The 107,604-nt window shown below is 44.6% G+C and overlaps 2 protein-coding genes and 1 pseudogene across 4 annotated transcripts; 2 read left to right on the top strand and 1 right to left on the bottom strand.

The window, feature by feature from the left end:
• The first annotated feature begins 6,595 nt into the window (after positions 1-6,595).
• Positions 6,596-7,681, top strand: LOC127205509 (39S ribosomal protein L27, mitochondrial-like; annotated as a pseudogene).
• Positions 7,682-14,890: 7,209 nt separating this feature from the next.
• On the bottom strand, positions 14,891-41,455 carry Pex13 (peroxisomal biogenesis factor 13). The gene is made up of 4 exons (XM_051164957.1): positions 41,305-41,455; positions 30,697-31,391; positions 16,979-17,104; positions 14,891-15,995 (listed from the first exon to the last, which is right to left on the bottom strand). Exons 1-4 carry the CDS (start codon positions 41,382-41,384, stop codon positions 15,697-15,699), a joined length of 1,200 nt encoding a protein of 399 aa, XP_051020914.1. The 5' UTR covers positions 41,385-41,455; the 3' UTR covers positions 14,891-15,696.
• A 146-nt stretch (positions 41,456-41,601) lies between these two features.
• Positions 41,602-105,854, top strand: Pus10 (pseudouridine synthase 10). Of its 3 annotated transcripts, XM_051164970.1 has the most exons (18): positions 41,602-41,992; positions 44,075-44,215; positions 49,495-49,743; positions 50,902-50,988; positions 71,984-72,018; positions 76,918-77,029; positions 79,944-80,005; positions 80,443-80,488; positions 81,579-81,643; positions 83,667-83,752; positions 84,687-84,812; positions 88,622-88,678; positions 89,760-89,836; positions 90,077-90,132; positions 91,198-91,315; positions 96,317-96,459; positions 100,875-100,974; positions 105,445-105,854. In XM_051164970.1, exons 2-18 carry the CDS (start codon positions 44,090-44,092, stop codon positions 105,481-105,483), a joined length of 1,584 nt encoding a protein of 527 aa, XP_051020927.1. In that variant the 5' UTR covers positions 41,602-41,992; positions 44,075-44,089; the 3' UTR covers positions 105,484-105,854. The 3 variants fall into 3 exon arrangements, with proteins under 3 accessions (XP_051020927.1, XP_051020926.1, XP_051020925.1); XM_051164969.1 differs by lacking the exons at positions 41,602-41,992; positions 44,075-44,215; positions 49,495-49,743; positions 71,984-72,018 and having other exon boundaries at positions 50,906-50,988; XM_051164968.1 differs by lacking the exons at positions 41,602-41,992; positions 44,075-44,215; positions 49,495-49,743; ... (2 more) ...; positions 76,918-77,029; positions 79,944-80,005 and having other exon boundaries at positions 80,454-80,488; positions 81,579-81,655.
• Positions 105,855-107,604: the final 1,750 nt, after the last annotated feature.

Here is a 107,604-nt window from a genome sequence, read left to right as displayed (position 1 = left end):
CTGCAGGAGCAAGCATCTCTGATGGCTAAGCAAGATACTGATCTATGAAAATAGCAGAATGACATTAGGAGCCCTTTGGTTGTGACTTAAAAAAACAAACAAACAAACAACCCCCACAATAGTTCTTTTTTTAAAGTTATTTATTTATTATTATGTATACAGTGCTCTGCTTGCATGTACCCCTGCAAGCCAGAAGAGGGTGCCATATCACATTACAGATGGTTATGAGCCACCATGTGGTTGCTGGGAATTGAACTCAGGACCTTTGGAAGAGCAGGCAGCGCTCTTGACCACTGAGCCATCTCTCTAGCCCCCACAATAGTTCTTTAAAATAAATTAAAAAAAAAAACCTTTCTTTTTTTAAGAACAGTAGTAGCTTTTACCCTAGGTCCCTGGGCTAGGGTAGTCTCAGGTTCTTGGTTAACCAAGCAGTGCTAGGTATGGGTTCTATCTTGTGGAATGGGCTTTAAATCAAATCAGAGGCTGGCTGATGACAAGCTTTGTGCCACCACTAAAATAGCATATCTTTTGGGCAGGACACCATTGTCAACCAGAGGGTTTGTGGCTGACTTTGTGTTTTTGTTCTTTTTTTTTTTTTTTTTTTTTTTTTTTTTTGGTAGCCTGCAGAGTACCTTCCTGTACCGAAACCCTAGAAGCCAGGGGTGAAGGCTCTGTGTAGGCACCAGCTGGATTTTCCTATGTTCAGTGAGTTGTGTGGGTGTTTTCAGCAACGGGGCCCTGCTGTCAGTTTGTGGAGAGAAGTCTATAGTCTGGGCAACAGCCTGGGTTGTTTGGGGAGCCCCACGGGACCCGTTTGTCCAGCAACTCAATTAGATGAAACTCAATCTCAGGACTGGAAGCTTCGTTTGTCGACAAGGGATGGTCAAGTGGGGCTTTGGCTCCCCAATCTGGCGAGTTCATTTAGATCGCCTTCATGTCTGTGTATATTTTACCAAGTTCTCCTGTAAGGGCCATCAAATGGCTCTTAATTTTGCCTTTCTCCCTTGTCCTCCCTCCCCTTCCCTTCCCCACTAGATCCTCCCGTCCCAGCCCACATCATCCATCCATAACTGTCTCTTCTATGTCCCCTTTCTAAGTAGATCTACATGTTCCTCCTGGCCCTTACTCTATACCTAACCTGTATAGGAGTATAGCTGGGCTGTCATCGCCTTAACAGCTAATATCCACATATAAGTGAATACATATCTTTTGTCTTTTTGGATCTGGGATATTCACTCAGGATGATTTTCCCCCCTAGTTCCTCCCATTTGCTGAAATGTTCATTTTTTTTAACTGCTGAGTAATACTCCATTGTGTAAATCTACCACTTTTTTTTTTAACCATTTCTTTTGTTGGGGGGACATCTAGGTTGTTTCCAGTTTCTGGCTAGTATGAGTAGAGCAGCAATGAGCATGGCTGAGCAAGTGTCTCTGTGGTAGGATGAAGTGTCCTTTGGGTATGTGCCCGTGCTAGCTAGTTTTATGTCACCTTGACACAAGCTAGAATCATTGGAGAAGAGGGAGCCTCAGTTGAGAAAACGCCTCCATAAGATCAGGGCATGCACACCTTTAGTCCCATCACTAGGGAGGTAGAGGCAGGCAGATCTATGTGAGTTCGAGGCCAGCCTGGTCTATAAGTGAGTTCCAGGATAGCCAGGGCTACAAAGAGAAACCCTGTCTTGAAAAACAAATGAACAAATACGTCAGGCTATAAGCAGGCCTCTAGGGTATTTTTTATTTTTCTTTCTTTCTTTCTTTCCTCCCTCCCCCCTCCCTTCCTTTATTTTCCATTTTAGTTTTTGACACAGGGATTTTCTGCATAGCCCTGGCTATCCTGGAAGTTGCTTTGTAGACCAGGTTGGCCTTGAGCTCAGAGGCCTGCTTGCCTCTGCCTTCTGAGTGTAAGTGTTCCAGCTCTGAGGGGAAAGGTGTCTCCAATGGAGGTTTTGCAGTTCTGAGGGATAAGGTTTTCCCAATGCAAGTGTTACAACTTTGAAGGTGAAGGTATCCTGGCAGTCAGGAGCCAAGAAGTACCACAAAGTCACACCGCACAGCAAATGGCACACAAGAGATTTATTGGGAAAGACACAGGAGGATGGCTGCCTCTGCTTGGGTGAGAAGCAGCAAAGAATTGAGCAGGAGGCAGGCTTTCTTGGGGCTTCTGTGTGTGTGTGTGTGTGTGTGTAGCTGACCAGGATGGCTTGTGTGTGTGTGTGTGTGTGTGTGTGTAGCTGACCAGGATGGCCTGGGATTGGAGGGACTTTGTGGCTTGATCATGGGCTTTCCCCTCCCCTGTGGGGTGGGACCTGGCCACTCTCCTGCCTTGAGAGGCTGGAAACAGACCTCACCATCGTTAGAGAAGTCCGAGGGGGGAGGGCAGGGGGCCAAGGCCCAGCCATTCATGCCTCATGGGATTTACTATGAATGCTGGGACTAAAGGTGAGTGCTACCACTGCCAGACTTAGTATTTTCCTCATTAGCAAGCGGTGTGGATGGCCCCAGCACATTGTGGATAGAGCCACCCCTTGGGTTCTTTAAGGAAGGAGCGCTAAGACAATGAAAGAAACCCTAACTAAGATAATGCCTGTGGTGTCTGCTCTTGGTTGTCAAGTTGACTGCATTTGGAACTAAACCCCAAACGGAGGGTACACCTGTGAGGGACTTTCTGCTCAATTGGAAGTAGGAAAATCCACTTCTAATCTGGACCTTTCAAGTCGGATGACACGCCTTTAGTCCAGATGTTGGGGTGGGAAGCCACACCGTTAACCTGAGCCCCACCCTGAGCCCCACCCTGAGCAGGAAGCATGGAAGGAGGGAGCTTTTGCTCTCTTCCTGCTTGTCCTCGCCTTTCTAGCAACCCATCCCTTCCCTGGCATTAGAGCCTACTTCTTTGGGATTCCAGTGTATACTGAGGGCCAGCTGAGACATCCAACCTCGTGGACTGAGCAACTACTGGGCTCTTGGACTTTCCGCTCACAACCAGCCACTGTTGAGTCACTTACACTGAAGCTTGTACATCATTTTAAGAAATCCCCTTTCAGTCAGGCATGGTGGCGCACGCCTTTAATCCCAGCACTCGGGAGGCAGAGACCCGTAGATCGCTGTGAGTTCGAGGCCAGCCTGGTCTACAAGATGAGTCCAGGACAGCCAAGTCTACACAGAGAAACCCTGTCTCAAACAACAACAACAACAACAACAACAACAACAACTCCCCTTTCTATATATGTCTACATAGATTCATTCTTTTAAGTTCTGTTACTCTGAACCCTGACTAATACAATGCCGAAGAGTGAAATATCTGGATCTTGATGTTATAATCAACCCATGACTCTGAGAAACAACCCCCAATGACTTCCCTAGTGGCTGACAAGTTTGCGCTTCCACATCTCCTTACTCCATATCCTTGCTAGCGTGAGCTGTTACTGGTTTTATTGGTCTTAGACATTTTGACGCTGTAAGATGAAATCTCAAAGTTGTTTCGATTTAAATATCCTTGATGGCTAGGGGTGTGGAACACTTCAAGTGTTCCTTGACCATATGAAGTTCATCTTTTTAATAATTTTGTTTAGATATGTACCCTATTATTTAATTAATTTATTTATTTGGTTTATCAAGACAGGGTTTCTTGTGTAGCCTTGGCAGTCCTGGATAACAGCTCTGGCTGTCCTGGAACTCGCTCTGTAGTCCAGGCTGGCTTCGAACTCACGGCGATCCACCTGCCTCTGCCTCCCGAGTGCTGGCATTAAAGGCGTGCGCCACCACCGCCTGGCCTATCTGCTGATCTTTATGTCCAAGTATGTAGTCAACTTTGGAGAAAGTTCTACTAGGTGCTGAAAGGTATATTCTTTGTGTGTGGGTGAAACGCTCTATGAATATGTTAGGCCCATTTGGCCATACTGTCCTGGCTGTTAATTGTGTTTCTTACCCTGGCGTCTGGACATCTGGTTTTAGGAAGACTGTAATTCTAGGTGCTGATATCTAGTTGTGTCTTTGTTGGGTGTGTGTTTTGTTCCTTGGTGTTTGTTACCCTCTGGTTCTTAGGAGAGTGTGGTGACTGTGTTTCCTGATAGGAAAGTCTTCTGGGATCCTAATAGGTTGGCTACTGGGGGTTCCAGGTAAAGTGTGTTCCTAGGAATTGGGAGCTACACTTAGGGGTAGGGATGAGCTGGAGGGGGACCAAGGAGGGTCCACAGGAGAGAAGAAAGTAGGGTACTCCACCAAGATTTGTTTAGTGCCCCGGGAATGGGAGCAGAGAGTGAGGTGAGGCCATGCCAGGTGGTCGGCTACAGAGCTGGGGATAAGCCTGGGGGACTGGCTTTGGAGGAGCTGAGGCAGAGCTGAGGCAGAGCTGAAGACCTGCGGTTAGCCTACCTGCTTCTCTGGGTGGAGTCTCTGCAATCTTTGTAAACTACAGTGAAGCACGAGACTAAGAAGGAACTTGACTGGTCCTGGAACGAATGTTCCAGAGCTGGGGAGATGGCTCCGTGGTCACGAGCACTAGCTGTGGGTTTGATCCCCAGCCCATGTAAGTGGCTCACAACCATCTGAAACTCCAGGTGATCTGCTGTCCTCTTTTGACCTTGGTGGGCACTAAGCATGCACATAAAATAAAATGTTAAAAAATAAGCTGGAAAAGCTTATGCTCAGTACTCAGCTAAGCATATAATACAAAGAAGCCTTTAGTCTTCTCAAGAACCCACGAAGTACGATTCTTATCCCTACTTTATAGATGAGGAAAGTGGGGTTAGGGGGTAAAACAGCAAAGCTGGAATCCAAATAGTGGTTTGACATAGCATTTTTCTTTTCTTTTTTTTTTCCTTTGGTTTTTTGAGGCAGGGTTTCTCTGTGTAGCCTTGGCTGATCTTGGACTCACTTTGGTAGACCAGGCTGGCCTCGAACTCACAGCGATCTGCCTGCCTCTGTCTCCCGAGTGCTGGGATCAAAGGCATGTACCATCATACGCTTCTCTTGATGAAGCATTTTATTTTATTTTTATTTTTTGAAGCATAAAAAAAAAAAAAAAAACCAATTAGAAGTGAAATATTCTGCACTTGAAAATGTAATTATTCAAGGTAAAAAAAAACCAGACTCAATTGGATGTTTACGATAACTTTATTATAATTTAATTCACATTACATCCCAAATGTAAACCCTGTTCTCACCCTCCCTCCCTTTTCTGCCCTGTTCCCCTCCCCTAGACCTCTGATAGGTAGGGTCCTCTTCCCCCGCTGTCTGACCACAGCCTATCAGGTCTCATACAATAACTTTTATTAATTTACCAAACATCTTAATCTTCTCATCTTCCATTCAAACAAACAAACAAACAAACAAACAAACCCCAAAGATCTTGATCCATTTTCAACATATGGAATAATGTCAATTTTAAATTAAGGACTAGGTATTAGAAAGTAAATATTTATAGTACTTAAAAACTTGGGGAAGGAAGACTTTTTGGCCATTTGTATTAACAATGTACTATGCAGATAAGGATGATCTTGAACTTCTAATTCTTCTGCCTCCAATTCCCAGTGCTGCAATTACAGACAGATGTGCCACCTCACCTGTTTACACAGTGCTCCATGTTGAGCCTGGGGCTTTGTGACCGAAGCCACATCTCCAGTGCTGTTCTTTCTTTTAAGTGTGTGTGTGTGTGTGTGTGTGTGCACGCGCGCGCGCGCGCGTGTGTGTGTGTGTCTGTCAGCTTCACATAGGTTGTGGGGACTGAACTCAGGACACCTGGTGTGTACTGAAAGCGTCCTAACTTCTGCACTATCTCACTACTGCCAACTGCTTGTTGGTTATTCAAGGTTTCTGTGGAAAAACACACGGAAGTACAAGTGGAAAAACATACAAAACTATTTAATACAATGGTTGAGGTGTGTTTTTCCAATGAACTTATGATTTAGTTCTCATGTTATCATGCATGGCTGACTAGTTTTCAAAGAACATTACTATAAATTCAAAATATACATGACCCACACATTATAAAAGTATTTCCCTTTTCTCTGATGAGCTATAAAGTATTTAGGAAGTCTCCCAGGTCTTAAGGCACACATTTTCAAATGCTAATTTCCATTTAAGGCTATGTAAGATTTGTGATAAAAATGTGTTTGCTAACACCATTTTCCCCTAGAATTATATCCCTATTTTCTAGCATTAGTATCTTTTAGTTCCTGTTTTTCTTGTATCCTAAGAGCATGTTTCTCAGTTTCTAAGGACTAGTTTTTGGAAACTAAATATTTCTATAATTTAAAAACCTTAAACAACCCAAAGAAGCAAACCCACTATAAATGATTTCCCACAAGGTAAAACTTAAAAGTTATTGCATACTAAAGTCTGGAAATTGGAAGTTCTGCTTCTGGCTGACACACACTAAGAGACCTGATGGCCTTACAGGAGATGGGAGAGGGGAGCACAGGCAATCAGGACCCTGAGTGGAGACTGAGAGGCTGGGAGGTGGGGAGGATGGAGTGAGGGCAGACACACTTCTAAGTAGCCTCACCATTGGGGCTGGGCTGTGAGCTGTGAGCAGAGCGAGGAAGAAGGGCTTTCTGGGTTTCCACTCCTGTACAAGACCTTCATAGAGGAGTTCCAAAATGGCAGCGCCCCAACACTATCAATACCTACCTACCAACAGAGGTGAGGTAAGGCCTGTGTGGAGTTCAGTTTCACACAGCGCAGAATTCACATAAATTAACATCAGGGTGCTCATACAGATCGCTGCGAGCTCGTAAAGAGGCGGACCCTGCGAGTCAGTGAAAAAACACAATTTTCCTCCTGAGAGTTGCAAGTGCTGAGGTCCTTCAAGGTGTGCTAAGTAAAGGGGGTAATAAACTACCAGGAATGAATGGGAGGCTAAAAGGACAAATTCTAGATATAATGAGTAAAATTTAATTATTAAAAATAAAAATTATGTAAATTAAAAAACTTCAGCGAAGAAATGGTAGATAAGACACAGCTGTGCAAGCAGGAAAACACACATTTGAAAATTATCCAGAATAAGCTGGGCATGGTGGCGCATGCCTGGAATCCCAGCACTCTGGGATTCCTCTTTGCAACAGTAAATTGACAAAACAAAACCAAAGCCACAAGCAACGATAAAGACAAACTGAAAAGCATTAAGTCCAAGCCACCACGATTTAACCTAAACTAGTTCTTCCATGTTTCCACATAGAAGTATTTTCTAGTGCTTCTTTCTTCTTATGAAGAGTATCTGCCTATCGGTATGTAAAGGACTTCCTGGGAAGCAAACATGGCACTGGCTGGCTGTTCTTTCGCTGATTACACAGGCAGCAGCACTGCTGAGCCCCCACGGCACCTGCGGCTCTCACTGTCAGATGTGCATCTAAGAAGACGGCGGCAGCTCTAAGAGCCTTGGTGGGAAGTCACGAGGCGAATGCTATGGAAGGCCACTATGTTCACGCTGGCAGCACCCTTGGGACTCAGCGTCAGTTTAGATGGTACCCAGGCGCCCATGTGGGACTTGGGAAGAACAAGTATCTTTACGCCCTGGAGGAGGGGAATAGTCTGCTATACCAAAGCGGTCTACGTGCCCAATCCCAGAACTTGGAGGCTGTGGATCTGGTCACCAGTCTGCTCGGGGCGCTGTACTCTACAAGATTTTCATCCACGTGGTTTCCGCCAAGCCCGAGGGCACCTTCAAACTGGTGGCTATGCTTTGAAGTCCTGCAGAGCCCAGGTCCCAGGAGCTAGTGAGAGCGGAGGTCAAAGGTCAGGGTCTCCACAGAAGAGGCCAACTGGGTGGTGACTCTGTAGGAGTCTTTGTGCTGTGACTGCTGGAAACCCTTTGTGGCACGAGCATCAATAAAGCCAATTGGCTAGGACAGCCAAGGCTATATAGAGAAACCCTGTCTTGAAAACCCAAATTAAAAAAAAAAAAAAAAAAAAAAAAGACTCTTTGGCCTAATGTCCTGGTTGGTCTGTAAGTCTGGTAGGTCACTGTCTAAGGCTGGATAGATAAATTAAAGGAAATATTATCAAGGTCTACACTATGCCTTCCAAATTAGATTTAGCACTAAGTTCATAGCCAGCATGTTCTACCTGTATGCAAAAAGCCTTCAACCAGCTGCCCAGTCTCTTAAACTTTAGCAGCAATTAAGGTCAGCAGGATATATCACTCACTGTGAAAGTCACAAATAACTTACAGGGGAAAATGACATTTAGGGAAATAAAAACTGAGCAAAATAATTCACAATTATTGACAGACAAAAGAGGATATGCTAGACTAGCAAAAGGTGTTATAAGAAAAAAAAAAGGGCTGGGCATGGTGGTGCACGCCTGTAATCCCAGCACTCAGGAGGCAGAGGCAGGCGGATCGCTGTGAGTTCGAGGCCAGCCTGGTCTACAAAGTGAGTCCAGGACAGCCAAGGCTACACAGAGAAATCCTGTCTTGAAAAAACAAAACAAAACAAAAACAACAACAAAAAACAACAACAACAAAAAACAAACAAACAAAACAAAACAAAACAAAAAAAAGAAGAAGAAGAAGAAGAAAAAGAAAAAGATGCTCGGAGGGGAGAAATGAATTTCTAGATCTGAAGGATATCAACTTCCAATTAAAGGGACACTGCAAACTTTACAAATGACGCAGCCAAAGACGACCCTGCAAGCTTTTAAAGAGAAAGAACAACAAACAAGAATCAGGACAGCTTCAGACAGATCACTCAGTGAGCACAACAGAAGCCGGAGGAAACGGAGACGCTCCGTCATAGTTCCAATACAGCAAAATCAACGTGGAAGTCAATATTCAAACTAGAATCACACACATTTTAAGACATTCAAGTTCAAGGTCTCACTTCACCCCACCATGCAGCAAGGTTTCCAGCACTTCTAGAAAACATGTTTTGTCTGATCAGGACAGTAGGGAGAAATTCAAGGAGGCAAGTCTGGAGTACAGAAAGAGGAGAGATCAAAGGACCTTGGAGTGAATGGCTCAGAGCCAGGCTAGCCGTGCATCAGAGTAAGCCGCTGGAACCCGTGCAGAGGACACGGACGTATGAGGACGGTCCCGGCTCCCCATCCACTGCTGTGCTGCATCTTAGCCTGCGGAGCTCGGGTGAGCCTCAGTGTTTCCTGTATTTGGTTTGCAGGAGCATGTGCTGATCAAAGTCTGTGCTCTTTCCTTCAAGCACCACTCCATGGACCATTTGCGAACTCGGAAGTATTTCTCTCTGATCTACTCCTAGTGCATGCTACAGAGAGCTTAAAAGGAGAAAAGTTTACTTAACAGCCTGTCATGTCACATAGCCAGCTATCCGAAACAGGCTCTTCCTGACGGCAAGGCCTTAAAGAGAAAGGCTACAGGCAGGACAAGTGATCTTTGTCACTAAGTAGGCTCATTGTTCCAGACTCTCCTTATCTAGAATGTCCCGAGGCAGCCAAAAGTACAAGTAAATAGTGTCTCTTAGTCTAGCTAGGTCGTGTCAGCTGACCATGGACCCATTTCCACACAGCAAACTACCTCCTTGCAACTTACTCTCTCACTAGGGACCTTAGGGACCTGGGTGGCTGAAGCCCTTTACTTCAAACCAAACTCTGTCCTGCTCTAATAAATGCTCTGTCCGAGGGATGGTTCAGTTGTCTCAGCCTCGGACCCCAGTCCTCCTTGCATCCTAGCACAGCCCAGTGTTCCTCTCTATTACAGGCAGCAGCCGGAAGTCTTTTTCAAAAGGCACTTATAATGGACGGTCCTCTGTCTCTCAAGATTTGCTCAAGGGCTTGCCAAACACTTTCCCAGAAAAGGTACTTGCAAATTATGGGAAAAAGTGAAGTCAGACTGTGACCTAGTGCTTCAGGCCTGGGGTTTCCTCTGGGCGGTGCCAACACTGGACTTTCTGTATGTGGCCAGGCTTCTTCGTGCCTCACTTTATAATTGCACACTCATTTATATCATACATACCTGATTAAATCATCTCACTTAAAATGGTATCAAATAACAATGCAAAAATGGTTAGTATCAACAAATCAATGTCTATCCACTCGCTTTGGCTTTTTCAGACGTTCTTATTATTAAGCGGAGGCTGGCTTTGAACACAGCACTGCTCTTACCTCATCTTCTTGAGTCCTGGGATTTCAAGCATGCACCATAGCTACTGGCTAGTATCAGTAAATAACTATCGTTCATTATATTACCGTTATCAAATGTGGAAAACTAGACCACCTAAGGAAACAAAGATTTAAATTAGCAACTAGAGGGGATTTCTGACAAAGACTAACTATTAAAAAGCTCATGGCAAGCATGGCATTTCATTGAGCAGCTTTAGACTCTCGAGTAGGAAGACGATAAAAAGTCCTGCTTATTACAATTACTATGAAATAGAGACTAACAAACCTGTCCAGACCAACAAAGGGGGTAAGCAGGGTAAGGACTGAAGATAAGTATGTCAATTCTTTCTAAATCCATCTACAGATTCAATGCAATTCCAATAGGAGTCTCACCAGTTTGTTTTAGGGAATTGATAAACTGATGCTTAAACTGATACAGAAGAATAGAATTCTCTGAGTAGTTATTTCTAACAGTAATTCACGGATAAGTTATTTCTCTACCAGACAAGAAGACACGCTGCCAAGTTGGGTTAAGACAATTTTGTCAGCTGGGGAAATAGCTCAGTGGGTAAAGTGCTTGCCATGCAAGCTGAGAACCTAATTTTGAATCCCCAGCGCCTATGGAGAGCTGGGTGTACATGTCCCTGTAACCCCAGCATTCCTTCAGGGAGATGGAGGGGGAAGATAGGAGAATCCCCCGGAAGCTTGCAGGCTAGGTAGCCTGGCATACAGAGTGGGAAAAAATGAGGAGGAAGCTGAGGAGCACACTTGAGGTTGTTTTCTGACCGCGTGTGCATGGCCTTGTATATACAGTGTGTGCACAGACAAAAAAAGCACTGTCCTGGGTGAGGAGGAGTCACAAACACTGATAGAGTATTTTCACATATAAGAGGATTTGGTTCATAGTGAAATGAGGAAAACTGTGTTGTTTAGTAGACACTGTTAGGGAAGCTGTTACAATTCTACTCAGTATACCAAGAAAACACTCACAACACAACAGGCACATGGGCATTTAGGCTTACAGAAAGGTACAGTGCCTTAGAAAACGGCACGACAGAGGGAACATCCTTTAGGTAAGCCTCCTCGCTACAGCAAACATGAAGTTAAAACAAACTAGGGCTAGAGATATGGCTCAGTGGTTAAGAGCACTGGCTGCTTTCCAAAGGACTCGGGTTCAAATCCCAGCACTCACATGGCAGCTCACAACTGTCTGTAATTCCAGTCCCAGGTGATCTGACACCCTCTCACACACATACATGGAGGCCGAACACCAACGTAAATAAATAATTAAAAAGAGAGCATCCAGTTAAGAAAAGATTTACAATGTAAAATGGAATCAAGTATCTTAATGAGGTTAAGTTTTAGCTTCCTACAAAGTAACATGTGTGCTGATACCGCTGCCTTTTGAGACAGGGACTCATGCAGGCCAGACTGTCCTCCAACTCACTCCATAGCAGAGGATGATTTTGAACTGTTGATCTTCCCAACTCTACCTTCCAAGTGCTAGGATTATAGCATTGTACCACTATGCCTCATTTTTTTTTTTCTTCTTCTCTTATAAATAAAAGGAGAAAGAAAGGGTTTGGTTAATGAGCAGAGGACTTAAGCTGGATTCAAACCTCACACTACAGCTAAGAAATTCAATTCCATTAAAGACGTGTATGTGCGTTGTGTGTATAAAAATAACAAAAAAAAAAAAAAAAGGAAGATGTGAAAAAACAACTAGGGTGAATTTCCATTGTATTAAAAATACCAAAGATAAGAATTAATGACAAGACTAAGTTATCTTCAACTTCTCAACTTGACAGGCAAATGATATTAAAATGTACACAGTACCTTATACTGAAAAGTGAGCAAACCGTAAGTACAGTCCACAAACGGAAAGCTAGAATGACTGAAAATAGTATATTTTCCCCTGTGATGGATAATATTGTTAGCAACTGGACTGATAAATGCCTGGGTTGGTAAAGCACACTCTGGGTTTGGAGACGACAACTCCAGATGATTATATTTTGAGCTCTCTGATCGAGTAAGTGGGTTAATCCTTTGATGGACTTGTGATGGACAGTATTAGTGTGAGCAGGTGCAGGCAGGTAATTGGGCATGTCCTTGGGCTGTTTGTTTGCCCTTCCCTGTCCTGTGGTCTCCCTGCTTTCTGGATGGGACCTGCTCTGCTGCCATGATGAACTGACACTTTCCAAACACTGAACCTGGAGGGGGCACAGCTTTCAGAAAACATTAAAAAACCAAAAATTGGTAAATATGCAGGCTTTTTCTTCAGAAGAAAATGACTGGTGGCTGTTCACCCGGAGGGCTGGAGTGGATGCTGTCTAACAACTTGGTGGTCTTTTGCTAAAATTCTGAGCACTGTTTAGGCCCCAATCCTGAGCTTTGTCTCTCAGTGACTAGAACCAATCCTTCTGAAAGAGGTCCTGTGTACTTTACACTCTCAGTTCACAGAACCCATCTTTATGCTTATTACAAACCCCTCCTCCTCAGGCCCTTGTCCTGGCTTTTGCTGGGCATGGTGGCACACACCTGTCTCAAAAACAAAATGAAACAAAACCCAAACACCAAAACCAACCAACCAAACAAACAAAACAACCAAACAAACCCATGCTTTCGGTAACCCGTCCTTTCAGTAAAGGTCACAGGCACAAAGGAGTTTGATGTAGCCGCATCTAAAGCTTTGTTGTGATAACTGTCTCATGGAAAGCTCTTCTGAAAGTCTTACTGGGATGGAGAGATGGCTCAGCAGTTGAAAGCACTGACTGCTGTTCTAGAGGACCCTGCTTCAATTCCTAGCACCCACATGTCAGCTCACAACTGTCTGTAACTTCAAGATCTGACACTCACACGCAGGTAAAACAACAATGCAGATAAAAAAATAATAATAATAAAAAAATCAGACAATGCAGATTAACAACAACTTACATGCATCAGATTAACAAAATAAAAAGATGAAGTGCTAAGAAACTGTTAAGAGACAGAAATGCTCATATTTTGCTGGTGGATGGGAAACCGAACAACCTTCCCAGAGAATACAGGCTTAGCGTAGCTTCTACACTAAATATGCTCATGTGAAAAACCTACATCACTTACTCTGAGACAAGTAAATCCAAGAAGTGACCAGGCAAGCTCACAGGATGACAGGTCTGCAGAAGCTGGAGGGACGGGCGACAGCACTTATGACTAGACAGCAAGGGGCGCCACGAAAGGCGGACACAGCGTAGGAGGAGCACTGAGAGCCAAAAAGCACACCAGTAGGTTTTGAAAACCCAATTTTATAAAAATAAAAGTAATAAGCAGAATAAAATTCACATGCCAATATAACTTATATAAAACTTTTATAGTTTTTAAGGAACTATAGTCAAAGGATGGGAGCTGTCTATCTGGGAAAGACAAACACTAAGTAGGTAGGGATGAGAAAAGTGTGGGATGAAACTGGTGCCACCAATGACGAACAGAATAAATAAATGAGCAAAAACCAGAATTTATTTTATGTGAGCAGAAACACTTTTAAGACTCGGTTAAAGACTCTCTCTTGATGTACAATACAAAATATTCTAAGTTGCCACATGATTTTTAAGTAGCTAACTGGTTTTAAACAAAACTTTATTCTCCCCAAAGCTACACAATATAGAAAGGGAGCAATAAGAAAAGAAAATGTTTTGAGTTTGATAACTATTCCACTTGCTGTTCTTTTTTAGTCGGGGCTCTCTGTGTAGTCCTAGCTGTCTGGGAGCTCATTAAGTAGACCAGGCTGGCCTTGAAAGCACAGAGACATACCTGCCTCTCTGGGATTAAAGGTGTGCACCACAATGCCCAGCTTCTGCTTGTTAAAAAAAAAGTTACATTTTGCATTACCATGCTCAGCACTAATTTTAATATTTTAATGTGCTATTTCTGTGTATGTACATGTGCCTGCATGAGTTTATGCGCGCCAGATGCATGCAGATGCTGTAGGGGCAGCAGAGGGCACTGGATCCCCTGGAGCTGATCACAGAGGGCCGTGGGCATCAGGAGCTGAACCCAGAGTGTCTGCAGGAGCAGTGAGCCTGACTGCCCGCTGTCTTCCTACGCCCTAACTGTAAGCCCTCACTGAGCACACAGGAGCCTGAGCTTAGGCTGGTACACTCTGTGACTCTTACAGAGGATTTAAGATGTTGAAGTGTGTAAGGAAAAACTTAAAAAAGCTGCCATTTTACTTCTTAATGTGCTTTAAAAAGCCTCCATTAAGAGGCAGATGCAACAACTGCCCTCAGTGTTACCAATAAAGAAACTAAAAAAATAAACAATGAAACTTAAAACTTACAGCGAGTTGTAGTGTTCAATCTGGAATCCAGGTCTTCAAAATCAAATCCATCTTTACTAGTGTGTGTGTCTGTGACACAGGACAACTGTGAGGTCGGAGGACAGCCTGCTACACGTGGTTCTCTCCTACCACACGGGGCTGGGGATTGAACTCTGGAAGTCTAGCTAGGTGGCTAGTATGCTTTACCCACTGACCGTCTCACTGGCCCAGGTCTCCCAAAATCTAAATTGAGGTTTAAAAAAAAAATTTTTTTTTAATTGAGGTATTTTTATTTAACTCACCTGTAGATAATTTTTCTACAAGTGTATTTTTTTTTTTTAATCAAAAAGAAATAGCCAGGTGGTGGTGGGGCAGCCTTCAATCCCAGCGCTGGGAGCAGGGGCTGAGTCAGGAGGATCTGTGAGTTCAATAGGCTACAGAGTGAGTACCAGGACAGTCAGCGCTCACAGACACACGTGGTTCTGAAAAAAAGGGAAAAGAAATAGAACAAGACCCTTTGCTTTGTAGTAACATATACACAGTGTTCTGGGGGAGGCAAACAGACCCTGTTAACTCTGATTTGCAAGTTAACATTTATCTTGAAAAAAAAAAATCAAGTTTAAAATATTTTTAATTCTCCAGTAAAAGTATTTTCACAATCTATTAAAAATAAAAATTTAAGCCGGGCATGGTGGTGCACGCCTTTAATCCCAGCACTCAGGAGGCAGAGGCAGGCAGATCTCTGAGTTCGAGGCCAGCCTGGACTAGAGAGCGAGTCCAGGAAGCCAAGGCTACACAGAGAAACAATGTCTGGAAAAATAATATTAACTGTAATTTGTTCCTTTTCCATTAAAGAAAGCATAAAGTAAGGAGCAGCTGTATTCAGGTAATGAGCAACTGTAACTGGCCACGTACTGGAAAGGATGTGAGAGCATGCACATGTGTTAACAGTCCTTGTGTATTTTCCTCTGAGCTGACAATACAATTAAAACATTTTGAGCATTAATAATCCCTTCTGAGGCAACTTGTGTATCCTACTGTTTGTCAAATTTATTGTTCTATAAGCTGAGGGGTTTAGATAAGATGAAGCTAACAACAACAATTTCCATAATCTTAAAAGCTAGGTGAGACGACAGTCCTCATGGTCCAGCAAATGGTCAGGTGTCGCCAGATCACTAGCTAGCACACTAGTGTGTGACTAATTAGCTGCTAGCAGCAAAACGCCTGGGAGAGCCGCCAGCAAATGCTTTCATTTAACTGCAAATTATTTTCTCTGGAAGAAATAATTTCAAAAAGTACTCTAGAGTACTGTTCACCTGCACGCAAACATGAACGACATCAAAGGTCTTGTTTGTCTCCATTTTTCCCTGTAGAATCAGGTGCACCCGGAACTTTATTCGTTTCAACAAAAACAGACTCAAAGGCAGCTTCCTGTTCGTCCAAAGCATCGGCAGCAGTGACTCCCTTGGTTACTGCTGGGCTGCTAAAAGCCTGCTGCTGCTTGGGCACCGCGTTCGACCCTACCGTCCTTCTGCCTCTTCTTTTACCAAGAATTTTGACATAATTTGCAGGTATAAGTCCTGTTGTTTGACCATCCAGACTCGCGAGCAGCCAGCCACGCACTTTGGGCTGTTGTTCTGGAGAGAGAGAGAACAGCGCTGTAACTACTCACTGGACTATAAGAGAACAGCAATGATGGAGTGTGCTAAGTGGATCAGCGTCTCACAGTGCGGCGTGTAGACAAGCAGGGTGTGCGCACACTCAGGAGCACACTTAACCCTTCTGGAGTCATTTTTCTTTTAAATGAAGAGACGGAGTCTCACAGTTGCCCAGGCTGGCAATCCTCCTGCTTTAGCCCCCTGAGTGGCAGGGACTACAGGCACGTGCCGAACTTCAGCTCCAGTCTTCAATTTATAGGATAATAAAGTAATAAAATATAATAAATGGTAAAAATAAAGTATTGTAAGTACTCAGAAGGACAAGGCAGGAGGATGACAAGTTTGAGGCAGCCTAGACTCAGACTTTGCTTAAAATAAACAAATAAATCAACAAAAACCCATCAATGTCTTTCAAATTTTAAATGAGAATCTGAGAAATTAATAAGTATTGTATACTGTATAGGCAGGAGCAGTTTGGAACTCAGGTGTTTGGAATTTAGAGGAGACTAAATAGTTAAGTGTTGCAACAACGCTATGGGTATTTTCTCTGGCTGCCGGTTTGTGACACAGGGTCTCCTGTACTTAGGAGGAGGAGTTGTTGGGAAGAGCAAGGGGGTGAGCAGCAGCGGGCGGGGACGGGAGGGTACCGTGGACTGTGGAGGCTAACACCTGTGACCCTTGCACATGGAAGGCTGAGGGAGGAGGATGCCTGAGTCTGAGGCCAGCCTGGCTACACAGCGTGAGACCCTGTCTCAATCTCTAGCGGGGGGTGGGGGGGGTGGGGTGGGGGGCTGGGGGGGGTGTGGGAATCAATCAATCAACCAAAACACAAACACAAAAAACAAACAAAAACAAAACTCTGTAACCATTTGCAAGTTAACCAGTGGGCAAGCTTCTCTGTGTCAGTTTCAAATACTGCCTTTGCAAACAGTAAACACTTTCATAGCTTACTTATGACTTACCTTTGAGGGCTAAATTTAACATATCGCCAGCACGGAAGGAAATTTCTTCATCAGACAGAGCAGCAAAATCATATTCTGCTCTAGCAACTACATGGTCGTCCTCGCCACTTGCCCAGTTGATATTATCTAGAAACAAAATTATCAAGTTAGGTTAATAAATGTGCAAAACGCAGGCACTCATTGGCATGTCTTGTAAACTGCATGCCTCCTTTCCTAAGTAAATCCCACAGCGAGCGAGCACTGAGCTGAGAAAGTGGTGTGGTGACGATCACGTCTCTTATGCTTTCCCCTCTTCTTAAACTCTCTTACTTTCAGTCAGAGGTTGACAGGTTTTTTTCCTTTTCCTTATATAGGGTGGTAGTATACATTTACATCTTCAAGGTTGGAGGAACATTTCTTGATATTTATTATATGATTATTTATATAACAAGAAATAGAAATTTCATGTTTTTTTTGAAAAATTCAAAATAGTTTTTTTTTTTTTTTTAATTAGTACACATCTAACAAGAAGAAAAAAAATTTTTTGGTAGGGGGAGGATAATATTTTGTTTATTTTGGGTTCAGTAACAAATATCCATTTCTGAATGCTAATTGGTAGTAAGATTTGAAGTGCAGTTTGTGGGCAGCCAATTTGATTAAGTGTATTCATTACTTGGCAGAGTAACAGAGTAGACTATCTCCTGGGTGTGCTGTGTGCTGTGTTAACAGACTGATAACTAAGCACTTCCAAGTCACAGACAAGTAGGCTCTTCAGTTACACAGCTCAGGAGATGCTCAAGTGTGGGCACTTGCTTTGCATCTGGAGTTCTAACTGCTTCTCTCGTTCAGTTTGAATTTGGAAACCTGTATGGGAGTGAAAAATCTCACTTATTTTAACATTTTATTAGCATATATTAATCAGGGTAATAATAATTAGGATATATTAATCCCTATTAATAACAGATTTAATTATGACCCTTTAATAAATGAATGTAATGCATCTGGTCACCCCCCACCTCACCGCTGGTCCCTTCTTACTCCTGCTGTCTTGTTCTTCCCAACTAATCTGTCTTTTCCTTTCAATATGTGCAGGAGACCTTGTTAAATAGTAAAGCAGAGCTGAACAAGACAAAGTATCTCCAACTTCTATTAAAAAATCCTTTGAAAAGACTTTTTTATTAGTATGTATGTATATCTGTTTCTGTGGTGCCACACGTCTGTGGTGCCAGCAGAGACCAGGAGAGATGCCCTGTGAGGGAGCCAATGCGGATGCTGGGAGTGAATTCAGTCTCTGGAAGAGCAAGCAGCGAGTGCTCATAGCTGCTACATCATCTTTCCAGTCCCCACTTCAACATTTGACACAACTTAATATAACTGACAATAGTTACATATCGTAAGAGTAAATGAAAGTTTACCTTTGAAACTACTGGTTCAGTAATATCTAATAAATATGATCTGCTGCTAAATAAAACAATGAATAATCATACTTTAAAAACTTGACTTTGAAAGATTTGTAAATTTTGTTCAACTAAACCCTTTTTAGACTTCACTTATATTTTTATCATCAGTTGCAATATAGCTTAGTCGATTCTACTTCAGGCTGTAATAAATTAGTGCTTTCAATTTTATTTATTTTTTTAAGATTTATGCCGGGCATGGTGATGCACGCCTTTAATCCCAGCACTCGGGAGGCAGAGGTAGAGGCAGGAGGATCACTGTGAGTTTGAGGCCAGCCTGGTCTACAAAAGCAAGTTCAGGACAGCTAAGGCTACACAGAGAAACCCTGTCTTGAAAAACCTAAAAAAGAAAAAAAGATTTATTTATTTATTATGTATACAATGTTCTGCCTCCATGTTGCCCACTTGCCAGAAGGGGGCACCAGATCTCTAGATGGTTGTGAGCCACCATGTGATTGCCAGGAAATGGACTCAGGACCTTTGGAAGAGCAACCACTAGCTCTTAACCTCTGAGCCATTTCTCCAGCCCAGTGCTTTTAAATGTAAGTACAGTCAACTGTATAGTTATTCACAGTAGCAAACTATATATATCATCACCTCAAACTTACCATTGCCTCCTCAAGCAACTGAGAAGTATCAGCATCTACTGGGTTATTATGAGCCAGAGAAAGCTGCTCAAATGAGCTGCCCCTTTTTCTTGTTTTGGGGGTGCTGAGGTCGCTCTGACACCAACTATAGCCATCACCCTTCATCTGTCCTCAGCTGGCGATGTCACTGTGAAGGTTAAGAAACTGTCCTCATGATAGGCTAACAGTCTTAATAGACTCAGAGGCTGAGGATAAATTTGGCTGTTGCAATAATTATCAGCAGTAAAGATCTCCACTGGCTAGCAAATGAAACTTTGGTTGTGGCTTCTATTTCCTTTTTTGGGAGTGGGGAGGCAGGAAAAATTTCTGGTCGAGTTCCATCTTAAGTTTTTGTTTGTTTGTTCATTGTTTTTCAAGACTAGCTTTGTAGACCAGGCTGGCCTCAAACTCAGAGATCCGCCTGCCTCTGCCTCCCTGAGTGCTGGGGCTACAGGTGTGCTCACCATCGTCCAGCACATCTTAAATTTTCTAAGAGTTGCCAGGTGTGGTGGCACACGCCTGTAATCCCAGCACTCAGGGAGGCAGAGGCAGGGGGATTGCTGTGAGTTTGAGGTCAACCTGGTCTACAAAGTGAGTCCAGGACAGTCAGAGCTACACAGAGAGACCCTGTCCCGGAAAAAAAAAAAGTTTTCTAAGTGTTAGTTTCTGTGAGTCCTGTTCAGTCTGGCAGTGTATTCATTGAACACAGCTATTGTGCCATTGTATAATAGACACAGTAAACTCAACTCACAGTGCTGTGCCTTTCAAGTCTAACTTTCAAGGGTTACACTTCCTTTCCAGTTCTTGTGTGCTATGTACAACATGCTGGTGAACTGTGGCATGTGAGGTTGCTCAGCAGAGAGCACTAGCCTAGCATGCTTACGGGTCTCGGTTTAATTCCCAGCACCACCACCACAAACAATAGAAACTACTGCGTTAGTCAGTTCTCTATTACTTCGAGGAGACACCACGGTCACAGCAACTCTCACAAAGGAAAGGGCCTGGCTTACAGTTTCCGAGGTTCAAGCCATCATCCTCACAGTGGGAAGCATGGCGGCACCAGACCCGAAGGCAGTAGGAAGAGCACGCCACTGGGGCTGGCCTGGGCTTTTGAAACCTCAAAGCCTATCCCTGGGGACACAATTCCTTCAACAAGGCCACACTTCCCGCTCTGTTTAAATAGTGCCACTCCCTGGCACATTCTCATTCAACCCACCACAACAGTGTAAAAAACACATGTGGCACTCTATATGCTGCCAAACTGTAACTGAGCTTTGGAGGTCTGTAGTATGTAGTCCAGTAGTGTGACGCCATCACAGCGACTCTGCAGCTTCAGCACAAAGTCAACCACAGCACTGTGTAAACGGCTGTCTCAATAAAACTTTATACACATCTGAATTTCCTATAATCTTCATATGCCAAAATTATTCTTTTTAAAAAAAATGTGTGGGGTCTATGTGTTCATTTAAGTGTGTGTGTGCACGAGTGCGGGTGTGCGTCTGTGACAGGATGATGCTGGTATCTCCCTCTATCACCACCTACCTTGTTTTGGACACAGGTTCTTACTGAACTTGGAGCTCACACACTGGTTAGGCTGGTTAGGGTTAGTCCAGGGATCCAGCCGTCTTCCGCCCCTCCCAGTGCTGGAGCCACACACCCAGACTCAAGCAAGTCCTCCTGTTTGTGCAGAGGGCACTTTAGTGACTGAGCCATCTGCCCAGCCTCTTTTCTGATTTTAAAAATATTCTTTTTTTCTGATTACTGAAAAGCATAAACAGTGGAGTTACCCTGCATGCCAACAGCAGCGGGGCTGTGCAGCGTCAGCACAGGCCTGTTTGTGGAAGTCTGCCCTAAGCAACAATGAACTGAGTTAGAGGACCATATTTCCTCAGCATTGGGAGGCTGAGAGTACATGGCACGTGAGTCACCATGTCGTTTTCCTTCTTTTCTTTGGCCTAAAAACACCATGAGCTCTAGTTCTCCCCCTCTTAGACAGAATCTTTTTGTTTTGTTTTGTTTTTTCGAGACAGAGTTTCTCTGTGTCACCCTGGCTGCCCTAGACTCGCTTTGTAGACCAGGCTGGCCTAGAACTCACAGTGATCTACCTGCCTCTGCCTCCCAAGTGCTGGGATTACAGGCGTGTGCTACCATGCCCTGCTAGACAGAATTTTAATATGTATCCCTGGCTGACCTTGAACAGATCTGCCCACCTCTATGTCCAGAGTGCTGGATTAAAGGTGTATGCTACTGCTGCCCCCCAGAGACCTAATTCCTTAAAAGACCAAGCGGGGCTAGAGTGCAGCTCCGTGGAAGACTACTGCAAGTGCATCAAGGCCCTCAATTCAGCCCGCATGTGTGAGAACCAAGAAAGAACCCACAGATCCTATTAGATTCCCCTCTCCTATTAATTGCTCTCCCACCCCATTTTCTGACTTAATTTACCCCTTACCTACCTCAGAAATTTCTTCCCCACTTTACCAGAAGTATTTTCTGAGCTTGAGATGCTCTAATTGCCAAATCTAATCTTTACACGGTCTGTCATCTTCCTACAGAACAGCACTCAGCAACCGTCTAGAAAGTTCTCTGTCCACCTTTGCTTCTCTACTGCAGCAATAGCGTGGCTACTTCTATTTCTGATTTAGGTGATTTCTAGCCTGTCTTCTCTTCTTGGGTTCTCTATCAGACTGATACCCAATCACTATTTCAACTGTGAATGACTCACGAATCGTATTTACTTCCTGAGATCTTGCCCTGTCCTTTTTCTTTTACGGTTCCTGGTTACGTGCCTGCCACAACACATGCATTGAGCGTTGCGATCACAGAACTTGCAGAACTTGGGTCTCGCCTTCTACCATGTAGGTAGGTTCAAGAGATCAATGTTGGGTTGTCAAGCTTGGCGGCAAGAATTTTTACCTGTTGAACCATCTGAAAGAGATCTCTCTCTTTCTCAAAGGTGTGTGTGTGTGTGTGTGTGTGTGTGTGTGTGTGTGTGTGTGTGTGTGTGTGTCCCCATCCACCTGGCCCCACATGCTTTTAAAAGTGCTTTCTGCAGCCCAACACATATCTGTAACCAAGCACTAGGCAGGCTGATGAAGGACGAGTTCTCCAAGTTTAAACTCAGCCTGAGGTAAAGGATGAGAGTCACCTCCCTGCCACCACATACACCCTTTCCAAACACCCCGATGGTACATCTATCTCCTGCTACTCTTACCGTGCCACACCACGCTGCCTCCTTGCTGACTGTCTGTCACGCATCACCGCGCTGCCTCCTGGCTGACTGTCTGTCACGCATCACCGCTCTGCCTCCTTGCTGACTGTCTATCACGCATCACCGCGCTGCCTCCTGGCTGACTGACTATCACGCATCACTGCGCTGCCTCCTTGCTGACTGACTATCACGCACCACTGCGCTGCCTCCTTGCTGACTGTCTGTCACACATCACCGCACTGCCTCCTTGCTGACTGTCACGCATCACCGCACTGCCTCCTGGCTGACTGTCTGTCACGCATCACCGTGCTGCCTCCTTGCTGACTGTCTGTCACGCATCACCGCGCTGCCTCCTTGCTGACTATCACGCATCACTGCACTGCCTCCTGGCTGACTGTCTATGATGCATTGTCAGGAGCCATAGGACCTTGCCTGACCTGCCCCAGTGGCTGAGAGGCCCTGCTGGCTGAAAGCCACAGCTGTCTGCATACTTGAGATAATTATTCTGCCTGGCAACCACAAAAGATCCAGCCTGACCTTGAGAAAGAGAACATTCGGTGTATCGCGACTTCTGAATAATCGCCCCACTCCACACCTGCTGTCCTTGGGCCTGGCCCAGAAGATTTTATAACTTTCCACTGCATTTCTTCCTACCCCCGCCCTCCCAGAAGCTTATTTTAAATTTGGATACCCCCTTACAATAAACGGCCCTCGACAAGCAATGTTTCCCTGGGCCCCTGTCTCTCTCTCGCCCAATTCTTTATTCACAGGTCGCGACCCTCCTCGCCACTCCATGAATAACTGAACCCGCGGGTCGGGGACAATGCATAACTGCACTGCCTCCTTGCTGACTGTCACGCATCACTGCACTGCCTCCTGGCTGACTGTCTGTCACGCATCACTGCACTGCCTCCTTGCTGTCTGTCACGCATCACCGCGCTGCCTCCTGGCTGACTGTCACACATCACCGCACTGCCTCCTGGCTGACTGACTGTCACGCATCACCGCGCTGCCTCCTGGCTGACTCTCTATGATGCATCACAGCGCTGCCTCCTTGCTGACTGACTGTCATGCATCACCGCACTGGCTCTTTGCTGACTGTCTGTCATGCATCACCGCGCTGCCTCCTGGCTGACTGTCTGTCACGCATCACCGCGCTGCCTCCTTGCTGACTGTCTGTCACGCATCACCGCGCTGCCTCATTGCTGACTATCACGCATCACTGCACTGCCTCCTGGCTGACTGTCTATGATGCATTGTCAGGAGCCATAGGACCTTGCCTGACCTGCCCCAGTGGCTGAGAGGCCCTGCTGGCTGAAAGCCACAGCTGTCTGCATACTTGAGATAATTATTCTGCCTGGCAACCACAAAAGATCCAGCCTGACCTTGAGAAAGAGAACATTTGGTGTATCGTGACTTCTGAATAATCGCCCCACTCCACACCTGCTGCCCTTGGGCCTGGCCCAGAAGATTTTGTAACTTTCCACTGCATTCCTTCCTACCCCCGCCCTCCCAGAAGCTTATTTTAAATTTGGATACCCCCTTACAATAAACGGCCCTCAACAAGCAATGTTTCCCTGGGCCCCTGTCTCTCTCTCGCCCAATTCTTTATTCACAGGTCGCGACCCTCCTCGCCACTCCACGAATAACTGAACCCGCGGGTTGGGGACAAGTGGCGCCCGACATGGGGTACGAGGCACGGATCGCCCCCGGATGGATTAAGGGGATCCCGCTTGGTTTTTCATAACTCGTCCTGCGCGCCCGGCTGGTCTTGTTATTAGGTGAGTCATCCATCCGCATTTTCTCAAGAATGGGCCATTCTATGTCCAAGGAAGTCCGATTCGTTAAGGACTTAAAGGAAACTCTCAGAGAGAGAGGCATTCGGGTTAAAAAGAAAAACTTGGTGCAATTCTTTGTCTTTATTGCTGATATGTGTCCATGGTTTATGATCGATGGTCCTACTATTCACTCTAAAAAATGGCAAAAGGTGGGCAGGGAACTAAATGCCTTAATTGAAAAAGAAGGCAACGATGCAGTCAAACACAGTGTATTCTCTTACTGGGGGCTTATTAGAGATGTGATCAAATCAGCTGAAAACGATAGTGGCCAAAAACAACTTCTTTCCATTGCTGAATTATGCCTGCGTGAGCCCCTCCCACCCTCTTGCCAATCTTCTCGTGCCCCCTCCTGCTCTTCTATCCAACAGTCCTCTTTCACCCTGATCGATATGCCCTCTAACAGTTCCCAGCTCGACCCTTGCCCCCTTTAGCGCAGACCTCGGACCAGGCCGCTCCTCCACAACAAACCCGCCCTGTCTCTATCCCCCCTTCCTCTTCCCTCTACCCAACTCTGCCTCTCCCTGCTTATGAAGATCCTGCCTCCTCTATGGAACGTGGCTATTCCCCTTTCTGCGCGCCTGTTATCCCTCTTAACAGTAAGAATTCCAAGACCGCCTCTCCATCCACTACAAAGTCTTTTGCTCCCCCTGCTGTCCTTTTTGTTAATCCTGGAGATTCCCTTAACCCTGACGACGCCGCAGCCCTGGAAGAAAAAGCTGCTCGATAACGTTCCAAAGAGTGGCCTCCTCTCTTCCCATCCCTTACAGCTTCACCCCCTAAATTGCCGCCTCCTGTTCTCCCCTCTAACCAATCTCCTTCCTGCCGACATTCTTCCTGCCTTTGTAACCTTAAAGCCCATCTTCACTCCCAGCTCTCAGATGCTGCTGAAATCGCTCGCCTTCAAAAACAGCTTTCGCTTTTAACTTCTCGTCTTTCACAGCCTTCAGTTCCCCGCCTTACTTTCCCTGTTACCGCTCTCAATCTAATCCTGTTCCTCCCCCATCCTCTGGAGAGGCTGAGGCTGCGGGCGAAGATCTTGCACCCGCATCTACCACACGCTCCCGCGCCTCCTCTGTTCATTCAGATAGATCTGATCATTTAGACTCCGGCACCTCTTCTGACTCTGAGGCGGAGAAAATAAACAAAGACGTTTCCGGGACCACCTCCTACCGGCGTCTCAACTTTAAAAAATTAGAGAAGTTAAATACAGCAATCCACACTTACGAGCCCAACACCCCTTTCACTCTCTCCCTTCTTGATAAACTGGCGGAGGGCGGACACCTCACTCCTAATGAGTGGATCACCACCACACAATCTGTTTTAACTCGGGGCCAATTTCTCTCTTGGCGAGCTGATTGGGCTGATCAGTGCAAGGATGCCGTCCACAGAAATTACCAACAAGGGCGGTCTTCTGCTCAAAAATGGTCTCTAGATAAACTACTGGGCCAAGGCAAATATTCCACCAATGAAAAACAACGAGCCTTCCCCCTTGGCCTCTTGGCGCTTTCTAGCGCTGCAGCTTTGGCTGCTTGGAGAAATGTCTCTTCCCCTGGGGCACTTCTTTCCCCTGTTACTAAAATTCTCCAGGGACCCCAGGAACCCTTCAGTGATTTTGTGGCTCGCTGCCTCGAGGCTGCAGAAAGATCCCTTGGTCCGGACCAAGGTGAAAATAAACTTCTTACGCAGCTTGCCTTTGAAAATGCTAACGCTGCCTGTAAGGCTGCCTTGAGAGGAAAATATAAGGGAAAGGACCTTGATGAGATGGTTCATCTGTGCCGAGATGTTGACCCTATTACTGAAAAATTTACCAAGGCTATTCTTGTGGTGGGCACTGCGGCGGGGTCCCAATCTTCAGCTTCCCAGGTTTGCTTTCGCTGTGGCCAACCTGGACATTTTGCTCAGACTTGTCCCACTGTTATGCCTCAGGGCTCTCAAAATTCCTGCTTGAGTCCGACACCCATGGGACCTATTTCTAGGCCCCCTCCTAAAACCGTCTGCCCACACTGTCATCGCGGCCGCCATTGGGCTAACACTTGTCATTCAAGAACGGATGCCATGGGTAACCCTCTCCCCCCACCTTCAGGAAACTCCTATGGGGGCCAGTCCCGGGCCCCTCGCCCGATTCCGTTCCAGCCTGCTACAGGACAGATCCAGCAGACTCCGGTACTGCCAGCCAGCCTTCCACCACCCTTAATCCCTCTCCCCACTGCCAATTCGCTTCCTGTTCGGCCTCCCCTTCCCCCAGCCCAGGACTGGACCTCTGTGCCACCACCTCAACAGTACTAATTCCGGAAGATGGAACCCTCTCGCTGCCTGTGGCCTTCCGCGAGCTCCCCCCCTCCGACTCCCTCGACTCCCTTGCAGAGGTAGTTCTTCAAAACCGCAGAGGCCTCGACCTCCTTTTCCTCAAGGAGGGGGGGCTCTGTGCTGCTCTTAAAGAGGAATGTTGCTTCTATGTCAGTAAAACAGGCTTAGCACAAAAGAGCCTTGACAAAGTTTCCAAGGCCCTGGAGGAACGCCAGCGAGCCAGAGAGAAACAGGAGTCCTGGTATCAGAACTGGTTCTCCTCCTCCCCCTGGCTCACCACCCTCTTGCCCAGCCTTCTGGGACCCCTTGTGGGCATTATTCTCCTACTCTCCTTTGGTCCTTGGGCCCTTAACCACCTTTCCAGTTTTGTTAAAGCACAGGTAGATGCGGCTACCAACCCTGTTCAGGTTCATTATCATCGCTTGGACACCGAAGACCCCCCAGCTGACTTTACGCCCAGGGCTTCCTCCAACCCTGGGCCAATCTCGTTTGGCCGCCCCCTCAATTTCAGGGCCCTGGACAAAAAAACAGTAGCTAGGAGGCCGCTGGCTGGCAGGGCTCCGCATAGACACCTCTTAGTGGCTCCTCCCTGAAATCTCCCCTCATTCAACTGTACAGTCGGGTTTTCTAATACAGGCTGGTGTCCACACAGACAGAGACCATGCCCTTATTATTCATGCCTCCTTGCCATTAAGGCCAGGTAGCCTCCTTAGGCTTGGCTGACAGCCTTTAAGCCCTAATTCTCATCACGTTCGGGGTGCGAGGCAAAGCACTGCACAGGAGGTACATTGCCTATTGTTAATAACCCCCTGGGGAGCATGTCTGATTGCATGTGGGTTGACACCCAATATCCCACCTCCAGACAAAAGGTGTCGGTCGGATCCAGAGCCAGGCTGGGGCCGAGCACTCAGTTAAGCTCTGAGCATATCAGTGGCCATATAGGGGCCGATCACAGGGTTGACAGCCCTGCGTATATCAGTGCCCCCTGGAGATCAGACCTCTACTCTCACCCATTTCGTCAAACATGGACAAAATACAGAGAGCTGAGAAGTACCATGCCCTGACTTGGTGCTGGTTTCTGCCTTCCGCCATCCCGACGGCGAGCGCTCTCTGGGTTGAGACCTTGATTGGCAAGAGACTAAGCTATGTTAATTGGCAATTGCCCGCCTGTCACTGTATTAGTTAGAGTAGGGGGAGATGTCAGGAGCCATAGGACCTTGCCTGACCTGCCCCAGTGGCTGAGAGGCCCTGCTGGCTGAAAGCCACAGCTGTCTGCATACTTGAGATAATTATTCTGCCTGGCAACCACAAAAGATCCAGCCTGACCTTGAGAAAGAGAACATTCGGTGTATCGTGACTTCTGAATAATCGCTCCACTCCACACCTGCTGTCCTTGGGCCTGGCCCAGAAGATTTTATAACTTTCCACTGCATTCCTTCCTACCCCTGCCCTCCCAGAAGCTTATTTTAAATTTGGATACCCCCTTACAATAAACGGCCCTCGACAAGCAATGTTTCCCTGGGCCCCTGTCTCTCTCTCGCCCAATTCTTTATTCACAGGTCGCGACCCTCCTCGCCACTCCATGAATAACTGAACCCGCGGGTCGGGGACAATGCATAACTGCCTCCTTGCTGACTGTCACGCATCACTGCACTGCCTCCTGGCTGACTGTCTGTCATGCATCACTGCACTGCCTCCTTGCTGTCTGTCACGCATCACCGCACTGCCTCCTGGCTGTCACACATCACCGCACTGCCTCCTGGCTGACTGTCACACATCACCGCACTGCCTCCTGGCTGACTGTCACACATCACCGCACTGCCTCCTGGCTGACTGACTGTCACGCATCACCGCGCTGCCTCCTGGCTGACTGTCTGTCACGCATCACTGCACTGCCTCCTTGCTGACTGACTGTCATGCATCACCACACTGCCTCTTTGCTGACTGTCTGTCATGCATCACAGCGCTGCCTCCTGGCTGACTGTCTGTCATGCATCACTGCACTGCCTCCTGGCTGACTGTCATGCATCACCGCGCTGCCTCTTTGCTGACTGTCTATCACGCATCACTGCGCTGCCTCCTGGCTGACTGACTGTCATGCATCACCGCGCTGCCTCTTGCTGACTGTCTGTCACGCATCACCGCACTGCCTCCTTGCTGTCTGTCACGCATCACCGCACTGCCTCCTTGCTGACTGTCTATCACGCATCACTGCACTGCCTCCTTGCTGACTGTCATGCATCACAGCGCTGCCTCTTTGCTGACTGTCTGTCACGCATCACCGCGCTGCCTCCTGGCTGACTGTCTGTCATGCATCACCGCGCTGCCTCCTGGCTGACTGTCTGTCACGCATCACCGCGCTGCCTCCTGGCTGACTGTCTGTCACGCATCACCGCGCTGCCTCCTGGCTGACTGTCTGTCACGCATCACCGCGCTGCCTCCTGGCTGACTGACTATCATGCATCACAGCGCTGCCTCCTTGCTGACTGTCTGTCACGCATCACCGCGCTGCCTCCTTGCTGACTGTCTGTCACGCATTAGAGTCAGCTACTGAGAGCTTTTCGTTACTGTAGGGGTGTAACCCTATTGCCACTCAAGAACATTTGAAGTTCAGTGTTTCAAACTCTTGTCCAATAGCTTTGGGCTGGCTCACTCACCTCTTTCAGGAAGCCTTCCTTGAATATTCGTAGCACTGTAACTCCCCACCTCTCCTTCCTCTAGGATGCCATAACAATCTTCCTTGTTATTTTTTTCTTTCCTACAGTACTTACTATTTTCTGTTTTTGTGTGTATTTTGTTTACTGGCTCCCACCAGACTGCCGCAGAGATGTGCTTTATAACCCCGTCTTCTAGAACTACAACTGACCTCCTGTATTAGGCATCCAGTAAACACTTGTTTAATTAGTAAATTATCCGTAATAACTCATTTAAAAGCACACAGTATTTTGATTCCTTCTTTGCTCTTATAAGCCACAGCGAATCAGTGACTGAATCCACTGTATTCGTCCTGCTCCTCACATACCCCGAGTCAGCTCTTCAATCTCTTTCATCAAGTCCAGCTGAATGCCTCACCTTACAAGCGGTTAGCCTTTTTTTTTTTTTTAAATGTGTCAAACAGGTTACTAAATCCTGAACCTAATCCAACCTTCTATGAATTTTACCATTTATTTAATTGCAATTTGCTTCCATCTGAATCTATCTCAAACATTTTGGACAAATTGTTATTGCTCTCGCTCTCTCATAAGCTGGGCCTCAGACACAGGGCCTTACATACACATGGTAAGCAAGTAAACACCTTACCCATAAGTTATATCTCCAATCTCCAGTCTCAATTCTTTAGAAAACTATTTGTATTAAAAATGATTGACATAAAAAACTACCAAAAAAAACAAAACAAAACAAAAAAAAACCCACTTGCTTACTAAATGAAATGTAAGTTTCACAACAGCACCTGAGACCTTTTCTTCACCATTAGCTTTCAATCAAAGCCTCACTACTCCTTTACTCTGTGCACAAAGACAACTGTTGGCCGGGCTCACATTTTCCGCCCATGTAGTTCTGTTCAAGCTGCCCTGCCTACCTGTAACTGCATGGGGATTCTTTTTGTTTTGTTTTGTTTTTTTAATGGTGATTCTTTTTGTTTTTTGAGACAGGGTTTCTCTGTGGCCTTGGCTGTCCTGGACTTGCCTTGTAGACCAGGCTGGCCTCGAACTCACAGAGATCTGCCTGCAGAGTGCCTGGATCACAGGTGTGTGCCACCCTACCAGGACTGCCTGATGATTCTTCCTTTTTCTCCTTCTTGGTGGTACCAGGGCTTGGCCCCCAGGCTTCGTGCATACCAGTGAGCTACACGCCTACAGCTATAGAGCTAACTCAATGCTATTTCTTCCTAGTGACCATGGCCAAAAACGATGGCGTCACTCTTCTACAATTCTTCACAAGCTGACAGAGATGGGTTTAACGGTCAGTTAGCTCCAGATTGGCTTCTGGTCCTGCCTTATGGAAGGGCCTGGATCTTGCCATAATGAACTCTCCTCAGTGCTCTTTAGATCATTACACATCCCCACAGCACCAAGTTCAGTACTTTGTAAACGAGTTAGGCTAATGTGTACTATTAAATTGAATAAATTAATCAGCGAGTCTGTCTCTGTTACATAGTCTCTTCTAGTTTTAAAGCTTTTAACTAAAAGTATAATTGTGTTAAAATAGAAAATGCAACTGAATATAAGGATTGCTAATTAACAAATCTACTCTTTAAGTCTGAGGTTGCTACATGGGTTTGAAGTAGTTTAATTATTCTTACCTGTCCCCTCATCACTGTGTGTAGACAGAAGTTTCCAGATGAGATAAGGACCACCAAGGATAACAGCAAAGAATAGGAATATTGGCCAAGATTTTGCTGAGTTAGCTGCTTGGTCCTCAGCACCGAGGCAGGCCACAGTTCCTTCACTTTCTGCCCATAGGTCCTCATTCTCAGAGCCTCTTCGTAAGCCCATCATCCACTGTAACCGTCTATAAAGATATCTTATAGTTCTAACTAACGCAAAGGCTGAGAAAACCTTTGTGAAGTGTATTTTTAAGCGGGAGAAGTGATTGGCTACATCCAGCACGGCCCGGAAGCTGTTGTAGACGGCTGAGAAGGTGGCGTCCATCATCATGCTGACGGAGGCGAAGGCGTGCACGATGCTCTCAATGGACTGAAACGCACCTCTGCTGCTTTCCTCGGCCTGCTGAACAAACCTACTGGGTGGGAGGTCGTCCATGCGGAGGCGGTTGAAGCCCAAACCATTATATCCATAACTATAAGGGCTATAGCTTCCATAAAATGAATTCCCATAGGCTCCGTATCCAGAAGAAAACGAACTGTAAGCAGGCCTGAAAGTGTTTACGCTGTTGCCCCCCGTCTGCTGGGATGGCCTGGGAAGGATAGGTGGGGGCACTCTGGTGAGTGTGGGTTGTCCGGGTCTTGTCAATATAGTAGGGCCCAAATCAGCAGATCTGAAACACACACAAAAATCTGAATTACTTAAGCACAAAATAAATCTTTTGACCAACAAGTAAGCTTTAATTATGGCTACTGCATTTTTGTTGCTGATGTTGTTTGTTTTAGAGTTTCCATTTCTCTTTAAAGTATACAACTTGCTGTGAAAATTCCTTTTTTAAAAAACTTTTTTTTTAAAATTAAAAACTGTCTCTCATATATTAAGCTTATGACTTTAAAAGTCTGTATGGTAGGCGCTGGAGCGATGGTGGTTTGGTTTCCAGCACCCACGTGGCAGCTCACAACCATCTGCAACTCCAATAACTGGAGTTCCAAGGACTCGACCCCCCTCTTCTGACGCCACGGGCACCAGGCTTCAGCGCTTTGCTACTGTGTCATGCTTAAGAGCATCTAGTGTCCAGAGCACCGTTCCTGCTTTTTATTACAGCTAGCATAGTAAAGAAAACTAAGCACGCCTATGGCAGAAGGGCAGAAGACACGTTCTCAAGGCTGTGTTTACTTTCCTCCACTCAACTTCTTCTTTTGAAAAATTTTAAACAGAAAAAAAAGAAAACCTTCGCAGAATGCATACATTTTTTTTTATGTAGCTTCAATAACTACCATGATCATACCATATTTACTTTTTATCTCACTTTTGTACAAAAATTCATGGGATATCTGAAGTTAACTTCTGCACTTGATACATTACCCCCTAAATACCTCAGAATGTATTTTCTAAGAGGAAATAGTTCAGACCAAATCATTCCACTACCCTATCATTGAAAGCTAGAAATTTCATAAATACAAAATTCAATTAATATTGAAAACTAATCCATTTCTCAGATATTTTCCCCCCAAGACAGGGTCTCTCTGTGTAGCCTTGCCTGTCCTGGACTCACTTTGTAGACCAGGCTGGCCTCGAACTCATAGAAATCTGACTGCCTCCACCTCCCAGAAATGTTTTATAAATGGCTTTGAAGTAAAACTTAGTTACCACCAGTTCACCAGTTACTATCTATCACCTTTTGTTTTGCAACACTTTCATTACTCCTGAAAGACATGCTGAATTCACAGGGAGGGCAACGGCAGTGAGGATAAATCGTAACAGCATAATGACATGTTAAGACACCATAATGAAGCCCACTGCTGGCCATGCTGCGTTAATTAGCTTTAAGATATCCTGTATTCATCAGCAGTCACTTCTTTTTCTTTCCCACTTCTAACCTTTGGTAAACACACACTTACTTTGTCTCTACAACCTTGTCTATTCCAATATTTCATAAGTAGTTGATTCTAGTTATTGAGGTTGTTATATCCTCAAAACATCTATAAAGTATACCAATACCTAGTAATTACTCCTGGGAGCAGTTAGGGTCCCGTGGGCTTCAGATCACTTTGTTTGTTTGAGATAGCCCATTCTGGCCTATAACTCATTGCGTAGCTGGCCTTTCTAGTATAGGAATTAAATACATGTGCCACCATGCCTGGCTTTCAAGACATATTTTCATCAGCCATTTAATATATATATATATATGCTTGCCTTATGTACATTTCTATTAAAGATATGTTGCTAATATATTAATTACTCATGGCCAAATCTAATACACGTTCATTTTCTTTACTTTAGAATATTAGGCAGAACTCTACTAGGGAGCCATTTTAAACAGTGACATCAATTTGTTAAATCAATGCGAAAAACCCAGAACCAAACAGACTACTTAGCACCACAGGCCATGGCGTTATGTCAGTACTCAAGGCCTTTCAGATTTTGGAACATTTGTTACTCTTTACTCTGTGTGTGTGTGTGTGTATGAGTGTGTCAGGAGACATTAGGGGTATGTGTGTATCGGGAGTAATCTAGCTGTGTGTGTGTGAGTGTGTCAGGAGACATTAGGGGTATGTGTGTATCGGGAGTAATCTAGCTGTGTGTGTGTGAGTGTGTCAGGAGACATTAGGGGTATGTGTTTATCGGGAGTAATCTAGCTGTGTGTGTGTGAGTGTGTCAGGAGACATTAGGGGTATGTGTGTATCAGGAGTAATCTGGCTGTGTGTGTGTGAGTATGTGTATGTGTGCGTGTGTGTGTCAGTTAAGAGACACTAGGCTGTTTCCATGCTCTGGCTGTTTTGAGTAACACCACTAATGGAGACTTGGGATTAGTACAGACATTTGTGCATCTCTCAAGTCTAGTCCTATAGTGAACTGCTGGGATGTAAACTAAATATTATATTTGAGCTTTGAAGGAACTGCCAGACTAGTTTCCAAAGCAACCACAGCGCTTTTCGAATATTTCCACCAGCATCAAACTTGGTTCAAAACCAAGGGTGACTTTGAACTTCTGATCTTCCTGCTTCCATAGCCTACATGCTGGGATTGCGGCATTTGCCCCCATCCTGTGTCACTGTGAGTTTTGATTGACATTTCTCTGAAGAGTAATAATACTGTATCTTTTTATTTTCTTTTGGTTACTTACAATCTGACCAGAAGAATCTGCTACATACTTTCCTAACTTTTTAAAAAATTTACTTGCTCTCTGTGTGCATATGGACAGCGTATGGGGTGCCAGTTTGCTTTCCCCCATGTGGGTCCCAGGGTGTCATCAGGCATTTTTACCCACTGAGCTACATCACTGGCTTACTTTCCTCACAATTAAATGAGCTTTTTATGACTGACTTTTTAGTATGTATCTTTATTGTTGAGTTGGAAGAGTCAAATGTCTCTTAAAAATTTTTTTTTTTTTTACTTTCTGTGGATGAATGTTTTATCTGCGTGTATGTATGTGCATCACATGCATTCAGTAACTGTGGAGGCCAGGAGAGGGTGTTGGATCCCTTGAAACTAGAGTCACAGCAGAGTTATGAGCTGCCACGTGGGTGCTGGGAACCAAGCCTGGTCCTCTGCGAAAGCAGCTCCTTCAAAATGTCTTTAAAAACTGGTTTTAAATAAAAGATTTAATTAGTTTACACATGCCATTTAGCTTTTCCTTCCTAGTATATTGATTCTATGTTTTTGGTTTTTTCAAGACAGGATATCTCTGTGTAGCCTTCCTTGTCCTGGACAGGCTGGCCTCTGCCTCCTGAGTGCTGGGACTAAAGGCATGCGCCACCATGCCCGGCAGGATATTGATTCTTTTTTTAAAAAAAATTAATTTATTCATATTACATCTCAATTGTTAGCCCCTCCCTTGTATCCTCCCATTCTTCCCTCCCTCCCAGTATATTGATTCTTAAGTAGGACAATTGGGGCTGACAAGATAGCTCAGTGCATAAAAACTGTTGTCTTGCAAGTCTGATGACGTCAGTTTGAGACTAGAGCCAGTAGGAGAAGAAAACTGACTCCCAAAAGTAGTTCTCGATCTCCACACACGTGGCTTAGTCAGTCACACATGATCCTTGATTATATCAAATATTTCATGTATAACTGCAAAAGGGTAATATCTGAGTCCAGGATAAGGCTTTAACTTAACATTATCAACAAGTCACTACAATTCTTACTTAAAAAACAAATAACTGAATCCAATCTTTAAAAGAGGAGACAAAACTTGAAAAGGGCCAATTAGCAAATAGCACACTCATGCTCTTACAAAGCAGCCCGACTCCAGAGAGAAAGACTGGAGAAAAGCTAGTATAGTTAGATTTGATTCAAGACAAACACACTTAGGGAATAAAACACAGACACACGCTGTGATGAAGGCTGATGCTGCAGGCCCACTGACTTGCATGTTGGCAAACTAGAGGCAGCAAAAATGAAGTGCTCTGCTCAGATGAAGCTCTTTATTGAGGCTAAGAGTCGGGACCTCTGTGCCTATGACAAAATTTGCTGTAAACTGGTTTTTATCTTGCTTTTTTAAAAAAGAAAGTTACAGACTTTCACAAAACAAGTTGCTGCCTTATTCCTGGCTGTCTTCCAGAACCACACAGTATAAAACTCTATTGCTAAGAGCAGTATATTTTGGTTGCAGAATATATAGAAATCAAGCTGGAACTGACTCAGATGCTTCCTCCGTGCCAGGTGTTGTGCAGGCCACAGGGGCATTACCCAGCAGCGAACCCTGCGTGCTACAACACCAACCTGCTAGGCAAGATGCACCCAATGATGAAATGATGGCAAAGAGTAACCTAGCACTTTTGGATTGGATTTGAGGTCCACTCCATGGAAGGAATTCATGTGTGGCACTATAAATCTGGTCAACTCCACGTGACTAGTCACAAGCTTTGGGGAATGGTGGGGGTGGGAGGATGGACACATGACGACACACATCTGATACTGTTGGTTTTACTAAATGGACATGTAAACTATCTTCTAAATATCTGTATTTATACACATAGGGTTATCCTCAACCTATCTTCTAAATATCTGTATTTATACACATAGGGTTATCCTCAACCTTGGTCAGAGAAGCTTAAGCTTGTCTCTGCCGTTAAAAGGCGAGATCCTAACTGGTCAAAGTGAGATTCAGGGACTATTGACTGCTTAGCCCCAATGGGACATCTCTATCAACCCTTGCTCTACAAACTTAGGAAATGTTGGGAAGGAGGCGGCAGATAAAATTGTGAGAGCCAAAGGTTAGGGAGGAGCCATGAAATGCTGTCTTCTGGAACGATGTGGCCATCACAAGCCATGAGCTCACTGCAGCTATGGCAACCTGCATAAAACCTGCGGAAGATCAAGCCAACTATACCATAAGTCAACCTTCCAATAGGCAATTACTCAGTGGACTCCACAAAGGTGTGAAGAGGAACTGTGGGGCGAGGTATGCCTGGAGGTGCCTTGTGGGAGTACGAGGTATGTAATGATCAAGACACATTGTTTATATGTATGAAAATTTCACAGAATAAACATAAGATATTATATTTAAAATTTTATAGAGAAAGTGACCAACCTAAGAAAGGGGTTGAACACCTCAAGCTCAGGAAACAAACTAACTTCCACATTGTGTAAAGTCTTTGGTCTAATACACTGGTTTTACATCTGATAAGAACCAGATGTATATGTGGGATTGGAGGTAGGGGTGCACACAGGTAGAAGCAAAGAAACTACTATGCAGAGAGAGAAAAATGCAGAAGAAAGTGAAATTCTAAAAATTCCTAATTTTATAAAAGCCATAAACATGAAGAAAAAAAAAAAAGAAAGAAAAATTAAACACCAGGTTAACAAAAATCACTAATAAAAATTAAAAAGAAAATTTAATAGCCCAATATAAAGATTCTAGATATAGGGCCAGGTGTGGTGGCGCACGCCTTTAATCCCAGCAGAGGCAGGTGGATAACTGGGAGCTCAAGGCCAGCCTGATCTATAAAGCGAGTCCAGGACAGCCAAGGCTACACAGAGAAACTCTGTCTTGAAAAACGAAAGAAGGGGGCTGAAGAGATGGCTCAGTGGTTAAAAGCACTGGCTGTTCTTCTAAAAGGTCCTGAGTTCAATTCCCAGCAATCACATGGTAGCTTGCAACCATCTGTAATGAGATCTAGTGTGTAAGGCACATGCAGGTAGAATACTGTATAACTAATAAATATTTTAAAAAGAAAAAACAAACAAACAAAAAAAGATTCTAGATATTTAAAATGATCAGTGATATCTGTTTTTAAATTAGATAGTGGTATTATCATTTTTTTTAAAAAGTCAAGTGAACTGGGCGTTGTGGTGCCTCTCTGAGTTTAAGGCTTGCTAAGACTGCACAGCAAGTTCCAAGCCTGCCAAGGCTACATCTACATAGTAAGACCCTGTCTCAAAAAAGCAAAGCAAACAAATGAAATAAAAACAGGTAAATGTGAAGACTTGTATTAGGAATCTTAGACATGCTGCTGCAGTGTTAGGGAACGCCTTGTAGGTGTGACAGAAGACAACCACACACTGTCCATCAGGAGAGTGGGGCCTAAGAGCTGTGTGCCAGGGTAGACTTCAGTCACACCAGCTCTCCACATACTGTCCATCAGGAGAGTGGGGCCTAAGAGCTGTATGCCAGGGTAGACTTCAGTCACACCAGCTCTCCACACACTGTCCATCAGGAGAGTGGGGCCTAAGAGCTGTGTGCCAGGGTAGACTTCATCATCAGACCAGCTCTCCAGAAAAGCTGCTGGGGCATTCACAGAACAAAAGTAGCTTGCTTAAAGCATTAGAGGACAAGGTACCAAAAAATTTAAAGTCAAGAGAGAAGGAGGAAGAGGAGAAAGATGAGGAGGAGGAGGAGGAGGAGAAGAAGAGGAGGAGGAGGAAGAGGAAGAAGAAGAAGAGGAAGAAGAAGAAGAAGAAGAAGAAGAAGAAGAAGAAGAAGAAGAAGAAGAAGAAATAATAATCCAGAGTCCAACGTTTTCAGATACGTCTCTAATGCCAGCAGCAAGCCCGGCAAGAGATGGTTGCGGGTCTAATAGCTTAGTGCCATCTAACACAATGCCTGGAGCGAGTGCAGGCGGGGACCTTGAGGGACTACATGCTAGGCGTAAGGGAGAAAAGACGGAGAAGAAAGAGACCAGCCTTAGCCTAAAAACAAACAAAACCATGCTTCCAATCAGCCTAGTCCTCGCCTAGTTTAAGTCACCCTAGATGGCTCTGCTCTGACAGTGGGTGAGAAGGTAGTGTCTGGAACAAGGTACAGTTCCGAAGTCCTGAACCGTCCTAAATATCTCTACATAAGGTTCAGCTTTCATTTAAAAAATAACTGGGCCTATATGATGGCAAAATTATATGCCTTTTTAAAAAGAGCACCATCAGACAATACAAAGAGGTCCATATCTATACAGGAATCCAGAAAATAGAACAGATTTTAAACTTAAACTTATGCTTAGCATATTAAAAATAAAAAAGACAAGGATTTCTTGGCAGACTATAGAAGACAAAACAGACAAACAAACAAAAAACCAGAAAACCAGACCAAGGAAATTATAAACACAACAAAGCCTTTTAATCTATGAACTCAATAAATGGTTTAGAAGGCTACAGGGTACATAAAGAAATAAAGGCCGAGACTGGGGCGATGCTGAGCAGGTGAAGTCCTTGCTGTGACGGCAGGAGGACCTGAGTTTGGATTCTTAGCGCTTATATAAAAAGCTGCATGGAGACATGTTCCAATAATCCCAAGGATGGAGAACCAGGAGGTTCCCGGGTCTTCCGGGCTACAGTCTAGCCTAAAGGGCTAGATCCAGATTCAGTGAGAGACCCTGTCTCAAAGAGTAGGTGGATGCGCGTGTGCGCGTGCACTGCCGGTTAGCCAGGTGGGGTGTCGTGCCTGTAATCCAGTACTTGGGAGGCTGAGGCAAGAGGATCTTGAGTTTGAAGTCAACTTGGACAGTTTGTCAAAACTGAGTCAAAAAGACAAACAGAACAGAAATTTTAGAAAGGGAGAGTATAAAGAGACAACAAGCAGAAGCAATATTTGAAGGGGGACAAAAGGCTGAAAAACTTCTGAAATTCACAAAAGGCACCCAAGTCAGACCTAAATATTCCTATGACTCCCTCTCAGAATAATACAAAGAAGAATGTATGGAGGCCTAAAATAGTTGACTGCTGAAAACAATGATTCAACAATCATAAAAATAGTGAAAGCAGCCAGCAGAGGGTGAGGAGAGAAATTCTTAGGCAAGAATAAGACAATGGCTGGCTGGGCATGGTGGTGGCACACGCCTTTAATCCCAGCACTCAGGAGGCAGAGGCAGTCGGATCTCTGTGAGTTCGAGGCCAGCCAGGTCTACAAAGTGAGTCCAGGACATCCAAGGCTACACAGAGAAATCCTGTCTCAAAACACAAAAACAAAAAACAAAACAAAAAAGACAAAGGTGACTGAAATTATCAAAAGGCTACGAGATAACAAGCCAAGAAAAAATTAAGTCTCTTGATGTTACGACAGGTATTTTTACAGTTCAAAGCACATTAGATAATGTTTTTTGTATCAGAAAATATTTGATACAACATTTAATACAGAGGTTCTCAATCCGTGGGTCGCAACCCCGTTGGCAACCATCTATCTCCAAAAATATTTACATATGATCCCTAACTTGAAGTAGCAACAAAAATAATTTTATGGTTGGGGGCCACCAAAACATAAGGAACTGTATTAAAGGATCGCAGAATTAGGAAGGTTGAGAAGCACTGGTTTAAAGGTGGGAGAGTGTTTAAACAATATTTAAAGGTTTAACTGTTGCAAAGACGTTGCTGAGTTAAAGAAAAATACAGAACAAGGTGATTATCTGTAAATCTCAGCGCTGGGGAAGTTTAGGCAGGAGGACCACAGGGAGTTCAAGGCCAGCCTGGGTTCCACAGTAAGACACTTGTCTGAGAAGAGAGAAAAGAAAGACAGACAGACAGAAAGACAGAGAGAGAATTAAAGACAGAAAGAAGAAAGAAATGAATGAATTCTTAAATACTTTGGGTAATGAATACTGTAGCTCTGACATGGATGAAAAAAATAAAGGTTTATGTGTATAATTATGTTACAGAGGATCTAGGTATCATATAAAACCTTAAAGAGAAAACCATTACCTATAAAAGAAAATTAAAGTTTTCCTTTTTTTTTCCAAATATTTTATTTAGGTTTAATCTATGTGCATTGGTGTGAGAGTGTTAGATCTTGGAGTTACAGACAGTTGTGAGCTGCCATGTGGGTGCTGGGAATTGAACCCGGGTCCTTTGGAAGAGCAGGCAGTGCTCTTAAGCACTGAGCCATCTCTCCAGCCCCGAAAATTAAAGTTTTCAATCGAAAAATTTTTCAATGCAAAATTTCTCATTATAAAAGATGTCAAGTCAAAAAAGTATAATCTTTAAAATACAGAATTAAGGACAGTACATTAAAAAGAAAGCTAAGCAGATTCATTTAAAAATGCAAGATTAGTTCAACATTAATGGATACTAAAAGTAAAACAAATATAAACAATGCAGAAGCCAATCATAAAATTAAAAGAGGGGAGAGCACATGCAGTCACTAATACCCCCCCCAAAAACAAACAAACAACAACAAACAAAAACAAAAACTAAGGTAGAGACGGGATAAGTATCAAAAGCAAAGAATTATACTTAGAATTCTAATGATCGTCCGAGTGTGGCTCTGGCTTAACACGGTATGTGCAGTCTATCACTTATCTATTAGTTACTGTGCCCAGTGTTTTAGTACTTTAAAAAGATCACCAGATTTCCCAACAGCTCCAATATATTGAGATTCTGACGTGCCACGAATACATACAAATGTGTACTGGAATCACATCGCCTGGATTAAGAGGTCTAGTTACCCAAAAGAAAAACACAGGTTTATGAAACTCTAATTCTCTTTTAAACTTTTAAAAAGTTGCAGACCCATTTGTTACTGATTTAAATCAAAACAAATAAAAACTTTATAGGCCTTAGGCAGACGACGGACACACACACACACACACACACACACACATTTTGTACACAAAGGCAACCCACAGGTTTAGAATTCTAGTTTTACAATTGTTCTTTCAATTCTTAACCCGAAACGTTAGCTAAGTTATGCTGGAAAAGAAAGCCAAGAGTATATAAGCCTGGGTTCCAGGTTGCGTAAAAGTGACCTTTGGGGCGTTCAACTAACTTCTGGAGAGGCTGTAAATAGCTTTTCCAGTGACTTTTGCTCTCTATCCTGGCCCGTGCAGGGCTGACGTCAGGCTCCGGGGCAGACCCAAGCTCGAAGCCTTGGAGCGGGTCAGGCGGTCGCGACCCTCCCCCCGTGTCCCGCAAATAAACACCGAGGGAGCAGCCGCCGTTCTTTCTAGACCCGGCATCCCGGGCGCCCGGGGTTTGAGAACCCGGGCTGCCACCGCCAGCGGACGTCAGACTTCGGAGGGCACCCGCTCCGGACTCGCCCCCCGGGGCCGGCAGCCTCCCCGGAAAAAAAAAAAAAAAAACAAACGGCTACAACCGCCCGCCCTTTGCTCGGTTCCCCGCTCCGGCCTCCAAACCACCCAGCCCGAAGACCTCACACTCACTGGAAAGTGGGGCCGGGGCCGGCCCCGGGAATCCGGCGGGTCTCCCAGGGTTTGGGGGGCGGCGGCGGCTGGGACGCCATCTCTTCCCGCCTGCTCCGCTCCGGCTCAGGGCAGCGACTGCGAAGGCCGCCGGGGGAAGGAGCGGCCCCCCCACCCCGTTTGCCAGGCACGATGGGCAGAGCACCGAACCCTCCGCCCCGCCCCGCCCACGCCTGACGTCAGCTGAGGTCCCAGGGGAAGAAGTGGACGGCTCGTTCGTGGGGGATGGGAGAGGGGGCGGGGCGTACCGTCTTCTTTCCCTAGTTCGGGCTTCCAATTTGAGTTAGGGGCTCATCGACATTTCTGGCAGCAGCTAGTAGGACCTAGATGCGGAGTCCCTCCGAGGCCCCTTTGCGGGTCCCACCCCTAGGGTTAGCAGTGAAGCCCTCGCGGTCTGGCCTTCCCGGGGCTATAGCTGGGGTCGGTGGCTGCGAGTCCGACGACAGCCTTACAGATCACCCTGTAACAAGACGCGGGTTCGTTCACGCCTCCCCTCTCGTGAAAGGCCTGGTACTTTCCTTCTAAAGCTCTCGTTTCCTTGGGGGAACATAACCGTCAGGCGCAGTAGGTGCGCTGTCTTTAGCCTTCCCCGTTCCCACCCAGGGCTGAGAAGGGTTAAATCTTGGCGCCAGCATCCTGGGAGAAGAAGGTAAGACCGCGGGGGTGTGAGGTGAGGGGTTTAGGGACTGCGTGGGTGCCAAAGAGGTGCGGCTGGAGTTCTTTCTGTGTTGTTAGCCAGGCGGAGTGGGACGTTTCTAGAACCTTAGCTAAGAGAGTTAAGGGCTTGTTCGGCCAGATTTCCCTACCCACGCATGCCAGGGGACGAACCACGCCTGTGCATGTGGTAATGAATTGAAAACGATCTTATGGAGTGAAACCCAGACTATTTCAGCAACCCCCACCCCCGGTCTCCGCTTTAGTCTTTCTTCCCCTTTCCGATGAAAAAATTTTCTAATTATTAAAAAAAAAAAAAAAAGTCCTTCTCCATTTGCTAAGACTGGGCTGGTTATATGGCGTGTGGAGAAGGGAATCAGTACCTTTAGGGATTCTGACACCCGGGAGGGGCTTTTGTAGCAACTTTTCAGTTCTTTCTGTAAAAGAAACAGCAAAACTTACCAGCGGAGACCCACACTGGAAAACTCAGCGTGAGAGGTATTTCTCAGGGCTTGTTTCAGAGGCGAGTCCAGTATCAGATCACAACTCATTTCTATTTACGAAAGAAATCCTACAATTTCATCACGTCGTGATGAAATAACCGTCTTCAAGGTATATGCCGTTCTTTTAATGGTGACCTGATTGAGGAGCTTTTGGATTACTACCAGGTGAAAATGGTATTGAGTTGTTTTACAACTCTGTACTTTATTAACAAAACGCTTGAGGGTTTGTTTGAATTATTTGAGACCTTATCAAATCACTCAGCGCAGGACATTTGGCTCATTTTTTTGTTGTTGTCGTCTTGTTTTTCGAGATAGGGTTTCTCTATGTAGCTTTGGCTGTCTTGGACTCCCTTTGTAGACCAGGCTGGCCTCGAACTCACTGAGGTACGCCTGCTTCTGCCTCCCCGAGTGCGTGCGCCACTGTGCCTGGTGTGATTTGGCAATTCTTAACAGGTTTGGGGACTTTTCAGAGCCTGCAGATTGTGGCGTGAATATATTGGCTTTGCATGATACCTTTGTTCTGGTGAACTATGGAGAAATAGCGTTCATTCTTGAAGCCAAAGGAGGAGCCTAAATTTGAATGTTGTCAGTTAACTCCAGAGGGAAGGCTTCCCTGTGAAGTGACCGTTTTGTTGTTGTTGTTTTGAGACAGGGTCTCTCTGTGTAGCCTTGGCTGTCCTGGACTCACTTTGTAGACCAGTCTGGCCGTGAACTCACAACGATCCACTAGCCTCTGCCTCCCGAGCTCTGGGATTAAAGGCGTGGACCATCACGCCTGGCCTGAAGTGACCTTTTAAAGAGCTTTTTTTTTTTTTTTTTTTTTTTTTTTATTTAATTATTTATTTATTTAAAGGTTAATTCTGTATTGAATCAAATGCTTGAAGTTAACGAAACAGGAAAAAATAAAATAACTAGTAAGTTTCTCTGTTATGAGACTATAAGGATCCCTCCCCTCTGTAAACTCTCAACTCTGTATGTAGCCCAGGCTTGCTTTGACTCTGTTTGGCTCAGGTTGGCCTTGAACTCAAGGTGATCCTCTTGCCTCAGCCTCTTGTGTCCTGAAACTATAGTCGTGAGCCACAATCCCTGGCAAGAGGATGCATTTTACAGAGTTATTTACATAGCTGGTAGAAAGGATCGGATACTGAAATAAACAATTGACCACACAGAGTTTTGTGATTTTTTTTTTTTTTTTAATAGCGTACCTCCCCATATTTTATGTACTTTCTTGAAAGCTTTACGTGGGCGACCCTGAGTGACCTGCAGCCCTGGTATCTGAACGTTCTTAATGTCAAGTCCAGAACAAGCTTGGCTTTCTTTTTCTTTTTTCTTCTTTTTTCTTTTTGTTTTTCAAGACAGGGTTTCTCTGTGTAGCCTTGGCTGGCCTATACTCGACTTGTAGACTAGGCTGGCCTTGAACTCAGAGATCTGCCTGCCTCTGCCTCCCTGAGTGCTGCGATTAGAAGCATGCATCACAAAATTTTCAAATGAAAGTGAGCTTTTCTTCTTAAGGGCATATTTGTACCAGTAAAAGACTGATAGTGCTCACTTCGTTTTTCCTTTCTTTCTTCTAGTTATAATTATTCAGCATGTTTCCCCTGACGGAGGAAAACAAGCCTGTGGCGCGGTTGTTGTTCAGTTCTGGTACCTGCCCAAGATGTATCTTCAGATTCTGCGCTGTGGATCTTCATGCACCTTACAAACGTCCATCCCAGGTATTTTCTTTTTACCTTAAAGGATGCTTTTGTAGTTTGGAATGAATGGCACTAGGTTTGAGTACAGCGAGTGGTCCCTAACTCCACTGAAGAAGGAAACTTAATAAAACTACTCCTGGGGGCTAGAGAGATGGCTCAGTGGAAGAGCATCTGCTCTTCCAAAAAGGACCTGGGTTCAATTCCCAGCATCCACATGACAGCTCACAACTGTCTGCAACTCTAGTTCCAAGGGATCTTGGGTAGAATTTTTTTTTTTTTTTTTTTGCTACATTTAATATTTGTGTAGGCTTTGTTTTTTTAAAGATTTATTTATTCATTATTTATACAGTCTTCTGTTTGCATGTACACCTACACACCAGAAGAGGGCGCCAGATCTCACCATTGATGGTTGTGAGCCACCATGTGGTTGCTGGGAACTGAACTCAGTACCTTTGGGAGCGCAGACGGTGCTCTTAACCTCTGAACCATCTCTCCAGCCCATGTATAGACATTTTTTTTAAAGGGCATCTAAACACAATATCAAAAGACATTGCTTCTCACCAGACATTAATGTGATGTAACAGGACTGGTCAGGACATAGTCCTAATTTTTTTTCTTTTAAATAGAAGTACATTTGCTTACCTTTTAAAAATTGAAATTGTAGCTGGGTAGAGGCACATGCCTTTAATACCAGCATTCATGAGGCAGAGATAGGCAGATCTCTGAGTTCGAGGCCAGCCTGGTCTATGGAGTGAGTTCCAGGACAGCCAGGGCTACACAAAAACCTTGTCTTGAAAAACAAACAAACAAAAGCAAAACAAAAAAATACCCTTATCTATTATTTTTATGAGTATATGTATATACTTCTGAGTATGGTATAAGTGCTTGTATGTGTGCATTTGTGCACTGTCGTGGGTGTGTGTGTGTGTGTGTGTGTGTGTGTGTGTTCTCTCCTTCCACCAAAGACTCTGGGAAATCAAACATGTTGTTGGGCTTGTGTGACACGTGCTCTTACCCAGCAGGCCATATTGCTTGTCCTGGTTACAGGATCGCTGTGTGTTACCTTCTTCCGGTGCTAGGGATTGAGCCCAGGGCTCACACATGCCAGTGTTCTGTCACTGAGGTATGTCCCCAGCCTGCCACTTGTTTCACTCTGCTTAGGGATTGTATTCTGAGAAATATGTCCTTAGATGACCTTGTGCTTCTGTGAACATCATGGAGTGTACTTAAGATGGCGGCAGTGTTACCAGGAGGATAATCTCAAGGGCTCACCACCCACCCACAGCTGTGCAGTCGGCTGTTGTCAGAAGCATTGTATGACACCTGGCTGTGCTGGGAAGCCTTTAAATGTACGTGCTTATTGAAATCATTATTTCTGAAACTAGTAACACAAGAAACTTAGAGAATCTTTTGCATTTATAGTAATACATAGAGAGCTGTGCCACTGAATAGAATGGTTGATACTAACAGTAACATTCTTAGCTGGGCGTGGTGGCGCACGCCTTTAATCCCAGCACTCGGGAGGCAGAGGCAGGCGGATCGCTGTGAGTTCGAGGCCAGCCTGGTCTACAAAGTGAGTCCAGGACAGCCAAGGCTACACAGAGAAACCCTGTCTCGAAAAAACAAAAAAAACAAAAAAACCAAAAAAACAAAACAAAAAAACAAAAAAAACAGTAACATTCTTTTCAAAGGCAAATACATGTAAATATACATACTCAGACACACTCAGTTTCCTATTTAAAAATTGCTAATAAATGATTCAGCATTTGCTGTTACTTTTTTGTTTTGTTTTGTTTTGTTTTTTGTTTTTCAAGACAGGGTTTCTCTGTGTAGCCTTGGCTGTCCTGGACTCGCTTTGTAGACCAGGCTGGCCTCGAACTCACAGGGATCTGCCTGCCTCTGCCTCCCGAGTGCTGGGATTAAAGGTGCGCGCCACGATACCTGGCTTGCTGTCATTTTCTGTATCATTATATTGTTTCTATGTTAGAAATAATAGTAGTGCCCAGTGTTTGTCTGCTGTTACTGCAAGTCAGGCTTTCATGTGATCTTTTGCAAGTACATGCTGTGATCGTCTCTATTTTCAGATGAAGCTACTGAAACACAGAGAGGTTAAGCAGCCTGCCCAAAGTTAAACAGCTAACGAGCAAGCTAGGAATTGAACAGTTTTTCTGAATCCAAAGCCTAGAATTTGGAGATAGAAGACGTGGATTTGAATTTCAGTTCCCTGCTGTTTGCTTCAGTTTACGTCTCTGTACATGGGAATGGGGATAACTTCTACCTCATGGGACTTTAAGGGACATTATCTATTAAGTATGTGAAAGCAGCTGGAAACCAGAAATAGCACATGGGCAGTGGTAGTTGCTATGTGTGTAAATCTCTGCCTATATCCAGCTTTGTGTAATCGTCCTTATATACTTTTCCATACATGTCACATACGCACACATATATGTATGTATGTGTATATATACATATATACATGTTTTATTTTATACATTTTATTCAAAATACATTTTATATAAAGAAACTGTCAGCAACTTTGACTTGTAATATTCTTTGTGAATAAATATAAACAAAATATTTGAAGGCTGTCTTGAAGTGTTTTAATTTTTGTTTTGTTCCAGCCATGTGCTGTGCATGAGCACACACATGTTCATGCTATGCTGTACCCATGTTAGAGACGTCAGGTAGCCATCAACATTTGGGTGGGTCATAATATACCACTGTGTGTGTATGTGTGAATAATTTGTGAAAATCGGAGTGCTAATGCATCAACAAAATGAATTTAATGTTTGAATGAAAAAAGAAAACTGTCTTGAGTTAGTGCAGTCTAACTGAATTCAAACAATTTAGCCAGCAAGTGAAGAGCCAGACCAGCCGGATGTAGAAGAAACACAAAGAAAACTGAGCATTTAGAGGGCAGACGTGTCGGCCTTTTCAAGTGGAGGCTTGTTTTTAACATTCTAATACAAGGGGTGACAGAAACGAGACAAAATATGTAGAAGAGGACTTCTTTTGATTAATGCTTATAAATGGATTGTAATTATGGCGCCAAATTTTAGCCCTGCCAAATCTATGTATTTTGGTAAATTTTCTCAGTCTTCCTTGCTCAACCTTTAAATGATGAGATTTCACTTAACTAACACTGTGCTTCTGAGGTGGTTAATTAACTTAGCAGAATAAAAATCAGCTTTCACTTTCCGTGGTGTGTGTGTGTGTGTGTGTGTGTGTGTGTGTGTGTGTGTGTCTGCATGTCTGTATGTCTGTGTGTCTGTCTGTCTGTCTCTGACTCTTTGCTGTTGGACTTGGAATCCAGGGCCTCATGCAGGCTAAGCAGATATTTTACCACTGAACTACATCTCCATCCCAGTTTATATTTTTGTCTTAGTAATTAGAATCGAATTTTGTCTTAAGCTAATAGTGAATGACCTTCCCAATAGAACGACAAGCCAGGCTTGTGAATTTGTGGGAGGCAGAGGCAGGCGGATCGCTGTGAGTTCGAGGCCAGCCTGGTTTACAAAGTGAGTCCAGGACAGCCAAGGCTACAAAGAGACCCTGTTTCAAAAAACAAAACAACAAAAATAAATAAATAAATAAATAAATAACGATTGGGGTTTAAGCTTCACCAATTTGTGAAATTCTTCTGGAAAAACCTTCACATGTATAATAGGTGTTTGATTAGTGTGTACTTTAAATGCCTTAATAAATTCAGAGTCACCAGTAATGCGTGGGTGCTGTGTTAAGGACAGAAATCAAAGCACTTCCTTTGATGCCATTTAACCAAGAGGGAGCCTGGATTTGACTTCTCTTTGTGTTTTTGTCATTCTCTGTCTCCTTGGCATGTGAGTCTGAAACTGTGCCTGCTTGAAGGCTGCCTTATAAAATTATGCGTGCGTGTGTGCGTATGTGTGTGTGTGTGTCCGTCTTTATGTGTCTGACTGTCCCTAACAAAGAGCTTTTTTCTCTTTTTAAATATATTTAAACATTTTATTTTTAGTCGTGAGTATATCTGTATGATGGGTGCCGTGTGGGGGTGACTGCAGAGGCCAGAGGCATCTGAGCCCCTGGAGCTGGAGAAACAGACAGTTGTGAGCTAACTGATGTGATCCTCTTGAAGAACGAGCCATGCTCTTAACTACCGAGCCATCTCTCTAGCCCCGTCTCCTTAATAGAAATCATCACAGCATAGAAATTGTCACAAGGAATGAGGAAGGCCGCTTTTAGCCTATTTGCTGTTTCCAGCAAATAATTATCATAACACACACACAAACACACACATGTGTTACTCGTGGGTCAGGGGCATGGGAGAATACACAACTTAAAATTATAGCCATACGTTAGCTTGGGAAATCCAAGGCGAGCAAGGTTGGTTGTTACGTTGTTCTTTTAAAGGCCAGTAGGATAACAGTTGTAAGTGATTTCTGGGTGCAGTGGTAACTGGCTGTGGGGTCCCGCAAAAGTAACAGTCCCTTAGAATGTAAGAGATATTTCTGTCATAATGTGTGGTACAGGGTAGCACCTTAGCATCTTAGAATCCCTGGAAAGCCAATGCTGTAGTAAGTTGGTTACTCCCGGATACAAACCAGCATTGTCTGAGTTCCTCTGTTAGTCTTCTCTACGTCTTATTCGGAGACAGTGTTCCATTATGTGGTCCTGGGTGGCTTAAACTCACAAGAGATCTGCTGCCTGTGCCTCTCAATGTTCTAGTGGACTCTAAAGGGCTGGCCTTCATGACCAGCGTTGCTCCTATGTGCCTTAAATCCCAGTGCTCAGAGGCGGGCAGATCTCTTGTGTGACACCCATGCCTTACTGGTGACTCTGAATTTATTATTAATGCTCTTACTAATGCTAATCAGATACCTATTATACATGTGAATATTTTTCCAGAAGAATTTCGCAAATCAATGAAGCTAAAAAACCCCAACCTTAAGTAGAAAGGCTCCATCAACAAAGTTACAAATCTGGTGTGTAGTTCTATTCGGAAGGTCATTTACGACTAATTAAAACAACAAAGCAAAACTAAGGAACAAAAGATGAAGTGCCATCACACCCTGCTGACTTTCAGGCTTCATCATAGGACCCTCAAAGCCACTTGAAAAGCTGGGCAGTGGTGGCGCACGCCTTTAATCTCAGCACTCGGGAGGCAGAGGCAGGCGGATCACTGTGAGTTTGAGGCCAGCCTGGTCTACAAAATGAGTCCAGGATAGCCAGGGCTACACAGAGAAACCCTGTCTGGAACCCCCTCACCCCCCAAAAAAAGCCACTTGAAAATGTTATTGCTTTTTCTGTTATTAACTTTTCAGGAGTTGTCCATTGATCTACGAAAATTTCTAGAACTTGAAAAAGATGAGTTAATTTTGGAAGTTCCAAACCCACCATACAAGAAAATCCGTCTCCAAGAAGATGGGCTTGATGAATTGAGTGAAAACAGCAAGGAGGGAGTCTCTGTGTCCGAAGACGAAAACCTTGTCTCGGAGCCCTCCAACCTGAGCGTGTGCAACATTTGCCTAGGAGTTCTGCAGGGATTCTGTGAAAAAGAGTTTGTTACAAAGGTAAACCTCCACTCCTCATGAGGACAGACAGTGTGAGCCTTACAGCTTAGAATTCTTATATATAGCATTCCTGAAGAAGAAACCATTCATGGTAACTTGGGTTAGTCCAGGTGGGCACTAAAGTCTTTTCTTCTTCTTCTTCTTCTTCTTCTTCTTCTTCTTCTTCTTCTCCTTCTCCTTCTCCTCCTTCTCCTTCTCCTTCTCCTTCTCCTCCTTCTCCTTCTCCTTCTTCTTCTTCTCCTTCTCCTTCTCCTCCTTCTCCTTCTCCTTCTCCTTCTCCTTCTTCTCCTTCTCCTTCTCCTTCTCCTTCTTCTCCTTCTTCTCCTTCTTCTCTCTCTCCTTCTTCTCCTTCTCTTTCTCCTTCTCTTCTTCTTCTTCTTCTCCTTTCTCTTCTTCCTTCTTCTTCTGTCTTCTCCGTCTTCTTCTCCTTCTTCTCCTTCTTCTCCTTCTTCGCTTCTCCTTCTCTCCTTCTTCTCCTTCTTCTTCTTCTTCTTCTTTTTTTTTTTTTTTTCCAGACAGGGTTTCTCTGTGTAGCCTTAGCTGTTCTGGACTTACTTTGTAGACCACGCTAGCCTCGAACTCACAGCAATCCACCCCTGCCTCTGCCTCCCCAGTGCTAAAGGCTCTTTTTAATTAAAAGAGTCCAACTATTGGGGGCTGGAGAGATGGTTCAGTGGTTAAGAGCACTGCCTGCTCTTCCAGAGGTCCTGAGTTCAATTCCCAGCAACCCCATGGTGGCTCACAGCCATCTATAATGTAATCTGATACCCTTTTCTGTAGATAAAGCACTCATATGCAATAAATAAAATAAATAAATCTTAAAAAAAGAAGAGTCCAACTATTCTGAGACTGTGTGTCAACATAGTGCCAAATTAATAAGAGCTGTCTGATGCTCCACGTATTGTCCTGAAACTGCCAGTTGTGTAGGTCAGAGTTAACAAATACTAATCTATGATGTTTAGGAGGAGCTCCCCCACTCAACTGTGGGCACTTTGGACTGTTTGCCAGGCACACAGTAGGCCAGCACAGTATCTGAACCTTCGCCCCCAGCTCCGAAGTGAATGTTGGGAAGTTGTGCAGTGTCATCGCCTGGGAGAAGGGTTGTCATTAGAGCCACATTTTCAGCGATTCTTGGGACTTTCTGTAATACTCTTGTAGGTATGCCAGAAGGTTGCGGCCTCAGCGTTTGAGTTCAGCAGCGCGGTTTTATCCGTCTCCTTCCCACCGCAGCTCTCTGTCCGAGAGGTAAGACCCTTTGCGTGCTTCAGAGCACACAGGGAATGTATGCTAGGAACTCCTAATCCCTAAACCACAATCAAACAAGAGTGGGAATGTATCGGGCGTGGTGGCGCATGCCTGTAATCCCAGCACTCGGGAGGCAGAGGCAGGTGGATCTCTGTGAGTTCGAGGCCAGCCTGGTCTACAAAGCAAGTCTAGGACAGCCAAGGCTACACAGAGAAACTTTGTCTCAAAAAAAACCAAAACAAACAAACAGAGAGTGGGAATGGAAGCTGGGTGTGGATGCTCACACTTGTCATCTCGGTGGCGCTGGGTATGGGAACAGGGTGGTGGGGAGTGCTGTGAGTGCAGAACCAAGGCTGCAGTGCAGTTGCATAATGGGATATGAGCAAGTGTGGCCAGACATGCCTTGGATCTGTCACAGAGTTGATTTGAATCAATGTTGCATATTCACAAACGTTTTACTGTTGTCAGCTTTTTCTTGCAACCCCTCCACGTTCAGTTACGAGTCCAGGTGTGGTTGCCACCCACAGTCTAAAAAGCCACATTGACAGATACCACATTTAGCTAAAAGCATGTAATTTGAGAATGTTTGAATTTGAAGTTTTTTTTCTCCTAAGCATTTATTTATTTACTTAGGTTCTCTGAGACAGGATTTCTCTGTGTAGCCTTGGCTTTCCTGGGCTTGCTTTGTAGACCAGGCTGGCCTCCAACTGCCCGTCACTGTACTTGGCTTCTTAACTTTTAAGGTGTCTAAGATTTATCCATAAGTAGGCATGGTGGCTCCTGCCTGGGATTCTGGTACTCAGGAAGGTGGAGGGGGTGGGGGGATGGGGGGACTGAGGGGAGAGGGGGGTGAGGGTGGGGCAGAACGGTTGCTTGGTGTTTGAGCCCAACAGGGAGAGTTTTTCACATACCATGTCAGAGAGATGTGTGTCTTCAGTCAGGTAGGGCCGAGGAATTTGCATTCTCACCTGTGTTGTTGTTACAAAGACTACACTTTGAGAAAACCTTAAGGTTTTTTTTTTTACATTTTATTTTTGTTTTATTTGTGTGTGTATGTATCTCTGTGTGTGTGTCTGCACATGTGAGTGTATTGTGTGTATGTGAGTGTGTGTATATGTCTGTGTACGTGTGTGTATGAGTGTGTGCTTGTGTGTGTGTGTGTGTGTGTGTGTGTAGCATATGTCACAGTGTGCCTGTAGAAGTCAGGACAGCTTGTAGGAGTTGGTTCTTTCCCTAAAATTTGGGAGTCCTACAGGTCAAATATGGTCGTCAGGCTTGGCCACAGAAACCTTTAGCCGCTGAGACATTTTGCCATGAGCCTTGTGAGTATCCCTGTCCCTTTTATGAGAGAATGTTTCAGCCCAGAGAAAACGCCTGTACACTATTCTTCCCCATCTGCTGGCTTTTACACTCTCCTGCCCTGTGGGAGGTTCCAGGCCTTGGGGGGGGGGGGTGCAATGTAGCTGTGATGACTGTCTTCTGTTTCTGGCCAAGCCTTGGGTCACTAGGCCACAGCAATAAACTCTCAGAACTTTGACTGATGAGTTGCTGCACTAGTGATCGCCCATTGTAAAAGAAAAGTTTCCTTCTATTATTGAGGCTGGGGAGTAGCAGGGTGAGAGTAAACGCAAATGTTTGGAAATGAGTTTGACAGCCATATCACATCTGTTTAATGAAACAGTAGCAGCTCCCCACTGTAGCCTCTGACCTCATCAGTCACAGCATTTGTCCCTTCCTCAAACCAGTTGGATTCCTGCTGCTGCTGTTGCCCTGTGTTCACAGTGGCTTCTGTAAAGCCACAGCATAGCACTACCCAGAAACTGCTAACTGATGCCCCAGACTAGAAAAGAGCAGTCCACTAAGCCCTTGTCTTCCCAACTCTTTGAGGTCTATCTTTACCATCTGCCAGCAGAGGGCGATATTGTATCACCAGCTTGGTTATTTCCCACATGTGGCTAGTGTATGGCGCTCCCTTTGCTTGCCCTAATGATCTTTTTAGTGATCTTCTCCCCCCTCCCAACCCCCCCCCCCCCCCCCCGCTCACCCCAGACAGGGTTACTCTGTGTAGCCTTGGCTGTCCTGGACTCACTTTGTAGACCAGGCTGGCCTTGAACTCACAGTGCTCCACCTGCCTCTGAGTGTTGGGATTAAAGGTGTGCGCTACCACCCAATACCCCCGCCCCCCAGCGATCTTAAATGAGTTACATTGTCTCCTAAATGTTACTCTGATCATATGAAACACTCTGCTTCTCAACCTGTAGGATGCTTTGTTTGCCAAATCAAAATGTATTTCTTGTCTCCATTCTTTGCATTAAATACTCCAAATTAGTTAGGAATAAAAATACTCATTTTGTGCCAGCACTTTTTAATTTAAAATTATCTTTTCTTAAAATGTTATAAGTTATAGGGGAAAGGGGTGGAGGAAGGAGGGTGGGACTGGAAGGGGGCTACAACCAGGATTTAAAGTAAAGGAAGGAAGGAAGTTATGTTAATTTTTTAAACATTGGTTTTATTTAAATTAGTGGGCCTCTTACCAGTTTGGACCTGTAGATCTCATTTAAGACCTGAAGAAAATGGTGAATTCCTTTGCCCTAAGAATGCACAGTCTTGCCTGGTATAGTGCAGTTCTTATAATTGAGCCCTCAGGAGACTGACCGGATTGTGAGTTCAAGGCTATCCAGGGCTGTATAGTGATGCCCTATATTAAACCAAACAAAGAAAAAAAAAAAATAGAATGCACACACTCATAGTTCTGCATGTACTTACAGACCCTAGGATTTTTCTGAATTGGATTCTTCAATAAAATCTCCCTTTTTTGCTAATGTCCTTTCTTATTTGAAAGGCCAGTGTTCTTTCTAATTATGTTAAGCCCACAGGTCCAACAGCAAATACAGAGAGACACTCATTTAAGATTGTAACCTGTGTGGGGGCCTGAGCTGGCTGCCTTCTGACTCAGCAGATTTTCTCCTTTCTATTCCCCATGCTTTTCAACTTACAATTTGTATGGCAGACACCCGTTCTAGATACCGCTGCCCTTTCTGAGCTTAGAAAGGTGGGTTTAAAGTTTGTTTCAGCATCAGCGGCCCCTGATTAGTTAGTTAGACCTTCGTTCAATCTCTGCAAGTTCTATGGTCCAGAGATTTTAGGTACACAGGCTGTGAGCATGCGAGCATGCCTCTGTGTGTGTGTGTGTGTATGTGTGTGTGTGTGTGTGTGTGTGTGTGTATGCAGAGGCCAGCAGTCAACCTTGGACTTGTCTAGGAGCTTGAGACTGAGGTCTCTCGCTGACCTGGCACTTGGGAATGTGACTAAGCTAGCTGGCCAGCCTGAGCTTCAGTCATGCACTTGTCACCTTTCGCTTCTTCACACGGTTCTGGGGACCAAGCTCAAGTCCTGATGCTTTGGAACCAAGCGCTTCACTGACAGCCACGTTCTCAGCCTTCCAGGCTGCGACTGTATGTGTGGTGTGCCACCGCACACAGCCCATGAGTGTACGCCAGAGCAGGACTCGGGGTGTCAACTCTGTCACTGCCTACCCTGTTGCCTTGGGACAGCCTCTCAGCGAACCTGAAGCTCGGTGACAGCCAGCAAGCCTCCTGGCTCCACATGCCCACCATCCTAGCGTTACTCATTCGTATGCAGCCACGGTAGGCCGCTTCAGTAGGGAGGGGCAGGGGATTTGAACTTCTGCTTGAGTAGTAAGTGTTCTTTGCCCACTGGACCGTCTTTCCAGTCCCTAGGACACACCTTTAAAAACCTTCATAGCACACACAGGTAAGTTCACGCAACCATCCAAATCCATCCTCTCTGGAAGCTTGTCCCATGGGTCCCAGCATACACTGTTTGCACTGTTGAGAGTCACAGAGAAGCCAGTGAGGTAACTTAGCAAGTCAACCCTGTCCCGAAGCCAGAAGCCCTGAGCTCAGTCCCACGTGGTGGAAGGGATTGAACCAGGGCTCACAAATTGCCCTCTGACCTCAGCATGCACACCATGGTGTGCACAAATGCCCGCGGGCACACACATATACACACAAATAGGAATGCCATAATAGCAAAAGAGTCACGGGATCACAGATCTTTAGGACACCGTGCCACTCCTGTAGACCAGGGCTCCCTAGCTTTTCCCGGCATTTATTTTTAAAAATTATAATTGTGTGCGTTGTTGCGATTTATCACAGCCCTGTGTAGACCACCTCTCCAGGTGTAAACCCATCCATACCTTTTGAGAAGGTCTGGCAGAGAGTTGGAGTTGGTCATCACCTTTTAAACCATTTAAAAGTTGTCACTTTTATTTTGTCTGTGTGTGCTATATTGGGGGAGGGCGCCCATACCCCAGTGGGTGTGTGGAGGTCTGAGGGAGGGCGCCCATGCCACAGTGGGTGTGTGGAGGTCCGAGGGAGGGCGCCCACGCCACAGTGGGTGTGTGGAGGTCTGAGGGAGGGCGCCCATGCCCCAGTGGGTGTGTGGAGGTCTGAAGGAGGGCGCCCATGCCCCAGTGGGTGTGTGGAGGTCTGAGGGAGGGCGCCCATGCCCCAGTGGGTGTGTGGAGGTCTGAGGGAGGGCGCCCATGCCCCAGTGGGTGTGTGGAGGTCTGAGGGAGGGCGCCCATGCCACAGTGGGTGTGTGGAGGTCCGAGGGAGGGCGCCCATGCCCCAGTGGGTGTGTGGAGGTCCGAGGGAGGGCGCCCATGCCACAGTGGGTGTGTGGAGGTCCGAGGGAGGGCACCCATGCCACAGTGGGTGTGTGGAGGTCTGAGGGAGGGCACCCATGCCACAGTGGGTGTGTGTGGAGGTCCGAGGAGGGCACCCGCCACAGTGGGTGTGTGGAGGTCTGAGGAGGGCGCCCATGCCACAGTGTGGTGTAGTCGAGGAGGGCACCCATGCCACAGTGGGTGTGTGGAGGTGGAGGTCTGAGGAGGGCACCCACGCCACAGTGGGTGTGTGGAGGTCTGAGGGAGGGCGCCCATGCCACAGTGGGTGTGTGGAGGTCTGAGGGAGGGCGCCCATGCCACAGTGGGTGTGTAGAGGTCTGAGGAGGGCGCCCATGCCACAGTGAGTGTGTGGAGCTCTGAGGACCCCTTGTAAATGCATTTTCTTCCCTCTTTATGTGGGGGACCCCTTTCCCTTGTCTGCACTTGCACAGCAGGCACCTTTGCCTGCCAGGCCATCTTGCCAATTGTTGCAAAATTAGTATGCCATTAGTAGTAGTTGGCTATGAGTGTACATGTGTGTGTGTGTGTACATATGTGCATGCCACAGGGCATTGTGCTGGTCAGAAGGCAACTTGTGGGAGTCAGACGGGCCATGGGGATGGAATTCTGGTCATCCTTGGAGGTAAGTATCCTTCCTATGGCGCCATCTCATGGCCCTCTTCAAGCTTAATGTATTCATGTGACAGCCTGTGTCATGTTTATTGAAGTTTGAATGTGTTTTCCTGCTCCTTTAAAGACATTTTTTAAAGCCACATTATCTCTTCGTCTTGTGAATTTATGTGTATTTTATTTTACCTGATCATCTTGGCTTCATGAAAGGACCTTTTTAAAAAACTACTCATTGTTTTTATTATTTAAATACACAAAATAATAGGCTTCATCAAGGTGTCTTCATGGTCTTTGTTCTAGTCCCAGCCGTGATCAAGTAGTGCTGGACCACCATGGAAATGTATTGGGTCTGGGAATGTAGTTGAGAGCATAGCCAAGCATGTGTTTTAAATGCTTAAAGACATGTATTTACTTTCTAGTTTTGCCTTTTTCTCTTGGCCTGTTGCCAGCTAGGATAGGCGGAGGAAGAGCAAGAAGGATGAGGTTGCTATGGTTTCTCCCATGTGGATGTGCAGGCTGGCCTAAGAACATGGACAGCCCTTCAACATGTGATGTTTCCTGTTTTAATTTGCATGCTTCTATACCTGTGAATTATCACAGCACTTTTAGAGTTTATAGTAAGATTGGCAGTAGAGCAGAAAACAGGATAAAGCAAATCACTTAAAAGTGTTTCTCTCTGAGTGATCACTTACCAGCTGTGGAGATCCCTATGAGATGCTTTTTTGGGTGCATACATTTTTAGGACTGTGACCTAGTGCACTAAGTTTCAAAAAAGGGAACTTCTAATTTGGGCTCTTCCTATTTTTGGTTTCAGTTTTCACATCACACAGAGAAGTCATGTCAGCCATCTTTTAATTATTTTATTTTATTTTATTTTGATTGATAAAATCACTTTGATTTAGATTTAGTAATTCTTTTATGATTGCTTCTGAAAAGTCATGTATAATAATGATAGTAAATTCTATATGATTTATACTTATATGAGTTTATAAAGTGATAGGTCACATATAAAATAGTTATATAAGCGCTGTATTTTTTTTAGGAGCAGCAAGATAAAACTCCTTAAAGTAAGCGCCACCATTTATTGAGTATATAGTGCAGTCTTCTGCCATCATCACAGCCCCCTGAAGAAGGCCGGTGTTCTTATCTGTTTTACTGTGATGAAATTGAAGTTCAAGGTGACATTGCTGATAAATAGCAGAGGTAGGATTTGAACTTTGAACTTGCCAGCTCCAAAGAGAATGCTTTTACTTATTGCTTGCGATACTACCTATATTGTGACTCCAAACACAGCTTGTGTTTTTGAACCTCCTTTGGTATTTTCTCCAGTTGCTATGATAGCTTCAAAGTTAGAGATAGAATCCTTGACTTTTGCTTTTGTTTTTGCTTCAAATACAGCAAGGGTTCTTGGAATATTTCAACAAGAGAAATAATTTGAAGGTGGAGGGAGATGGCTTGGTCAATAAAGGTCTCACCACACAAGCTTGAGGGCACGAGTTCAGTCCCCACGCCCTCGTTCCCAGTGGATGAAGTGTGTCTGTGGTCCCCACACTGGGGAGGTGGCCAGTCCGCGTAGTCTAATTAGTGAGGCCCAGGCCCCCTATGGGATACCTGGTCTCAGACAGCCATGGTGGGGACCTTCTGAGGAGCAGCACCCCCAGCTGACTTCTGACACCCATGTGTGCACGCACGCACCTGCAGCACCAGCACACCAACAGATGCCATAGTGAGCAATAAGCTACTAGTTCTTAATAACTCAAGTTTTGTAAAAAGATAAACATTAAGAACTCAAGCTTTAGCCGAGCATGGTGGTGCACACCTTTAATCCCAGCACTTGGGAGGCAGAGGCAGGTGGATCTCTGTGAGTTCGAGGCCAGCCTGGTCTACAAAGTGAGTCCAAGACAGCCAAGGCTACACAGAGAAACCCTGTCTTGAAAAGCCAGGGCTGGAGAGATGGCTCAAAGGTTAAGAACACTGGATGCTCTTCAATTCCCAGCAACCACATGGTGGCTCACAGGCATCTATAAGGAGATCTGGTGCCCTCTTCTGGTGAGCAGGTGTACATGAAGATACAACATTGTATACATAATAAATAAATCTTTAAAAAAAAAAAAGAGCTCAAGCTTTGTTAATAGATGACTAGAATTTGTACAAAGGGATTTTCAGAGGAGATATATTAAATTCTTTATGTAGTACTGTTGTGTGTGTGTATGCGTGTATATATATGCATGCATGGTATGTAACCAAGTGTGTATATGTGCACATACACACATGCTATGGTGTGTTTGTGGCGGTCCTAGGGAGTGGAATCTGGGGATAGAGTCAGGCTTTCAGAATTTCATGCCTTCTACCTGCTGAACCCTCTCAGCTTGCTGGCTCCTACCTAGCACGTAACTTTTACATAAAAAACCTCTAGTCATTTCTTTGATGTGCTGCTTTTGATTTTCCTTTGCTTTTTGATTGGTGCACATCTGTGATGAGGAATTATGACGTCAACTCTCTTCATTGGAGTTAGCAGTGCCAGTAAAGCTTCAGTCATATCCTTTTGTCACTAATATGTATGTCCAAGAAAAGGGGCTGGAGGCAAGTGGGGCGCACCCACTGTGTGACAGTCGGAGGCTCTCTCACTGCTCGGCGCTACCTCTTTCCCTTGCGGGGGGGGGGGGGGGGGAGGGTCAGCCAGCCAGCTTTAGGCAGGGTTTGTCAGGAAGTGCTGACGACTTGCCGTGTTTAACTCCTTTAAAATTTAGCACCCCTGGCTAATACTGACAGAGGATCTGCATAGTGTGCGTTTTCTATGTTGGTACCATTCAGAGCCCCAAATAGAAAGTTTAGCCGGCGGGACCATAGTCCAACGCTGCCTGCACCTTTCATTTTACAGTCAGTCTGTGTTCGGCTCTAACCGCAGCTTCCCGAGCCCTGGCTCTGAAGCCGCAGCTAGTCTCCAACTTTGGCTCCTCCTTGCCGGAGCGCTGGAGGGCAGGCATGTGTGCTTCTGTCCTTGTCACTGCTTGGAAGTGTCGGTTGGATGGTCCGTGGTGACAGGGTAGCGGTCTTCCAGGGACAGCCAGAGCAGATGCTGAGGGGGAGAGGGGAGAACAACTTTAAATGTGTGCATTTAGTAAACATTAAACAGTATTTTCATCAAATCATGGTTTTTAACATTATCCAAGTTAGTAACTGATGCAGTGTTGAACAGAGGTGAAAGCCTTAATTCCCTTAGTGCTTTACCGAGGTGAAATCTCAGTTTATTTCTGAAGTGAGGGCTAAGTATTATCGTGAGCAGCTGGGCAGAGATATGAGGGGGACTTTTATCAATTGGGTAGGGTAAAAGAACCATTTTGAATTTGAATATGGTCGTGTAGTGTACAAAAGAAAATAAAATGAAGTGGATCTGAAGGCCGGCGTGGACAGCGCTCTTATTTCTACACGTGTGCTCATGGAAAATGAGTTTCAATTAGAACTGAGCTCAGATCAGCGTTTAACTTTCCTGGAAAGCTGGCATACATGTATTGTTTATATATGATTTTCCTTTGGGGTAGCTATTAAGAGCCATAACTTGGTGATTTCCTGTGATTTTCATTTCTGAAAGTATCACAGAAAGCATCACTTACTTAAATAAATAGGCATGTACATTTGAGCCGTGAGCCCACAAAGCAGTAGCCAGCTACGGATGCTAACTTGACGTCCTAGAAGGTTCTAGTGCAAAGATGTATCCAAAGGATCTTGTCTTTGGTACCATCTTACCTTGTGATGTAGCCCAGATTGTTTTGCAAATAGATGCGCCAGGTACACTGCTGGAGAGGTTTAAAGACCACTCCTGCGAACACTACAGTGGGCTGGAGTGTCCAATACACAGTGCAGGTGGCTGGGGATAGCTGGGTTGCTAAAATACTTGTCTTTACATGCACTGGCGAGGGCCTGTGTTCAACTCCCAAGCAGCTCTCTAGTAGCAATTAGTCCATGAGAGATTTGGTTTAGTCTGACGCTTGGATAGCTTACTGGACATCAAGGTAAACTCTGCTCCTACTGGCTAGACCCCCACATTAAAAGAAAGTTCTTAAAAGAATTTGAAAAGTTTCACGTGTATGGTGGTTTTGCCTGCACGTACGTGTAACATGTGCAATGCCCCTGGAAGCCAGAAGAGGGCGTCAGACCCACTGGGACCCGAGTTGCAGACTGTTGTGAGCCACCACTGGGAATTGATGGCAGGGTCTCTGGAAGAGCATCCAGTGCTCTTGACCACCGAGTTATCTCTTCAGTCCCTTTGCTCACATGTTTATGACTTGACACAGGCTCTCACTTTGTAGCCCTGGCTGGCCTGGAACTGCCTCTTGCTTCCTGGGATTAAAGGCCTGCGCCACTATGATCGGCCCACTTCTTATTTTGTTAATCACGCATATGTGCACACAAGGTCTCTGTAGAGGTCAGGTCCCCTGGAGCTGGAGTTACCAGCAGTTATGGTCTGTCTGAGGTGGGTACTGGGAGCCAGGAATCCAAATTTGGGTGCTCTGCACAAGCGGTCACTTAGCCACCAAGTCCTCATTTTCCTTCCATTTTAAGTGATCGCCGTGTAGGAAGAAAACACGGGCCGCTTGATGCAAGCCCTTTAGCTGCAGTCTGCTGCACAGGTTGCATTTGCTGCAGCAGCTGCCTGCACTGCCCTCGTGGGCGCACGAGGAGACTGGGTAGCATTTGGAGCTTGATCTAAGCTTTGTATAAAACGTGGCCATAACACCACACATGCATGCCTTTCACCTAACATAATTTTCAGAACCTTTAAAAAATAGATAGTGCTTAATTTTTTTCTATTTTTTGCCCACTTTTGAGTATATGTTTTAGGAAAATAAGACTGTTGTCTTGTTCGACAGATACAGTCTTTTCTTTCTGAGAATATTGATATGTAGTTACTGTGGTTGTAATTTTCCTTGTTTCAATTTATCTTTATTTGACACATACTTATATATACTTATGGGGCAGAATGTGATTTTTTTAATGTGTATCTACATTGTATAATCAAATCAGGATAATTAATATATAGCTTCAAATATTTATTACTTATTTGTGGCACAAACATGTTTAAAATGTCCCTGCTTAGCTATTTTGAAATATATATATATACATATATATATATTTTTTTTACCATAGTTGTCCCATTGTCAGATGGTTCAGAACCACTCCTACTGACAGAGACTTGGTACCCACTGGCCAGCCTCCCTGGGCCCGTCTGCCACCAGCCTCTGTCAACCACTGTCTTATTCTGTACTGTTGCATCAGCTCTAGTTGGTTCTTTTTTGTTTGTTTTGCGTTTATTTTACAATTAACCTTATGAATAATACTAAGAAAGGTGTGACAAATTAATATTTAGAGTTTATTTTTCTTTTTTTTAAGAGGGGGTGGAGTTAAAGGAATTTATGTCCAATCTAGTTGCTTAGAATGTTAATGTATATTAAGGTTATATAATGGAAAAGTGCTAGGTGGAAGAAAAGTGGGGGGAAAATTCATTATCAATTAGACTCACAAAAGTATTTAATTTTTTTTTTTTTTGAGACAGCCTCATGTAGCTGAGGCTAACCTCAAACCATGCCTGCAGCCCAGGATGACCTCCAACTCCTGGTCGTCTGCTTCCGCCTCCTGCGTGCCTCACGTATGCTAGGCACTCCACACTTCAGCTGCCCTCCCGGCCCTGAACCGTCAGTTTTGAAACCCCAGAAAAACAGGCCTTTTCACTTCACCAGGGTACAGACTAATTGGGTGTGTTGTCATACATGTATCATTGTATTTTTGCTCATCTTTGCTACTACTCTTTCTTCTTTCCTCATCTCCCCTTTAAAATCAAGAGTTTGAGCCGGGCTGTGGTGTGGCACACCTTTAATCCCAGCATGTCGGAGGCAGAGGCAGGTGGATCCATGTGAGTTCGAGGCCAGCCTGGTTTACAATGCGAGTTCAGGACAGCCAAGGCTACACAGAGAAACCCTGTCTCCAAAAACAAACAAACAAACAAACAAACAAACAAAAATTTAAGAGTTTGAAGTTTTTATTTGTTTTGTATGTGGGAGAAAGAATGTTTGAACATGTGTGCCCTGGCGTGATGTGGAAAGAAAGGACAGCTCTGTGGAGTTGACTCTCTCCTTCCAGCTCTGTGTGGGTTTCAGAGCCTGAGCTCAGGTCCTGGGTTTGTATGGCAGGCGCCTTCACCCACTGGCCACTACAGTCCTAAAGTCTTAAAGATTGCTAAATAATATTTGGTTTTGTGTGTATATGCCTGAGACTGTGTGTATATGCACCACCTGTGTGCAGTGCCTGCAGCAGTCAGAAGAGGGCGCCAGGTTCCCTGGAGCTGGAATTACAGGTGATGGGAGGCACCATGTGGGTGCTGGGAATTGAACTCAGGCCCTTTGCAAGAGCAGCAAAAACTCTTAACCTCTGAGTCATCTTTTCTGTACCCCCTAGATGTTTTTGTTTAATTATTTTGCTTTCTATTCTTATATCATATTACACAAAGTTAACGCTGACATATGAACATCTCATCACATGGCCGTTCTTCAGAAACTGGAGTGCAATTCCCCACACAGCCTACTCCTCCTTCAGTAGACTTTTGAACAGATCTTCACCCAGTAATTCCTAGCAATCTGTGGGGCGTTTTCCTTCTTCCTTTCCTCACTTGTTTTTAGAATTCTGTCTGCTTCTCCCTTCCCTGCCTCCTTTTACTTTTTTGCACATGTTATATCAAGGTGTCCTAATAAAGGTATTGAAGAGAACTTGAGAGTCCTGCCTTTTCTCTCTAGCATCATTTTAAAAGGGTTGTTGTTTTGAGAATTTCATACATGTGTACAGTATTTATATAATTTCTGTCCTTCTGTCTACCCTCTCAGCTTCTTCTCTGCCTCCTTTTCAATTTTATGATTATTTCTTCTCCTCCTCCTCCTTATTCTTCTTTCATTCATATATGATTTCTCAGAGTGTCTCTCTCTCTCTCTCTCTCTCTCTCTCTCTCTCTCTCTCTCTCTCTCTCTCACACACACACACACACACACACACACACACACACACACACACCCCACCTGGGGTGTGGGGAGAGGGAATGGGAAAGAGCCCGTCTGTGTTGTTCGTGTGTACATGTGTTTAGGCCTGACCACTTGAAATTGGCTAACCTATCAGGAGGATTGTCCCTGCAGAGGTCGATGCCCAGCAAGTTACAGGCCAGCCAGGACCAGTGCAAATGGGGGACAAGGTTTACAAAGGATTGGGGATTGTTCTCTTTTGAACTGAGGAAGGTAAAACATAGATTATTTTTAAATAGTAGAGCTTACTGTCTTTAAATACATGTAATAAGTTCATGTATTGCCCTTACTCCATTTTTTTATTCACATTTTGCCTTGAAACTGCAATTGGCAGTATTTTTTAATGAACAGATAAAAACAAATTTGTACTTAACATGTTAATTATATGATCCTTAATATATTGAGGGGAGGAGGCTGGAGAGATGGCTCAGCGGGTAGAAGCACTGACTATTCTTCCAAAGGATCCGAGTGCAAGTCTCAGCACCCACATGGCAGCTCACAACTGTCTGTAACCCCAAGATTGGACACCCTCACACAGACGTACACACAGACAAACCACCAATGCACATAAAATAAAAATAAATAAACTAATTTTTAAAACATATCTTGTAGCTGGGTGTGGTAGTGTACACTGTTAATTCCAGCACTCAGGAGGCAGAGGCAGGTGGATCACTGAGTTCGAGGCCAGCCTGGTCTACAAAGCAAGTCCAGGACAGCCAAGGCTACACAGAGAAACCCTGGCTCGAAAAACAAAACAATAACTGTGTGTATGTATATGTATGTGTGTGTGTGTATATATCTATATATATCTTGAGAGCCTGTTGCTTTTTAGAGTCTTTTTAAAGCTGTTTATATATTTCTTTAGAGTCAGGGTCTCTTGTAGCCCAGGTTGACCTTGAGCCTGTTAGGTAGCCGAGGATAGCCTAGAACCACTGATGCTCCTGCTTTCTTCCACCTCCCAGGTGCTGGGATTACAGGTGCACAGACATGTCCTACCATGCCTGATTTAACCCAGAGCTCCTGCAAGCTACGCAAACATTCGGCCAGCGCGCTCTATTCCCACCTAACTCTCACCTCCATTAAAAACAAGTATTTATTTACTTAGTGAATATGAGTATTTTAGCTGCATGTACACCTGCATGACAGAAGTGGGCATGCGATCACATTATAGTTAGTTGTCAACCACCATGTGGTTGTTGGGAATTGAACTCAGGACCTCTGGAAGAGCAGGTGTGCTCTCACCCACCCGAGCCTTCTCTCCAGCGCCCACCACCCCTTTTGTTTTTAACATGTAAAACCTTTCTCTGAATCTAGTTTGTTTCTTGAAAGAGAAGATATGCTAAAGTGATCTGTCTTACTCTCCCTCCCAAGTACACGGAACTATTTGGTTTTGTTTTCTCACATTTTAATCTTTTCATCTGATTTTTTAAGATATGAGTAAGAAGAGTTGTCTGGGGGCTGGAGAGATGGCTCAGAGGTTAAGAGCACTGGCTGCTCTTCCAGAGGTCCTGAGTTCAAGTCCTAGCAACCACATGGTGGCTCACAGCCATCTATAATGGGATATAATGCCCTCTTCTGGCCTGCAGGTGTACATGCAGGCAGAGTACTATATAAATAATAAAGAAATACATCTTTAAAAAAATAAAAAAAGAGTTGTCTGGGAAGTAATGGCTATTAATGTTTTGCCTGTTTTATTTCTTCTAGTCTGTTATTTGCCATTTATTTTTGCTTATGGTTAATTCAACAAGTGAGTTTATAGTTTTTATAAAACTTTTGTCTAGGAAAAATTTATATATCTTTCAATTTTTTTACATCTCAATTATGTAAATTTTGATCGTAGGTAATTGTGAATGTATATATTTTAAATCTTAGCTGTAATGTTTTTTATTTGGGTATTAGGAAAGTTGTGTGTATGTTTGTGTGTAGACCAGGTTAGCCTCGAACTCAGAGATCCTGCCTGTCTCCCAAGTGCTGGGATTAAAGGTGTGTGCCACCACTGACAGCTCTTACAGCTGGATCTTATGAGGCATTTCTCTCAACTAAGGTTCCCTCTCTGGTGACTCTTGCTTGTGTCAAGTGGACATAAGATTAGCCAGGACAATGGAACAACCTAACTTTTTTGCAGGTTCACATATTCATCTTGTGTTGTCTTTCAGTCTTCTTTTAACAGAGTGTCCTGTTGTACCTTGATTTCATTTGCATATGCGAATACAGTCATCTTTATTTTTACTCATTTATTGTGTGGCCATGCATGCTCGTGAGCTGACCTGCAGCTGGAAGTCCTGGCCGACATGGCTTGCTTCCTTCCTTGTGGCTGGTTTTGTCCTGTTGCAGAGGTGCTTTAAATGAGCCAGTATTCACTGGACATATGATCATATCACTTTCCCTTCTCTTCTCCAACTCTTCCCACATATCCCCCCTCCCCACCTTGCTCTCTACCAGTTTACAACCTCTGGCCCCTTTCTCTAGTTGTTAACCTGTATGTAGAATGTGATTTATGCACATGCGATTTAGGGTGGACCACTAAGTTGGTATTAGGTAACCAATTGGGAGGCTCTTCCCTGGGAAGACAATTTTCTCCTGCTCTCAGCATTCCTTGGTGACCTGTAGTTCTACGTCTAGGGATGGGGCCCCCTGAGATTTCTATTTCCATGCTATTGGCATGCCCACTGGCGTTGTCCTTGTTTATGTGTTTGGATGACAGGCCTGGAGGGGAGGCACAGAATCCTCTAGCCATAGGCTGGACACTGGGGACTCCTCCAGGGAAGATGCAGTCTGTCTTTGGTCGTGTGCGAGTTCTTGAAGCAGTCCTGTGTCCAGGGAAGGGACTCAGAGGCCTCTAGACAAAGTTTTAGTTGCTGTGCTTTGTAGGGGAGTGTTGCAGCCTCAGATTCAAAGGGAAATGTATTTGCACGGCCCGGCCACACCTGTTGGCAGCAGATGTTCCTTGCTTCACTTTAGGGCCTTAACTGCAGAATTCCCTGAATTCAGTTGCCAGTTACAGCTCACCAGTAGTCTTCTTCACAGGTGCATGTCCCAGGTGCCTTCCCTGCCTCTTCACAGGTGCGTGTCCCAGGTGCCGTCCCTACCTCTTCACAGGTGCGTGTCCCAGGTGCCTTCCCTGCCTCTTCACAGGTGCATGTCCCAGGTGCCTTCCCTACCTCTTCACAGGTGCGTGTGCCAGGTGCCGTCCCTACCTCTTCACAGGTGCGTGTCCCAGGTGCCTTCCCTACCTCTTCACAGGTGCGTGTCCCAGGTGCCTTCCCTACCTCTTCACAGGTGCGTGTCCCAGGTGCCGTCCCTACCTCTTCACAGGTGCATGTCCCAGGTGCCTTCCCTGCCTCTTCAACAGGTGCTGTGCCAGGTGCCGTCCCCTACCTCTTCACAGGTGCATGTGCCAGGTGCCATCCCTACCTCTTCACAGGTGCGTGTGCCAGGTGCCTTCCCTACCTCTTCACAGGTGCGTGTGCCAGGTGCCGTCCCTACCTCTTCACAGGTGCGTGGCCAGGTGCCGTCCCTACCTCTTCACAGGTGCGTGTGCCAGGTGCCGTCCCTACCTCTTCACAGGTGCGGTGTGCCAGGTGCCGTCCCTACCTCTTCACAGGTGCGTGTGCCAGGTGCCTTCCCTGTCTCTTCACAGGTGCGTGTGCCAGGTGCCGTCCCTACCTTTTCACAGGTGCGTGTGCCAGGTGCCTTCCCTGCCTCTTCACAGGTGCATGTCCCAGGTGCCGTCCCTACCTCTTCACAGGTGCATGTGCCAGGTGCCTTTCCTGCCTCTTCTCCCACTTCATTCTTGGAGTTTCCTAGTGGTGTTATTTCCAGTCAAGTCTTTTAGAGCTAAGGAACCAGCAGTTTCGGAAGGCACAAAGGAAAGCCTTCAAACTCACAGTGTGGGTAAATAAGCCTGTAACCTAATTTGGTCCTGCAGATTTAATCTGTCTGGGCTGATCTGTCCTTGCCTTGTCCAACATAGACAGTGGCTAGCCTTCTTCTAACACTCTGTTTTTATTGCCAATGTAGTGGGGAACATGGAGTAAAGAAAGTGGTTGGGGTGACCCCTTAAGTATTGTACTTTCTGTCTATCAAAAAGTGTGTTCTTGGCTGTTATTTGGACGCTCCAGGATATGTAACAGGACACGCTAACAGGACATGCAAATGGCACTTCCTCACTTGCCCTCTGTTCCCTTTAATGTCAGGGTTTGCGCATGGACAGAGCCTTGTCTTTCTTTCTCCATCAGTGAGAGTTTCCTACACAGGAGTAGTGATGTGATGAACCCTTTTACTGATGGCTGAGATACCCAGGGACAATGACATCAGCCACCTTACAAGCCATCCCCCGGAGGCGCAGTGCCTGCCTTATGCGCCTGCCTCCTCCTCTGCCCGAAGTTACTGACGATAGGAAAGAAGAAACGAAAGTGGGCTGGTCATACTCTCTTCATTTTTCTGGGATGTATGACTTTCTTTTTTAGAATATTTTTTATTTGTTCCTTGCCAATGTCATACCCATCTACAGTGTATCTTGATACATATCTGCGCCAAACCTCCCCAAGACCCCTGGAACTTAGGACTTTTTTTGTGCTGAATTTCCCCACGTGTGATAAATGTTCTAGAACAAGCAATTCTTCAGTTTCTTCCTACACTACCACCTGAGAAAAGTGACGGTATGAAAATGGCCTCAGGGTTCAAGCATACCTCTTGTGCATTTTTGTGAGGTGGACCGTGTGTAAATGCGGAAGTTCTCATGTTATGGTTGTTTTAGCCCATGGCTTCATGGTCTGACCCGACACTTGGAACATTCCACTTTTTCTTAGTCACTGGTCTTGGTGCTGGCACAGAAGAATAAGTGACAAAAGCAACTCCAAGGAGGGAGAGTGTGTTTTGTCCCAGAGTCCCAGGAGGGGCAGGGCCAGCAGGATGCGGGAGCAGGCACAGCAGGTGTGGTAATGTGGCGGCAGTCAGGAGGCTCGGAGAGGTGCTGGCGCCCAGCCCACTCTGCTTTGGAATGCTCAGTGCCATGTAAGGCGTGGTGCCAGAGAACACGACGCCTCAGCACGCTGTTGCTCAACTTCCCTAGGTAGGATTTGCCTAGCTAGAATTCTCAGCTATGGGCTTTTTTGGTTTTTGGCTTTTCAAGACAGGGTTTCTCTGTATTAGCCTTGGCTGTCCCGACTCACCTTGTAGACCAGGCTGGCCTCGACCTTACAGGCCTGCCTCTGCCTCCTGAGTGTGGGGAGTACAGGCGTGTGCCACCACACCTGGCTTCAGCTGAAGGTTTTAACTGAGTCTAGGATTAAATTGTGCGGCTCCTGAACTTTCAGGAGGTGACACGTTGCCTCTGGTGTCAAGTTTGATTAAACTTGTTAACTTCAATGCCATTTGATTCTCTTGGGGCAGAAGAGCTTATTGCTTATTTTAGAGGATGAATTTCCCCCTGACTAAAGATCAGAACATTTTTTAAAGTTATCTTGGTGACCTGAAAGGGAGAGATGCACTTCTTTTTCCTAGGCAGGATCAAGTTCAGGGCATTGTTAGTACGTGGTAAAAAAACGGATAATTGAGCAATATTGACTTCTTTGGGATCCATCCGCCTTTTATCTCTTGCTATGTATAACCCGCAGCGTGCCTGAGCAGTAAGCCTGCGGAGGATTAGGAAGGAAAGCTCGTTAGCAGCTCGCCCGTGCTGAAGACTTGTGATTTACTTTGTAGTGCACATAGTTATCTGCTTTCCCCTGGCGACCTCCGGTTTTCTGCTTTATCATCGCAGTATGGAAGGATGCTTGTCCACTGGTGACATCACCTGGAAGTGACACAAAAGAAGAGCAAACAAGATCACTAAAAAGTCCAGAGGAGCCAGGCACGGTGGCGCACACCCTTAGTGCCAGCACTGTGGAGGAAGAAGCAGACAGATCTATTGGGTTCAAGGCTGGCCTCGCCTACGTGGCTCCAGACCGGGTACACATGAGAGTGAGAGCCTGTCTCAAAAGTGATGGAAACGCAGAGAAAGGAGTCTCAGGTTGTGTCAGACGGAGCTTTCTATAGCTCAGATTGGACCAGTGAGGGAGACTCCAGAGTTACCGTAGCAGCAGTCTGGGGATGTGAGGAGTGGATCACACCCTGCAGGGGTAAGGGGCCTCTCAGTTGTATTGTTTGTAAACGGTAGATGAGATCTCCAGGGGACAACACCCACCTCTCCTCAGTGGGCACTTAGAATTCAGCACTCCCAGCGTAATAGTAATACCTAATGCTTATCAAGTATATGCCAGAAGCCTTACTTGGTTCATATATATATTTTTCATAAATTCTCGCAAATATCCCTGCAGGGTAAATATGAACATTCTATATACATAAGTAAGAGCATTGGTCTCTTATAGTATAAAGAAGGGTAGGACAAAGAAGAACACTATGATGGGTGGATCTGGGCCCAGGGGTTCTGCTCGATCTAAGGCACCAACCAAGGACAATACATGCAGTCATCATCAAACCCCTACCCAGATCTAGCCAAGGCACAGAACATTCTCCACAGTTAAGTGGAGACAGGGGACTGACTTTCACACAATCTCTGGTGCCCCATATTTGGCCATGTCCCCTTGATGGGGAGGCCCAATGGCACTCAGAGGAAGGATAGCAGACTACCAAGAAGAGACTTGATACCCTAGCACCATATTCAGGGGGAGAAGGTCCTCATCAGTCACAGTCATAGGGAAGGGGAATGGGGTGAAAGCGGGAGGGAGGGAGGAATGGGAGGATGCACGGGATGGGATAGCAAATGAGATGTAATGTGAATTATTTTATTTTTCAATAAAAATGTGTTTTAAAAAAAGGAAAAAAAAAGGGTAGGACAGCACTGTAACCAAGGACATTTCAGCTTTGGGAAATGATCATTATTTCTATAATCTGAAAGTCCTGCAGTCTAAACTGCAATACTCCTAGTGCGTTTTCTCACTTTACCTGTTAGACCCGTGCCTATCCACTGTGGAATAGGGTTTGGATAGGTGGAAGAAATGGAGGAGGAGTCGTATAGTCCCTCAGATGGTACTAGGAGACGGAGCAGGCAGCTGAGCACTTCTCTTAGCTAGTGATGGCGTTATGGCATTGGCTCAATGTAATGGTTCTGAGTGGTCCTGAGTTTTAGAAGTCTCCAGTGTCTTTCTAGGAAGGGCAGCGTTCTGCGTATATGGCGCAGGTGTAACTGTTTGAAGAGGACGTGAACGGTCACGATGGGCCATTTTTGTACCTGGTAAGAGCAGAGACTGGAGGTGTCTTAGTGATCCACATATGTTCTTGTCATGGTCACAAGACATCATGTGTTGTGGCAGGACAGGGCATTCATTGTTTATAAGCTGGAGAAGTGTGTTGTGTTGTGTCACACATTAACAATGCAAAGCATTTTACATTATTGTCATTTACTCCTCATAACAGAAATGTCATCTCTGCTTTAGGAATTTGTAATTAAAAGAAGAGTTTAAAAGTTTTTATGTATATGAGTGTTTCCCTGCCTGCATGTGTGTATGTATGTGCATGCCTGGCGGGCTTGGGAGGATCCCTTGGGACTGGAGTAAGTGAGGTTGTGAGCCACCGTGTGGGTGCTGGGATCCAAACTCGGGTCCTCTGCAAGAGCAGCCTGTGCTCACAGTCTCTGGGCCACCTCTTCAGCCCCCAATGGTTTGCAAGTTTACTATTCTTTCCCAGAATGTTTTCCCTAACAGGATCTTTAAATACGTGAAAAAGTTGAAAGAAATGTCAACTCATATTAGATTCTGTAGTTATTACCATTTTACTATATTAGTCTTATTATATAATTATTCTTTCATTTACCCATTCACCAATCTGTCTTGGTTTCGTTGTGTTTCAGAGAGGTGCAGGAAGAAGCGCCATATTAACCAGCTATGTCTGGTGGCGCACACCTTTAATTCCAGCACTTGGGAGGCGGAGGCCACCACCTGTTGATTCCTGGTCTACAAAGTGAGTCCAGGACATCCAGGGCTATAGAACCAAACCAAATAAAACAAACAGACAAACAAAAGTCCAGAGCTTTTAGTTATATATTTTAGAAGCTGTGAGTTAACTCAGTCACTTTGGGCTGTTTGTTTTTGAGACAGGGTCTTATGTTGCCAAAGTTGGCCTCAAACTTGCTAGATAGGCAGAGCTGGCCTTGAACCCCTGATCTTCCTGCCTCTCCCTCCCAAGTGCTAGGTTTGTTACTATATACCAAGGACCTTGCCACTTTGATTTCTTTTTTTCTTTTCTTTTTTTTTGAGACAGGGTTTCTCTGTAGCTTTGGCTGTTTGGCTGTCTTGGACTCACTTTGTAGACCAGGCTGGCCTCGAACTCACAGCGATCCACCTGCCTCTGCCTCTCAAGTGCTGGGATTAAAGGTGTGCGCCACCATACCTGGCTGCCACTTTGATTTCTTGGACCACAGCAAGTAGCACTGCAAAGTGAACTCTCACCTTGTTTCATCTTAAAGGAGCCTGTGGCCACCGCATGGAATACTGACTTCTAATCGGAGGAGGCTGACCAGCAAATTACTGAAGTACTTTGATAATGATGTCATTTTACTGAACACTTTTCCTTCTTTTCTTTTTTCTGGGCGTGACTAAATTACCTACAGCATGCTGCATGGTTGCTGGTAAAGCAAGAAATGGGGTAAGTGATGGGAGAAAAGCAAGAAATGGGGTAAGTGATGGGAGAGGGAGTTTTTGCCATCATTTAAATACAAGCTGCCTGATTCCCGCTCACTCCCGCTACTTCCTTTTTTAGAGTAAATTCAGTAGCTACTAGAGAAGTTGGCACAGTAAATTCTTATTGTGTACCATGTCCACTTTGCTTACAGCCTGCTAAGATGGACTCGTTTAACATGATTGTAGATATTTTCAGGCATTATGCATTTATTGAATGTAGTTTGGAACGTTAACTTAAGATAATAAATTTTAGATTTGTACTAATTATTAAAAAAAATATATATATATAAAACTAGATAGATGATAAGCCATGAACAGTGAAGTTCTCGTTAAATCACAGCACCGGTGAGTTTACAGGTAACACCTGCAAACAAAAGTTGGCAATCTCTTACCTGAGTCTCTTGAAGAGAAGTAGGTTTGGCATTTAGCTCGTTGGCTTTTAGGAATGTAGTGTGGTATAAGATACTACACATAGTGTGCACCTTCACATAGTGTGCACCTTTCACGTAGTGTGCACCTGTCACGTAGTGTGCACCTTTCACGTAGTGTGCACCTTTCACGTAGTGTGCACCTTTCACGTAGTGTGCACCTGTCACGTAGTGTGCACCTTTCACGTAGTGTGCACCTTTCACGTAGTGTGCACCTTCACATAGTGTGCACCTTTCACGTAGTGTGCACCTTTCACGTAGTGTGCACCTTTCACGTAGTGTGCACCTTTCTCTCGGGCGGCACCGTGTATTGAAGTGAGCTGTTTCTGTACTAAGGAAAAGCAGGCACATCATTTAGGTAAACAGGAGTTTCACATGTGCAAAGCAGGGCTTGGTGCCAACAGCATTTTTTATTTTAAACTGTTAAATCCTCACAGTTGTATTTTTTTTTTTTTAATTTTTAAAAGGAGGTCATGTGATTATTGGAAGGTTCCTATGTACTATGGTGAGAAAAACTCAGAAAAAACCCATAGCTTTCTATATTAGAAGCTCATCTGAGGTTCTGAGATTTATAGAAAAATAGTTACGTTGGTTTTTGTTTGTTTTGTATTTTATGTCGGCACCTTCCCTTTTCAAAGGAGAACTAACCACATGCTTATCAGAATTGCAGGCTCAGGGAGGTTTTGGTTTCTAAGTCTCAAAGCCTTAGGATTTAGGTGTTAGAAATTTTCGTCTGATAGTTTTAGAAAACAAATGCTAAAAGGACAACTTTCTAAATGCTTTTACTTTGCATGTGCCTTGCTGGCGAGTTACTGCTTTCGTTCCCCATCAGAAGGTTTTTTTTTTTCAAAGATTTATTTATTTATTATTATGTATACATTGTTCTGCCTACACATACACCTGCAGGCCAGAACAGGGCACCAGATCACATTATAGATGGTTGTGAGCCATCATGTGGTTGCTGGGAATTGAACTCAGGACCTCTGGAGGAGCAGTCAGTGCCCTTAACCTCTGCGCCATCTCTCCAGCCCCATCAGTAGGTTCTACAGCATGCTGTGTTTCCAGATGGGAGTCCTGGGACAGCAGCTCCTCAGTGCTTTTCATGTGGAGCACATCACAGCAAATTCTACTGGGGAACTGACTGAGGGAATTGAGCTCAAAATAATTGCTAGGCCATTTTGGTCTTTAGAATGCTGGCTGTGCTGTGTCTGGGGGAGCTGACTAGTGTGCATTGTCATCAGGGGTACCTGACAGCGGAGGGAAGTGCAGTTGAGGGCTGGCTGCCTTCCCCTTCATAAGCACCAATCCCTCCAAGGGGGACAGTCGGATACAGGCCCAGGGCCTCTGTGGGGACGTGCATCCAAAATCATACTGGAAACGCTATTAGCCACATTCACATGATAGGATTCACCTTAAAGAGTCTATTTCTGGGACTATGTGTGAATGCGGCTTTCAGGTCGTCCGTCAACCCTGTACTCTGTCTTTGTAATCTGGAGGAGAAAGTACCTTCAGTTGAAAGTTTTTGGCTGAATGACCAATTTCTAAAATCCGTTATATAAGCCAGTTTTCTTTTCTGGCTTTTTAAAATGTTTGAGCTAAGGTCTCACGGTATAGCTCTGGCTGGCTGGAACTCAATCACAAAGATCCTTCTGCCTCTGCTGGGATTAAAGGCATGCATTATCATGCCTGGCAGGGTTATTTTGGTTTGTTTCTGTTTGTTTGTTTGAGACAGGGTTTCTCTGTGTAGCCTTGGGTGTCCTGGACTCACTTTGTAGACCAGGCTGGCCTTGAACTCGCAGCGAACCCCCTGCCTCTGCCTCCTGAGTCCTGGGATTAGAGGTGTGAGCCACCACCGCCTCACTTTTTTTTTTTTAATGTATAATGAACAATTAAAAAAAAAAAAAAACAGGATTAGCTTTTGCTGTAGCTCTTTAGATTCTAGGGTTTATAAACAATTTTAAAATAGTTTATTTTTCTGTTTCTACTATTTATCCTTTAAATATATATTTTTTGGAGCTGGAGAGATGGTTCAGCAGGTAAGAACACTTGCTGCTCTTCCAGAAGATCCAAATTTGCTTTCCAGCACCTGCGCAGCAATTCACAATCATCTATAACTTCACTTATGGCCTATCTGGGCACTAGCACTCACATATGTGCACATACATGCATGCAAACAAAATACACACATAAATAAATATTGTTTAATGCATTTTTAAAAGAGTGTGTGTGTGTGTGTGTGTGTGTGTGTGTGTGTGTGTGTGTGTGTGTGCATGCTCATGTACACATGAATGCAGATAGCCTTGAAGGCCAGAAGAGAGCATCAGATCCCCTGAAGTTAGGAGGTGCAGGCAGTTGTGATCCCCCAATACCGGGGCGGGGGGGGGGAGCCAAACTTGGACCCTCTGCAAGAGCAGTGCATACTCTCGTATCTTCTTATACACTCTCAACTCTGATGCTGGTTTATGCAAGTGTAATTAAACTGTTGACACAGTATCTTAATAGTCTTCTACAGTATCGAAATGTGAGCGGAAGAGTTGATTCATCGGTTAAGAACACTCGTTCCGAGCACCCACACTGAGGCTCACAGCCATCAGTAGCTCCAGTCTCCGGGCACTAGTACCCTCTTCTGACCTTGGGCACCAGGCATGCACATGGTGTGCAGACATGCAGTTTTGTTTTGTATTTTGGGACAGGGTCTCTCTCTGTAGTACTGGCTGTCCTGCAACTCAAGATGTAGGCTAAACTACCCTTGAACTCAGAGAGATCGCCTGCCTCTGCCTCCTGAGTGCTGGGATTAAAGGCGCGTCTTGCCAATGCCCAGTGACATAGAGTTTTGCAGTTTCCAAGCAAAAACACCCATACACATAAAGTAAATAAATCTAATATATATCTAAATGTTTCTGATATTCAGAGAAGTAGAAACAGTTCATGAAACTTAATGTTTGAATTAAGCTCTTGAATGTAGTCAAGCTAACGTGCTAATCTGTCAAATATAAATGTATCTGTATTTCCTCGTTAAACTGTAACCCCAAAGCATCTTTAACTATAGAAGTCATGGTCTCAACTGGATATAGAATTCATAGATAACTGGGTTTTTAAATTTGCATTTTTAGAGGAACAGTATATATAATGTTTATATATTATACACTGTTTCTAAATCTCTGAGTTTGAGGCTAGCCTGGTCTTCATGATGAGTTCCAGGACAGCCAGGGCTACACAGAGAAACCCTGTCTCAGAAAACCAACAATAAAAACAAACAGAAGGGATGACTCGTGATTGGATTGGTCTGTTTGTTGTTTCAAGCAGCCCTGTAACTGCCGTCAGGGTGTTTGCTGTTTTAATTACGTGGGTGATAAAGACTTGTTAGTTTTGTAGTAATATCTTGGAGGAATTTTCAGCAAAGTAGAACAGACTTTTGTAACACTGTGCCATGCATTATTTCCTCAGTTCCTTTTACTGCAATTGTAGGCTGCATGGTAAAGCTAGCTCTCATAATGGACATTTATCAAGACCAGTGTGTTGGCTCATGAGTAGAGTTTAGGGGAATGTGAGGTTTTTATTTAACGAATAACACACTGGTGAACAATTTAGGATGTTGATAGTTTAGGACTTAATGTTTCCTCTTAAGTAGTAAGGGGGCGGGGAGAGTACAGCTTTTACTTTGATTTCCTATCAGTAAGCCCCATTTTCAGCAAGAGAAGAGATAGAAATGTTTGTAACATGGATATAACACTGTGATAGAGAGTTTTGTCATTTCCAAGCAATAAACCTTCATCTTTTTTGACTTTTCCAGAATGTATGAATCTTGTAATCTGGCTGTTCCAGCTCAGGGAAATAAATTAATGTGCTTTTGTCATCAAATCTTCAAAAATCAGCTCACATGCCACTAAAAGCACTAGTTCTTTGCTCAGTAGAATATAGGTCTAGAATATAGGTGAGAGATTTTTGTCTGAGTTATTTGATGCTCTGTCCACTGTATAAAGTAGAGCCTGACACATAGTGGGCACTCATTGTATTAAAATAGCGCCTGACACATAGTGGGCACTCACTGTGTTAAATAGTGCCTGACACATAGTGGGCACTCACTGTGTTAAATAGTGCCTGACACATAGTGGGCACTCACTGTGTTAAAATAGTGCCTGACACATAGTGGGCACTCATTGTGTTAAAATAGCCCCTGACACATAGTGGGCACTCACTGTGTTAAAATAGTGCCTGACACATAGTGGGCACTCACTGTGTTAAATAGTGCCTGACACATAGTGGGCACTCATTGTGTTAAAATAGCCCCTGACACATAGTGGGCACTCACTGTGTTAAAATAGTGCCTGACACATAGTAGGCACTCACTGTGTTAAAATAATTGCATACATTCTTTTCTTGGACATGAACAATGAAGTGTTTCATGTCCCTGAGTTGGTTCTTGTGTTATTCAGGAAGCAGAGCCTGTCTCTAGGAAGAAGTGATGTCATCCAGCTGAAAGAAGCCTACAAGTGGATAACTCAGCCCCTATTTTCAGAGGAACTGGGAGTTCCCACTGATGGAAAGGTATCAGACAACACACTCTTGATCTCTGGGTTAGCACCAGTTTCCCTTGGTTATATGCTCGAGACTTGGTTAGCCAAAAGCACCCCATTTATGAGATCTCTGAAGGTTTTAAATGTTCATTGGATCTACATTGATGTTAAGGGCCTTTTATATGTTTGTTTTTTCCTTTGTGATCCAAGACACTGAGGAAGATAAGAAATAATGTGACCATATTGCTCTTAAAACGTTAGAAGTGACTCTAGCTGGTGTATTTGTAGTTTAGCTGGAAAGACAAAGCAGTGTATTAAAAACTGAGCAAGGAGCCAGCAAGATGGCTCAGTGGTAAAGGTGCTTGTCACAAAGCCTCATCACCTGAGTTTAATCATTGACACCCACCTATTAGCACTGGTTGTCCTCTCTCTCTCTCTCTCTCTCTCTCTTTCTCTCTCTCTCTCTCTCTCTCACACACACACACACACACACACACACACACACACACACACAGATACACACACATACATAGACACAGACACACAAACACATAGGCACACAGACACACACACTTTTTTAAAAAAAGATTTATTTATTATGTATACAGTGCTCTGCCTGTATGTACACCTGCAGGCCAAAAGAGGGCATCAGATCACATTATAGATGGCTGTGAGCCACCATGTGGTTGCTGGGAATTGAACTCAGGACCTCTAGAAGAGTAGTCAGTGCTTTTAACCGCTGAGCCATCTCTCTAACTCACTTACTTTTTTTTTTTTTTTAAGTTAAGCAAGTATTGATTCAACTCCGGACTATTTAATTTTGCTTTATCTGTGGTTAATCTTGTTTTCAAATACATAGGCATATGTAAAAAATAAAAAATTTAATTAAAAAAAAGCCACATACATAGACAGTAGAAAATTGGCTTGTTCTGGAAGTATTTCGGGTCTGTTTCTAGGCAGAGACTGCTTTTGAAACTGGGGCATCTGGACACTTTTCCAATTCTACAGATGATCTGGCCTCAGCCCTAGGAGTGGGCTGAATATCTGGGGAGAGCTCACCCGGTGCCCCTGAGTAAACACAGGGCAGGCGCCCAGCTTATCAGAAACTAGACTTCAGTAATGTAGGCTCATGGCTTATTGCCTGAGGGAGGGTCCCCAAGAATTAGATACATCCCTACAAGTAAAATCTCAGCTCTATCTTCTAAAGCTAATTAGGTTTTTAAATAATTCTAAAGCACATACTCTATATTCCGGTAAAAAACAGGCCCTTTAAATTGACTTATGTGTAGCGTGGTTTGCCCCTCCCCCAAGTGCCACAACCGCAGGGTAAGCCCTCTAAACTGAATACTGAGACTGCTGTGAGGTAGAGTAAAACTACCTCACAGATGGCCTGAAAAGGAAACGAAGTAATGAAAGTACTTTGGAATTTAGAGAAGTCATTAATGTAAATGGTTCTTAACTCAGAGTTCAGTTTTGAAGCAGATACCTTTAAAATTTACACACTGAGTCAGAGAACAGAAAGTGGGAAACAAAAGACCTAATGATGTGAGCAGATTTCAGCGGGTTTTCTTTAATAGAAAATACTTGGTTCATTTTATTTTTATAATGTAGATTAGGACGGAGCAAAACTGAAGCCATTTGTTACTGTGGCTTTCGCAAAATGCGCTTGGTAAAGACCTGGTGAGCTTAGTGTAGTGAGAATTCTGAAAGGACAGGTGGCATGTGGCAGCTGTAACTTTTTCCTCAGGATCAAATCTTGGCTAGTCTCTGCAGAGGCTAGAGGTGGATATGGATATGGATAGCACAGAAGTAGTCACATACAAAAATGCTTGTTGCAGCTGTTTTTAAATAACAGGACTATTTTCTATAACTTAATGTCCACCGTGGAGTAAGTTTAACAAGACAGCTTTACAAAAGTTCTAATAGAAATGGCGAGTGAGAAACATACTGAACGGGCTTATGGTTCCACCCTGGTGGGATGGGATTGGAAAGCCGTCTTGTATTTGATTTATTTCATAATTTGGAAGTATCACTTTTGAAAAACAGAAATTAAGAACGCTTTTAAAACATTTTAAACTTGGATACTTTATGATGACATTTGAGAGCTGGGGACATGGCGCAGCTTGGATCTGAGTGAGGATGGCCAATAGTACAGAAGAGCCAAGCAGAGGCCCCTCTCCAGAGCTGGCTGGCCGGCCAGCCTCGGCTAACTGGTGTGGGACGGTTTCAGTGAGAGGTCCCCATCTCAGAAAGTAAGGTGGTGAGGAACTGAAAAAGATATCCGAGGTTACCCTCTAGTCTCCACATACACATCCACACATGTACGTGCACCCGCATGTACACACACACACACACACACACACACACACACACACACAGAGAGAGAGAGAGAGAGAGAGAGAGAGAGAGGGAGGTGGAGTGGGGGGGGGAGGGAGAAGCTTCATCCAGAATTCTTAAAGATTTGAACAAAATGTTTTTGTCCTGCTAATAATTGGTCATTAGGGACACGGAAGTTCTCTGGCCTTTGAGTTATCTCTTTCCAGCTTCCTGATTTCTTACTCACTTTCTTTCTAATGTGTGTGTTGGTCCAGCACTGACACAAGTTGATTTAAAACTTATTTTAGGGGAGGGGAGGGGTATCTGGGGAGATTTAGATGGAGGAAAGATAAGATTTAAAAAAAAAATATGTTGAATTATATTACAATCTTACATAAAAAAAAAAAACAAAGCCCAACACCCTTATTTTAAGAGTTCCGTGGTCTCATTGGTTACTATGGAAGAAACTTGTCTCTTCTGGAGCGGACAAGCAGGTCTCAGGGCCCTGGTATTCCTAGTGTCCTTGCAGCTTTTCTGAGCCAACCTTTCGGAGTTGACCTGTTTCCATCATAAGCTCCTAGCTGCTAGTTTCCTCTTGCTCATTTAAAAACTGTCTTTGTCCTTTTTAGAGCTTGTTTGAAGTGAGTGTGGTTTTTGCCCACCCGGAAACAGTTGAGGACTGCCACTTCCTGTAAGTCGCCTGGTAACAAAGTGTCAATCATGTAAACCTTTTAGTGCTTTTCTTTTTCATGAAGATAGTATTTTTTCTTTCTTGTAACTATTTCAGAAATTATCATGTCTTAGATTTAAAAGGTGCCCTTTTAGAGAGACTCCTCAGGGGAATTTACATAGCTCACAAATGTGCACACACTTATATATAATATATAAGATGTGTAAATATAAGCATATAAAATATATTTGAATTATGTTCACCTAATATAAACTAATTTAACATTTTTCTTCTTCTTTTTATTTTGAGACAAGGTCTCACTCTTTAGCCGGAACTCACTATGTAGACTAGGCTGGCCTTGAACTCAGTGATCCACTTGCCTCTACCTCCCAAGTGCTGGGATTAAAGGTGTGCCACCTCCTGGCTAAACTATTAACTTAACTTGAATTTTATTTCAGAGGTGAAGTTTGCCCAGATTGTTTCAAACCTGCCAAAAACAAACAGGTAAGTATATTTACTTCTGACATTATCAACAAAGTGAATATACACTGGGAATGTGGCAAGAAATGATCTTTAAATATTTCCATTTGGTCAATGTATTGTTATCTTACGTATTTATTTTTGCCTTCTGGGTTTCTGAGATGGCCTGGAACTTGTAGCCATCAGGGTCCTCTGCGAGATTCCAATACTGCCACACATTGCCCAGCCTCTGCCCAGCATCCCTCCATGACCCCTTAACCGTGCATCTTCTGTACCTACAAAAACAGTACCCTGTGGATGTGCTGCTAGCCCAGGGTTCAGCCTGGCTCTGCAGCCCACGCTTGTATCAGCTTCTGTGTGCCGACCCTGGGGAAGCACTTCCGTTGGCAGTTACTTTCAAGGAGCCAAGAACCCCATTGATTTAGGCTTTCTTCCTTCAGAATTTGATGGAACCTCCAGTGGGTGGGTTTTTGCCCTCAAGATGCCTTTCCTGTCATCCCAGAGGCAGGAAGCTTGTCTCTCTCTCTTGAGGAATTATCCCCTGAGTGGCCCACAGTCAGCATTGCTGCCCCGGGACCCCGACACCTCCTGAGCCAGGCCTCTACTTCCCACATTTCCTCAGCAGTCTTGTCCTTTAAGCTTCCCTGGGAATGGTCCATCGGTCAAAAGCGCTCTAACCCCAAGTCCCTAAGCTTCTATGTTCCGCCCACAATTAACCATGTGACGAGGCTCATCACAGCAGTGGCCCAGCTTCTTGGTGCTACCTTGGTCACTTACCCCAGTGCTGGGAAAACAGACCCTGACAAAAGATTTTGGGAAGGAAGATCTGGCTCGGCGTCTTGTACAAGGGAGAGAGTGAGGTGAACACAGGCACTGTGGCTTCTGCCTTCCTCACGCCTTGACCTGCCCCGCTGCTGTCATTAAGGACAGACTGAAGGGAAGGCCTGGAGAGGCACACCAGTCACACACTGACCAGGAGTACTTCAGCCTGACTTGCTTTCTTGGGACCATGAAGTATTTCTTGATATTGAATATGTGGGATGACATAATTCCTCTAATGAACTGTGTTTCAGTTCTTGTCTTGATAAAATGTCTTTTCATTTTACCTATCTAGTCAGTTTTCACCAGAATGGCAGTTTTGAAAGCTTTGAATAAAATAAAAGAAGAAGATTTCCTTACGTAAGTATAGAAGTAAGGAGGCGTTGTGCAAGTTTAGAAACATGAGGCTATTGGAGGTGCTAGCCTGGCTCTCACTCAGGCGGTAGGCATCCTAGTCCTTCTCCTAACCTGTCCCTGGTACAGGACTTGACATGTGTAGCATTTATAAACATTTATCAAATTAACACCTGAGTCATCTGACTTCCTGGCCTTACAGAAGCGGGGGCCAGAGTGTGACTCCGTGGTAAAGCTTTTACCTGGTGGAGTTGAGGCCTGGGTTCAGTCCCTGCGGTCAAAACCCAAACTTTTGATTTTGAGAAGAGGATATTGATTTCCAAAAAAGGAATTAAGTTCTCAACTGAGAAATTTAGTGGCCCATGGGCCTAGCACTATTCCTGTTACACTCCAAACCTGATACTTTCTAGTGTGGCCATCTCTAAAGAAACCAGGAGGAGGCTTGGGGGTGTCTTGGGGGTGCCCTCACTAGGACAGAAAAAGCCCTGGCTAGAGAGCAAGGGAGCCTGGCTTCATAGCTATTCTCTAGTCCACGGTTGGGATCTTAGCTGTGTTAGTTTCTTTTGGCATCAGTGCTATTTTCAAAAATATAAATTGTTAAAATACGTAGAAATGCAATAAACTTTATATTTTAATTATTGGTGCTTTAAAAAAACCTAATTACTGTAGTTTTATTTCTGGAAGACCCTTGAGTAAATATCAAACAGATATTATGATGAGGGTTTCTTATTGTTTGTGGACTAGAAAAAAAAATGAGTCTCATGTTGGAAATATTTTCATTATACCTTAAAAAGTAAAGAGTACTTTATCTAGAGGCTTGAGAAATGGTCTGTGCCCAGTTCCAGCACCCACACAGCAGCTCAAAAACCAGCTCTAACCCAGAGAATCTGATGCTCTCTTCTGGTCTCTGCAGACACTAGGCAGGTACATGCAGGCGAGATGCTCATACACAGAAAATTAGAGCTAAAAAGGATACTTTAGATACATACCAGTTCCCAGGTTTCTAAATGGTTTCATTGTTAAGGCATCTTAGGAAATCTTAGAAAAATTCCAAGCCACCTGTGTGGGGCTAAATCAGAATTTACTTACTTACAAGTAAGTAAGTAAGTAACTTAGCGGGAGCAGTTACCCACTAGAGTTTTATCCAAGCAACTTAGGGGTATTCAAGCCAGCAGCAAGTGACCAGGTACAGAAAAATGGTTGAAGAGCCCAGAGAGGCTTCTACTTTGTGTCCGTGGGTTTCCCCCAGAAACCTGAAGGCTGTTAGAAGGTATCACTGGGGAAGACAGGTCCCCTGACTGTGAAGGGCAACATCAAAGCCCCACTTTGCTTAGTGCCATTGCTGTGTGTTAGAAGTGTTTAGGGCTGGAGTGTTGTCTCAGCGGTTAAGAGTACATGTTGTTGCAGAGGATGTGGGTTCAATTCCCAGCATCCATGTTGGAAGTTCACTGCCTCCTCAGCAGCAGGCACACATCTGGTACACAGATGTACTTGCGGGCAAAAGAGGTATACACATAAAATAATAAAAATAAAAGTAAATCTTAAAGAGAAGTGGTGCTTGCCAGCTGATAGATATGGTTGTGTAGGCCTGTAATCCTAGTCCCCGAGAGGCTGGGGTAAATGCATTATGGCCAGACTGTGCAACATAGCGAGTTCCAGACCAACCTGGGATGCAGGTGGGACTCAAAATAAGCAGAGCACAGGCACTGAGAGATGGCTTCATGATTAGCAGCACAGACCTTTCCAAGGACCCAGGTTCAATTCCCAAGACCCCGTGACCATTTCGGGCCTTCATAGGCATTGCACACATGCAGGCAAAATATCCATTCACATAAAATAAGAATAAATAAACCTTTAAAACAAAACAGCAGGATTTGAATAGTAATGGCCCGAAGAACCCTTTTGCTCCAGAACTTCAAGTATAGTCCCTGAGGCTCGAGTTCTGAGTGGTCAGGCAGTGGTGACTCAGCTAAACTGTGCAATACCTGTCTCAGATATTACTGTCCATAGCATCCATTTTGATTTGCAGGCTATTTCCTTGTCCTCCAAACTCACCGAAGACTGTGTGCACTGTCTCTGAAATCGAATGTACTCATGGTGCTGTTTTCGTCGCTGGTAAATACACCCGGGGACCCTTCCTGACCTTCACTCTCTTCCTGATGGGCAGGTGTAAGGAGGCCTGAAACTGAGCAAGAGAAAGCCCGTGATGCAGAGGGTGTTCAGTAACATGGAAAACAAAGTTAAAAACTAATTTCACTGTCCTCTCTGTGACTAAACACTCGGCTTTATTTATCCAGAGAAAAAGAAAACGTTGTACTGGCTTTCCTAATTGGCATAGAGCTGGCAGGTTTTTGTTTTGTTTTAAAAGTTGTAGTTGTTGGGGCTGGAGAGATGGCTCAGTAGTTAAGAGCACTGTCTCCTCTTCCAGAGGGCCTGAGTTCAGTTCCCAGCAACCACATGGTGGCTCACAGCCATCTATAATGAGATCTGATGCCCTCTTCTGGCCTGCAGGTGTACATGAAGATAGAGCACTCATACGTACACAAATAAATAAATATATATTTTTTTAAAGTTATAGTTGCTTCATAGTAAAAGCTTAAATGAAGTTGCTCTTTAGTCTTGACCTCCTCAGGTATCAGCAGCTGCTTTTTTCTTTTTCTTTCTTTTTCTTTTTGGAAGCTTTATTCATAAGGCAGGGAATGTTTGTTATTTTAACTTACAAATTTTCACAAATTTAGTTCTCTATAGTGATACATCATCACTAATGACCATTATATTTAAGTTATTATTATCTGTAAAAACAAGTTTTCTAAAAAATGATCTTTGTTTTGTTTCGCAATATCCTGTAAGTCAAATGATCAAATCATTTCAGTCACCTGATACACTGTTTCTAAGCTGTCTATTCTACTGTAACCTTAAATCCTACTTACTTGTCTCCATGTTTATGTGATGGCTCCCCAAGTTAGACTGTTAGTTAAAGGCTAGGCCTCCTTTTATACCCTAGCACTGAACACAGCGTCCATCCAACTACCTGATGTTCCCTTGGCAGGCAGATACAATAAGTACTCCAGAAACCTCCCCCAAACTCCTTGGATAATTGATGGAGAGAGGAAGATGGACTCTTCAGTGGAGGAGTTGATTTCGGATCATCTGTTAGCAGGATTCCAAGCAGAGAGTAAGTGTTTCACAAACCCCGTTATTGAAGAGCGGACTCCTAGAGGCTCCGGGACCATTTCTCTCTTCTGTTAGTCACACCCAACCTGGGTTCCTTGGCTCCCGGCTTCCCCAGAGCAGGCACTGATAGCATGCAGAAGGCTGGATTTTAGTGCGATAGCGAAGGATGGCTGCTTTCTCAGTGACTGCTCTCCTGGGAAACTCAGAAACAACCAAGGCTGCACTAAGCCCTAACCTTGACAAGCCTCGGCTAAGCGTCTTGGGGAGCTCTTCTGTTAGTACTTGCTCAGGGCTAGTTAGCCACTGAAGCTACAGAGTGCCGCGGGATGAAGCTCAGGTCTAAAGAAAGGAGACCAAGAGCAACCACCTTACGGAGGTTTTCGGAGTGTGCTGCGATTTCATTTTCTAGGTACTAATGAGGCAGGCTTGTGGGATGAGTCAGGTGTGGGGAAGTATATGTTTCCCTGGTCTCAGCAGGCCTATAAGTCGAAGGCAGTGGACAGTCTTGTGATTTTACATAGGAATAGATATGAAGGAAAGACCTCAACTGTAAAGAAAAAACGCAGGTGGTGGGCAATGCAGTGTTGGGAGTGGGGTCAGCTTGTGAATCAGCCAGGCACTGCCTTTCCCTCTTAGAAGCTTTGGGGACATGCTGCAAAGTCAGGTGGAGGTCTAAGTGACCAGTGGCTGTCCTTCTAGCCCTCTGACTTCTTAGGAAGAAACACTTTGGACCACATCTCTCTCATGATTATTGTCTGCCGCTTTTATTATTTATTCTAGTATCTTTACTCTTACATGTTGGCACTTGCACATGAGTGTAGGTGGCACTGGATCCCCTGGCGCTGAGTCACAGGGCTGTGGGTGCTAAGAACTGGGCTCAGGTCCTCTGCAAGAGCAGTGCACCTCACTCTTCAGCACCCCGCCTGCTCGTTAAAGTTTATACAGATGGTTTTCTTCTGTGTATGTGTGCATGTAGAGGCCAGAGGTCAGTGTTGGGTGTTGTCCTAGTTAGGGATTCTATTGCTGCAATGAAAACGTCATGACCAAAACAAGTTCATATCCACCACTGGAGGGAGTCAGGACAGGAACTTAAACAGGGCTGGAACCTGGAGGCAGGAGCTGATGCAGAGGCCACGGAGGTTTTTCAAGACAGGGTTTCTCTGTGTAGCCTTGGCTGTCCTGAACTCCCTGTAGACCAGGCCGGCCTTGAACTCACATCGATCTGCCTGCCTCTGCCTCCCAAGTACTGGGACTAAAGGTGTACCACCACTACTGGGGCTAGTAAATCTTTGTGTGTGTGTGTGTGTGTGTGTGTGTGTGTGTGTGTGTGTGTGTGTGTGTGTGGTTGGGGGTGGGGCAGTGGGGGAGGGAGGGAGGAAAGGGAGGCGGGATGGGGAGTACAAGCTTGTTCAGAATCCCTGACCGATAGCATCATTTTCCAGCGTGTTTCTCAGCTGGGTGACTTGTTTCCCACCAGTGGTTCATGTCTGAGGGCTCTGGGGGATGAGGTTGCCAGCTGTGTGAAACAAACCAGTGTTGGATGGGAGCGGCCTTGTTTCATACCCAGCCGTTCTGTCTCCTAGGGAAGACAGAGAAACTTGTCTCTCGGTTGCTTTGAACTGGCCCATCCTGCTACATATCAGCTAGTTCTGTAATTCACGACTAGTAGGTTTTGACGCACTCTCAAGATCAATGAATTTTAGAAGTTTTCTCCTAATATTACATTTACTACTTTATTTACTGAATACAGTGTTTGTTGGGCCAGTTCCCTGTGGACATGATCAGTTTCAAGGTAGAGTCCAAGCCATGGGTTGTGGCATCCTGGGGCCATTCAAGCCTTCAGTGGTCTGCGTCTGACCTGGGTGTGCGAGCTACTGCATAGCTGACGACCCTTGCTCTTCATTTTGTTTTTGACATATCCTGTCCTTTGAGGAGATGCTTTAAAAACCTATAGATTTAGGGGACAAGGCAAGGTACAATTCAAGTTTAGAAAAGTAGGTTTTAAGTATGTATTACTTAAGTATGTACTAAAGAATGCCCCCCACCCCCGCTATTTATTCTTTATTATGTACTTAAGAAAGGTTTAAAGTTTTAAAGGTTTTTTTTCCCCCTATAAATGATTTCCTCTAGGGTTCAAGCTGTTTTCTTAGATTTCAGGTTTGAAACATTTTCTAAAAAGGAGCTGATGACACAGCTCAGAGGCTAAAGGCATTTGCTGCTAAGATTGACGGCCTGAGTTTAATGCCCAGGTTCCACACGGTAGAAGGAGAGGACTCTACAGATTGTCCTCTGACCTCCACACGTACACCATGGCACATGCCTGTACGCACACACGCAGCACACACATGTACGCATGGAACACAATAATAGTAAATATTGCTCGTGGGAATCTGTGTGCAAGGATGTTCTTACATTTGTTTCCTGCCCCGTGTCTACATGTCACGTTACAGTGTGTAATTCTCCAGAAGTGGTAACTGAGGATGAGGTTGCCTTTGTCTCTAACGTCAAGCGCGGTGCAGTGCTGTGCTGTGGTAGACGTCCTGAATGAATATGCCAGTGCCTGTGTGAACCATTCTCAGCTGGTCTTCCACCCCTTTGTTCAGAGCCCTTAAATTTCATCATTGTAGAGACTGCTGAGGGTTCCCAAAGCCTGCCAGCCCTTCTCAGCCTGGCGGAGCCCCTCTGCTGTGTGTCTCGGTGCTCCAGTGTAACCTGGTAGTTAATTGGAATTGGTTCCAGTGTCAGAGCGCCTGCTCCACCAGCCTTATTACCAGATGTGTTTCTTAATCTGATATGACTTTTGGCAAGGCATTCGTCCTGCCTGTCTCACTTTCCTAACAAGGAAAGTGGAGATAGTGCCAGGGGCAATCTGGAGTAACGCCCGCCGAGGTGGTGCTGCCTGTGGTGATGAAGTTTTCCATTTGATCTGTACCTATGAGCCGTATTATATAGACCTGTAAAACCCTTTTCCCTATCTGACATTTCCAGCTTTTAGTCTGTGATAACAAACTCACCTTGGATTGTTCATTGGTTTTTAACATGGCTCCATTTCGGGTTTGGTTACATAATTAATTTGCTATTTAAAGGTCATGTTTTCTCCATAGAGTTTAATTTTAACATGATGGTATGGTGCTTGCTTTCTTTTTTGTTTGTTTTTTTTTTTTGGGGGGGGGAGGGTTGTTGTTGTTTTGTTTTTTTGAGACAGGGGTTCTCTGTGTAATAGCCCTGGCTGTCCCAGAACTCTCTTTGTAGACCAGGCTGGCCTCAAAATCACAGTGATCCACCTGCCTGTGCCTCCTGAGTGCTGAGATTAAAGGCGTGCACCACCTCACCCGGCTGTGCTTGCTTTCTTGAAGGAAAAAAAAGACAAAGTTTTCCGTAAGCCAGTGGCCAGGGAGGTGGGGCTTTCCTTTCAGCCTTGGCTTTCTATGAGATGGGATATAGATGCTGGATAAACTTGGCTTTCATGTCAGAAATACATAGCTCTACTATTGGATTGTTTAACCCTCAGAATATTACTTAGATCTCTAGAGCTTAATGTTCATATTTAATGCTTCATGAAGTTATAATAAGAGTTAGTGCTGTGTATATAGTTTTACCCCAGCACGTGATATAATGGGTAGTATTTATTACCACTGTTACTACTTTTAGCCAAGACTGTGATTAGAGATGTAGTGCTTGTTAGCCAGTGAGGCGCCTCCCGTGGATTTCTGGGGCCACCAGACCTTCAGTTGGATTTCTGTCAGGGATTGGAACAAAGAATACCAGGCTGCTGTCTTTCATCTTTTTCTATTGTTCCGTTCCTTGCAGGTTTTAATTTCTCATCCTCTGGAAGAGAAGATGTCGATGTGAGAACATTAGGGAATGGTAAGATGGCGTCAGCACCAGCTGAGTAGAACCAGCTTGCTTACCGCAGCCACTTAGAGGCAAGGGAGTACCAGGCTCCTCCAGCCCGGAGGGCGCCTTGTGCAGTACGCAGCTGCCTTTGCAGACTATGAGCTGTGTGAACAGGGCCCCTTCGTCCAAGGCTTCCTTACCACAGCCTGTAAGTTGTGATGTCTTGTATATGCACCCCTCCAAGTTTATTAGTCACTCCATTTAAGAGCTTCTCAGGGCTGGGCAGGGCAGTACACGAGGGAGGCAGAGGCAGGCGGATCTCTGTGCGTCCAGGGATGGCCAGGGCAGTGTAGGTGGAGTCTGTTTCAGAAAACAAACAAAGAGCATCGCGGAGGTTACTAGTTTCTTTATTTGAAAGTGATTCTTCTCGTTTAGCCTTTATCACTCTCTTATTTTATGTTGTTGAGGTACAGGGAGGAGGAGGAGGAGAGTTAGTCCTGAGCTGTCAGGTGCTCCTGGTTCCTCCTGTGGGTCACAGTTGTTCCATGTCACTAGAAGATTAGCTGGAAGAGTGCATCTCACCTTCATTATGTCTGGCCACTGCTCACGGTGACAGGTCCATTAGTGTAACCAACTTAATTAGTGGCTATTTAAGTTTTATTTTGTGGGCTGGAGAGATGGCTCAGTGGTTAACAGCGCTGGATGCTCTTCCAGAGGTCCTGAGTTCAATTCCCAACAACCACTTGGTGGCTCACAACCATCTGTACTGTGATCTGATGCAGATGTACATGCAGAAAGAGCACTCATCTACTTAAAATAAATAAATAAATCTCTTTTTAAAAAGTTTTATTTTGTAATTAGCACAGGCGTGTGCGAGGACCTCTGGGATCGCAGTCTTTTTCACACACTGCCTGTATGAGGCTCAGCGGCCTTCTTGCTCTAGGCCCCCAGAAGCTCCTTCATTCTTTTCACACATTCCTCCCTCCCCGCCCGATGTAGTCATGTCAGTAAACGGTCAGCCCTCTAGAGCTCACCCCGTGTCGCACACCTCCTATGCCCAAATGGTAATTCTCTCAACTCGTCTGTTTCCTGACGGGGCGCACGCTGCCAGGAAGGCCCTTTGCGGTGGAGCTGCTGAATCCTCACAGAGTGCGGTTCACTCCGCAAGAAATCAAGGAGCTCCAGCAGGTAAGGGCGCCACAACCCCGCCATGCCCACACCACAGCCCCGCCGTGCCCCGCCATGCCCACGACACAGCCCTACCACGCCTGTGGCACAGCTCCACCACGCCCGCAACACCAGCCAGGACACAGCCACGCCACACCTGCGCCACAGTTCTACCACGTCTGTGGCACAGAGGCGTTGTGTACCTGCAGCACCATGACTGCGCTAGAGTTGATCATTGTTTTTCTTTCCCTGTTACTGCAGAAAATTAATAAATCGTCGGACAAAATCCAAGTACGGGACTTACAGCTTGTTACCAGGTAAGGATGGATGTGCTAGAGAGATTTCAAAAGGGAAGTCGCCATAGATCCTGTATTTGGTAAGGGAATTGCATACAGAGTTACATTAAAAAGAAAAACATAGCTAACAACCAATAAAACAGGAAATGATTAAGCAGGCGTTCTCCAAGGAGGAGGTAGGCGTGAGTAGTCAGTGAACACGAAACAGAGCCCAGCACCTTACACTAGGACTGTGCAAGTCAGAGAGCCACAGCGAGCCCTTTCTGGATGGCTGTTAGCAGAAAAAGGAAGTCACAAGTGCTGGCAAGGACACTGAGGAACTGCCATATGCATGGCCGCTTTGAATGGCACAGTGACGGTCTCTCAAAAACTCAAGTGTAAGACAACCTGTGACCTCGCAGTTCTACTTCCAGGTATGACATAACAATAGAAATGAACGTATACATCAACTGAAGGTCACACATATATGGTCAGAGTAGTGTTTTCACAAAGCAGAGAAGTAGCTAGTGGTAGCGCAGACCTATAATTCTACTAGGTGCTGGGCCAAGACAGGAAGTGGTAGATACTACTTGTCTGTTTATTGAAAATCACTGTGTGAAATCGTTGTCCCTTCCTATCTTTGGATGTTGCAGGACTTGCAGTGGACACCTGAGACCGAAAATACTAGTGAATTCTATAAATAGTATATTTTCCCCATACATAATTGATGAAAAAAGGTTTGACTAAAAAAAAAAATGAGCACAGGTTAAAAAAACAAGAGAGCACCTGCTGCTCTTGCAGAGGATCCGGGTTTGGTTCCCGGCGTGTGGCTGGACCTGACTGTTGAGGGACATGGTAATGACAGAAAGTCAAACAGTGACAGAGTGGCGTGGGCTTGGGAGAAGGCATGGAGGGCCCTCCTGGGGCAGTAGGAGTGCCATGGGGTAGATTATGCCAGATGCGCAGCTCTGTAAGCAGTGAAAGTCACAGGGTGTGCCCTTTAAATGGGGAAGTGCGTTCAGGATAGACCTCAGCACAGGGTCTGTGGGCAGGGTTCATGTGTATTTTATGTGTTCAGTCAAACTCTCTTTGGTTACTTTCGTTTAGAGAGGCAATAGGGCACATGAAGGAAGGCGAAGAAGAAAAGACCAAGACCTACAGTGCCTTGATATGGACCAATAAAGCCATACAGAAGGAAGACATTGGCTTCCTCAACGACCTGAAGGTGCTTCACATGCGGCTTTTGGGTTGTTTCACCTTTCTTCTGCATGTGGAAAAGCTCTTTGTCTTCTAGTTTATTCCCAGTAAGCCATAGAGCCTGGGCTTTGAGGTCGGTGTGAGCTGCGCCCAAATCCGGGCTTTCCCTCTCACCAGCCCAGTGATCGGATGTCTGTCCAGCTCTGGAGAACCAGTGTTGCTGACTCTGAAGACAGACTCCTGGGGTCTGCACTTCTTAAATGTGCAACTTTGGACAAGTTCCTTAACTTCTGTATGCTTCATCTGTAAAATTAGTTTAGAAAGACTAAATTAGTTCAGTTATACAAAGCATTTCTGATGTTATCAACTACATAGAAAATACTCAGTAATGCTCTTACAGTTAGTTATCTGTAAAAATTAAGTATAAAATCAAACATTTACTAGAGTTGATACTAAGATTACATATATGAATTGGTAAAATGCAATAATGGTATGAAGCAAATGTACTTTGTGAGCATGGCTCTGTAGAGGACCTGCCTGTTCTGTTGAATAGGCCTCATCTCTCTGCTGTAAAGATAGTCACAGTGGGTGAGAGCACCTTTACTGTGCACCATGAGAGCCTGAGTCTGATCTCAGCTCCCAGGTTAGAATGAGGCATGGGTGTGCATGCCTGTAACCCTAGGTCTGTGGGAGGCAGCAGCGGCGGCGGAGGAGGAGCACTGAGACTTGCTAGCTGCCCCGTCTGAAGGGAGTGAGTCGGAGAGCGATAGAGCAGGACACCCGTGCGCCTTCTGTCCTATTGTCCTGTGCATACGGGGTAGGGGTGGTGATGGAGGGAGGGAGAAGGGGGTTTAGTGGGGGAGAGAGAGTGAGGGAGAGGGGGAAGAGGGAGAGAATGCGAATTTACTTCAAATGCAAGGATTGAATGAGCATAAATGAGCACAAAAATGTATGTAAGTTATTGATGCTATTTAAATGGGCAAGATTTTGTAGCAATGCAGATGGCCTACCAAAGGACACTAGTTTCATACATACACACACACACACAGAGGAGGGGGAGGGAGGGAGGAAGGGAGGGAGAGAGAGAGAGTTTACCTGTGTAATGGAGTTTTACTACCCATACCTTTCCTGTTTTGTGGCAGAGCTGGGTTTGGTGGCTCAGAAGATCAAGGCAAGAAGATCACAAGTGTGAGGAAGCCTAGGCTGTACAGCAAGTCCCTATCTCAAAGCCAAAATATTTAGAGTGATATTTACTAGCATAGGGAAAATGTTGTCCTAAGTGCTAAGGGGAAAGCTGTAAGAATAACTAGAGGGTGACACCTTGTGATTTCAGCACATTCAGATGTACTGTGCGCACACACGTGTGTGGCTGTGGAGAAAGAAAATAATATGGCGAAAGTTTTCATAAATAATATTATAGTTAGTCATGAAAAGTGTAATATCCAATAGATTTTTTAAATGGATAAAGGGTCTGAAGAGTTGCCTGACAAAAGAACAAGTCCAAATGTCCAAGAATCACTTGGAATGCTTCTCCACCTTCAGGACAAAGTAATATATGACATCACTCTATCCTCTTAAACCAGTAGAGCAGACAGTGGGTCTAGTGGAAGAGGGAGGGGAGTGGTAGGCACTGGCAGCAGATATTGAAGGTGCTTCAGACTTGGAAGGCGACATGGCAATGGCTGTAAGAAGGAAGAGCTGCACTGGCATGCCCTGTGCACCCTCTGTGACAGTGTCAGTGCAGGGCAGGACTCCTGTGTATGAAATGCATGGAAGATGGTTTACTGGCTTTGCTCACAGTGGCATGATCAACAGTACCAAGGCTGGAGAGAAAATGACATTCGCTGGACAGCACATAAAGGGTGTGGGCTCAGGACCAATCTGGGGTACAAAGACGAAGCAAGCAAATAAAAACTAGTGGCAGATTGAACAAGCATCTTGTAGCTGTTAAAAATAAAATCAGGCCAGCCATGGTGGCGCACACCTTTAATCCCAGCACTCGGGAGGCAGAGGCAGGCGGATCGCTGTGAGTTCGAGGCCAGCCTGGTCTACAAAGTGAGTCCAGGACAGCCAAGGCTACACAGAGAAACCATGTCTTGAAAAAAAAAAAAAGGAAAGAAAATCAGAAGCAATGTATGTTTTCACTTACTCTGGGTTGCTGTGTGTCTGTACATATTAAAAATGCTGGAGAAAGACATATGGTGTTTGAGTCCGACTCATGAGACAAAAGCAAAGCGATAGCCTTAAGTGCTCCAGGGAAAGCACACAGCCTTTGTCCACCTAGAGCCGCCTGCCGCCTTCACAGGCTTTGTGCTTGGCTCTTGCCGCCTAGGTCGTCAGAGGGATGAGGGTTTTTTGTTTTTGTTTCTCTATAACTGAGACAGGTTGTCTCATTGCTCAGACTGACTATGTAGCCAACAATGGTGTTGGACTTCTCATCTTCCTTCATCCACCTCCCGAGTGCTGGCTTACAGGTCTGCGTCACCATGCCTGGTTTCTATGCTGTGCTGGAGATTGAGCCCAGGGGCATCACGTGTGCTTTGCAAGCACTGTGTTAAATGAGCCATGGCTCCAGATAAGTAGAATCAATACAGACATATTCATAAACTTTGTAAGTCATATAGTCCTTCATAGACTGTAAATCACATGGGTATAATGGGGCACACCTTTAATCACAGCACTCAGGAAGCAGAGGCAGATAGATCTCTGAGTTCTAGGCCAGCCTGCTTTATAGAGTGAGTTCCTGTGTATAAAACAAAAACAAAGTGTATAAAACAAAATCAAAAACAACAACAAAAAATAACCAAACCAAAAACCCACCAAAAAATGTAGATGTATGAATCATTTAGAATGCTGTTTTAAAAAAAAATCATTAAAAACAATAGATTTAGGGCCTGGCATTGAGGCTCAGTGAAAAATAAATCCACTAAAAATAGATTAAAGCTCAGCGACAGTTTGCCTACCTGCTGCAAGGCCCTGGGTGTGATTCCCAGCACTGTGAAAACAAAACAAAAAAGAGTATTTTGAGGGTTACCATAGATCTAATTAAAAAACAAAGAAAGGTGATTTTATAGAGACATTGTAAGTAGTCAGAGGCCACTCCCAGGTACACTGCTATGCATGACTGGTTTCTAGTAACACTTTTAAGAGATTTATAAAATTCCCATTGGGGTAAAGATAAAGCTGAGCTAGTTCTCTATTCTGAGAAAAGGACCACTGCAGGTTCACCGCTGGTCTCCTCTTTTTAAAGGGCAGCCTACTTCTAAGGAAAAACCACACTGTGTGTGTGTGTGTATGTGTGTGTGTGTATGTGTGTGTGTGTGTGTGTCGTGGTGTGTGTATCTGAAAATTCAGTGTGGGATAACAGAACAGTGCTAAAAGTAGGTGTAATGGTTTCCTTTTGTGGTCTAAAAAGCAGACTAAAAAGGGCACAGGGCCAGGCCTGCACACTGGTGAGTGAGTGCTGTTGGGAACAGCTCTGGTGGCTCTGGTGGCCAGCTCAGTCAGCCCTGCTGTGAAGTAGCAGAAGGCGGGAGAGGAGTTCTCACTACATAGTTGCTTGTATTTTTAAATTTTTTATTTATCATTATTATATTTTTTTTTTGGACAGGGTCTCACCATGTAGCCCTAGCTGCCCCAGAGCTCATAGTACAGACCAGGCTGACAAAACTCCCAGAGATCCATCCACTGCCTCCAGGGTGCCGTGATTAAAGGGATGTGCCGCACAGTAGTTGCTAATGAAAAGGCTGGCCGTGTCTGCTCTCTGAATATCCCAATATACAGCCTTCTAACTGCGGCACAGCTCAGTCTCGGGCACATTGGCCTTTTGGCTAGAGAAGAGTCAAGCCTCACAGAGACAGCTCATCTTACAAGAATTGCAGCCCTGAAAGTCACAGTGGGGAGGGGCTGCTGGCTCCTGCTACTGTGGATCGCCGTGCCCTTGCAGTGTGGGCTTTGCTGGAACCTGCTCTTCATCCTCCTGGGTGTCGGGAAGGCTTTCCTTTCTTAGCACAGCAGCATTGCTCACTCCTCATGCAAATCAGGAGGAGCTGTTCCAGCAGGAAACTGCACAGAATTCAGAGTTCCTGAGAACCGACTTTTCTGGTTTGCCTAGAATCTATTTTTAAAAGTTTGAGGTCGTTGACTTTTTATAGTATTAATCCCTACTTCTTAATTTATATCTTCCAACATAAGGGGAAAACTCTAATTTGACTTGATTACAAGAAAAAGCAGAGCCAGATGCAGTGGCGCACACCTGTGATCCCAGCACTTGGGAGGAAGAGGCAGGTGGATCTCTGTGAGTTGGAGGTTAGCCTGGTCTACAAAGTGAGTCCACGACAGCCAAGGCTAATAACAGAAAAACCCTGTCTCAAAAAGCACCCCCCCAAAAAAACCAGAAAGAAAAAAAAGCAGCCTGTATCACTGAATCATTAAAATATATGCAGATATTATATTTATAAATATGTGCTAAGAAATACTGGAAGACTCTGAGTCACTGTACAGACTTATCTCTTCTCTCTGAACTGAAACATTTTGCTAAACAAGGGTGCACCTTTCCAGATATGGTCTGTTGTACAACAAACCCTCAAATAGGAGTATACTGTTCCATAGAATGTGCACGCTTCTCATATGCACAAGCGACACTGGGGTCCCTCCTCCTGCCTCCCACCTCCCTCCCAGCCTGAAGTCGCCACTTTGATGTCAGCCGCTTTGTGACCGATGCTGTCTTCTAACCGAGTCTGTGCCAGACCCTGACTGATGTGTTGCGCCCTCGGGACATTTCCTTCTGAATGCCCTTCTTGTGGCAGGCAGGGGCAGTCGTAGTATTAAGAAAAACGAGTAATTCTGAACTAGGCTATGAGAAGCCCCAGTGAGGCAGAACCTCAGCAAGTACTGCTGTTCTGATGTCAGACGCCCCCGTCCTGCCCTGGCAGCAATGGGCAGTGTGTGTGGTGAGCTATGGGGAAAGGCCGTGCTAAGGCGAGCTCAGGGCTACCTCAGACTCTGATTGCATCCTACCCTTCTCTAGGACCTAAAGATTGACCAGAAAACCCCTCTCCGGGTGCTTCACCGGCGGCCGTTGGCGGTGAGGACTCGCGCCATTCACTGCATGGAGACGCGCTATCTGGATGAGCATCACTTTCGTCTGCATTTGAAGACCCAGGCAGGAACGTATCCTTCTGCCTCTGCAGCTCAGAGCTCTAACCGGAGCGGGATCACGGTAGCTAATGCTGCCCTAGAAAACAAACAGGGTCAATTGATGTGGGAGGTCTGTTTATTTACTTATTTACTTACTTATTTGAAACGCGTTCTCACGTACCCAGAGCTCATATACTCCAGGCTGGCCGTGAACTCCTGATCCTCCTGCCTCCGCTTCCCAAGTGCTGGATTACAGGCCTGTGCTACCTCAGGTGGTCTGGGATGTTTTGGAAAGGACTTGAATGTATTAATTCAGTATTTAGGAGTAGAATCAATACTTTTTTGTTGGATGTCTGTTTTCCCATTTGTGTTTCAAAACGGTGTTTTGAACCATGAAGTGTCTTTGTCAGTTCCATGCCAGCTTTAAAGTGTACAGTTCTGTCACAGCGCCTTACCTAGCGGTTAGTGTTTAATATCCTCAAGTACTTTCAGTTGATTCACTTGCTGTCCTTACATGTTTTACAAGTCACATGTTCATAGCCCTGTTTGGTCCTCTGAGTATTCCAAGTGTTTGCTCAACTGGTTAAGCAGGTGATAAAAGGAAACCGTGGTATGTTACTTTCTTTAAAGTTTGAGACAAGCTCCCCATGTTGCCTGGGCAGGCTCATCATAGACAATTAAGCCGTCTCTGTCTGCCTCCTAGAAAATCAAACACATGACCGTGTCCAGTGTTTCTTGGCCTACAGGCCTTGTGTGGACAAAACCACCACACTGTGTATCACTTAAGCAATAATATATCTGTGTAAAGACAGCGTTCCAAAACTCCAGCATTTGACTGTATTTTAAGTAGAAAAGAGCGGCACTGGAGGTTCTAAATAGCTACGTGCCAAAGCTGATTCTGTGACCTGGGGTCAGAGGTTTCCAACTCAGGAATGTCAGGGAGCTCCAGTCATCTTAGGCGGAGTTTAATATTTACTTTCTCACAAGACTGCATCTCACTGTGAGTCCTAGGCTGACCCTGATCTTAAGATTCTGCCTCTGCCTTCCAAGTGGTGGGATTATAGGCATGTCTCTCCATGCCTGGGTCTCCTATGACCCTCTCAACATTGCCAGTGGGGAAGGGGGTGTGAGTCTGAGTGTGTGTGTGTGTGTGGGTGTGAGAGAGAGAGAGAGAGAGAGAGAGAGAGACCCAGTAGCATGAAATGATAAATCTCTAATTGGTATGAAGGTAATGACATAATTTTGTATATAACACAAGCCTCTCCGAAGTGGGAGGAGTCAGGGCTAGTTGCCAGATGATCTTATCTCCATGCTGAGCCCACTAATGTGCCTCTCCGTCTCATAAACTCCCATCCCCCTTTCCTTTGTACTACCCTAGAGGGGCCTGGATTGACCTAGCTGAACTGGACAGGTACTTATCTGCTCCAGACAGCTTTTAAATTGTGCAGTTTGAATCAAGAATGGTTTGTGTAGATTCTGGTGAGCGGCTTGTTTTATTTTTACTGTTTGGAGCACATTTGGTTATTGTAGATGGAATTCAAAGAAATCACAAGTTGAAATTTATTTTGATTTTGGCGTTGGGGTTGAGCCCAGGACTCCTCACACTGAGTACGTACCCACTGAACGTCTTCACATCCTACCTCCAATTACAAGCCACAGTAAGTCAATCTTGTCTTTACTTTAACATGCCAAGAAGAACTGCTGCGTCTTTGGAAGAAGCCAATACCTTTTCAACCCTGTTAAGACATGCTTGGAAGCAGCTACATACATGTACTTAATATGTTAGCCAAGAAAAGCTGGTAAGCTATGGCTGCCTCGTGGTGATGCCACAGAGGTCTAGAGTCCGGAGTCTGCTGCGCTCATCTGTGCCGGCTCGGGCTCGTGGCTGAGCACCCTGCGCCAGGGCCATGTGCCTTCAGCGTTACCCTCACCCTCACGCACAAATGCGCTCCGGACCTTTCCGTTGCGTTCTCTGGGGCCTTCTGCTCTGCTTCTTGCTCTATTGTCACTAGCTTCCTCTAAGGAAAATCAGAGAAAAAGAATGGCAGCTGAGGAGAAATGGTGCATTCAGGGGAGAAGAGCTGTTAGGTCAGTGTATGTCTTCTGTTTGAGTCAAGACATGCAGTGTGGGGGGGCGGTGAGAAAACCTGCAGTGCTGCTTCTTAGCTGTCCCTGAGGGCGCATCCACTTCCCTGCGTTAACTAGTAGCTAACCCTGTTTCTACCTCCCACTGCGCTCTGCTTTTACCAAAGCAGTGCAATGCTGCTTTTTAGTTACTGTTTTTTAGCGAACAACGGGGACTATGTCTTTTTCAGATAGGGCTACAGTAGAGTCCTGTGGAATGTTAATCTTCTTTCTTTCTTTCTCTTTTTGAAACAGGGTTTCTCTGTGCAGCCTTGACTGTCCTGGACTCACTTTGTAGACCAGGCTGGCCTCAGACTCACAGGGATCTGCCTGCCTCTGCCTCCCGAGTGCTGGGATTACAGGCGTGCGCCACCAGGCCTGGCTCAGAATGCTGATCTTAATAAGAACAAATTCCAGATTTAACCATTGCCTTAAACAGAGTTGCTAAAACCAATCCCAGAAAGAATTTAGCCAGGTTGTGGTGGTCCACACTGGAGTCCTAGCACTCAGGAGTGCTGCATGTTCAAGACTGCCTGCACTACTCACTGGCTCCATGGCCAGGTGGGGGTACATGGCAAAACACAGGAAGAAACAGAAAGCAAATAAGATCAAACCAAATCACCCCAATTTGCTCGAAACTGCCTGTAACTGCAGCTTTGGGGTGGGAATCCCATTCCCTTTTCTGGCCTCTAATATCACCCATACATACATGACATACACTCACAAGACACACATGCATCATGAATGTTAACCATTAAAAATTATTGTTAGCTAGGCAGTGGTGGTGGGAGCCTTTAATCTCAGCACTCAGAAGGCAGAGGCAGGCTGATTTCTGTGAGATCAAGGCTTGCCTGGTCTACAAAGAAAGTTCCAGGATAGCCAGTACTACACAACCAGAAACCTTGTCTTGAAAAACAAAACAAAACAAACAAACAAAAATAATAATAATAGTTATTATTATTATTATTATTTTAATTTTTGTTTTTTTGATGCAAGGTTTCTCTGTGTAAGAGTCCTGGCTGTCCTGAACTCACTTTTGTAGACCAGGCTGTCCTTGAACTCACAGTGATCTGGCTGCCTTTGCCTCCCGAGTGCTGGGATTAAAGGCATGTGCCACCACGCCTGGCTCAACAAAATTATTTTTAAAGAAGACTAAATGAATATTTTAATTTTCTCTTCCATCTTTGTGCTAATGTATTATAAGGAACCTCATCACTGAAATCACATTTTGTGTGGTCCTGTGGAAACTTGCCATTTTGTAGATGTCAATTACCATTATTGAAAAATGAGACCAGATAACAAAATAGAAATGGTAATGACCAAAAAAAAAAAAAAAAAAAAAAAAAAAAAAAAAAAAGTTAAAAAGAAAAACATTGGGTTGGTCATGGTAGTGCACACCTTTAACCCTAGCATTCAGGAGGCAGAGGCAGGTGAATCTCTGTGAGTTTGAGGTGAGCCTGGTCTACATAGTGAGATGTCAAAAAAACCAAACCAAACCAAAACAAAACAAAACAAACAAAAGAAAATGGAACTGTATAGCTGATTTAATGTGTACTAAACATTGGCATTTTGAGATGCCTGGGGTGGGGTACGGGTTTGCCAGAGCCTTCAGTCTTGTCACCTGAGGTGGAGTGCGGGATTGCCAAAGCCTTCAGTCTTGTCACCTGGGGTGGGGTGCAGGACTGCCAAAGCCTCCAGTCTTGTCACCTGGGGTGGGGTGCAGGACTGCCAAAGCCTTCAGTCTTGTCACCTGAGGTGGAGTGCAGGATTGCCAAAGCCTCCAGTCTTGTCACCTGGGGTGGGGTGCAGGACTGCCAAAGCCTCCAGTCTTGTCACCTGAGGTGGGGTGCAGGACTGCCAAAGCCTCCGGTCTTGTCACCTGGGGTGGAGTGCGGGATTGCCAAAGCCTCCAGTCTTGTCACCTGGGGTGGGGTGCAGGATTGCCAAAGCCTCCAGTCTTGTCACCTGGGGTTGGGTGCGGGATTGCCAAAGCCTCCAGTCTTGTCACCTGGGGTGGGGTGTGGGACTGCCAAAGCCTCCAGACTCGTCCAGGGTCCAGGTCACGTTCATGTAGCCTGGGCTACACGGTGCCCTGACTCAAGCCAAGCCATGGCCTTTGGTGAGTCTGCTGTAAACGAGGGCCTGGTTCCGATATTGGCATCCGGGCTGATGGACAGTTTGCCATAGCTTATTTTCTGAGGTGTACATCTCAGGTCAGAGTTAGGAAATGGCCTGTCTTTGGTAACATCTTTATTCTATTTATTTTTCCCTTCTACTTGCCAAAGTCATTGGTATTGCATGATCTTTTCCTTAAAGAGACTTAGCTACATTAAAGAATTTGTACACGGAGACTTTGGGAGAACCAAGCCGAACATTGGCTCTCTGATGAATGTGACGGCAGACATTCTTGAGCTAGATGTGGAGGTAAAGTATTTCATGGGGAGTGCACACCTGCAGATGGGGAGTGCACACCTACAGATGGGGAGTGCACACCTGCAGATGGGGAGTGCACACCTGCAGATGGGGAGTGCACACCTGCAGATAGGGAGTGCACACCTGCAGATGAGGAGTGCACACCTGCAGATGGGGAGTACACACCTGCAGATGGGGAGTGCACACCTGCAGATGGGGAGTGCACACCTGCAGATGGGGAGTGCACACCTGCAGATGGGGAGTGCACACCGGCAGATGGGGAGTCTACACCTGTAGGCCAAATTAGGTCTTGTGGGCATTTTTTATGTGAAGGGTTTTTGTTTTGTTTTTAAGACTTATTTTATGTCTGTATTTTGCCTGCATGTGTCTGTGTACCACATATGTACCTGGTTGCTCCTGGAGTTGAGAAGAGGGTACTGGGTCCCCTAGAGCCACCATGTAGGTTCTGGGAATGGAACCCAGGTCCTCTGGAAGAGCAGCTGATATTCTTAACCATTGAGCATCTCTCCAGCCCTCCACAGGAAGAATTATCTTTGGGATTCTTATTAACACAAAAACCAAAAACCCCAGCAGTAACCAGGATCCTATTCGTGACACTTGCAGGTTATATAGTTCGTATATAGCTCATCCACCGATTGGCATCAGGTACTGTCATTCACTAATTTACTTATGGTATCAGATTAAATCCTTAAAAACAAGGAAATAAAGTTGTAACTGTGCGTCATGCATCCTTCTGAATGGTGGCGCACACCTTTAATCCCAACACTTGAGAAGCAGGGGCCGGTGGAACTTAAGGCTCAATGCCACCCTGGTCTACATAGTTCCAGGACACCCAGGGCAATATAGAGATATCCTCTCCCAAAAAGGGAGTGGGGTGGTGGATTTTAGGGCTGAGCTTGGCTCATCTCAGGAATGGCAGTTGCTGCCGGGGCACCACTAAGTTCAGTCCCTGGCCTCCACACAGCAGAAGCCGAGAACCCACTCTTGTCCCATCATGTGTTCTGGCATGGGCACATAGATACATGTATGAGTATGTACACATGCCACAGAATAAGTAAATGTTTAAAAAAGGATTTAAGATTGCTATGGGTAGAAGATTGGATAAAGTAAGATGGATTTCTCAAGCCAGGCGTAGTGGCACATCTGTAATCCCAGCCCTCAGGAAGCAGAGTCCAGTGAGGCCCTGACTCAGACACAGCAGAACACACGATTGATTGTCTCTGGGATCCCTACAAAGATCCAGAGCAGGGCTGGAGCGGTGGCTCAGAGGGTAAGAGCACTGACTGCGCTTCCAAAGGTCATGAGTTCAATTCCCAGCAACCGTATGTTGGCTCAAAACCATCTATAACGAAATCTGTATACATAATAAATAAATAAATCTTAAAAAAAAAAAAAAAAAAAAGATCCAGAGCAGCCATGGAGCCCTGTAATGTGTTGCTCTGCTCTTCTAGTGAATAGAAACAGGGTTAAACTCTAAAGAAGACTTCTGGTGGCGGCGGCACACATCTTTAATCCCAGCACTTGAGAGGCAGAGGCAAGCAGATCTCTGAGTTCGAGGCCAGCCTGGTTTACAGAGCATTCAGGACAGCCAAGGCTACACAGAGAGACCCTGTCTTGAAAAGCAAAGCAAAACATTCTAAAGAAGAATGTCTTTTCCAGGCTGTGTCACAAATGGTGCTCCTTAAGGGAAATGTGACTAGAAATTGAATTCCTGCATAACCTCACCAGAGATCCTAAAGAGGGCCAGCGTTCTACAATCCACGAAGTGCATATGTGCCGATGCGGGAACAGCCATGGCAGTCACATAATCACGTCGACTTCATGTGCTGTCGTTTCTCAAGCCATTAGATGGTATATGGCTCTTGCGGGGCGCCAGGATCCACTGCCCAGACCGCAGGAGCCGAATGAGGCCACTGCAAGGAGCCAACGTAGTGCTGGAGAAGGTGCTGGCCACCTGATCTAATATAGTATAATAGTATAGTATAATATAGCATAGTATAGTATAGTATAATATAGTATAGTATAATATAATATAATATAGTATAGTATAATATAATATAATATAGTATAGTATAATATAATATAGTATAGTATATCTAATATAATATAATATAGTATAATATAGTATAGTATAGTATAATATAATATAGTATAGTATAATATAATATAATATAGTATAGTATAATATAGTATAGTATAGTATAATATAATATAGTATAGTATAATATAATATAATATAGTATAGTATAGTATAATATAATATAGTATAGTATAATATAATATAGTATAGTATAATATAATATAGTATAGTAAGTAAATAATATAGTTAGTATAGTATAATACAGTATAGTATAGTATAACTAGTATAATATAATATAATATAGTATAATATAATATAATATAGTATAATATAGTATAGTATAATATAATATATAGTATCGTATAATATAGTATAGTATAGTATAATATATTATATAATATAATATAGTATATTATAATATATAATATAGCATAGTATAGTATAATATAATATAGTATAATATAATATAATATAGTATAATATAGTATAGTATAATATAATATATAGTATAGTATAATATAGTATAGTATAGTATATATATTATATAATATAATAAGTATCTTTATATATAAATAGCATAGTATCGTATAATCATATAGTATATATAGTAAATAATATAGTATAGTATAGTATAATATAGTATAGTATAGTATAGTATAGTATAATATAATATATATATAGTATAGTATAATATATAATATAATATAATATAATATAATACTATCCAATACCAAATAGTCAGCCCTGAAAACATACATACAAATAACATTACACAGACTGAGCAGGGCTGTATTTAGTAAATATATATATACACACACACACACACACATATATACATATACATATATATATATGTATAGGCATGTGTGTGTGTGTGTGTGTAGATGTAACAACAGTTAATGACAAAAGAGAGCAAGGAATGTATGTGGGAAGATTTGGAGAGAGGAATGGTGGGGAAAAATAATGTAATTATAATCACAAATAATTTAAAGCACTTTCTTCTAGAATGTTAGGCAGGACTCTACAGGAGCCGTACTCCCGAGTCCACATTCTTAGACAGCTTAGGAGAGCCTGCCCCAGGTCAGCCTGGCCCCCAGTAAGACGCCCCCTTCCCTGCCCTCCACACACACAGCTGCAACCCTTGTGTTTTATCTCTTAGCCTGAGAAACTGCTCATTAACTTAAATATTATTATTTGGCACATGGCTGTATCTAAAACACTATCACAATACCATCTTGGGATTCATAAAAACCTTTGAGCAGTGTGTACCTGTGTGGTGGGTATTTTTTGTGACCCGTCGGCTAAGGAATGCATAGTTTCAGTAAGCTGCTGCAAGCTTTGGGTTGGGTTTGGTCCTTTACTGTGGCCCAGGCTGGCTTGGAACTTGCCTCAGGTGCAGGATAGCATCTACTGCTCTGTCCTAACGCAGGCAGGCTCCTGGCTGCTGTCACTCCAGAGGGTCACCACTGCACCCTACAGAGAAGCCGAGATAAGGTGCATCCTGCTGTGCCTGGAGTGTGACCGTGTGCGCTAGAATAGATTGCTTACTGTTGTATTGATCTAGTAGAAGAGCAAGGCAGTGAGGGCTGGGTAGTAACCGAGACTAATTGGATTTATTTAGTCATTTTCGGTGTTGTGGGATGGGCTCTTATGTAGCCCAGGTAGGCTATGAGCTCTTGATCCTCCTGCCTCCACCTCTGACGTGCTAAAATTATAGGCATGCTCCATGACACCTGGCTTGAACTGGATTGTAAAAGAAACAAAAATTCTGAAATGAGAAGATACTTGATGCTTTTGTGGTTCCAGTGATCTTATGTATTAATTTCCCTCACATTTAGTTACAGACTGCTTGAGCCATGTGCCATTCTAGTCAACAGTGGTCCCACTAGCCTATCTCACCTAGTGACACCATACCATAGTTTAAGTAAGCACGCTACAGTGTTTGCCCAGTGATGGAGTCGCCTAATGACACATTTCTCAGAGTGTGATACATAACTACATTTTGTTAAATATAAAACGATAGAATGAAAGATGACCAGGACAACAGTTCTTAAGACTTCTGGGGGGAAATAGCTACTCGAATTTGAATATTTTTTATACTTTATATTTTTATACTGACATTACAGTTTTTCAGTTTTTTCTCTTAGGAGTCAAGAGGGGAAATAGTAATTGTGTCTCCATTAGTTCAGAAATGGACCATCAGTGTCACTGCTCTTATCAGATGTAGTTTTGGTTTATTTTTGTTTCTGTATTTTGTTTTTGTTTTTTTGTTTTTTGTTTTTTGTTTTGTTTTGTTTTGTTTTGTTTTGCATGGCAGTAAAAGTGTCCCCAGAAATGCTTGCCAGAAGTTGTGTTTCAATAACCTGTTTTCTTCCTTTTAGTCTGTGGATGTTGACTGGCCACCCGCTTTGGAGGACTAGCTGTCACATCTGAACAGAGGCTTTTCCTGGCATGATGTGGACACACAGGCGGCTTATCCTGGCAAACGGCTGTTTACACCACAGCGGCGTCTTCAGAGCCACTTGGATCATGTGATCTGCTCCTGAAGTTCACTGTGACATCTCAGGGTCTACATGTATATGTGCTTTGTGTTCTGTTGTTCTGAGAACATCCTGTGTTTTCTCCTTCCCTGTCTCATGACCACAAAACCAAAGTAGGAAGACTCAAACCCTTTTCCTTATAAATTCTGTTCCTCAGAGAGGTGTGCAGTTTGAGGCACTGTCTATCTGGGGAGCTGTAACTTCTTCCAGCGCTGTCTCCTATAGGAGACGATACCTTTAAAGTCAGGCGCTAAACCTTGATCATCTGAACAAATGCTACGGCTAGACTCATGTCAGAGTGTCCTGTGACATTCTGATAGGCCAGACGCAATTCCGATAGTGATATTTCTCCCAGCTCCCCTCACACACGCTGCCATCAGTGGAAGTACTTTAAGGTGTGGTTGGTCACAGTCCCCGTGACCTCCAGGTACTAGTTTGACAGTCTAAAATTGTTAGTACATGTCCTCTGTAGAAGGTAAGTGACCCTTTAACACTGGAGGCATGCCTGGACACTTCCTGCACCCTTTAAGAGAAACAAGCGCCTTCAGTAGCTTCTGTGCCCGCTCACAGGTTTGAACACTGGAGACTGCTACACAGTGAGACTGTTATTTCAGTTCCTTTGTAACTCCAAACATTTTTAATAAGATATCTTGAATTCCATCTAATTTCATAAACAAGGAAACAAATATTAAACAACCCCTAAAAGTATTAGTTACTCTTGTAACTAGGTGTGGATTAAAGTTGTGTTCCCAGGGTCCTGTCTGTAAACCCTTGTCACGCGCACCTGTCGCTCGTGTGGGTGACAGTGCCCTCCAGGACACCAGTTAGGTTTACAGAGCCAGGGAGGTGGACTTGTGAAATTTGGGTATCAAGTACTCCCCAAGAAATGGCTAATGTATGTTTTCTATGATGTCATATAACTACCAGTTGTAATGGCGTGATGAAGAGAAGTCTAAACACATTGAACCAGAAGATGATGAATTAGTCATGAAAATGTCCAGAAGGGAAGCTCAATAAAATGGAGATTTTAAGTATAATTTTCATCAGCTAGTGCAACTTCTTGACTTATTTTTTTGATACATTGATTTGAGTAGTATTTGATTATTGATGTTTCTCATCTCTGCACATAATTCACAGATCCTTAAGATGTATTTTAGATATCAGGAAATGTTTCTGATTGCGATGAAAAGAGAAGCCTGCTCCTTTAACCATGTCTCATCTATGCGAATTAACAGCGAAGGATCATTTCATTGTCAGAAAACTGCAAAGCGGATAACAGAACTCAACTGATAAAAAGTTAAAAATGAAAAACTTTTGGTGAATATCTCTCAGTTTCTGATGAAATTTTGCTACAAGAGATTTAAATAATTTAGGGTACGTCTTTTAGCTCAGTTTCAAACCCAGTGGACCCAAAACATGGGAGGAGTCAGGAACTTCCAGAAAACTGTTTCTTGAAGTGTTTCCTGTTGAAGGATAAGCAGGAGCTACAGATATTTATTGCAAACGTCCTTGGGGCTCGGGACGCAGGGGCTCAGGGACGCAGGGCAGGAGCTCAGGGACGCAAGGTCTTGTAGGTTTAAACTAGAAGCAATGTTTATGGCCTTTGTAGGATGCGCTCTTTGTACTTTGTTGCATATGTAATCTGTAGTTTATTTTAGGGAAAAAATAAACGCTGAAGAACTGGAGAACTCAGGAATAAAGTAGAACCAATAAGTGAGAATTTTCCTAATAAGGTCACCAACAGTTACCTATGCGAGTTAAATCAAGCAACTTAATACTTCCATTCCTAAGAGAAAAACAGAACTTTTTTTTTTTCCCCCAATTTGGAGCTTTATTCTTTGTTTTTAAAATCAAGTATATTCTTGGACAGTTTCATGCTTGAACATAATACCCAATGGTCACACATGTCCCAGCCTTTCTTTTGTGTTTTGCTTTTCTCTGTGTAGCCCGGGCTGTCCTGGAACTCACAGGTTCCTGCCTGCCTCTCCCCGCAAGGTGCTG

This window comes from Acomys russatus, chromosome 22 (assembly GCF_903995435.1).
Source record: "Acomys russatus chromosome 22, mAcoRus1.1, whole genome shotgun sequence".
NCBI lineage: Eukaryota > Metazoa > Chordata > Mammalia > Rodentia > Muridae > Acomys > Acomys russatus.
Note: the sequence above shows the minus strand (reverse complement) of the source record. Positions and strands in the feature narration are given on the sequence as shown.

Excerpts from the sequence above, each read along its gene's own strand:
- Pex13 (XM_051164957.1), bottom strand. The coding sequence starts at position 41,384 with ATGGCGTCCCAGCCGCCGCCGCCCCCCAAACCCTGGGAGACCCGCCGG. Across the intron at positions 31,392-41,304 it reads GGCCCCGGCCCCACTTTCCA|ATCTGCTGATTTGGGCCCTA; the intron begins GTGAGTGTGAGG and ends TGTGTGTTTCAG. Across the intron at positions 15,996-16,978 it reads GTTAAATTTAGCCCTCAAAG|AACAACAGCCCAAAGTGCGT; the intron begins GTAAGTCATAAG and ends CTCTCTCTCCAG.
- Pus10 (XM_051164970.1), top strand. The coding sequence starts at position 44,090 with ATGTTTCCCCTGACGGAGGAAAACAAGCCTGTGGCGCGGTTGTTGTTC. Across the intron at positions 77,030-79,943 it reads GAGTTCCCACTGATGGAAAG|AGCTTGTTTGAAGTGAGTGT; the intron begins GTATCAGACAAC and ends TGTCCTTTTTAG. Across the intron at positions 89,837-90,076 it reads AAATCAAGGAGCTCCAGCAG|AAAATTAATAAATCGTCGGA; the intron begins GTAAGGGCGCCA and ends CTGTTACTGCAG.